General features: G+C 35.4%; 10 protein-coding genes, 2 long non-coding RNA genes, 1 other non-coding gene and 1 pseudogene across 13 annotated transcripts; 5 read left to right on the top strand and 9 right to left on the bottom strand.

Moving 5' to 3' along the window:
* Positions 1 to 8,731: 8,731 nt before the first annotated feature.
* Positions 8,732 to 9,985, bottom strand: LOC110867506 (galactomannan galactosyltransferase 1). Its single transcript, XM_022116487.2, has one exon. The coding sequence runs from the start codon at positions 9,983 to 9,985 to the stop codon at positions 8,732 to 8,734; it is 1,254 nt and encodes a 417-aa protein (XP_021972179.1).
* A 10,889-nt stretch (positions 9,986 to 20,874) lies between these two features.
* On the top strand, positions 20,875 to 24,401 carry LOC110869252 (alpha-L-fucosidase 1). The gene is made up of 3 exons (XM_022118543.2): positions 20,875 to 21,558; positions 21,833 to 22,072; positions 23,628 to 24,401. The coding sequence occupies exons 1-3, from the start codon at positions 21,017 to 21,019 to the stop codon at positions 24,316 to 24,318; spliced, it is 1,473 nt and encodes a 490-aa protein (XP_021974235.1). The 5' UTR covers positions 20,875 to 21,016; the 3' UTR covers positions 24,319 to 24,401.
* Positions 24,402 to 29,901: 5,500 nt separating this feature from the next.
* Positions 29,902 to 31,788, top strand: LOC110869251. Its single transcript, XM_022118542.2, has 3 exons — positions 29,902 to 30,157; positions 30,837 to 31,042; positions 31,426 to 31,788. The coding sequence occupies exons 1-3, from the start codon at positions 29,954 to 29,956 to the stop codon at positions 31,448 to 31,450; spliced, it is 435 nt and encodes a 144-aa protein (XP_021974234.1). The 5' UTR covers positions 29,902 to 29,953; the 3' UTR covers positions 31,451 to 31,788.
* A 3,909-nt stretch (positions 31,789 to 35,697) lies between these two features.
* LOC110869249 (alpha-L-fucosidase 1) lies at positions 35,698 to 50,295 on the top strand. Its single transcript, XM_022118540.2, has 3 exons — positions 35,698 to 36,263; positions 36,579 to 36,818; positions 49,608 to 50,295. The coding sequence occupies exons 1-3, from the start codon at positions 35,722 to 35,724 to the stop codon at positions 50,293 to 50,295; spliced, it is 1,470 nt and encodes a 489-aa protein (XP_021974232.1). The 5' UTR covers positions 35,698 to 35,721.
* On the bottom strand, positions 37,883 to 39,046 carry LOC110869250. Its single transcript, XR_002553006.2, has 3 exons — positions 38,918 to 39,046; positions 38,577 to 38,736; positions 37,883 to 38,493 (listed from the first exon to the last, which is right to left on the bottom strand). It is a non-coding gene; the product is annotated as an uncharacterized LOC110869250 (long non-coding RNA).
* A 120-nt stretch (positions 50,296 to 50,415) lies between the features above and the next one.
* On the bottom strand, positions 50,416 to 58,858 carry LOC110869248 (cytochrome P450 704C1). The gene is made up of 5 exons (XM_022118538.2): positions 58,477 to 58,858; positions 53,711 to 54,211; positions 52,472 to 52,807; positions 50,891 to 51,091; positions 50,416 to 50,768 (listed from the first exon to the last, which is right to left on the bottom strand). The coding sequence occupies exons 1-5, from the start codon at positions 58,822 to 58,824 to the stop codon at positions 50,577 to 50,579; spliced, it is 1,578 nt and encodes a 525-aa protein (XP_021974230.1). The 5' UTR covers positions 58,825 to 58,858; the 3' UTR covers positions 50,416 to 50,576.
* Positions 58,859 to 59,192: 334 nt separating this feature from the next.
* Positions 59,193 to 66,252, bottom strand: LOC110867505 (DEAD-box ATP-dependent RNA helicase 7). Its single transcript, XM_035975440.1, has 14 exons — positions 65,900 to 66,252; positions 64,331 to 64,702; positions 64,115 to 64,261; positions 63,907 to 64,018; positions 63,730 to 63,800; positions 62,848 to 63,002; positions 62,220 to 62,331; positions 62,036 to 62,137; positions 61,891 to 61,951; positions 61,350 to 61,518; positions 61,161 to 61,257; positions 60,595 to 60,689; positions 59,764 to 59,897; positions 59,193 to 59,673 (listed from the first exon to the last, which is right to left on the bottom strand). The coding sequence occupies exons 1-14, from the start codon at positions 66,155 to 66,157 to the stop codon at positions 59,447 to 59,449; spliced, it is 2,112 nt and encodes a 703-aa protein (XP_035831333.1). The 5' UTR covers positions 66,158 to 66,252; the 3' UTR covers positions 59,193 to 59,446.
* A 14,219-nt stretch (positions 66,253 to 80,471) lies between these two features.
* On the bottom strand, positions 80,472 to 82,212 carry LOC110869221 (annotated as a pseudogene).
* A 10,237-nt stretch (positions 82,213 to 92,449) lies between these two features.
* Positions 92,450 to 93,951, bottom strand: LOC110869220 (CDGSH iron-sulfur domain-containing protein NEET). Its single transcript, XM_022118507.2, has 2 exons — positions 93,669 to 93,951; positions 92,450 to 92,724 (listed from the first exon to the last, which is right to left on the bottom strand). The coding sequence occupies exons 1-2, from the start codon at positions 93,869 to 93,871 to the stop codon at positions 92,622 to 92,624; spliced, it is 306 nt and encodes a 101-aa protein (XP_021974199.1). The 5' UTR covers positions 93,872 to 93,951; the 3' UTR covers positions 92,450 to 92,621.
* A 1,085-nt stretch (positions 93,952 to 95,036) lies between these two features.
* Positions 95,037 to 96,500, bottom strand: LOC110869219 (protein PSK SIMULATOR 1). Its single transcript, XM_022118506.2, has one exon. The coding sequence runs from the start codon at positions 96,413 to 96,415 to the stop codon at positions 95,111 to 95,113; it is 1,305 nt and encodes a 434-aa protein (XP_021974198.1). The 5' UTR covers positions 96,416 to 96,500; the 3' UTR covers positions 95,037 to 95,110.
* A 3,262-nt stretch (positions 96,501 to 99,762) lies between these two features.
* Positions 99,763 to 100,268, top strand: LOC118480513. Its single transcript, XR_004863068.1, has 3 exons — positions 99,763 to 99,860; positions 99,933 to 100,045; positions 100,190 to 100,268. It is a non-coding gene; the product is annotated as an uncharacterized LOC118480513 (long non-coding RNA).
* Positions 100,269 to 113,494: 13,226 nt separating this feature from the next.
* Positions 113,495 to 118,189, bottom strand: LOC110869218 (ATP-dependent Clp protease ATP-binding subunit CLPT1, chloroplastic). The gene is made up of 6 exons (XM_022118505.2): positions 117,892 to 118,189; positions 116,408 to 116,443; positions 116,193 to 116,302; positions 115,343 to 115,522; positions 114,529 to 114,656; positions 113,495 to 113,749 (listed from the first exon to the last, which is right to left on the bottom strand). The coding sequence occupies exons 1-6, from the start codon at positions 118,098 to 118,100 to the stop codon at positions 113,708 to 113,710; spliced, it is 705 nt and encodes a 234-aa protein (XP_021974197.1). The 5' UTR covers positions 118,101 to 118,189; the 3' UTR covers positions 113,495 to 113,707.
* A 7,837-nt stretch (positions 118,190 to 126,026) lies between these two features.
* LOC118480724 lies at positions 126,027 to 126,133 on the bottom strand. Its single transcript, XR_004863702.1, has one exon. It is a non-coding gene; the product is annotated as a small nucleolar RNA R71 (small nucleolar RNA).
* An 11,305-nt stretch (positions 126,134 to 137,438) lies between these two features.
* Positions 137,439 to 139,674, top strand: LOC110869217. Its single transcript, XM_022118503.2, has one exon. The coding sequence runs from the start codon at positions 137,454 to 137,456 to the stop codon at positions 139,641 to 139,643; it is 2,190 nt and encodes a 729-aa protein (XP_021974195.1). The 5' UTR covers positions 137,439 to 137,453; the 3' UTR covers positions 139,644 to 139,674.
* The last annotated feature ends 4,505 nt before the right edge of the window (positions 139,675 to 144,179 follow it).

The following is a 144,179-nucleotide window of genomic DNA, read 5'->3' as shown; positions in this document are numbered from 1 at the left end:
TAGTTTGAAAAGATGACCGAATAGAGATCAGAATAACAAACTGTGGAGAACTTGTTTGTGTCTGGTTCTTCTGCTAGTTACTCGATCAACGGACTGATCGGTAACGTTACTCTACTTGTGCTCCGATTTAAGCGGCGTGTTCCGATCAACGTTGTTAAAGGTGATGAAGAGTTTAGAAACCCTAGAATTATGGTGTTTTTACGGGAAAAACGTGATACTTGAAAAATGTGACACCCCAGGAAAACCGGGAAAACCATGCAACTTAACTAGCTTCCTCAGTGAGTGCCATCAAATTTCGGGACGAAATTTCTTTCAACTTGGGGATGATGTGACAACTCGAAATCTAGAACCTTTCGTTGTGTCGTGATGTGACTTGCTTGTACGTTACGTGATTAGTTAACCAATTGAACTTAATGATATACGTGAACTTTTATGTGTTTTGTATGTGTGCATTGTATATATATTTATTTATTTATACGAGTTATATGCGAGCCGAGAACCCGACTCGAGACCATGAGGTCTCGAGTGTCTAGTAATCGGTTTTGGGCCTTGGGCCGAGAACCTTTGGCCGGTTGGGCCTTTGGGCCGTAAACCCACTCGAAACCCACTAAGGGTGCACACACTTGAACTAGCCTATATAAACCACCCTTAGTTATTTGTTACCACTTTGATGAACATCACAACACACACACTCTCCTACTTCTCTCTCACTTAAACTCTAGAACACAAACACTTCATCATTTTCGGACCTTTGAAGTTTGGATCGGCTCACACTCGAATCGGCTAGAAGCTTCACACACACCTCACCAAACCGGTTAGTATCCATGATGTTTTGACTCATATTTGTGGTGTTTGTGCTTGAATGGATGTATGCATGAGATGATGCTTAGTGTTAGGATTTACATGATGATTCTTGATATGTATGATGTTCTAATGTGTATAATGTTGATAATCGGCTAAAGGGTCTTGACTTCGGACATATATATAGCATGATGGATTTTGGTGTTTTGTGTTTGAATGAGGTTGAACTATTTATGTTGATGAACATGAAACCGAGTTACATATGTCATATATTCGGCCTAGTATAGAACCGAGCCTATAGTGTTATGTTAGATAAGTGAGATTGTTAACCATGATTATGCTTATGATTGATGCAAAATGTGTTAGAATAAGGTTGAATATGTGATGAATGTGTTTGAATATTTGAAGAACACTTTGAATGATAGTTAAGAATGTGAAAACCCTTGTGATTTTGATCCATCTTTGACTAGTAACCTGATTAGGAAAACTGTTAGTGGAATGCTATTGGTAGTTTCCGGATTTGGGCCTGATTATACTGTACCATTAATCTGACCATCTGCATCAACACGTGAACTTGAAAACGACTGCTACCGACTCGCAATCACGCAGTTGCGACTCGCAACCACAGCGTGATGACTCGAGACCACGCGGTTGCGACTCGCAACCATAGCAGGACAAGCCGAAACCACAGGTTACGAGTCCCGTTGCGACTCGAGACCTCAGCATGACAAGCCGAAACCACGGTTGCGACACCGGTTGCGACTCGCAACCACCTGAGATCAACACACAGCATGACTCGAGACCATGCTTGCGAGTCCGGTTGCGACTCGAGACCACACTTTGGGCCTAAGTTAGTGGGCCGAATTTATGGATTTCTGTGCTACTGTTGATGAGTTATTTGGGCCTGTTATCACGAGCCCAACTGTTTGGACTTTGAACATGTGATTAACTGTTACCTATGAACTGCTACTGATTAAACGTGTCTGCCATACGTGTTGAACATTTGTGCACTACTTGGTTCGAATCTGATTATACGTGATAACCGTGATAGGACGTTATTGACTACTTGCGACTTGATTGACTTTCTGTGATTAACTGCCGAGCAAACCGAGGTGAGTTCACACCCTTTACAAAGCATGGGATTCCCTGGGTTGGGAACGGGGTTAAGGAACGTGGTTCCTCGTCTACCTTGGGTAGGACGTCAGTGGTTCAGGAATGTGATTCCTCGTCCGGATGGACGGATAAACGTACTAGACTAAAACTCTATCACGAAGTCCCTCCTTTTTGTATCGACTAATCGCCGGGCCAATGGCGAGCGGGTCATTAGTTAGATAGCGCTATTTAGGTCTGACAAGCCTCACACCGTGCCGCAGAGGACGGGCGTGAACTAATGGATCTGGGGCACGTCAATGATGATAGACATTGATGTTTTCAGGGCACATAAACATGACTACAGTCAGCAATCGATACGGTAACGAGTCTAGTATACACATGGGGTAGCCCCCACGGCTGGAGAGCCAGATGATATACACATGGGGTAGCCCCCACGGCTGGAGAGCCAGATGATGTACATGGGGTAGCCCCCACGGCCGAAATGCCTGATAACTACATGGGGTAGCCCCCACGGCCGGAGTGCCGGAGTAACTGGGAACGAACTGGTCACGTTTTTAAAACTATGGGGTAACCCCCACGGCTGGATGCCAGATAAAGTAAACTGTTTTCGAAACAACTAAAACGAACGCCCACCCGTGAACTCACTCAACTAGTTGTTGACTCGTTACTACATGCTTTGCAGGACCATAGGTACTCAGTGGGAGCTTGCATGGAGGAGGATCGTTGTGGGACAGGGATTGCTACAAGACTATGTTAAACTTGAAACTTTTGGAACTTATGTTACAACTTTAAACTTATGCTTCCGCTTACAACTTAAACTTATTTGTTTTGGAACACCAATCGTAGTGGTTAAACTTTTATAATTACTTATATGCTTGTTCAGTATGATTGGTGGCTGGATCCTGGTCAGTCACGCCTCCAAGCGGTAGTACTCCGCAGGTGGGATTTTGGGGGTGTGACAAAAAACATCCATATATACGGCCCGTATACAGTTATACGGCCCGTATACATTTGGTAACATCAAAAACCTTCCAAAATAAATCCATTGAGCCGTATAGTTTTTACAAATCGTATACACATGTATACGGCTCGTATAACTATATACAGGTCGTATATAGTAAAATCAAAAAACATTCTCTGCGCATTTTCCTATTAAAAAACATTCTATACGGGCCGTATATTTTGTATACGACCCGTATACAATAGGGATGTGAAAATAAAATATAGGAGGTGTGGGAACAAGAGGGCCTTTTTTATAACATCTTATTAAATTTATACCATCTAGTAGAGTGGAAGAGTAGAGTTTATCTAACCCCTTTTAGTTTCCCTTATTTCACCCTATTCATACCCTGTCATGAGTGTGATGTTAGTAAGTACATTTTTTGAGTTTGGATATAAATCTTGTTCTAAAATAATTTGTTGTTGATATAACATCAAATTTTATTTTTAATCATTAATCACACACTCACTCCTTGGCCTACACAATACATCCGAATATCGAATATACTGTTATGACACCTAAACAAGCTACCAAACAAAAACATCGCAAATATACACCAACCACTCTCAGTCTCCACAAACTGCTAGTAAGGTATCATTCAAATAGTTATTTTTTGAATGGAAAATTTCTTTTATTCTATGACCTCTATGGGACTTGAACTCAAAATCTCTCTCTCCTAAATTGTTTAAAAGTTTTGTCTTTGTCAGTAGACCACCATCAATGGTGATTGAAATAGTTATACCATAAGCAACTATCACAGAATATCTAATAAGTTAAATAATATTAACACAAAATGTCTTGAGTTTAAATTATTTGTGAAACAATTAGTACAAGTTTTTATTTATTTACTTAAGGTGAGAATCAAATAGAAAGTTTGGTTGGACTAGAAAGTGTAGAAAACAATAATAGGAGGACATGTGGCAAATAACAAAAAATATAGAGAGGGGCATTTTAGTCCTAAATTAATCTCATTTAACCCTAGATCTAAAAAAACCCATTAGATCTTTATTGTTCATCCCACCACCGCTGCTCGACCACCCACCCCTCCGCCACCGGCAGCGGTGGTTTTGATGGGGTGCAGGGTGGGCGACGACACGAGGCCCAAACCCTCTGGGGCCCAAATCTTTTTAAATTTGTATAGATTTACGTTGTATAAGCTAGAATATATATATATATATATATATATATATATATATATATATATATATACACATACTGAATCAAAATATGACACAAACAAGCTCTTGTCGGGGTGGTTATTCCTTTGCTTAAATAACAAGGAGATGCGGGTTCTAATCCTGACGCTTCCAAATTCCTTGCTTTAGCTTCATTTTTTAGTTTTTTAGGTGCATATGACATTTAATGCCTAATTTTGTCAACTACATCTTTTCCTTTAATTAATAAATTACTAACTACACTTAGCTAAAAATAACTATTTAAATTACTTTCACATAAATTTTAGTGATTGAATAATTAATGAGTTTATAATACATGGAAATTTGCGAATAGGGCCCAAAATTTTTATCTCGCATAGGCCAATTTTTTTATTTTATTTTCGGAGACGGCCCTGGTACCTCCGTACCACCAGCAGCCTCCGTTCGCTTCGTACGCACCACCGTTGTAGACGCTGTTGTTTCAAGACGAAGTTTGGATGTTGTTCGTACACATATCGCTCCGTTCACACTCCTGTTGGACGCACCACCGTTATATCCGCTCGTTGTTTTGCTCATAAGTAGCCACCATGAAAAACGAAAAAAATGTTATGTACAGGTGCTTCGTCAATAAAATGCAATGCAACAGAAATGATTATTTCAATATATTCATTAAAGAATGGAATGATTGGAGTTGTTCAGCAATCATTGTTAGGTTCCATTTTGTCATACATGTTGTTGGTGCTTGACTATGTATGATTTTTTTTTGGATTAAAAAAAAAAATATTTGATGTTCTGCTTTATTGCGTTTTATAAACCCAATAATAAAATGCTGCATTTTTCATTTTTTGATTGAATTTTTAGATGCGTCTTATAACACAATGATACATACATTATATTTGTGTTTCGCTCTATTGCATTTTACAACAAACTGATAAAAAAAAATATTATTTTCTCTGTTTTAGTTCATTGCGTTTTTGAAAACCATATTTTTTGTTTTTTTTTTGTCCATTGCGTTTTAGAAAGACACACTTTTTTTGTGTTATTGGTCCATTGCGTTTTAAGGAAAAAAAAACTCATTTTTTTGTGTTTTTTGTCCATTTCATTTTAGAAAAGCACATTTTTGTGTTTTTTACCTATTGTGTTTTAGGATAAACACTTTCTTTTGTGTTTTTTACCCATTATGTTTTAGGGAAAAAAAGATATTTTTATGTGTTTTTTGGTCCATTGCGTTTTAGAAAAAACACATTTTTATGTGTTTTTAATCCATTGGGTTTTAGAAAAACACACTTTCTTTTGTGTTTTTTGTCCATTGCGTTTTAGAAAAAAACACTTTCTTTTGTGTTGTTCGTTCATTGTGTTTAAAAAAAAACACATTTTTGTGTTTTTGTCAATTGCGTTTTTCGCATCCGGGTTATCGATTTTTTTTCCCAAAAATATAGCAATAGTGTGCTCATTTTAAAAATTAAAAAACACTCGTTTTTATGGTGCAATTTTTATAAAAAAATAATGTCGTGTGAAAATGTTATTAATGTTTTAAAAACGGAAAGAAATTGGAGGAGAGAGAAAGTATTGACTTGGATTGACTATAATACCCTTAGAGTAACCCTTATCCATTCTCTTTGCTAAGACTCTCAAGATCATTATACTGATTCTCACGCCGGAGTCCAAACGCGGGAGGCCACTTTTCGCGTTAAGACTAACGGTGTTCTTTGGTTGCAGATTCCGATCAAGGAGCTATCTTTTGGAGTTGATCTTGGACCTTTCACCCTTTGTTGCTTTAAAACAAGGAAATAAAACTTTGTATAATTATTAATATTTTCAAGAGTTATTTTGCTATTCGTCTTAATCAATCAAAATCTAAAAAAATAATCCAAACTCATCTTCTTTGTGTTGATTACCTTTATCTCGTACTAGGTTATAACCCCGTATATTACACGGGTTGAATAAATGTAATTTCATATACTAAATTAAAAAACTTATTCTTTAAAAATCTCGTTTATTACCCGGGTTGAACAAATGTAATTTTATATATTAAAATTATATCTCTAAGAATCCCATGTATTGTACTGAATAAATGTAATTTTATATACCAAATAATAAAAACTCGTGATTTGTACGGGTTGAATAAATCTAATTATATATACTAAATAATAAAAAAAAATTATATATTTAAAAACACTGTGTATTACACAGGTTAAATAAATGTAATTTTATAACCTTGTATATTACTCGGGTTGGATAAATGTAATTTTATAAACTAAATAATAAAAAAGTTATATCCTTATAAACCTCGTGTATTATACGGGTTGAATAAATCTAATTATATGTACTAAATCATCATCATCATACTATTCAGTAAATCCCACCAATAGCAAAACTAAGGTAGGGTCTGAGGAGGGTAAGATGTAGAGGCTGCTTTCAGTGAGACCCTCGGCTCGATAGTAGTTTTGCATCAAGCCTTGGACATAAAGCACATAACACTCAACAATCGGGACAAAGACCGATTAGTGCATGTTCCCTTTTGTCTTTCTGTTATCAACGCCACCACATGATGATGATGCATTATTAACCGCCTGCCGCTTTTAACGTTATTTTCACGAACTTAGTAAAATAACGTTAAAATTAGTGCAATTTCACTTTTGCCCTCCGAACGTCCATACATATATATTATATGTGCATACCGCAAGTGGGGCGAATATATGATGTTCAATGTTTATAAAAAAATATATAATATGTGCAACATCTTAAATGTTTGTTGTTAGAATCAATTCAATATTATGAATAAATAAGAAAGATAAAATACCAAGGGAAAGAAAGCATTATTTAAAAAAATATCTTTAATTTATAACTTAAATTTGAAGATAATATATTATTAAAAAAATAGAATATTTATAGCTTAAATTTGAAGATAAAATATTATTAGAAAAAATAGAATGATTCTATCCGACATTCAAAGTAAGATAAGATTTAATATTAATTGATTATTTATTATTTAATTAATTGATATAAGATAAGTATGAAAAGGCAGAAAATTACAAATGTAGACGCCTTCAATGAATGACACGTGTCACTTATTAGTTTCTTTTATTATATAGTATAGATGTGTAAGACCACTAACGTGTATTAATGTTTTTTTTTTTTTTTTGACAGACAAAAAACCATATAATTAATATTTCACACCATAAGAAAAATGATGACAACTAACATCTAGTTAACTATCACAAGTACAACAGAAGCATAGCGTTACATATTAAACCAAGCTAAATAAAATGCTACCCAATTTTCCTAGCTGAGCGCCTTCGCCTTGGACCTGCTTCTCATTCACAAGAATCAGATTATCTTTATCTCCTCTATAAGATTAGGCACCGACACTCGTTTCCTGTTTACTACCACGATGTTCCTACACCTCCATAGGCACAATCAGGTAGATGAGAAAGTAACATGAGGTCTTTAAACTCATTCAATATCATGAGGTCAATGCATATAGCCAAATATAAGTATCGGACATAGTAAAAGATTAAAGAAGTAAAAAAAGGTTAGCTACAACCGTAATGTAACCATTAAATGTGGCAATGTCAAGCCGTTAATATAAATGGGTCAATGTGTATTCTATTTGTTCAATAACCGGTCAATCGAATGAAAAACCGTAGCAACGAACAAAAACGTTCAGACATGTTGAACAAGTTATAAGAATCAAAAGTTGTCGAAATCAATTTTATTGAAAAAAAAATACTACTTTAGTAACTTATTTCTTTTAACTGTATTTTACATGTTAACTATTTATAAAGTTTAAGAAATACACAATAAATAACATGTTTCAGTTGAGAATGGATATCCGATGTTTCAGTTGGGAGTCGCATACTCTTATAATGCAAGACCCTCGAATATTTTAATGCATTGATGATTCTCTGTAGATTAACAATTATTAAAAGAAGATTAGCGATTCATTAAAAGAAGATTAGCGATTCAACTGGATTGTACATGCTTCAAGTAGAGGAAGAAGAAAGCCCAGGGCCGTTCCAACCCTTTTGGAGGCTCAAGGCGAAATGAAATTTTGTGTCCCTTTTTTTCTTCTTTGATTATTATAAACAATACGTGTCTGGAACCAAGCAAAAATCTAACACAACTATAACACAAAGTGGTTTGATTGTATAAGGAATCAAACGACAATAAAACAATAAGTTTGCACTAATATTAATAGTTCGCATACTAATTTTCTTTTAAGTGGAGGCCCTAGGCCCAAGCCTAGGTTACTTGTACTATAGGTTTTTTTTTTCTTTTTTTTTTTTTACTATAGGTCCGACCCTGGATAAGCCCTATCAATTCTCCACAGTCCACGGTTACACATACCCTCCACAACCTTCCGTCGCCAAATTGATGATTTACCGTCGTCACCATCACCATCTAAGTTTTTCAAAGATGTAGAATCACACATTGTTATTAGTCGTTTGAAAGATGTAGAATCACAGCGCTGTTATATAGGTATGGGCTAAATTCAGCCATGTATACTCATATTTTCATTTATACTTAAAAATGTAGGAACATGCATTAAAAAAAATAAAGAAGAAAGAAAACACCCACAAAGATAACGAAGAAATGACTAAATAATATACTTTACAAGTTACGACGCTAGAAGAGTTGGAAAGTCTAATATATTATGTCACTAAAATGGCAATGACGAAACCAGTGATGAATCCGACAAATCGGGGTGTTTAAAACCGTAATTACGGAGCACTTGATTATCAGCGTAATTCAAAACTTTCTCCATGGCCTTCCAACAAGTTAGCATTGAGAAGGACGGGTTGTGATGGCCACTGCAGGGCTGACAACCTGCGAAATGCGTCACAAACGGCCGCCTCCAGCTTCCGGCGTCTTTCAAATACGGTTCCCAGAGCTCGGCATACCTCTCCGTCACTAACTCCGCATGCCGCCTTTTCAACATCTTGTTTTCCTTCTCTATCTTGTTATATCTGTTTGTGATGTTTTTCAAAGTATCCGCGATAACCGCCCAATATCCTTCCAGATAATACTCCATTTCGATATAAGTTTTGTTAGACTCATTTTCCTCCTTATCTTTTAGGAGCAGATACGCAAGTGCAGTTTGATCATCAGCTTCATGATTAAATGTTTCCGACAATAATTTACTCCATTTCTCTCGGTTTTTCGATTGGGGCCCCATGTCAGCCCATTTTTCCAAGAAATCTAATGACCATTGGCAGTTTCTGATTAAAAACGAGCCTGCATTTAAACCTAGCCAATTTTTCTCCTCGTATACCTCTCTTGGCCACCCATGCACAATAAAATTTCGATCTTTGTACCGCTCTAATGGGACCTTATAATCTATATCTGTAAACACTGCGTCTTCATCGATCCACCATATCCACTCAGCCTCCGGGTGCGCAACCATCGCGGCTCTAACAGCAGGTAACTTGGCCCAACAATGGCTCATTTTGGGCTCCAGTAACACATTGTTGTAGAAGATATCATACCCATGGATCCGACAGTAATCCACTTTGTTCTTGTAAAAGCGGAGTAAGTAGTGATCGCCTTTAGGGTTCTTGCAGGGTTTTGATTGTGATCCTGTCACCAGAAAAATCTGTTTGTTTGATCTGCAAAATGAAGGGTGAAGTTTTAGCCACCGCAGTCTTTTTTTATCCCAATTCTTGACGGGCTTATCAAAGGTGTATCCAAAACTGTGATCATCGTAGAATGTCGAAACGGATTCGAGGTCAAACCTTGGAGGGTTGTTGGCGTTACAGTTGTATTTGTCAATGGATTGTGATCGGGAAAGAGATATGATTGAGTCAGATGATTTGAAGGTGAAGATAACGGAAAGGAATAGAGTTGCAATCAGGATTCCAATGAAGAAAAGAAAGAGGATGGAAAGTTTCCGATTGGTAGATCCGGTCTGTGTCATTGTGACCATCAACACTCGTAACTGAAAATTTGTAAGGCCTAGATAGTCGTTTTAATTGTTTGGTCTAGCGCCTTATCCGTGTTCCATTCAAAACATAGGAAAATTTTACCTTAATATAGTAACTAAATTTAAATATTTTACTAAAGTCTTTTGAACTCTTTTTTCTTCTTCTAAAGTCATATTTTAGTTACTATTGTGAATTGTTTGAAGTGCTCTCTTAAAAAAAAATTCACTTTAATAATCCTAACTTTGACACGTTGGCTAACATTAGGCTAGAGGTGTGGGGGTCGGCTTGGGCTCGGCCTGCCCCGTCGCCGCCCCCAACACCATCCCCCCCCCCCCCTCGTCCTCTTCGTCTGCAGGTAGACATTTGAGCCGGGCCACAAAAAGACAAAAAATGGAACCGTTTTGGCTTCCGACCGTTGCAAAAAAAAAAAAAAAAAAAATTAAATGCCCACATTCAAAAGTAACGGCCATTTTTTTAAAAAAAAACCCAAAATCAATAAACTTTTATATAAATACCACCTTTTGCCCCATTTTTTCCCACATGAACCCCATCTCTCTCTCAACTTTTTTATAAAATCTTGTACTTTTTTATAAAACATTCTTATACTTTTTACAATGGATCCATATAACCCGAACAACCCAAATCTAAACCCGAACGTTTTTTCGGTACCCGGGTACTACCCTACAATGGAACCGAACGCTTTCTCACAAGTAATCGCCGTAGTGGGATGAGCGACGAGGATGTTTTCAAAGCGGCGATGGATAAATACCAATCGAACCATAACTCCGCTTTCACACACATTCGGGCTTGGGAAGTTTTACGAACGTCCAACAAGTGGGCGCCGGTTCCAAATGAGGTTGAGATGGTAAAACGACAAAAAACCTCGGAGACCGATAGTTTTAGTGTCGGCGGCTCGGACGCAAGAGGTCAAATTACTTTAAACGACGACGCTGAATTTGACGAAGAAGAATACGCCGTACGAGAGGAGGAACGTCCCCGGGCCGGGACAAATAAAAAAAAGGAGGCGGCTATAAAGAAAAAAAATGAAAAGGTGTGCGATTCGAAGATGGAGGCGTTTATGGCTCAATTCAAAGCGTATACGGAGGTCACGGCCCAAAAGGCAAAGGCGAAGGAACGCGTGGCGGAAGAATAGGTTCGGATGAACAATGAAAAAAATCAACTAAAAGAATGGGACATAATGATCGGATGTGTCGCGCTTCGGTCAAAGATAAATCTATAATACCCAAATTACCTCAAACAAATAGTTAGCGGTATTAAGGGGTCGAACTACGAATAGTTTATGGTTTGTATATGGATTCAATTGATTTTAAAAGAGTTGTCATAATTATAAAGCTTGCTATAAGGTTGTTGATTTGTTTCTTTGAAAAGGATATCGGAATAGACTGACAAGTTTGATTTTTAATTATTAACCGGCAAAACACAGATAAGACAAATATAAGTTTGAGCTTTAGACAACTAAATTTACCTTTTCATGATTTTAACAGGCTAGATGTGCTATCAAAATAGTCATTTCTTTAATTATCAATTTGAACGTGACACATATATAGTTCAATAATAAGAAGCTATCCGTTTGTCCCCTTCGCCTTTGACACCTTTGGCTCCCTAGCTCCAGAAGCTATCCGTTTGTTGACTAGGGTCTAAAAGGTTGTCCACAGCAGTTGCTCATCAACAGGGGGGCAGGGGTTTGTCTTTAATAGGCTAGGGTTTACTATTCAGAAGGGGGTAGCGGCGCAGCTTGTTGCTCGCTTACCTGCGTTATTGATGTAACTCGGCCAGTTCATATATATAATAGTTTGTGATTTTGTTAAAAAAATAATAATAATAATAATAATAATAATAATAAGAAAAACCAATCATAAATAACAAGATACATGACAATGACAACATTTGTGACAAGTGACACAAAGCTGGTAGTACTTTTGCACTAACTTCTAGTACGTATAATTGTGGTAGTATGGAAGTGGTTCACATGTTTAGTTTTAGTATATCGGTTTGCTTTTATTATCATGAGTTAATAGCCAAAATGGTCCCTGAGGTTTGCTTACTTTTGTCACTTTAGTCCAAAATTTAAATTTTTTAAATCTGGGTCCCTGAGGTTTGCATGTTGTTGCCAATTTAGTCCAAATTTCAAAAAAGCCTAATTTTGTCAAGATTTCTTACTGAATTTTGTCTTCTTCCTCATTTCTCATAAGGGCAAAATTATCAAAAAAGTCGACAAAATTCATATGAGAAATGAGGAAGAAGACAAAATTCAGTAAGAAATCCTGATAAAATTAGACTTTTTTGAAATTTGGACTAAAATGGCAACAAAATGCAAACCTCAGGGATCCAGATTTAAAAAATTTGGATTTTGGACTAAAGTGGCAAAAGTGAGCAAACCTCAGGGACCATTTTGGCTATTAACTCTATTATCATTTTAGTATATTGGTTTCCATTTATTATCATATTTGGTAATAGTTAGGAATACTCGTTATAAGTAACTCTTAGAATAATATGGTGAAAAGAAAATTAGGAAATCCATTATGATGGAAAACTTTAAGAGTTGATTTATACTTTTTAAAGGTGTAGATTGATTGGAAACCCATTACCGACTGCATTTCAATCTTTTTTATCAGAAGCATAGCCACTCGGGTTCGAATGAGGGGGAGTATGGTGCAGAGCCCTTCCTCGCACCTTGTGGAAACTTAATCCCGACTGCTAGATTTGAACCCGTAACCCCGGTCAGAAACCCCACTAGGATAGATAAACCTTACCACCTCACTTTCAGTGAAAGTTGATTTTCACTTATGAACTTGATTAATTTGAAAGATACTTTGAATGATTTACTTATTATGACGTCAGAACTTTACCGACATATAAGGTGGTTTTGCAAATTTTGTAATAGACTAATGTAAGAATATACAATGAGAGAGTAAATATGTTATTTTTAAATTCAGTGACCACTTTCATAAATTTTTGTTTGGTTATATAATATTTATTGTGAAGAAATTGTAAGTTGAAAACATTGCTTAAACAAGTTTAAGGTGAACTTATTTTTTAAACAAAAGCAGAAAGATTTAAAGTGGTTTGGGGTAGGTGTTAACTAAACCACCTTACATCCATGTCTTAGCATCCGCCAATAGTTTATTTCACATAAAGCTTATTGTCATTAAAGGTAGTAACCACAGTTACAATTTTCTCACTAATAAGACTGTGGGGTGTGGGACTTAGGTTGGGGGAAAACGCCCAAGCCACCACCTTTTGGGGCTTGAGTTGGGGCGTGGCCCTAGGGGTTTGGGTTTGAAGCCGGGCGTGGGGCGGGCTTGGGTTTGATGTGGCGGCCTCCTATTCGACTTGGGTTTTAAATTATATATATTTTAATAACCTGCCAACCCACGCGGTGCACCCACGTCCCGCCATACCCCACGGACATGTCACTAGGCGGTGGGGGGGGGGGGAGGGGGCTCCAATTCAACGTGTCAACTCATGCCCCCAACCCAAGCCCCACCATACCCCACGGTCTAAGATAGTGATCATCCTTTCATATCTCACTAATAAGATAGTGTAACACCTTGTAAAATCACGTCCAATGATGTATTGACACGTGTAATAAACCCTAATGAAGTCAAACAGTGAAATTTAGTGACTAATTTTTCAAAAAATCGAAAACTTTGATTTTGAAAGGACTGGAAGTGTTAGCATACCTAAAATAAGTTTCTAAATAACCTCTCACGATGATTATGTTCACAAATGTGCTACTTGATGATTAAGTGTAGCCGTTTGCGTAATTAATTGAAAGTTTGCGCGATGAAGGGTTAAAAGCGTCAACATGTTAATTCTTACCTCTGAGTGACCTTTTAACAAACCGGGAGCTTCATGATGTTTAATTATACTCTCGGGAATGCCAAGTAATGGCCATCTAAGGTTTTTATGCCTATAAGTAAAGTTACGCGCAACTTTGCAAGTTAAAGGGGCTAAAAGTGTCAATATGTTTAATTATACCTCTGAATGACCTTTTAGCGGACCCGAAGCATCGTGACGTTTAATAATACTTTCAAGAATGCCTAATATGGATTAGATGAGGCTTCAATGATATTAAATGATGAGATGCGCAAGTTTGCGCAATAGAGGGGCCTAAAGCGTCAACTTTTGAATCTACGCCTTTTGGTGACCATTTAAGGGAACGGGAGCGTAGTAGTATTTAAGTATATGCTTGGGAATGCCCATTATGGGCCATGGAAGGCTTAGATATCATTAAACGGCATTTCGCGCTACTTTGCGCAATTAAGGGACTAATTGCGTCAAACTGCAAAAGGAGGTCGAATCGTATGGTAACGGACCTTCTGGAATATGTCCATAAGTTAAATATACCCTATTTATCCTTTATATAGCTTAGATATAGGCTTAGAGGTGTTTGGTGCGCAAAAATAAACTTTTATGTCATGCAGGGACTAAAAGTGTCAAAAAGTGCACAAGTTTGCACTTTTGCGCATATCTCGCGTTCTGAATATCCCCGGACACCCAAAAATTTAAGTAAGCACTAAAATATTTTATTTTAGTGTGTGGCATGAAAAAATTCCACTCATCACGTAATTTGGACCGTTTTTAGCGTCCGTCCGTGTTTCGTCGTAATTCGACGCACAACGTGACCGTACGGCCAAACGAACCGACATTCGACATGTTTTTGAACATGTTTCATGTCCCCTATGTTTAAACATCATAGTGGAGCCTTGAAATAAGGTTAACGGGCCATAAACGTGCCTAAAAAGACCTTAAAAGCTCACAGGGACCATTTCTGTCATTATTACAAAGTTGTTACTGAGCTGAGAACCTCAGGCGGCCCGCGTAAGTTCCCTTTGAACCTTACGCGGCCCGCGAGAACCCACCAGAACTGCAAAAACCAGTTTTCAAAACAGCAGCTGGGTTTCCTTGTGTAGCAAACGGTTTTTAAGCAATCTCTGGGCTATTTGGAGGTGCCCATGGTATTCCAAAACCATGGGTGATACTTGTACAGTCCAGATTGAATCACGGTTTACGAGAAACGATCCTAACGGTTCTCAAAAACCTATAAATACCCCCTTGTTCTTGGCTCACTTCACACCTCATTCCATTTCCGATTACTCTCTGAATTTGTGGAGGATCTTGAGCCTTTTTGAGAACCTCCTTCAGTCCTTTGGACCCTTGTAAGTCCCCTTTCGTGCTTAGTTTAATTGTTTAGCGGTTATAGCCGAAAAGTCAAGCGTTTCGATAAATGCTTTGACTTTTAAACGGCTAAGCCATGGTTCGCAACGAACATGGCTACGTGACCGTAATTAGGTAGGTAATTAACCCTCAAAAGGGCGCCTCCTAATTACCATGTTTACTTAGTTTAATTGTCGGGTCAAATGAAAGTCAAACGGGTTAGTTTTAAATAAAATGCATAACTATTAAATTAAAAGTCATAAAATCAGTTTTGCCACATTAATAACTTGGTAAATATTTGTTGAACATGTCTAAGCATGTTCAACCCGACAATTCTAAGTATAGGCTCGGTTCGGAACCAAAAGTCGCAAAAGTTGACTTTTGCTTTGACTTTCAGTTCTGACCCAATTTGGCTTAATCTAGATATGCCTTAGGTTTTCATTAGGACTATATTATAGGTTAGTACAATCCCCCGAGGTTATACAACTTGGTTCCATAGAAATCTTGGTTCATGCATGTTTCCGTTAAATGCCTAAAATGTTGACCGTTATGCCCTTTTGACCTTAAAACGATATTTTTGAAAATGTGAAAGGATAGAAACCTTCACTACTGTATTATAAACTTGTCCCTAAAATTTGACATCAGTTTGAGGTCTAGATTAGGAGTTATGCTCAATAGCGTATTTAGAAAGCCTTTTATTAATAAAACAGCGTAATTGGCATATATCCTATCTAAACCCAATTTTTGATACCCAACTTTTTACCTACTAATATAAAATAATATTTTGAGATTTTTAAAGATTTTTATTTATTTTTAGGCTGAGCATAACATAGGGTTATAGGCTTGATTCGGTAATTGCCGGTTTTGCCCTTTTGGGCTATAAAATGAGTTTTACAAATCCTTTTGACCCCGAACCTTTTTCTACTGATATAATATGATAAATAAAATATTTTGAGCCTTCTGAAATATTAAAAATATCAGCTTTTTATACAAAACCCGGAAATGGCTCCAAATCGCCTTTTAAGCGTTTTTAACGCATAGAATGTATCAAAACTATTTTAGCACATAAGGGTTGATGCCTACTGATATATTTAGTAAATTTTTATATTCTAACAGTAAGGAAAAGTTTTAAACTCAGGTTTTCAGTTTTGACCTTTTAAGCCTATGTGAAATTACCAAAATGCCCCTGCGGTGCATAGTATGGTTATAATTAATAAATTTCACATATATATGATACCCTACTGTTATAACTTATTAAATTAGGTATATTTACTGATTAAGTCATACCAGTAACTCAAGATGATATTTAATCTCTTTTATACCCTCTAAAATGACCAAAATACCCCTAAGGGGCATAAATTGGTTTTAAATTCGTTTAGGGCATAATGGAAGGTATCCTACTGATATCACAACATATTTAAGGCATATTAACTTAGGAAACTTGTATATGACTCTTATGGTTACTCGTTACGCACTTTATGCGTTCTGATCGGCTTATGTAACTAGTTTACCCATTTTAGCCGTAACGGGTTAAACCATATCATTTTTGTCTCAAAATCCAGAATGTGATTAAGTTACCCATATTAAACAAGTATGCAAGCTTTTCGGGTCAAAATCACATTCTAAAACGGTGTTCGCCTTATCGTGCGTTTAAATCGTAATCTTCATTTAAAAACTAACCGGTCTAAGCATAGGCTTAATTAAAGACCCGTTAGGATTCTAATAGGTTATTAAAAACCTTCATTCCAGATTTAGGAGACCAGTAAAAGCTATTTATACTTGCTTGGTGGTATACGGCTGGGATAAATTGTATAAATTTGCTCAGGTAAATACGTTTAACTTATTTTCCCTTATACGGGCTTGGGGTACGGTATATAAAATACCGCTTGGTCGGGTAATTGACCTTAACCGGTCGGTGGTTAAGAGCAGTCAAATGACCCGTTTGAAAACGTTGTTTTGTTTGTTTAACGCCTTTGGGGGTTTAATGACCATGTCCCGGATATCCTTGGCATCATTCAAAGAATGGCCACGACCTTAGCATACGGGTGTAGGCGTACACCCGTAGTGCATTCAAATCAATAAAGTATAATCGTCAGTATGAGAGAAGTCTCGCGGCAGAATTATACTAAGTGGTGTGTCTATTAATCTTTAACCCGGCACGACCCGGACAACTGAACGCATAACAAACATTTAATTCTTTTACAAGATTATAAGCAAATAATTATCACAAGTTATAAAAAGTTTTGTGCCGCGGGCATTCAAATCAATTTTAAAACATTTTTCAAAATGAGTCAGTTAAATTGTATTTACCAGTGTAAACTGACGTACTTTCCCAAAAAGACTAAGTGCAGGTACTACGCGTAATAGGCTGGTCTCTCCTAGCATCAAATAGAAGTCTCGCAAGCTTAGATGCCTGAAGTCTGTTGAACAAAGTTTTATTTTCTTTGCGATCCGTCTGTGAATCTTTTACCTTCCGCTTGTAATACTTGGATATTACTTTATATCGGATTGTAATATATTTTATCTTTTGCTTCCTCTGTGCATTTAAATTGTGTTGTTTGACTATGATGATATCAATTACGTCACTATACCCCCACCGGGCCCACCGGTGACACGTGTAAATATCGGGGTGTGACAGATAGTGATCATCCTTTCATATCTCATCGATATGTAACTCAAATGTTATTTGAAAATGTTGCATGTTGTTTAGAAAGGCAAACCGTTAGAGTCGTTTCAGTTTATCATCGTCTTATTTTACGATACCAAATAAATACTTTATTTTTTAATATAATTTCGTTTTTAATAAAACTTATACTAATTGAGGGTAAAAATTAAGCACAACTATGTACTTAAATTTTTAGAAAAAAAATTAATGAACATAAGTAATTAAAGAAATATCAAATTAATTGATAAAGTAAAGATGATTTAAAAAAAGAAAAAAAAGAATTATTAAAAGCAAAATAAACGATAAAGGAAATATGGTTTTAAAGAAGGAAAAAAAGAAAATATGTTAAAATATAAAAATAAATAGAAAAAATTAAAACATGTTAAAAGTTAAAAGTAAATATTAAAAATAATATATTGATATAATAAAATATTAAAAAGCTATATATTGTTTTAAATTTGAAATTAATATTCATGGTCCTTCGAAAACTATATATGTAAAACTAAAACATGTTAAAAGTTAAAAGTAATCTTAAAAATAATATATTGATATAATAAAATATTAAAAAGTTATATATTATTTTAAATTTAAAATTACTATTCATTTTACTTTGAAAAGTATATATATAAAATAAAATATGTAATCACCGTGATAACTCTTCCCTGATCTTAATTGGTAAATATAATGCCATTACTCCATATACCATTCCTTGTTTAAATATAATGGTCAAGTGTTTAGTTATATCATAAAATCGTGTCACCTTTATCATACCTTTATTTGTTTACATTGTTTGTAATTTAAAAGGTTTTGGATTTCAGGCGTCCATTATTGTTTAGTTCAAGTGTATAAATATAGTTCTTAAAATGACACTAGATCAAACAAGTACAATTCTATACATTTGAAGGGATAACACCCGCTTTACCGAAATCTGACCCGATGGGAAATATGCCAATAGCCCCTACATCATACTATAGTTGTGCATTTCTTCCGGTCATCCTGATTTCGTTATTTGTGAGTGACCCTGCATAAAACGTTAGTACATTAACTCGACTCGTTCGGATCTGGATGTTTATCCACAACAACTTAGCGATACGGTACATGAACTGGTTATTAGTGATAAAGCCATAAGGCTTAGCGATACGGTACATGAACTAGTTATTAATGACAGAGCCATAAATGTTTATCGATACGGTACATGGACCTGTTATTAGTGGTAGAGCCTTAAAGGCTTAGCGATACGGTACATGGACCGGATATCAGTGATAGAGCCTTAAAGGCTTAGTGATATGGTACATGTATCGATTATTATTGATAGCGCCTTATAGTCTTAGCGATATGGTACATGCATCGGTTATTAGTAATAAGAGGCAAAGAGTTCTAAAGGTTTAGTTATATGATACAAGATCCATCATTATATGAAATAGCTTCGGACTAGCTAGTTAAGATGGATGCTGAATGGTTAGAGATCCATCGTTATCCAACCGACTATTGTAACAAACATTCATTTTTCCAAAAACAAAATAATATTGACCCACAACTAGTTAGCTAGAATTAAGTGCAAATAATGTTGCTAGAAATTAGAATATATATAGGCCACATTTATAACCCCCTTTGCTTTTGTAGATCTTTACTTTGGACATTTATATATATAAATGTACATATTAACAAGATTACGGATCTCTATTCTCTAGTCAATGTATATAGCATATAGTATTGTTTTGTTCTTTTATATAGTCAGAAAAAAGGTATCTTAGACTCTTAATTAGAGTGCACCTTATTTTGATATGGATTTCAAATATCGTATCAAATTACAACTAAAGTTAAATACATTAAGCGTGTGGTTATTTCATTATTTTAATCGTTAACCACTGATTTAAAAACTAATTAAAAATTTTAAATAATTTATATTATCGGTAAGTATAAAATTTAATAGTTTTGACCATAAAGAAAATCAAATAATGGCTGGATAAAAACAAAAGAAATTTGCATCTAATTATAAATCATGAATTAGTTTTCTCTCATCGTTAGTTACAATTCAGAAATTAAAACCTTATAAAGAAGCAACTTATATGTGCATATATATCTTGTAACTTTAGCTTTGGGAGGCTTTCAAAAAAAATGGAAATTTTCCTTTCTAACTCTAAACTTTTAATTTTTTGACAATTTAAGTTTAAAGTTTTAATTTTTGTTTCCTTTTAAACCCTAAGGTTTTAATCTTTCACAATTTACCCTAAAGTTTTAATATTTGGCAATTTAAGTTTAAAATTTTAATCTTTGTTTCCTTTTTAACCCTAAAGTTTTAATCTTTGACAATTTAAGTTTAAAGTTTTAATCTTTGGTAATTTACCCCCTTTGATTAATTTGATTTTTTCACTTCTAATTCAAAAGTTTCCATCTTTTGCGATTTAATCACTTTGATTTTTTTTTACTTGTGTGTTGTAATATTGGCTTTGGGGGTTTTTCAAAGAAAAAATGGTTATGCATATGGTTGTTGTAACCTTGGCTTTGGGGGTTTTTAAAAAAAAAATTGATTTTTTACTTTTCACCCAAAAGTATTTTATAAATTACTTTTAACCCAAAACTATTTGTTTTTTTTTTTTTTTACTTTTAACACAAAACTTTTAATCTGTTGCAATTTATCCTCACAATTTTTTTACTTTCAACTTTGGTGACTTAACACACCACAACGTGCGTCTTTGGTTTAACGTTTTTACGTTTCGTTCTAAATTTTGCGGGTGAACGTTTTTACATCGTCTATTTTTTCCTGATTGATAGGTTCAACATAACGTGCGCGCACTAAATCGACTAAGTTATCACTAAAGAATCCCCGCCGCATTGCGACGGGTCTTAATTCTAGTTAAAAAAAAAAAAAACTAATAAAAGTGTGTCTAAAAAATATTAATTAACATAAAAACAGCAAGATAATAAATGGAAACCCTTCAAGGCTTCAATATTTGGTATTAACAAGAAATATATGAATGATTTAAATATGATATCCCGTGAATGCATGCTTAACAAGGAACGTAAACGACAACAGTCATAACACTTTACAAAACAAATTTCCATTCACAAGTTTTCTCCCTTTCATCTCCCTTTCTTTTTAGCATCCTTGATTTGTCCCCCACAATTATTATTTATAGCCACCACCACCACCACACTACCACCACAACAACCACCAATGGCCACTCATTACCACCTTATAATCTCTACTCTCATTATACTATCCAATATCTTACCATCACACCAAGACCACTTTGCCACCACACCACCATTGCCAATCTTACCCCTCCCCTCATACTCCCAACTCAAATGGCAACAAAGAGAGATCATTTTCTTCCATCATTTTGGTGTCAACACATTTACGGATTCCGAATGGGGCACCGGAAAGGAAAGCCCAAAAATCTTTAACCCAAAAGGGCTTAACACGACCCAATGGGTCGATGTGGCGGTCCAAATGGGGGTCTCGCTCTCCATTTTGACCGCTAAACACCATGATGGGTTTTGCCTTTGGCCTTCCAAGTATACGGACCACTCGGTCATTGGAAGCCCGTTGCAAGACGGGCATGGCGATGTTGTGAAAGAGTTCGCGGATGCCGCAAGGGCCGGAGGAGTGGATATAGGACTCTACCTTTCTCCATGGGATCGCCATGATTATAGATATGGGAAAACTATAGCTTACAATGAATATTACATGGGACAACTACAAGAACTACTCAACAAGTAAGTCTTTAAAGTTTAAAGTTAGTCGCGAAACCAGACAGGGTCAAGAGGGTCCATTGACCCTGGTCCCAAAAATATCCCAAAAATTTGTTGGATTATCATATATAAACTCTAATATTTTTATTGAAAAGTATAATTTTGACCCTCTAATTATTACAGGTAAAAGAATAAAGCTTTATTCTATGCTTTTGTCACCATTTAAAGTAATTATTAGTTTATAACATGTAACATGCACTACATTATTAAATAAAATAATAATGTGTTTGGTATGTAGATATGGAAGTGTGAGTGAGATATGGTTTGATGGAGCAAAAGGTCCAAATGCACCAAATATGACATACTTTTTTAGTGATTGGTTTGCAATGGTGGGGGAGTTACAAAGCACCATCAACATATTTTCCGACGCCGGTCCCGGAGTCCGGTGGGTCGGAAATGAAAAGGGGTTTGCCGGAACTACATGTTGGTCCACTATCAATAAGACAGCTTTATCTATTGGCAATGAAAGCATCGTCGAGTAAGTTGTACTTTATATTCTACATTATATATATTTATTTATTTACTACATTTAAGTACATTATTAATATTTTGATTTACAAAAACGAGGCTATTTAATTAACGTTGTTAGTTACACTTTTGTAAATATTATTTAAAGAAATTTCATATTTTATAAACCATAAATGTAAGGAATACAATTTACAAAATATTACCTTTTTTAACAAGAAGCTATATATAAAATACAGAAAGCTGGAAATTCAAAACAAACAAAAACAATTACATGATTAAATATCCTGTTGCTTGAATATATTAATATTTAATGGGCATGAGTAATGAGTTAAATCATTTTGTGCACTCTCATCATTCATATATTAATTCTTTAGATCCCATATTCGCTTAGAATATGTTACATTATTTGAATAACATATCTTGGCATTTGCTTTTCCTCGTACTAAATAGTATTATTTACGATTGGGGCTCTGATGCAATGGTATGAAATAAATTATAAAAAATTGACAAACATACCGTATTCTTTAATTTGAGCAATTATTTTAACCGGCTGTAAAATATTGATAAAATAGGTTGATTTTAACGAAAGTTATTAAATTAATGTCTTAAAGATGAATGTTTAAAAATATTAACTTTGAAGATTTCGAAACAACTTTATGTGGATTACATGATTTATATAAGTTGATTACACCGTCTTATGCATGTAAGTTTTTGAAAATATAATTCAATACAAAAACACCACATATATATAACATAACGTCTATGTGTTAATATGTTTGGATTTTTTTTTTTTTTTTTTCGTTGGGGGGGGGGGGGGGGGGGGGGCTCAGGTCTACCTCACAAGTTGACTTTTGTATTTGTATAAATATTTTTAGAGGTGTTTTATTCAAAAGTCAAACTGGAGGATTTATGTTAATAATTTAGACGTAAAAGAGAAAGAAACATTTAAACGTATTTTTTTATATATATTTGTGTTAAACTTTTTTTTCTAAATTGCCATTTCAGATTAATAATAATATACAGAAAACTGAAGTTAAATAGGTTACATTTGTTGAGTCACGAATACACCAATCGTGTTCAAATATGTATGTGTAATATAGTTAATTTTTTGATTTGGGATGTCAAGTGAACATGGACCCATAGGGAAACATGAATATTCGGGACATATATTCGAGTATGAGACTGGATATGTTTTTAGGTTACAGTAGACCTAATTTTACGAAATATATATAATCGTTTACCCAAACTATACCCGTAAACATCTTGTGTTTAATTTTGTTTTCCTTTGTGAATGGGTAATAGAGTAACCTACTAATTCAATAACTTTTTTATTTTTTAAATTTAATAAATAATTAGGTAATAAAACTATATAAAATTCATAATGTTAGGAAATATATTTGAAATTTTAACTGTTAACTTTTAATAATGCTTACACTTTATGTGAATAAAGACACATGTAAGTGACATAGGTTAATAATGCTTACACTTTATATGAATAAAAGCAACTAGCTTTTCATTTTTTTCTAATGGAATCTGATCAATAAAGTATACTTGATGATGCACAGCTATCTTGCCACCGGCGATCCAAAAGGAACCGATTGGCTACCAGCCGAATGTGACGTCTCAATACGACCAGGATGGTTTTGGCACAAATCCGAATCACCTAAAAAACTCAGCGAACTCCTCCAAATCTACTACAACTCAGTAGGCCGAAACTGCGTATTATTACTCAACGTTCCACCAAACACCACGGGATTAATCTCCACGAACGACATTCAACGTTTAAAAGAATTTAAATCCGCACTCGAAACAATTTTTTCAAAAAATCTAGCCCAATCATGCAATGTGAAAGCAAGTAGTATAAGGGGAGGGAAAGACAGTGGATATGGGCCAGAATTGGTTTTAGACAATGATCATTTGTGGACCTATTGGGCCCCTAATGATAATGGTAAAAATGAGCATTGGATTGAAATCATGGCCACAAATAAATTATTGAAATTTAATGTTGTGAGGATCCAAGAGGCTATTGGGCTGGGCCAGAGGATTAGAAAGCATGAAGTGTATGTTGATGGAAACCGGGTTGCGAAAGGGACTACGGTCGGGTATAAGAAGCTTCATAGGCTTGAAAATGGAGTTGTGAGCGGGCATCGTGTGAGGATTCGGATTCTTGGTTCGTCAAGTGTTCCTTTGATATCTTCTGTTGGACTTCACTTTGATCCGTTTTGGCATCCAGTTGGAGATAAAAACAACTTGTGATTGCATGTTTTTGTTATTTAATTTGTCAATATATCAATCATATTTTGTCAATCTATAAAAAGGTTTTTTTTTTTAATCTTGAATTCTTTTGCTTTGTTTTAAGCTTATTATCAATCACTATCATATCTCAATGAATGCAACTAGTTTTATATCCCGCGCGCGTTGCGGCGCGCTAAACCGAATCGCTCTTACATGTACGTTTGTACTTCGATTACTTGTATATTACTACAAACAACATGATATTGGGAATACAACGTCTTAACGGTTATAACCTAAAACTGAAATGATAACCGTCAATTATTCATGTGAGAAACGAGGTAAAGCATACAAATGGAGCCCGTCGTCTATGTGAAGAGTAAACATGGTTCGATACGTGGCTTCTTTACTTTCATCCACTAGTTTGAACTTGAAGTGAACAAGAAATGCAGCTAATATCTTCATTTGTCTGTAAGCAAATTCCTTACCTAAGCATATCCTTGGACCACCCGAAACAAACAAACAAACAAACATTTTCTTAGTAGTCCCATTGGATTTTAAGAGTCCGGCCCCCACTGAGTTTTCGTTCAAGCTCCGTCACTGAGTTAGGTGGAGCTTAGAGATTGACATACCTGAAAAGCGGTGAACTTGAAAGGACTATCGGGTTGATAATACTTTTTTTGTTTTTAAGCATTAAGTGTATTTTGTTAATGTCATAGTAGAGATCTACAGTAAAATTAATGTCGGTTGAATGAACTATTGGTAAAGTGTAATTTCCAAAAATTTTGAAGAAAAGCTTAAATATGAAATTAGACAATCCATATAATTGATTTTATCATCAAAAGCAAAGCTGTTGTGGTGGTTAATCCCTTGTTTGCTAACAAAGAGGTCATGGGTTCAAGTCTAATACCAGCCGATTTTTTACCAATGGGGTAGTGGTCCATTGGCAAAAGCAAAGTCTTTAAAACACCTAGGTTGGAAAGGGGAAGGTCTTGGGTTCAAGTCCCACAGACGACAGAGATTAAAAGAAATTAGCCATTCAAAAAAAATATAATTGATTTTATCATATAATTAGTTAGATAACAATATACAAGAAAATCATAAAAAAAAAATTAACATTTGACCACGTCAAAATAATGGATACAATCGTGAGAACATAATTCAAATAGAAGGAAACACACAAGAAAAAAATAGCGATGAAGCGGTCATAAGATTTTATTAGAAGATTATCTCCAAACCATAAAAAAACACCCAACCCTAGAAGAACTCATATGATTACGTGTTCTTCAGTAAAATAGATAATCGAATTGTAGGATCAGTAGATTTGAAAAACACGGAATCTAGATAGACTAAAACAAACTTGACGAACAAGATGATACGAAACGAGAGAAAATCTGGAAGCCCTAAAACGATTGAGGAATGATTCTAAGAAGACGACAGCTCATTGCTTAATAGAGAGTAAATATGTTATTTGGAAATGAGTAAAATGCTGGTCTCTGTGTTTTGCGAAAATTACAGACTTGATCTCAATTGTTTACTAATTACAGAGTTAATCCTAATAGTTGTAATTTTTGCATTCGGGTGGTCCTTATCACTAACCTTTGTTAAATTTCTCAGTTAAGTTGATGTTAAATTACTAAATTGCCCTCGACTAAAAAAAGAATTAATATAAAAAATTCAGATGGGGTCCACATATTTTATTAAAAACTTAAAGGCCATCATCTCTTCTCCATAAACCTACATCCACCCCTCAACTACCGCCACACCTTCCACCGCCTCCACCCTCCACCACCTCCACAACTCAAACATTGCTACACCTTCCACAACCATGCACTCATCCTCCACCCTCAACCACCGCTACACCTTCCACCGCCTCAACCCTCCACCGTTCAACCACTGCTACACCTTCCACCACATGACAAAATTAAAAGAAACTTTTGGTCAACAATCAATCGATTTCGACATATACCTGCTAGAAAAAGATATACCTGCTAGAATCGCATCCGTTCTATAAACTCCAATAATATAACGCCAATTAAATCTATACGTATTAATTTGGATTTATAACAACCATCTTAACAAATTCTATCATCTACCAACAAGGTTATTTATTCGTTTGTTTTATTATTGAAAACGACAATACTTTTATAATTTATAAACATTCATTTATGCAACATTTTTACATCAACTTGCTGATTTGCCTATCATAAGGGTTACTTATGGAATCGGCTTTAGCTAATTCTGATTATTCAACTTTTACCTTTTTAAGAGTGAATTCATTCAAATCTAAAAAATTTAATTTGGGTTGATTCAAGTAAATTATATAAAAAATTAATTTATTAAAAATTATGGAAAAAATATGAAAAATAATCTAAAGCAAAGTGGTGATCAATGTTTATTCAATTCTGTTTATCTTTTCATGAATTGAATTATTTCAATGGAGTAAGTCGTGCAAAACATAGTGACACCCAATCACGAATGGACCATTCATAATCTATATCTATCTATACTATATAATAAAAGAAACTTGTTTTGTGACACTTGTCATTCTCTCATTTAATTGATTAAAATTATTAATAACACTAATAATAATAATATTTAATCTAAATTAATACAAATTTTTATTATTAATAATATTTAATCAAATCTAAAATCTAATCTAATACAAATTTTTATTATCAATAATAAAACTATAGAATCTGAAAGCAGTTTTTATTAGTTGTGACAACTTACTAAAATACCGAATTTTATCATAAAAATGAGGTGTTGAGGGTAAAGTGAGAAAATAACCAAATCTTATCTATACATGGTGCAAGTTAATATAATGATAGTTTTACCAGGATCTTCACTTATCTATCTATACTATATAATAAAAGAAACCTGTTTTGGGACACTTCTCGTTCTCTCATTTAATTGATTAAAATTATTAATAATACTAATAATAATAATATTTAATCTAAATTAATACAAATTTTTATTATTAATAATATTTAATCAAATCTAAAATCTAATCTAATACAAATTTTTATTATCAATAATATTTAATGAAATCTAATAAGAATTCATACGAATTCCAAAGTTGATATTAACTTTCAAATAATTAAAAAAAATCCACCTAACATCACAAATGTTTCTGTTAAATTCGATTAATTAAGTTGTTCAACAATCACTATTATCTTTATCATTCTATTCAGTACGGTCAACCGATTTATCATCATACAACCTCCCACATATTCAATCATATGATTTTTCAATCTTATATTAACTAAATAAATAAAGATTAATATTCAATCTTATCCTACTTTAAATATAAAAAAATCTGTTAGTTCAGATTAATATTCAATCTTATCCTACTTTAAATATAAAAAAATCCGTTAGTTTTTTTAAATATTTTTTTTTATTATTTGGTATATAAAATCATATTTATTCAACCCATGTAATACACGGGGTTTTTAAAAATATAAATTTTTTTATTATTTGGTAAACAATATTACATTTATTCAACCCGTGTAATACAATGGTTTTAAAAATATAATTTTTTTTTATTATTTGGTATATAATATTACATTTATTCAACCCGTACAATACATATGGTTCTTATAGATATAACTTGTTTTATTATTTAATATATAAAATTACATTTCTTCAACCCGTGCAATAAAGGAGGCTTGTCATTCTCTCATTTAATTGATTAAAATTATTAATAATACTAATAATAATAATAATATTTTATCTAAATTAATACAAATATTTATTATTAATAATATTTAATCAAATCTAAAATTTAATCTAATACAAATTTTTATTATCAATAATAAAATGTCAATTAAATCTATACGTATTAATTTGGATTTATAACAACCATCTTAACAAATTCTATCATCTACCAACAAGGTTATTTATTCGTTTGTTTTATTATTGAAAACGACAATACTTTTATAGTTTATAAACATTTATTTATGCAACATTTTTACATCAACTTGCTTATTTGCCCATCATAAGGGTTACTTATGGAATCGGCTTTAGCTAATTCTGAATATTCAACTTTTACCTTTTTAAGAGTGAATTCATTCAAATCTAAAAATTTTAATTTGGGTTGATTCAAGTAAATTATATAAAAAATTAATTTATTAAAAACTATGGAAAAATATGAAAAATAATCTAAAGCAAAGTGGTGATCAATGTTTATTTAATTCTGTCTATCTTTTCATGAATTGAATTATTTCAATGGAGTGAGTCGTGCAAAACATAGTGACACCCAATCACGAATGGACCATTCATAATCTATATCTATCTATACTATATTATAAAAGAAACTTGTTTTGGGACACTTGTCATTCTCTCATTTAATTGATTAAAATTATTAATAATACTAATAATAATAATATTTAATCTAAATTAATACAAATTTTTATTATTAATAATATTTAATCAAATCTAAAATCTAATCTAATACAAATTTTTATTATCAACAATAAAACTATAGAATCTGAAAGCAGTTTTTATTAGTTGTGACAACTTACTAAAATACCGAATTTTATCATAAAAATGAGGTGTTGAGGGTAAAGTGAGAAAATAACCAAATCTTATCTACACATGGTGCAAGTTAATATAATGATAGTTTTACCAGGATCTTCACTTATTTATCTATACTATATAATAAAAAAACCTGTTTTGGGACACTTCTCGTTCTCTCATTTAATTGATTAAAATTATTAAAATTATTAATAATACTACTAATAATAATAATAATATTTAATCTAAATTAATACAAAGTTTTATTATTAATAATATTTAATCAAATCTAAAATCTAATCTAATACAAATTTTTATTATCAATTATATTTAATCAAATCTAATAAGAATTTATACGAATTCCAAAGTTGATATTAACTTTCAAATAATTAATTAAAAATCCACCTAAGATCACAAATGTTTCTGTTAAATTCGATTAATTAATTTGTTTAACAATCACTATTATCTTTATCATTCAGTACGGTTAACCGATTTATCATCATACAACCTCCCACATATTCAATCATATGATTTTTCAATCTTATATTAACTAAATAAATAAAGATTAATATTCAATCTTATCCTACTTTAGATATAAAAAAAATCTGTTAGTTCAGATTAATATTCAATCTTATCCTACTTTAGATATAAAAAAAATCCGTTAGTTCAGATTAATATTCAATCTTATCCTACTTTAAATATAAAAAAATCCGTTAGTTTTTTTAAATATATCTTTTTTTATTATTTGGTATATAAAATCATATTTATTCAACCCATGTAATACACGGGGGTTTTTAAAAATATAACTTTTTTATCATTTGGTAAACAATATTACATTTATTCAACCCGTGTAATACAATGGTTTTAAAAATATAATTTTTTTATTATTTGGTATATAATATTACATTTATTCAACCCGTACAATACATATCTATTATATATAATAAACGAATAAAATTTGGGACACGTGTCGCAATATTAGGGCTTCTCAGCTTGGTTTAGGCGGGAAATAGATGGGTTTTAATGGATACCGCATGTTGATCCATACCCAGTTTTTTTTACCCGAGTATATAAATGCCGCTTCATTTAATCTTTTAGGTTTTACTCTAGAAAATATCACGCCGCCGGCCGTTCCACATATTGGATGATTTCGACCACCCCCATTGTTACGGTGGTGGTTTTCTTGATTCAAACAGAGGTTGGTTTTCTTGATTCCATAACCAGTGAAACCCTAAAGGATCCTTCCCGTTACTTGAATCATCTTCCAATTTCTGCGTCGTCTCCCAAATCCCGAATTGATCCTTCGTCGTCGCTGCTTGAATCATCTAGGATCCACGCCATACAAAATGTAGGTATTCAATGTTCTATTAGTATTTCTTAATCGGGATATGTTTTTTTGTCATAGTTGGTTTTTACCCAATATATTTTATTTTTCCACTCTCGGAACCTAAATCTCAATAGCAACAACTAACCAACAGGTATGTTTCTTCTCAACCTTTGTTGTTGTAAGCGGATAATTCTACATCATGATCATTGGGTATTTAAAATCAAGAGTTTAGCTTTTAGGGGATGGTAAGAATGAAAAACCCTAGATTTCCCATTGTTCATCATTCTCCTGCTTCAACCTCTTTAATCCATCAATCTCTACACAACCCAATTGATTCAACCATCAGGTACACAGTCAATATTGCTCATTTTCTCGATTTGAAACCCTATCATCGACGCAAACGCATTTTCCCAATTTGAAACCCTCTCGAAAACATTCCTCTGTTGGAATTTGACCACCATTCGTACTCCGGCCAAGTCTTGCCGGCATCAACCAGGGTAGGGTTTTACATGGGAATATGATATTGTAACCAAAGTTGATGTGGCTTTACCTTTACAGGTTGTGTAAATTTTGTTTTTATATAAATCATTGCCAAGATTCTACTTGATATGTATGTTTAGAATCAGTATATATACTTGATATAAAGTTTCAATCTTTTTAGTTAATATAATGTTTTGATTTCATACATTTTATTTTGTAGCTCAGTTTGGCTACCCTTGACTTGGGGTTGCATAGTAAGTATGTTCGTATTGCTTTAGAAGGGCAGCCTACTATTGTCGTTGATGATTTATTTGTTATGGATCACTTCATTCTAAACGCGCAGACACGAAGGCTTAGCCTTTTATGTGGTTTTTCAATGCCTCAGCCAAGGTGCGCCTCAAATCGCCTTTTAAACCATGAATGCAGGTACGTATATTCGCTGAGATTAAATACGCTGATATATTTTTGTTCTTAAGTGCACGTCATGACTATGAAATCATTATCATATACTTTGTCTATTATTATTTTAGGTTTGTTAAATTCAACCTTATTATTTTTGAATATTTAATTTGGCTTTGACAGGTTGATTAGATAAAATCTAATAACAACTTAGCCGAAAACAGGACGGGTCAAATGGGTTAAAATTAATCAAGTCTTTACAACCTTTTAAGTTGGTTTATTTAGAAGAAAAGTTATATTATAGTTTTAATAATAGTTTTGTATCTAATGCATATTATTATAAAAATGACACTTAAAAACAATGCTAGCTGACAACTAACATGGCTCAAGCTTTTTAATCAAATTGGCAGGTTCAACTGTCATTTGGCTGGATGATCATTTAAAAACAATGATCAGTTGGAAGCAGCAATCAAGCTTGACTCAATTATCACTGTAAGTATGTTGTTCCAAACTTCCAATGCAAGGTTCATAAGAAGAGAATTGGTATATGGTCTGTGGTCGAAAAAGAAGAAGGTGAATGGCTGATGCAGATGGCAGTGGTATGCCTGTAAAGTCAACTTCTGTTTTTGATGATGATAAGTTAGAGGTGAAACCAATGTAAAGTCAACTTCTGTTCTGATGATAATAAGTTAGAGGTGAAACCAATGGCTGTTTTAGTCCTTAAACATGTTTTTTTAAATATGGAATGTATAATCTTAGAATTAGCTTTTGAAGTGTTTGATTGTTTAAATTTTATTTTATTTTCTTTATATATCTTCATACAGCTAAACATATTTTGAAGTGTTTGGCTGTTTTAGTCCTTAAACTACATATTTGGGACACATGTCCCGTTTTACAAATTATAATTGTAATTTCATTTTTCACTATTATATGTAATAAACATTATCGTTATAACACTTATGATTTTAAGTTAATTTTTTAGCTCGTGAAGTTCACAAATTATGGTACGAAGCAATTTCAACCTGTTTTTCATAAGTGGTTTGACTTAACCGGCACAGTATCGCACAGGGGGTGCTCCCACAGTTATTCAATGTCGTGTAAAAATTTAATGAAATAATATGTTACATTTTAGTAAAAATACATGTTTATTAACTAATAAAATTAAACTACCCGGGAAGCAGTCCCGGTGATAACCTAGTAGTTCTTATAGATATAACTTATTTTATTATTGAATATATAAAATTACATTTCTTCAACCTGTGCAATAAAGGAGGCTTGTCATTCTCTCATTTAATTGATAAAAATTATTAATAATACTAATAATAATAATAATATTTAATCTAAATTAATACAAATTTTTATTATTAATAATATTTAATCAAAACTAAAATCTAATCTAATACAAATTTTTATTATCAATAATAAAACGTCAATTAAATCTATACGTGTTAATTTGGATTTATAACAACCATCTTAACAAATTCTATCATCTACCAACAAGGTTACTTATTCGTTTGTTTTATTATTGAAAACGACAATACTTTTATAGTTTATGAACATTTATTTATGCAACATTTTTACATCAACTTGCTAATTTGCCTATCATAAGGGTTACTTATGGAATCAGCTTTAGCTAATTCTGATTATTCAACTTTTACCTTTTTAAGAGTGAATTCATTCAAATCTAAAAATTTTAATTTGGGTTGATTCAAGTAAATTATATAAAAAATTAATTTATTAAAAATTATGGAAAAATATGAAAAATAATCTAAAGCAAAGTGGTGAGCAATATTTATTCAATTCTGTCTATCTTTTCATGAATTGAATTATTTCAATGGAATGAGTCGTGCAAAACATAGTGACACCCAATCACGAATGGACCATTCATAATCTATATCTATCTATATCTATACTATATAATAAAAGAAACTTGTTTTGGGACATTTGTCATTCTCTCATTTAATTGATTAAAATTATTAATAATACTAATAATAATAATATTTAATCTAAATTAATACAAATTTTTATTATTAATAATATTTAATCAAATCTAAAATCTAATCTAATACAAATTTTTATTATTAATAATAAAACTATAGAATCTGAAAGCAGTTTTTATTAGTTGTGACAACTTACTAAATACCGAATTTTATCATAAAAATGAGGTGTTGAGGGTAAAGTGAGAAAATAACCAAATCTTATCTACACATGGTGCAAGTTAATATAATGATAGTTTTACCAGGATCTCCACTTATCTATCTATACTATATAATAAAATAAACCTGTTTTTGAGACACTTTTCGTTCTCTCATTTAATTGATTAAAATTATTAATAATACTAATAATAATAATATTTAATCTAAATCAATACAAATTTTTATTATTAATAATATTTAATCAAATCTAAAATCTAATCTAATACAAATTTTTATTATCAATAATATTTAATCAAATCTAATAAGAATTCATACGAATTCCAAAGTTGATATTAACTTTCAAATAATTAAAAAAATCCACCTAACATCACAAATGTTTCTGTTAAATTCGATTAGTTAATTTGTTCAACAATCACTATTATCTTTATTATTCAGTACGGTTAACCGATTTATCATCATACAACCTCCCACATATTCAATCATATGATTTTTCAATCTTATATTAACTAAATAAATAAAGATTAATATTCAATCTTATCTTATTTTAAATATAAAAAAATCCGTTAGTTCAGATTAATATTCAATCTTATCCTACTTTAAATATAAAAAAATCCGTTAGTTTATTTAAATATATTTTTTTATTATTTGGTATATAAAATCATATTTATTCAACTCATGTAATACACGGGGGTTTTTAAAAAAAATAACTTTTTTATTATTTGGTAAACAATATTACATTTATTCAACCCGTGTAATACAATGGTTTTAAAAATATAATTTTTTTTATTATTTGGTATATAATATTACATTTATTCAACCCGTACAATACATATGGTTCTTATAGATATAACTTATTTTATTATTTAATATATAAAATTACATTTCTTCAACCCGTGCAATAAAGGAGGCTTTTAAAAAGATAATGTTTTATTATTTGGTATAAAAAATTTATTTATTCAACCCGTGTAATAAACGAGGTTATAACCTAGTAGCTGGATAAAACAAAAGAAATTTGCATCTAATTATAAATCATGAATTAGTTTTCTGTCATCGTTAGCTACAATTCACAACTTAAAAAAACAAACCTAATAAAAGTGTGTCTAAAAAATATTAATTAACATAAAAACAGCAAGATAATAAATGGAAACTCTTCAAGGCTTCAATATTTGGTAGTAACAAGAAATATATGACCCATGGCATTATAGCTTGTGGTATCTTAGTGGTGGGATAAGGTTTATAAGCATTTGGTCATGGGTTTGATTCCCATAAAGGGGGTTTTTTCCAGATTTATTTGAATTTGGTTTCTCCTGAATTGGTGGATAGCCATTATTGCCTAGTGGAGATGAATATGATCGGGTGATTCTACTGGTGGCACGATAATACTCCAGTGGTCCGTTAGTGATCTAAAAGTTGCCGTTCAAAAAAAAAAAAAAAACAAGAAATATATGAATGATTTAAATATAACAAGTTATAACCCTATATGCCTAAAAATATTACTTATTTAGAGTATTTAAATATCCCGTGAATAGGGCTGTTCACAAGCCGAGCCGAACCGAGCGGACCTTTGCTCGTGCTTGGCTCGTTTACAAACCGAACCGAGCGGAGCGGCTCATTTAGAACCGAGCCTCAAATCAAGCGAGCATTTTTCGAGCAGTAAAAATTTCGAGCGAGCGTCGAGCGAAGTTCGAGTGATTTGGACAACCGTGTCACCCAATTTAAATTTTCTGAGAGTGATAATGACAATGTTGGGAAGCAAGTTTTTATGTCTTTAAAAACATGCACATTTCATGGCATAATATTTTTCTTATGAATAACAGTGTTGTGGCCAACGAGTCGATGATTATATTGCACGAACAATTACGTTGAGAGCTGGAGACGATCGATTTAGGGTAACGACATGAAACATTCAGGCGATGAGCAGACTATCGTTTAACGGTTTATGGTTCAAGTTTTAGATTTGATATTAATTTTTTATCGGCGTGGTTGGGCTAGTACGTATAGATATAGTTGTAAATTTGTATACAGTGGACCAAAATCTAACATATAAAACTTTAAATTTAATTTATATTTTAGTATATATGTATGTGTAATGTGTGTATATATTTAGGTATGTGTATATATATATGTATAATTTATATTTGTGTGTATATATATGTGTGTATATACATGTTTATTATATGCGTAAGTGTATATGTATATATACTAACTAAAACTAATAATTCGAGCCGAACCGAGCCGAGCGAACCTTTGCTCATGCTTGGCTTGTTTACAAACCGAACCGAGCAGAGCGGCTCGTTTACAACCGAGCGTCAAATCGAACGAGCAATTTCCGAACGAGCGTCGAGCGAGCGACGAGCGGCGAGCAATTTGAACGACTCTACCCGTGAATGCATGCTTAACAAGCAACGTAAACGGCAACACTCATAACACTTTACAAAACAAATTTCCATTCACAAGTTTTCTCCCCTTCATCTCCCTTTCTTTTTAGCATCCTTGATTTGTCCCCCACAATTATTATTTATAGCCACCACCACCACCACACCACCACCAATGGCCACTCATTACCACCTTATAATCTCTACTCTCATTATACTATCCAATATCTTACCATCACACCAAAACCACTTTGCCACCACACCACCATTGCCAATCTTACCCCTCCCCTCATACTCTCAACTCAAATGGCAACAAAGAGAGATCATTTTCTTCCATCATTTTGGTGTCAACACATTTACGAATTCCGAATGGGGCACCGGAAAGGAAAGCCCAAAAATCTTTAACCCAAAAGGGCTTAACACGACCCAATGGGTCGATGTGGCGGTCCAAATGGGAGTCTCGCTCTCCATTTTGACCGCCAAACACCATGATGGGTTTTGCCTTTGGCCTTCCAAGTATACGGACCACTCAGTCATTGGAAGCCCGTTGCAAGATGGGCATGGTGATGTTGTGAAAGATTTCGCGGATGCCGCGAGGGCCGGAGGAGTGGATATAGGACTCTACCTTTCTCTATGGGATCGCCATGATTATAGATATGGGAAAACTATAGCTTACAATGAATATTACATGGGACAACTACAAGAGCTACTCAACAAGTAAGTCTTTAAAGTTAGTCACGGAACCAGACAGGGTCAAGAGGGTCCGTTGACCCTGGTCCCACAAATTTGTTGGATTATTATATATAAAAGTCTAATATTTTTATTGAAAAGTATAATTTTGACACTCTAATTATTGGAGGTAAAAGAATAAAGCTTTATTCATGATACAGAAGTTATGCTTTTGTTAGTTTATAACATGTAACATGCACTATCATTATTAAATAAAATAATAATAATAATAATAATAATAATAATAATAATAATAATAATAATAATAATAATAATAATAATAATAATGTGTTTGGTGTGTAGATATGGAAGTGTGAGTGAGATATGGTTTGATGGAGCAAAAGGTCCAAATGCACCAAATATGACATACTTTTATAGTGATTGGTTTTCAATGGTGGGGGAGTTACAAAGCACCATCAACATATTTTCCGACGCCGGTGCCGGAGTCCGGTGGGTCGGAAATGAAAAGGGGTTTGCCGGAACTACATGTTGGTCCACTATCAATAAGACAGCTTTATCTATTGGCAATGAAAGCATCATCGAGTAAGTTATTGTATATTATATATATAGGGGATCGTTCTAATGAAGACCCCCTTTTAACGCGAAAACTCGAAAATTAACTAAAAAAACCTAAAAAACACATCAATTTTTTTTGCAATTTTTTTATTAAAAATCGCTAGTTTTTGTATATAAAAAAAACTTTTTTTCAAAAAAAAAATTGTATACCTAAAATAGCGAAAATTGGTATGAAAAAAAAATTGGTATGTTTTTAGATTTTTTTGATTAGTTTTCGAGTTAACTAATGGTTTTCATTGGAACCTTCCCTGTATATATATTTACTACATTTAAGTACATTATTAATATTTTGATTTACAAAAACAAGGCTATTTAATTAACGTTACTAATTACACTTTTTGTGAGTGTATAATTATCAACTATTTCATAACCGGATATTTTTATGGGTCGGTTTATCTATTGGTAGCAATAAAATCATTTTTAAAAACCGGATGGTATTATGAAGAAATTTAAATATATATGAACTAGTTCAAAACAAATATTGAAACTACTTAATTTTTTGCATGAATTTACAAAAGTAATAAATAAATTAGTAGATCAAATTTTGGATTTTTTTTTAAATTAAAAATATGGTCCTACCGCATAGGTTGTGCAAGCGGTTTCCTATCAGGCCAGTCTAACATACCAATATAACATCCGCTGTTGATGTGTTGAAATCGTATCATTTGTATCTTAGTTGCTGTCCATTTTTAAAAATCTCGAATTTTTTCTCGAATAAAACTATTTTACACAATGTTTTAAAAACCGGTTTTTAAGTCATACCGAGCTGGACTCTAAAATGGTTCAACTGGTTGAACCGGGTTGTATCGGGCGGTTGAACCGGGTTAGTAGTTAACCTATAAATATCATAAAATACAAATTCATCTCAAAAAACATTCAAATCTCAACTTGGATTTATGTAACTTATCATAGTTTTATCTAAAAACAACTATTTTTATTGTAAACTATTAAGCATTTTAAGAATATTTTTATTAGTTATAAACAATATTGCATTGTACGAGGTGAGTAACAGTTTCAACAACGATGAGATATTGGAATAGAAGACACTAGATTAATTACCGGAAATATGGAAGAACAATATTACCTTAACATCGTATTTTATTAAAATTAAGAAATCAAATCTTAAGAAAATGCAAACCGGTTCAACGGTTTGAACGGTAGAACCGGATTTACCGCCGGTACATAAGACATACCGTATTCGGGTTTTACCGGCCTTATCGTACCGGACTCATGTCCAATATCCGGTTTAACTGGTATAACCGGCCGGTTCATACCGGTATTTAAAACATTGATTTTACATATTGCCGAAAACAAGAAGAAGCTGCATATAGTCGATTTCGGTATTCTTTACGGCTTTCAATGGCCATGCTTCATACAACGTCTCTCGAAACGGCCCGGTGGTCCACCGGAGCTTCGAATCACCGGCATTGACTTCCCGTGTCCCGGTTTCAAACCGTCCCAGCGGGTCGAGGAGACGGGCAGTTGGCTCGCGAATTACGCGGAAAGTGTTGAACCTTATTTGGAAAATGCAGCCCACTATCTTTATCCAGGGTGCTGTTAATGGCTCGTACAATGCACCTTCTTTTATCACGAGGTTTCGCGAAGCGTTGTTTTTCTTCTCGTCCATGTTCGATATGTTTAACTATAAATAAATAGTATGCCCCAAATCAAATCAAATGAATGACATATAATGATTTCATAAGGAATGCAATGCTAAAAGGTTACCAAGGATAAGGGGAAAGAAACACTTCTACTGAATCCAATTTAACGCATTTCAAGAGAACCCATACATGATTCTGACTAATCCAAGAATCACCGATCTTTAGCCGGCCTTTGTACCAACTTGTTATAATCTGAGCCATTTTTGCACTTTCATCAGCAGATCCTAAACAAAACAGAGTATTGTAACTTGTAAGTCTAGCTTTTCAATCATTTCCCCTAATTTTTCTAAATATATAAAACTAACAATTTGGTCAAAACAGGAAAACTAATCAGATCCTAAATATGTACGTACATGATTAGATATCTATAGACGATCTTTATAGTTATCTGTCAGAAGAGTGTACCTGATTTGGATCTGCGATTTGAAGCACCGATCTGAATAAAAGAAGTGGAGAGATATCGGCGCAGTGGAAGGATGTATGGGATTAATTTATTATATATACTGGATTTGGAGATTAGGTCGAGGACTCGAGGGTTCGGTGGCTTTTAACATAGTTAGTGTTTTTTTAAGTGGGAGTATTTTACAAACAAAAGTGAATAGTTCGGATTATTATTGGTGATTAAATGAGTTGGGATTATTATTGGCCAATAACAGTGAGTTGGGATTATTTAAATTCAATTATGTATAAAAAACACTAAAAGATAACCGTAAAGAAATCAATCAAAAAAGTTGTATGGTAACGATGTTGTTCGTATGAAACACGTGGTTAGAGATGAGCAAATTGTTCTGGGTACCGGTACCAAATTTGCCGAACCGAAAGATCTTAAGTACCAATTCGGTACCGCCTTTTGGCGTTCCTGGTACCGGTTCACAACCGTTTTTTGCCTTCATATATCGATACCGTACCCGGTGTTCTGTATCGGTTGGCACCGAGCTCATCCCTACCCCTGAAACTAAAAAAAGAAAAAAATTAAAAGTTGAAGAAAATCAACAAAAAAAGTTGTATGATACCTTTGTTCGTACGGTAACCGTGATCAGTGATGAGCAAATGGTACCGGGTAGCAGCACTGAATTTCCCGAACCAAAATATTTCCAGTATCAATTCGGCACCAACTTTTGGCGTTTTTTGTATTAGTGTCGGTTTTTACCTTCATGTATTGATACCGAACTGGAGTGTCTTGGTATTTTCGATACCAGTACTGGTTTGATACCGGTTGACGCCAAGCTTATTTCAACCCCTGATATTTAAAAATGAAAATATTAAAATCACTATTCATTTCAATTCGTTTATTAATGTATAGTAATGTATAGTAATAATATTAAAATAATAAAAGTATTAAAAAACTATATATTATTATAATATTAAAATTATATATAGTTTTTTTTTTTTTTTTTGTGCAGTGGGTATGGTTGTTGTTGCGGGATTTATTGAGTATGGTTGTTGTTGTTGTTATTATAATATTAAAACTACTATTTATTTCAATTCGTATAGTAAAGTAATGGGCATGAGTAATGAGTTAAATCATTTTGTGCACTCTCATCATTCATATATTTAATAATTCTATAGATCTCATATTCGCTTAGACCACCCGTAGTGGGGCGTGATTTTTAAAAAAAATTGCAAAATAACGCTCCAAAACGCCCGGAACCCATTACATGGGGCGTTTTAGAGCGTTTTTTTTGAAAAAAAATTTGATTAAGCGTTATGTTTAAAACGCCTTGCCCCAATCCTTTTCTCCAATCATCTTCCATCTCATTATATGTTATCCAATAAGAATTTTTTGAGGTTTTTTTTTTATTTAATTATTTTACATCTCATTTAACATAATACCCCACATCCCCACTACACCCATTTTGTAAAAACGCCCAATAATGTCCCTTGCTGACTGGGCTGCCACATGACGCAAAACGCCCCATGGTGGAGGCATTATATTGTTTAACCACTACACATGGTCTTAGAATATGATACATTATTTGAATAACATATCTTGGCACTTGCTTTTCCTCGTACTAAATAGTATTATTTTACGATTGGGGCTCTGATACAATGGTATGAAATAAATTATTCCATATATAACTTTACAACAATTTTATGCATCACCACTTGCACAATGTGCTTTGGGTGTATTTCAAAAAAAAAAATTTATTTTTTATTTTTAACCCTAAGGTTTTTACCTTTTACAATTTTAACGCTACATAATTTGTTTTTTTAACTTTAACTCAAAACTTTTCATTATTTGCAATTTAACTTCACAACGTTAATCACTTATACTTTTCATCTTTCGCAAATTTTCGTTTTACGTGTAGTTCTAAATTTTTCGAGTTACTACGACGCAACGTGCATGTGTGGTTCAACGTTTTTACCTTTATTTTTCCATGTTTGACAAGTTCGTCGCAACACGCATATCCTAGGTCGAGTCGGTATTGGTGGTCGATGACGGTTGTGTGACATTAGCACTATTTGACACCGTTTTATGCCCCGCCCCAACGCGGGTGTGCTTTGGGGGGTTTTCAAAGAAAAAATGGTTATGCATATGGTTGTCGTAACGTTGGCTTTGTGGGTTTTCCAAAAAAATATTTTTTTTACTTTTCAGCCAAAAGTATTTCATAAATTACTTTTATCTCAAAACTATTTGTTTTTTTTTTACTTTTGACCCAACTTTTTATCTTTTTGCAATCTATTCTCATAACTTTTTTTGCTTTCAACTTTTGTCCTTTATAGTTTTCATTTTTTGCAAATTTTTCGCTTTATGCTTTGTTCTAAATTTTGTGACTTAAGACATCGCAACGTGCGTCTTTAGTTTAACGTTTTTATGTTTCGTGCTTTGGGTGTCTTTCAAAAAAAATGTTTATTTTTTACTTTTAACCCTAAGGTTTTACCTTTTACAATTTTAACACTACATAATTTGTTTTTTTAACTTTAACTCAAAACTTTTCATTATTTTCAATTTAACTTCACAACTTTAATCACTTATACTTTTCATCTTTCACAAATTTTCGTTTTACGTATAGTTCCAAATTTTTCGAGTTAATACGACGCAACATGCATGTGTGGTTCAACGTTTTTACCTCTATTTTACCATGTTTGACAAGTTCGTCGCAACACGCATATCTTAGGTCGAGTCGGTATTGGTGGTCGATGACGGTTGTGTGACATTAGCACTATTTGACACCGTTTTACGCCCCGCCGCAACGCGGGTGTGCTTTTGGGGGTTTTCAAAGAAAAAATGGTTATGCATATGGTTGTCATAACGTTGGCTTTATGGGTTTTCCAAAAAAAAATTTTTTTTACTTTTCACCCAAAAGTATTTCATAAATTACTTTTATCTCAAAACTATTTTTTTTACCTTTCACCCAACTTTTTATCTTTTGCAATCAATTCTCATAACTTCTTTTACTTTCAACTTTGGTTCTTTACCGTTTTCATTTTTCGCAAATTTTTCGCTTTATGCTTTGTTCTAAATTTTGTGACTTAACACATCGCAACGTGCGTCTTTTGTTTAACGTTTTTATGTTTCGTTCTAAATTTTGCGAGTTAACACGACGCAACGTGCGTGTGTGGGTGAACGTTTTTACATCGTCTATTTTTCTCCGTTTGATAGGTTTAACATAACGTGCGGGTCATAGATTGACTTAGTTATAACTAAAGAATCCCCGCCGCATTGCGGCGGGTCGCAATCCTAGTTATAAAAAATTGACAAACATTTTTAAATACAAGAATTAATAGATCTTTTAACATACCGTATTCTTTAATTTGAGCAATTTTTTTTTTTTTTGAACTGCAACTATTTTATTCAAAATATAAAATAGAACACAGGAGCCAGCAGGACGTTGGAAATCCTAAGCAACAGAAAAACATTACATGATCATGTCTCGCACGTTAAAATCCCTTCACCTCTCCCAATCAAGATTTCCATACGGAGATCTATTTTTAATCCACTGAAAAGACTCCTCTTTAATTCTATCCACCATCATCTCGACCCAACATTTCTTCCCCTCAAAAATACATTCGTTTCTCTATTTCCATATAATACATAATGTGGCAAAGGAGATAACCATTATGACTTTTTTTCCATTTTGGTGACCCTTTTAAAATAAATATCCACTCCAGCAACTCCATAATTGAAGCAAAGTGACCATTTGTTGGTAATTTAAGCCACACCCATATGCTCCACCAAACTGCAGCTGATGTAACACAAGAGATTGTCAAATATTCCAGTGACTCATTTTGAAATCCACACAAAACACAATTGTTATCTTGCAAAAAAAATACCCCTTCGCTCCAGATTATTTTTAACCGCTATACCACCATTTAAAATTCTCCAAACAAAGAAACAAACTTTTTTCGGCGCCCAAGCCAGCCACTCGAATCGACCCACCACCACCTTCACTCCAATATTCTCTAAACGCAGCCACCGAAAATTGATTTTCGCTCCCCTGATCATCGTGAATACCCAACTCCTCAGTATTAGCGATATATATTGTATATCTTGTATGATTGTATTTGATTTAGGAGATATACTGTTTCCTTATTATTAGCTTGTACATCCCTATATAATGGGTCAATTGTATCATGAATGATATACAGACTTTTACCCTAATATCAAAAGCGTTTATGGTATCAGAGCCATAACGCCTTCTCTTCTTGCCGACCAACCGCCGTCGTCCCCTACTTCCTTCGTCGATCAGCCATGGTTGACGACAACACCACCAACGATGCCCCCAAACCTCCTCCGCCCGGTGATGCGGCTACGGCCAAAGCTCTTCACCCGGTCTATACGGTCACTAATATTCAACACAAAGTTCGTGTTCTTGATGGCATCAAAGTCACGTACACATCTTGGGTAAAGTTGTTCACGCTCCACACAAAAGGCTACGAGGTTTTGCACCACATAGACGGAACCGACCCCCCGGCAGACACGGATCCAGAGTATGCATCATGGGCCAAGATCGACTCCATCGTCTTGCAATGGATTTATGGAACGTTATCGGACGACCTTCTCGTCCGCGTGCTCGAGACTGAGACCACGGCTAGGGATACATGGGTTCGTTTACAAGGCGTGTTTCTAAACAACAAAGGTTCTCGGGCAGCCACTCTTGAACATGCCTTCACCAATCACAAACTATCAGCATGTTCGTCATTAGACGAATACTGCACCAAGCTTAAGGAAATTGGTGAGCAATTGAAAGATGTGGATCAGCCCGTACCCGAATCTCGGTTGGTACTCCAACTGGCTCGCGGCCTGCCTCCCGAGTACTCGGTAACCGCGACACTAATCCACCAACAGTCACCAACATGGGATATTGCTCGAGACATGATCGAACGCGAAGCACAACGACTGGCGGCTCTTGAAACTGCACAAGTGCACCTCACCTCCAACAAACCAACACCGCCAAACCCGTCCAACCCAGAACCGGCTCAGCAAACCCCTTCTCGCAACCCGGACTCCTGGAACTCGTCTCGTAACCCGGACTCGCAGAACCGCCGCGGACGTGGGCGCGGTCGCTGGAGAGGTAATCGGTCCAATAATGGCGGCAATGGGTATGGCAATGGTGGCAACGGCTACGGTCGTTCTCAGGGCTCTCAACAACAACAATTTTTCCCCCTTGGGCCATCCCTCCCTGCCCCTATCCAACACAGCCATTCGGCTGGCCCAACATGCCCAATGTTCCCAACCAATGGCCCAACCAAAGCCCGCAGTCCTCTGGCCCAAACTCGCAACAAGCCCAGTCCGCTAACATGCTGTATAATCAGCCTAATGGGCCATCGTACAATGCATTAAACCCAACCGATCTCGGTGCCGCATTTCAGAATATGCAACTTAACCATTCAGGCCAACCATGGAACTTCGATACAGGTGCGTCTGATCACATTACTAATGAACGTTATAAAATTCAACACATGTTACCGTTTAATTCTTTAAACACTATTTTTGTTGGCAATGGTCAAGGGCTTTCAATAAAAGGATCCGGTCATAGCTTACATGCGTTACCCAACAAAACCTACACCCTAAATAACATCAATATTCACCTCAAATTGTTAAAAACCTTTTATCCGTTCAAAAATTCACTCGTGACAATCATGTTTCTATTGAGTTTGACCCATTTGGTTTTACTTTGAAGGATCTCAAGACTGGCACGGCTCTTTCCCGCCACAATAGCACGGGGGACCTCTATCTGTTCACTCCACCAGCTCAAGTTTTTCTCACCACCTCCGCTACATCTCAATGGCATAATCGCCTCGGCCACCCCGGAGCGCCAGTTTTAGATTTTTTATCTAGTAATTCAACTATTTCATGTAATAAAAGTCAAACTTTGTCACTTTGTCACTCGTGTCAACTTGCAAACAGTAAAAGACTTCCGTTTTTTGATTCAAAAACCATTACCTTTGCACCTTTTGATATTATACATTGCGACTTATGGACCTCCCCGATCACTAGTAATTCGGGCTATAAATACTATATGGTGTTACTCGACAATTTCACCCACTTTGTTTGGACCTACCCACTAAAATTTAAATCTGACGCGTTTCCAACATTCGTCAAATTTTATAAGCTAATCAACACCCAGTTTCACCGAAAAATAAAATCCTTCCAATGTGATCTCGGGGGCGAATTTGATAATCACAACTTCAAGACCTTTGCTCAAGACAACGGTCTTGTCTTTCGTTTTTCGTGTCCTCATACGTCCTCACAAAACGGAAAATCCGAGCGGATGATACGTCGTCTAAATGACATTATTCGTTCTCTTTTGTTTCACGCTCATATTCCACCAACCTTTTGGGTCGAGGCTCTCCACACCAGTACTTACCTTCATAATATTTTACCCACTAAAAAGCTTAACTTCTATACCCCTACCTTCGCTTTATACTACCGTCACCCCACGTATGACCACCTACGGGTTTTCGGGTGTGCGTGCTATCCGAACCAATCGGCCACGCAACCACATAAGTTACACCCTCGATCCATGCGGTGCATCTTTCTTGGATATCCTAGTGAATATCGTGGTTATCGGTGTCTTGACCCAATTACCGGTAAAGTTCATCTATCTCGCCACGTTCAGTTTGATGAGCTTACTTTCCCGTTTAATCATCCGATCTCGTCCTCCGCATACTCCTTCCTGGATGACGATCCAAGCCCATCCATTTTTTTCCCAGCCCACATCCCCTCCGCTCCACCGGCCCAAAACCCAAACCTGGCCCAAAACCCAAACCTGGCCCAACCTCACTCGCACACACCACCAGCCCAACCTCACTCGCAAACACCACCAGCCCAACCTCACTCGCAAACACCACCAGCCCAACCTCACTTCCAGCCTACCCCTACTTCAATACCACACCCGGTATCACCAGCCCAATCGGCCCAACACCATCCCACCTCTACCACCCCACTGCCAATCCATTCTTCCACAAACCCGCCACCTTCACCTGTGGCACCTATACCTCCTACCACCAATCAACACTCCATGACTACTCGTGCCAAAGCGGGTATTTCTAAACCTCAAAACCGTCTTAATCTCCTCACCACCGCCTCCTCTACTATCTCTCCTATACCTTCCTCCTACGCTAAAGCTTTATCGGATCCTAATTGGCTCGAGGCTATGAAAACAGAATATAGTGCTTTAGAGAATAATGGTACATGGGAACTTGTGCCGCGTCCCACGGATAGCCCGGTTATACGTTGTATGTGGCTATTTCGTCACAAGTTTAAGTCCGATGGTTCTTTGGAGCGGTATAAAGCTCGGTTAGTAGTAAATGGGAAGTCTCAAACAGTTGGTATTGATTGTGAAGACACGTTTAGTCCGGTTGTTAAACCAACCACTATCCGTACAGTATTATCTCTTGCGGTTTCACGTTCTTGGCCCATTCACGGCTACAAGAACGCTTTCTTGCATGGTGATCTCAAAGAAACGGTATATATGCATCAGCCTCCATGTTTTGTCAACAAGGCTTGTCCAGATTATGTGTGTCGACTCAAAAAGTCCTTATATGGACTGAAACAGGCACCGCGGGCTTGGTACCACAAATTTGCCTCATTTATTATATCACAGGGATTTCGAAGTAGCACATGTGATACGTCACTTTTCATTTATAAACAAGGGAACCATATGGCATATCTCTTATTATATGTGGATGACATTATCTTGACTGCGTCTGAACCAGGTTTATTAGCTCGCATTATTGGTTCCTTGTCTTCCGTCTTTGCCATGACGGACCTTCGTCAGTTGCATCATTTTTTGGGCATCACGGCTACACGTGACGATCACGGTCTCTTTCTGTCTCAAGCTCAATACACTCGGGAAATTTTACAACGAGCCTCTATGGCAAACTGCAAGCCGTGTACTACACCGGTGGACACGTCCACTAAACTTAGCGGCACTACAGGTACATTGTTACCAGATGGAACGTTATATCGTCAACTCGCAGGGGCCCTTCAATATCTTACGTTCACCAGACCAGATATTACGTATGCCGTTCAACAAGTTTGTCTATTTATGCACGCACCTCGTGAGCCCCATTTCGCTTTCATGAAGCGCATTTTACGCTATCTTCAGGGCACTCTCGACTATGGTCTACGGATCACGGCTTCAAAGTCCTTAGCATTGACTGCCTACTCTGACGCTGATTGGGGCGGATGCCCCGACACTCGACGGTCCACATCTGGATATTGTGTTTTTTTGGGAGACAATCTCGTCTCTTGGTCGTCCAAGCGTCAACACACTATCTCCCGATCCAGTGCTGAAGCTGAATATCGCGGCGTTGCTAACGCAGTTGCTGAAGCAAGTTGGTTACGTAATCTGCTTCTCGAATTATATGTTCCTGTGCGTACTGCTACTATAGTCTACTGTGACAATGTTTCGGCCGTCTACTTGTCTGAGAACCCAGTGCAACATCAACGCACAAAACATGTTGAGATGGATATTCACTTCGTGCGTGAAAAGGTTCAAATTGGTCATGTTCGAGTTCTTCATGTTCCGGCCTCCAGTCAATATGCCGATATTTTTACCAAAGGACTTCCTCGTCAACTTTTTCAAAGCTTCAGATCCAGTTTGAGCGTTCTTTCTAATACCGCTCGAACTGCGGGGGACTATTAGCGATATATATTGTATATCTTGTATGATTGTATTTGATTTAGGAGATATACTGTTTCCTTATTATTAGCTTGTACATCCCTATATAATGGGTCAATTGTATCATGAATGATATACAGACTTTTACCCTAATATCAAAAGCGTTTACTCAGGATTATTTACTCCAGCCTTAACAATATCATTTCTTACCATCACTATATCCTTCCAAATGCCCGTGATACCCTTTTTTAAGGGAACCCCACCATCAACTGAATCGCCCCCATGAATGGCCTTGATCACCTCAACCAAAAGGTGTGAATTTTGGTGTCTTACCCTCCAACGCCATTTCATAAGTAATGCCCAATTAAGACTTCGAATCTCACCCAAACCAAGCCCACCCAAACGTTTAGGCGCCACAACTTTTTCCCGAGTGACCCATCGAATCTTATTCCTCGACCCCGTTTTCCCCCAAACAAAATCCCTTCGGATTCCTTCTAACGTTTTGATAATCTTCTTCGGGGCTTTAAATAAAGACAAATAGTAGGATGGCATACTACCAAGAACCGACTTCGCAAGGGTTAATAGGTTGATATTGATAAAATAGGTTGATTTTAGCGGAAGTTATTAAATTAATGTCTTAAAGATGAATGTTTAAAAATATTAACTTTGAAGATTTCGAAACAACTTTATGTGGATTACATGATTTTTATAAGTCGATTACACCGTATTATGCATGTAAGGCTGTGAAAATATAATTCAACACAAAAACACCACATATATATACAACATAACGTCTATGTGTTAATATGTTTGGGGTTTTTTTTTTTTTTTTCTTTTTTTTTTTTTTTTTTTGCTCAGGTCAACCTCACAAGTTCATAAGTTGACTTTTGTATTTATATAAATATTTTTAGAGGTGTTTTATTCAAAAGTCAAACTGGAGGATTTATGTTAATAATTTAAACGTAAAAGAACCCATGGCATTATAGCCTAGTGGTATCTTGGGGGTGGAATAAGACTTATGACCATTTGGTCATGGGTTTGATTCCCACAAAGGGGGTTTTCCCAGATTAATTGGGTTTCCTCCTGAATTGGTGTATAAGCATTATTGCCTAGTGGAGATGGATATGATCGGGTGGTTCTGCTGGTGGCACGATGATACTCCAGTGGTCCGTCAGTGATCCAAATTTGCCGTTAAAAAAGAAATTAAACGTAAAAGAGAAAGAAACATTTAAACGTATTTTTTATAAATATTTGTGTTAATTTTTATTTTTTTCTAAATTTCCATTTCAGATTAATAATAATATATAGAAAATTGAAGTTAAATAGGTTACATTTGTTGAGTCACGAATACACCAATCGTGTTCAAATATGTATGTGTAATATAGTTAATTTTTTGATTTGGGATGTCAAGTGAACATTAAACCATGGATAACCCAAATATTCGGGACGGATATTCGAGTATGAGACTGGATATGCTTTTAGGTTACACTAGACCTAATTTTACGAAATATATATAATCGTTTACCCAAACTATACCCGTAAACATCTTATGTTAAATTTTGTTTTCCTTTGTGAATGGGTAATAGAGTAACCTACTAATTCAATAACTTTTTTATTTTTAATTTTATAAATAATCAGGTAATAAAACTATAGCTAACAAGTATATCTGATAGGCAGATACCGACAGACATACCTGATACGTGACATGTATGCGATTGTTATGAGATGATTTTACAATTAGATATGAGAATTAAATTACAAATACCCGTAGTATTGTGAGGTTCATATCATACCTAAATTCGTCTAATTTTTTTTTCTGAGTTGATACAAATCCAAAATATTTTTTTTTTAATTGTTAAAACCTATTTCTAAATCTACAACAATTTCCACATTATACCTTTTGGTCCCTACATGCAAGTGATCATAGATTAATAATGCTTACACTTTATATGAATAAAAGCAACTAGCTTATCATTTTTTTTCTAATGGAATCTGATCAATAAAGTATACTTGATGATGCACAGCTATCTCGCCACCGGCGATCCAAAAGGAACCGATTGGATGCCAGCCGAATGCGACGTCTCAATACGACCCGGATGGTTTTGGCACAAATCCGAATCACCTAAAAAACTCAGCGAACTCCTCCAAATCTACTACAACTCAGTAGGCCGAAACTGCGTCTTATTACTCAACGTTCCACCAAACACCACGGGATTAATCTCCACGAACGACATTCAACGTTTAAAAGAATTTAAATCCGCGCTCGAAACAATTTTTTCAACAAATCTAGCCCAATCATGCAATGTGAAAGCAAGTAGTATAAGGGGAGGGAAAGACACTGGATATGGGCCAGAATTGGTTTTAGACAAAGACCATTTGTGGACCTATTGGGCCCCTAATGATAATGGTAAAAATGAGCATTGGATTGAAATCATGGCCACAAATAAATTGTTGAAATTTAATGTTGTGAGGATCCAAGAGGCTATTGGGCTGGGCCAGAGGATTAGAAAGCATGAAGTGTATGTTGATGGGAACCGCGTTGCGAAAGGTACTACGGTCGGGTATAAGAAGCTTCATAGGCTTGAAAATGGAGTTGTGAGCGGGCATCGTGTGAGGATTCGGATTATTGGGTCGTTGGGTGTTCCTTTAATATCTTCTGTTGGACTTCACTTTGATCCGTTTTGGCATCCGGTTGGAGATAAAAACTTGTGAATGCATGTTTTGCTTATTTAATTTGTCAATACATATTTGCTCAATCTATAAAAAATGTTTTTTTTAATCTTGAATTCTTTTGCTTTGTTTAAAGCTTAATATCAATCACTATCATATCTAAATGAATGCAACTAGTTTTATATCCCACGCGCGTTGCGGCACGCTAAACTGAATCGCTCTTACATGTACGTTTGTACTTCGATTACTTGTATATTACTACAAACAACATGATATTGGGAATACAAACGGTTATAAGCTAAAACTGAAATGATAACCGTCAATTATTCATGTGAGAAACGAGGTAAAGCATACAAATGGAGCCCGTCGTCTATGTGAAGAGTAAACATGGTTCGATACGTGGCTTCTTTACTTTCATCCACTAGTTTGAACTTGAAGAAGTGAACAAGAAATGCAGCTAATATCTTCATTTGTCTGTAAGCAAATTCCTTACCTAAGCATATCCTTGGACCACCCTAAACAAACAAACAAACGAACATTTTCTTAGTAGTCCCATTAGATTTTAAGAGTCCGGCCCCCACTGAGTTTTCGTTCAAGCTCCGTCACTGAGTCAGGTGGAGCTTAGAGATTGACATACCTGAAAAGCGGTGAACTTGAAAGGACTTTCGGGTTGAAAAACGCCATTATTGAGCCATCTTTCTGGTCTGAAATCTTCTGCATCTTCTCCCCAAATGTATGTCATCCGTCCCATTGGATACGCCATATAACCTACACCATCCCCTTTCTTGATCTTGTATCCATCCGGAAGAACATCATCTTTTTCTGCACTCTTACCATCCTGATATATAATAATATATAAAGTAAATTACAAAAATCGTCCTTTATGTATGTCACTTATTGCAAATTGTGTCCTTTATCTTCAATAATTACAGAAAATGCACTCGATGTTTGCAAACCCTTGCAACTTATGCCCAGAGCCGTTCCAATGTTTTTGGAGACCCTAAGCAAAACACAAAGTGGGGCCCTTTAAATTTGTATAATTTTTTTTTCTTTCAAAAAAGGTATGCAAACAACAAAAAATATAAACTTAGACCCGAAAAATTATAAACTAAGAAGCTTCAAATGAAAATCAAAATTAGTAGATGTTGCAAAATAATAGTTTTAATTTTAATAGCTAATCCAAATATATATACACAACACAAAATAATAGTTTCAATAGCAAATCAAAATAAAGAAGTTTCGATAGCAAATCAAAATCACAAACATCAAAGATTAAAATCGCAAAACTGAATTATCTTTTAGGGATGAGCAATCATCAATATATATACATAACACAAGATTAGTAGATGTTACAAAATAATAGCCGTTACTGTTTTGAGACTTGCGAATCTACAATTGAGATAGATAGTTGAGACATCGAAGCAATGATTAGTTTTTTTTTAACAACAAAAGACTTTTTATTCATTTCTAACAACCATCTATACGCATCGCTGTCTCTAGTGAGGCACTAGAACAACCAAATTCACCCAACAAAAAATAGAAACAAGCCATACAAACACACCCTACATTTGCAAACATTAAATACGTGTTGAGAGCAATCATATTTCACATCGATAACTCAACAAACGCCGCAATATATATCAGGGTAATCATCTGATCCCCATTTTGGGATACACGTGCGCGCGTTGAGGGTTGGAGGCCGCAAGAAAGGTTTCCATTTTTTTACAAATAGAGCTGTTAATATTTGGGCCTTACCTATTGTGTATGTAGGACAAAACTAATATAGTATATGAAACAAAATATAAATTCTGAGGCCCTTGATTTTGGAGGCCCATGATTTTGGAGACCCTAGGCCTTTGCCTAGAGTCATAAGCCTTTGGGGCCGGCTCTGCTTATGCCTTTAGCACTAACTCAGATAATTTTTTGTGGTTAAATCTGACCATGTGGACCCCACATGAGGGTATTTTGGTCATTTTACTCTCATGTGGAGTTCATTTGGTCAGATTTAACCACAAAAATTAACTGAGTTAGGGCTAAAGGACATAACTTGCAAGGGTTTGCAAACAGCGAGTACGTTTTTTGTAATCTGTAATTATTGAAGACAAATGACACAGTTTATTATAAGTGACATACATAAAGAACGATTTTTGTAATTTACTCTAATATATATTAACTAAAAGACTATGTTATATAGCATATTAGCGGTATAGCAAATTACCAAAGGAACTGCAGGGTAGAGCCTGAGAGTCTCGGTCAACGACGCATGAAGATAATGCATTTTCTCAAGCGCGACTTCAGTCAACTTGAGCGCAAAATCATCGATAGACGTATGATCATTGGCTTCAGTGGCGGATACAACCTCTTTTGCAATCTTTTCTTGAATAAATGGATGCTTGGAAAGCATGTAAAAGAACCATGTGAGGGTGTTTGCAGATGTATCCTTTCCAGCAATCACAAAACTTAGTGATATATCTCTTAGATACTCATCGGTCATATTTTCTGGATCATTTTCACTTTCCATTAAAAATCTTGACAAAATATCTTCTTTATCCCTCTGTTAGGACCAGCAAAAAAGAGTCAAAAACCATTAAAACCATAATTTTATAAAAGGGTCCTTGAGTTAAACATAATAGCCTTGATTTTCAAAATTTTCTAATAAACGAGTGTTTGACAAGTGTCCATTGGTGCAACAGATTTCCATCTGGCGAAGTAGATCCATTCTCCTAAGCTAGATAGAAATCTACTGCGCCAGATGGAAATCTTCTGCGTCATGTAAACGAGCCAGGCTGAGGTCGGGCTCGGGCTTGTCATGTTTTTATGATTAAACGAGCCAAAGCTTGGCTCACCAATGTTATTAGTTTAAATCATATGGGCCTAAGTTGAAACCAACTTGGGCTTTTTTAGGATTCGGTTAAAATCATCATTATCATTATAACATATATAAAAGAGTAAAGTACACGGATGGTCCTTGTGGTTTACCAAAATTTTGGAATTGGTCCCTAGCTTATCAAAAGTACACGGATGGTCCCTATGGTTTGCACTTTGTAACGTATCCAGTCCCCAACCAACAAATCTAAAGGTTTTAGCATGTCCAAGTTAGGGACTAAATGCGTTACGAAGTGCAAACCACATGGACCATCCATGTACTTATGGAAAAATCTAGGGACTAAATGTGTTACAAAGTGTAAACCACAAGGACCATCTGTGTACTTTTGAAAAATTAGGAACCAAATCCAAAATTTTGGTAAACCACAGGAACCATCTGTGTACTTTACTCTATATAAAAAAAACTAAAATTTTGTTTGGGTTCGTTTAAGCTCGGAGGCCCAAACAAAATGGTCAAAATAATATTTTTGTAAAAGAACAAAGACTATTTTGTCAAACTTATCGGTCAAAATGGTCATTTTGACGGTTTTTTAAAAGAAAATCGCCGGTTTGGATGGAAAAGGATACCCACATAAAGATTTCCATTTTTCATCTGCTCCCTCTTATTGTTTATCAAATCATACACAAAATTATCAATGATTCTTATGTTGTCTTTAAGAGCAGCTTCAGAACCAATATTAAGAAACCTCTTCACCCTCCACGAAAGATCAACAAATCGCCAATAGACTAAACCGTTTGAATCATCAAAGGCTTTCATAAACCGGTTACTAGCTTCATCTAACCCTGACAAAGTATCGAGATCAAACCCGAATCCCACCTTAAATATCGAATCTAGAGTCGATTTCATTAACAAATCCTGCATATTCATGGTTTCCTCAGCAGCCGCTAGTAACGAAATCTTTTTCACTAGTTTAACTGTGTTTGACTTGAAGGTAACAGTACTGAAATCGCGTAAAACTTTGGTTGAGAACTCGAAGCTTGCAAGCTTCCGTTGATGGCGCCATTTAGCTCCGTCCACTGCGAAAATACCGTTTCCGAAAAGATCTTTCATTGTACCGATATTGTACTCGCCCTGTATTAGAGAGAATATATTAGTGTTTATTGTTATATGATTACCACAGTTACTACATATTATTTGGTTATGCATATAAACGAATATGATGAAGTTTGTTTTCTTTGTCTTATATTTGATAAGTTCTTTTAAGTTTGAAAACATTGTTAACGTTTAATTAATACACCATATTCATCACGCATTATTCATATTTTATAATATATATAAAGCTTTTTGTCTTTAATAAAATTTAAAATATCTGAACCCGTAGGTACCACGGGTGAAAATGGAGAAGTGTCGTGTGAATGTTAACGGTGAAGCTGAGATCCAGATGATTTGAGGTAAGGTTTGAAAGGTAAAAGGAAAGTCAATGATGAAGAAGACCAATAATGGAGTGGTGTGTTTATTTTATAGGAAGATATCCATCAGTGAAAGTTGGATGATCCGAACAAAAAAAAAACCGATCCACATTCACTCGGATCCCAACAGTGAAATGCAATCTATGGTACAATTTTTTTTGTTGGTAATGTTTGCCAAACATGAATGGTTATCCACTGAAGGGGTATGGTCCCAGATCTCGCGTCAGCATGGACCGCGAGTGACCATTACCCTTATCAAAACCCCCACTAACTAACAACCTACTTGTGCCCATGCGGGAACGCGTCGACACAAGGGTTGATCCAATCTATCTAGTAACAAAGAAGGACTTACATGGAACATGAGAACGGTAGAGTGATGCGACATAGCATCACATCTGGTGTATGAAAACGGAAGTATTCACAGCGATGCGGCATCGCACCGCATCCAGTGAACACTTCTACCAATACAGGAAAGCCTTACCTTAGGCATAGAAGAAGATGAACGTAGCGGTACGGTTGACACCGCACCATACGGGCATTTTCGTCACGACAAGGGATGCAGGCAAGACGACGATGCGGCTGACACCGCATCTCGCGTATTCCTTGATCACAAGTAGGAGACGCGGTAACTTCAGATGTTACCGCACGTAGCGATGCGGCTTGCACCGCATCCTATGTACTCAAGCAAGTGGTACTGACACCACAGTGCAAGTGGCACCAATGGCAGTTACCTGTCAGAGCTACGTAAGCAATGGACTGACGTGGCATAACCTCCATAACCGACGAGCCTGACACACCTGAAAAGGGGCAGCACGTCGTCAGTCCATCCATCATCATCCTCCTTCACTCCTCGGCTATAAATACCAACCCCAAACCAGGTTTGAGGTATCTTCTCACAACTCTCTCACTACTACTACTATCTTACTTTGCTTCCCAAGCAAACTACTGATTCTCACGCCGGAGAGTGGTAACAAGGAGCACCCCCCACCCCATCCTCCTTGTTACGAGTCACGGCTTGTTTCCTTGTGCAGGAGATCAACCACCGGTGATCCAGCCAGCGATCCTCGAGAGGAAGGGATTAACCCTTCTTGACGAGACCAGTGTGTTAACCCTGCCCGGTCAACAAGGGTCCAAGCGTAACAATAAACGCAACCGGGACGTCGGAAATCGCGATATTTCCAAGCCATACTTCCCGCAAACCAACACGTTCGACCCAAAGAACTACAACCCCGCCCGAGTGTCCAAGAAAGAATCTCGGGACCGCAACTGGACCGAGATCACCATGTCGCCAAGTGAGGTCCTCCTTGCGGACCCACAGTTCTTGCGACCGGCCCAACCAATGAAGTCCAAGAAAAATCAGGACCTCACACTCTACTGTGAGTACCACAAGGACTCGGGCCACACCACCAACAGCTGCATCAGTCTCCGACTGGAGATTGAGCGCGCCTTAAAGGAGGGGAAACTGCAACATCTTTTGCCAGGTGGGCAAAAACCCACCAAGCGCATTACCCCTCATGGCGAAGTAGATCCATTCTCCTAAGCTAGATAGAAATCTACTGCGCCAGATGGAAATCTTCTGCGTCATGTAAACGAGCCAGGCTGAGGTCGGGCTCGGGCTTGTCATGTTTTTATGATTAAACGAGCCAAAGCTTGGCTCACCAATGTTATTAGTTTAAATCATATGGGCCTAAGTTGAAACCAACTTGGGCTTTTTTAGGATTCGGTTAAAATCATCATTATCATTATAACATATATAAAAGAGTAAAGTACACGGATGGTCCCTGTGGTTTACCAAAATTTTGGAATTGGTCCCTAGCTTATCAAAAGTACACGGATGGTCCCTATGGTTTGCACTTTGTAACGTATCCAGTCCCCAACCAACAAATCTAAAGGTTTTAGCATGTCCAAGTTAGGGACTAAATGCGTTACGAAGTGCAAACCACATGGACCATCCATGTACTTATGGAAAAATCTAGGGACTAAATGTGTTACAAAGTGTAAACCACAAGGACCATCTGTGTACTTTTGAAAAATTAGGAACCAAATCCAAAATTTTGGTAAACCACAGGAACCATCTGTGTACTTTACTCTATATAAAAAAAACTAAAATTTTGTTTGGGTTCGTTTAAGCTCGGAGGCCCAAACAAAATGGACAAAATAATATTTTTGTAAAAGAAAAAAGTCAAAGACTATTTTGTCAAACTTATCGGTCAAAATGGTCATTTTGATGGTTTTTCAAAAAAAAAAAAAACCCGGTTTGGATGGAAAAGGATACCCACATAAAGATTTCCATTTTTCATCTGCTCCCTCTTATTGTTTATCAAATCATACACAAAATTATCAATGATTCTTATGTTGTCCTTAAGAGCAGCTTCAGAACCAATATTAAGAAACCTCTTCACCCTCCACGAAAGATCAACAAATCGCCAATAGACTAAACCGTTTGAATCATCAAAGGCTTTCATAAACCGGTTACTAGCTTCATCTAACCCCGACAAAGTATCGAGATCAAACCCGAATCCCACCTTAAATATCGAATCTAGAGTCGATTTCATTAACAAATCCTGCATATTCATGGTTTCCTCAGCAGCCGCTAGTAACGAAATCTTTTTCACTAGTTTAACTGTGTTTGACTTGAAGGTAACGGTACTGAAATCGCGTAAAACTTTGGTTGAGAACTCGAAACTTGCAAGCTTCCGTTGATGGCGCCATTTAGCTCCGTCCACTGTGAAAATCCCGTTTCCGAAAAGATCTTTCATTGTACCAATATTGTACTCGCCCTGTTGTATTAGAGAGAATACATTAGTTAGTGTTTATTGTTATATGATTACCACAGTTACTACATATTATTTGGTTATGCATATAAACGAATATGATGAAGTTTGTTTTCTTTGTCTTATATTTGATAAGTACTTTTAAGTTTGAAAACATTGTTAACGTTTAATTAACACACCATATTCATCACGCATTATTCATATTTTATAATATATATAAAGCTTTTTGTCTTTAATAAAATTTAAAATATCTGAACCCGTAGGTACCACGGGTGAAAATGGAGAAGTGTCGTGTGAATGTTAACGGTGAAGCTGAGATCCAGATGATTTGAGGTAAGGTTTGAAAGGTAAAAGGAAAGTGACCAATAATGGAGTTGGTGTGTTTATTTTATAGGAAGATATCCATCAGTGAAAGTTGGATGATCCGAACAAAAAAAACCGATCCACATTCACTCGGATCCCAACAGTGAAATGCATTCAATCTATGGTACAATTTTTTTTGTTGGTAATGTTTGCCAAACATGAATGGTTATCCACTTATAAGAAATCATATAAAAAAAATTCTTTTGAAAATATAAATTTTTTTAACACAACCCATAACCCGTGAAACTCACGGGTATATAACCTAGTAACACTATATAACACAATATAAACATCGTATAACAATATGTAACACCATATAACACCATATAACATTATGTAACACTATATAACACCATATAAACACCGTATAACATTATGTAACACCATATAATATCATATAACACTATGTAACACTATATAACATTATATAACAAATATAACACTATATTTTGTCTGATAACATGTCTATGATAGATGTATAGTGTTATATATTTTATATAGTGTTATATAGTGTTATATGGTGTTATATAGTGTCATACAGTGTTTATATGATGTTATATATAGTGTTATAATACAGTTCTCACACTTCTGGATTAATGTACGCTATCTCTAGCATAATTATAAATGAAACATAATCAAATTATATCTTCTAATGGGATGATAATATTAATAATAACGATAAATCCTAACTAATATATTCTCTTTAATACTGTAAACAGAAAGTGTCAAACAAATGAAACAACATATATATTAGAGGTTAATTTGCTATGTTATGTTATGTTATGAATACCTTGGTGTAATTTGCGAAATTGGTTTTGAGTATGTACTCAACATTCACAGGATCAACAGTATAGACTTCACTGTGTGAAGGTGTGATGAAACGAAAAGTGGGATACTTTCTAGCGTGCGATGTCATGTAATCGTAAAGCGTTCGGAAATGTATGAGTTGATTGGATATTGGTCCGATGACTGGTGGGCGATGATCGGTAGATAACAATTCTGTGAAGTAAGGTAGAAGCACGAAAGCCAGGAGTACAAGCACAAGTGAAGTAAGAAGCCCGATCAGTGCGAGCATTAAAGATGGCGAAACGTAAAATCCAGTAAGAAAGAAGAGGATAAGAAAGAACGAAACCTTCATGGTGGAGACTCAAGACTCTATTTGAGAATCAGCAGCTTTTGTTCTTATAAACAGTGGATGTTGATAAGAGTCGAGTATGGGGTCAGTTACCTTTTATTTGTTGTCTGGTTTAGCGTATAAGAACAAAATATCATAGATATTTTATAGACTTAGCACTTCATGACATGACTCAGTAAAATGACTCAACATAAAGTTAAACGGGTCGACACGCTAATGACGTGTTCATATCTGAGTAAATGACCCGTTTTGAAAGCGACCGAGAGACGTTTTGGTTGAATAATCGCACCTCTTAATTTGTCTAGCCACCGAGATATTAAAACCATAATGTCTAGCCAGCCGAGATTAATAAGAGCCCGTATAAGTATCTGTTAAAGAAAACGTCAAACCAACTTGATCAAGCGACTTACACAAACAATCTCCTAGGTCAACTCGATAACAAATAACAGAAACGTCAACTATCCAATTGTTAACATCTCCATTAGATTTATAACTATAAAGTGAGATAAATAAAAACGAATAACAAATACAAGAAAACTATATGACTAAGAGGCTAACAGCCACAATGGCATTATATTCTTCATTATACCAAAACTGCTCACAGGATCAATTAGCATGAAACTCTTTACCATTTTCTATATCCACCACGACCGCCGCCTCCACCTCTAGAAAATCTATCGTTCCGCCGATCACCACCACGTCCTCCACGTGAGAACCCACCACCGCCACCACGACCCCGTGAGAATCCACCACCACCGCCACCTCCAAATCTTCCCCTTGACTGCTCTTTCTCTTGCAACTGTGGTAGTTCTTTTACCACCTCTAAACTTACACCCGCCGCATTCTCCTGGCCTACACACCGTTCACAAGTTAATAAAAAATAATAGTGTACACATAAGTTCATAAAAAAAACTTATTTTGTGAATGATTGTTGACTTGTACCAGTAAGGAAAGTGTTCAAGTCTTCCTCGGCAACATCAAAGACAGCACCTCTTTGGTCAGCCGTAAGTGCAAGACCTTGTATCGACTCAACTTTCTCTTCAGGCAGAAACCTCCTCAGAACACCATATGCAAATCTGAAAATGAATTAATAATCAATTTATAGTGAGCCATAAAAAACTAGCAAACTATCTCTTATGGTTTAGCCATGTAAACGAACCTAACGTTCATGAACTGTTCGTGAACTTGTTCGGCGGGAAGTTTGTTTTTTTAATAAACAAACGAACATGAACAAATTTTTTTGTTCATTTAATTAAACGAACAAACATGTACGCACCTTTTGTTCGTTCATTTATGTTCGTGAACGTTCGTTTATGTTTGATCAAATTTTAATTAATAAATACATAAGTAGTTATATTTATATAAATATAAACATAAAACGGGCTTCCTAACTTCTTATACAAATATAACTAATTAGTAATTGAGCTTTCTAGTAATAAAATTGGGCTTTCCAACGAAATTTATCGTATTTAGTCACTAATTTATATTCGTTTATTTATGTTCAAGTATGTTTATTTGTGTTGTTCGTTTATGTTCGTTAACTGTTCATTAATTGTTCGTTTAGGTTTGAACGAACGAACATAAACGAACACGAACATGCCCATCTTCTTAATGAACAAACATAAACAAAAAAATATGTACGATTATATGTTCGTGTGCGAGTTCATGTTCGGTTAAAGTTAAAAGAACGAAGACGTTCGTGTTCGTTCGGTTCGTTTACAGGCCTACTTATGGTAGTATAAAAAGCAGGCATTAAAAATGTGAAAAGCTTACGAAGGTGTGTAAACGGGTCGTCCAGCCTCAAGTAGTAGTGTCACATAGTTCTCCATAGAAGTTAGAAGTGACCTCTTTTTAATTTCAGTATATCCCTGCAGAAAAATAAAAGAAAAAAAAACATGCAAATTCAACAGCGAGAATAAAATACTATGCCAAATTAAAAAAGAGTTAAATGCCATTTTAGTCCCTGTGGTTTGGGCCATTTTGCCAGTTTAGTCCAAAGGTTTCATTTTTAACCTGTGGGTCCAAAAAGGTTTCACAGTTGCCATTTTAGTCCACTAGGTTAACTTCATCCATTTTTTCTGTTAACGAAAAGGCCAATTCGGTCATTTTATATGGTGAATTGCCCTTTTAGTTAACAGAATTACATACAAAATGACCGAATTGGCCTTCTCGTTAACAGAAAAAATGGATGAAGTTAACCCAGTGGACTAAAATGGCATATGTGAAACCTTTTTGGACCCACAGGTTAAAAATGAAACCTTTGGACTAAACTGGCAAAATGGCCCAAACCACAGGGACTAAAATGGCATTTAACTCAAAAAATTGTTTTTGAAGCTTACGATACTCTTGGCAAGCGCCTTAGCAAGCAGTTCTACTGGTGTTAATCCAGAAGAATTTAACAACTCCTCCGCAGCTGACTTGAAGACAGGGATCACGCTGCACGGTTGAGAAAACATATCACATACGATGATCTTTTATCGTTTAACCGTCTTAAGAACTAAAGATGACATGAGAAACTATATTAATACCTATCAGCAACTTGAATTATAGCTTCTGCAGCATCACCACCAGCAGCTTTAGCAATATCAGCTGGTTGAGGAGCCGATATGTGTTCAAATTTCACACCGGCTTCTCTCTCTAATTTTGAAATATTCGCCTTTCTTGGCTCATAAAGTGTAATAGCAACACCAGATTTTCCTATAATATCCAGCTAACAAATTAAAACCACCGACAGTTGGATTTTATCGTAAACAAATAGTAAGAGTTAAATGCCATTTTAGTCCCTGTGGTTTGGGCCATTTTGCCAGTTTAGTCCAAAGGTTTCATTTTTAACCTGTGGGTCCAAAAAGGTTTTACAGTTGCCATTTTAGTCAGCCATATAAAATGACCGAATTGACCTTCTCGTTAACAGAAAAAATGGATGAAGTTAACCAAGTGGACTAAAATGGCAACTGTGAAACCTTTTTGGACCCACAGGTTAAAAATGAAACCTTTGGACTAAACTGGCAAAATGACCCAAACCACAGGGACTAAAATGGCATTTAACTCCAAATAGTAATATGGAATTACCTGCTCTTCCTGTTCTCCCAGATCGATGAATATAGTCTTCAACGTCACGTGGTGGTTCACACTACAGGATTGAAAAGCAACTTCAATTAAAAAAGAAAAAAGTGTTTTACAACACTAGATATTAATTATTTAATTTATAAAATACCTGGATGATCAACTGAACATCATTAATGTCCAGTCCTCGTGCAGCCACGTTTGTGGCGACTAGTGTCATGAACTTGCCTGTTCGGAATCCCGCTAGCGTTGCCTATTAAAATTAAAAAGATCATTAATAATTAAAAGATATTACCTAAAGTTTAATTTTTGATATATCATAGTAATATGTATACCTCACGCACAGACTGCTGAATGTCCCCATGCAGAGGACGGGCTCCGGGCAGCAGTCCAGAAAGTTCGGAACAATAATCCTTTGTCTCGGTGAAAACAATCGTGCGACCTCCACTGAAATAAGATCCAATGAGAAATAAAAAAAGAAAGAGTAAAATGCCATTTTTGGTCCCTAAGGTTTGGCCACTTTTGCAATTTTCGTCCAAAGGTTTGTTTTTTTCATCTGGATCCAAAAGGTTTGAAATCTTGCCATTTTCATCCGGCTCGTTAACTCCATCCATTTTTTCTGTTAAGTCATGGGTATTTCCATCTTTTTTGTTAACTAAAAGACAATTTGTTTTTTTTTTTTCACTTTATGTAAAAAGACCGAATACCCTTGAAAAAGACTAAATTGCCTTTAAGTTAACAAAAAAGACGGAAATACCCCTGAGTTAACGGAGATAAATGAATGGAGTTAACAAGCCGGATGAAAGTAGCAAGATTTCAAACCTTTTGGATCCAGATGCGGAAAAACAAACCTTTGAATGAAAGTCGCAAAACTGGCCAAATCTCAGAGACGAAAAATGGCATTTTACTTTAAGAATGTACGATTTGTCGGTAAAATTATTGGACTGCTAGGACCTGACTTACCTACTATGATGGCGGATAATATCGGGAATGACCTGGGACCTGGCGGACCAAGAGCAAGGCATGATGATGTGCCTCACACTTTCACTAGCCTTCATTACCTGAACGCCTACAAGATCCACAATCTTCTTGTTTGGTTTCAAAAACTTTGATGCAATCTGAAGAAACAATAAAAATGTTAGCCATGTTTATATGCTAAAATTGCTTCATTGCATAAATGAATCATACGAGGCAAATGGTGAAGAACACTCGGCAGGCCTGTAAATGAACCGAACGAACACGAACAGAGGCATGTTCGTGTTTGTTCATTTAACTTTAACCGAACACGAACATATAATTGAACACATTTTTTTGTTCATGTTCGTTTATTAAGAAAATGGGCATGTTCGTTCATGAACGTAAACGAACATAAAATAACAAACAACACAAATGAACATAATTGACTAAACATAAACAAACATAAAGTAATTTTTTATATAAATTAATGATTCGTTACGATAAATTCCATGGGAAACCCCAATTGTATTACTAGAAAGCCCAATTCCCAATTAGTTATATTTATACAAGTACTCAAGTAGTTAGAAAGTTCCTTTTATGTTTAATATGTATATAAATATAAATACTTATGTATTTAAATTGAAACGAACATAAACGAAAAAAAAAACATAAATGAACGAACAAAACATGTGTTCATATTCGTTCGTTTAACTAAATGAACAAAAGATTGTGTTCATGTTCGTTCGTTTGTTTATTAAATAAACGAACTTCCCGCCAAACAAGTTCATGAACGTTCGGTTTGTTTACAGGCCTAACACTCGGTATACTCAACAAATTTGTAATCATATATTATAGCTAAACCATTTGAGAATCCGTCAAGAGACATACATGATTCACCCAAGCTGGTAACGTTGCGCTAAATAGAACTGTCTGAACTTTGGTAGCATCATTCACCTTGCCTTCATAGCAAGCAAAAAGAAAAGAAAGGAGTCAAGCTAGATGCAATAACAACAGAAAATACAGACGACAAAGAAATCCACTGAAATCAAGTTAAAAAATATTCACCTAAAATATATTCAACATCTTCAACAAAACCTTGCCTCAACATTTCATCAGCTTCGTCAAGGATACGGAATTTCAATGAGCATAAGTCAAGATTCCCTCTCTCAATGTGATCCTACACATCATTATCAAATAATTCAATGAATCACTTACAGAAATACACGTCGCACTGTTATACTAAGAAGATGCAACCAGCTAACCATTGGGTTACCTTAACACGACCGACTGCTCCGACAACAATATCCACCCCTCTTTTCAACTGTACGGTTTGAGGAGAAATGGATGCTCCACCTCCACCATACAAACAACATGAAGTCAGACCCACAGCCTCACCATAGTATTTAAAATCGGTATATACCTACAGCAAAACCATGTAAACTACATGAATAACCTTGCAAAGAAACCACGTATCGACTTAGGTAAGTACCTGTTTTGCTAATTCTCTGGTCGGCAAAAGCACGAGAATCGTAGGCGCCCTGCCATATCCGGTCCGTCTTGTTGCTTTCTCAGGCCCATTTATTAGTGACTCTAATATAGGTAAAATAAAAGCCAGTGTTTTACCCTGACCGGTTTTAGCTTTCCCAATCAAATCCAGACCATCAAAGATCGAATCAAAAGTCCGAGCTTGAATAGGAAACAAAGCCTCAATTCCCTTAGCCTTCAAGGCATTCTTCAAAGGTTCAGAAATCCTAAAATTCGAAACCGAATTAGGATCCTCTTCCTTACTTCCAGCCTCCTTCACATCTACCTCAACCGTCTTCATTTTTTTCTTCTTACTTTTCTTCACAGCCTCCTCAATCTTCATTAATTCCATAAATACTTTTAAAACCATATTCAATCAAGTAATTTGATAAATTCAATACATATACCGTACACAAATGTGAATTCATTAAGATTCAAACTATAGAAACATCAAATTAGAAACCTAATCAATCAAGTTATTCAACAAATTCAGTACATACAGCACACACAAACGTATATGAATTAACCTTGAAACTATAGAAACATCATCATCATCATACTCAGTAAATCCCACCAATAGCAAAGCTAAGGTAGGGTCTGAGGAGGGTAAGATGTAGACAGCCTTACCTCTACCCCGTAGGAATAGAGAGCCTGCTTCCAGTGAGACCCCCGGCTCGATTGTAGTTTTGAAGCCTTAGACATAAGGCACATAACACTCAGCAATCGAGACAAATGCCGATTAGTGCATGTACCCCCTTGTCTTTCGGCTATCAACGTCACTGCATGATGCATGATTAACCATCCGCCTCTTTTAACGTTATTTTCACGAAATTAGTAAAATAACGTTAGAATTAGTGCACTTTCACTTTTGCCTCCCCGAGCGCCCACACATATATACATTATATGCGCAGACCGCAGGCGGGGCGAGTAAACTAATCAGTCAAGTTATTCAACAAAATGAATACATACGGCAAACACAAATGTATATGAATTAAGCTTGAACCTACCGAACATCAAATTAGTTTAAATAACGTAATCAATCAAGTTATGCGAAAAATCCAATACATTCGACACACACAAATGTATATGAATTAAGCTTCAAACTACTGAATTGTCAAATTAGTTAAAATGCGTAATAAATCAAGTTCTACAATAGATTCAATGCATACGGCATACACAAATGTAAATAAATTTTACTCAAAACTATTAATCAATCAAGTTATTCAATAAACTGAATAAATACGGCACACACAAATGCATATGAATTAAGCTTTAAACTATGGATACATCAAACTGGTTCATATATTGAATACATACATACACAAATGTAAATGAATTAAGCTTCAAAATATAACTACAGAAAAATCAAATTAGGTCATATAACAAATGTAAATGAATTAAGCTTCAAACTATAGAAGCATCAAATTAGTTTTTAAAAAAAACGCAATTAATCAAGTTATTCAAATGTGTACAGTACAAATTAACCTCCAAACTATAGATACATGAAATTAGGTTACGTAAAACATATACATACCTCGAGATTAACAGGCTCAACGATTTCAGAACCTTCGTCATTGTCCGTATCCGAAGAAGCCTTACGTTTCCTCTTGATTTTCTTGTCAGATTTTTCAGAATCGGATGAATTTTCCGTAGATTTATTTTTCTTCACTTTTTTCTCCTTCTTTTTATTTGAAGATTCGAGTCCGGCGGTTTCGGAGGTGATGATGCTCTTCGTCTTCTTCACCTTCGTTTCGGACGACGGAGTTAGGGTTTCAGGTTTCACGGATGGCATGACTGGTTATGGTGGCGTTGTGGTGGTATTCTTCTTACTTGCTGGTGAAAACGGTTGCGTTGCAGAAGCAAGTAGGAAGGAGAATGAATAGTTGTGGTTTAGGGTTTGTGGTGATTATAACGGTTTTGGGGGTTGGTTTTTGAGCCGTTGGATTTTGGGGATTGTTACGTTAGGGCATTGTGAGACGTTGGATTTTAAAGTTTGCCTGAAAAAATAAACATGACAGTTGATGACACTATCAAAACAAAAAATATAAAAAATATAAAAAATTCGTACGGCAAAGCACGAAACACATCAATACAAACTGTGTTAAACTAGTTGGTGCCCCGCCCGCATTGCGGGGGATGACCGAATGATAAACGAGTGTTAGTCAGCTCATTGACACGAAAAACAATTAAATCGAGTCAACCAATTAAAATAAAACACTTTTATAGTTTTGATAAAAAAAACTAAAACAATGGCAGTATTGTAATTTTTAACTGAGGGAAAGTTATATTTTTTGACTGGGGTAAAATCGTAATTTGACAAAAGCTAAAGTAATGGCAGTACTGTAAATTTGAACCTTGGGGCAAAATTGTAAATTTTCATAGGGGAAATTCGTTTATTTTTAACTTGGGGTAACAACGTAATATAAATTTGAACTAATGGCACAATCATAATTTTAAGCTTGAGGCAAATGCATAATTTTATTTTGAATCGAGGGAAAAACCGTAATTTTGAGCTGGAGGCAAAAACATAATTTTATTTTGAACTGGGGAGAAACGTAATTTTGAATTGAGGGCGAAATCACAATTTTTAAACGAGCATCTATAATAAATAAAGGACTAATTTTGACAAACCTTGAAAGTATATAAATTCGAGGGTTATAAATGTCAACAAGGGTAAATATACTGTATAGTATCCCTGAATAATGCTTAAACCTTCAAACGAATAAATTATAGATCGTACAAAACTAAAACGCGGAAGAAGGTGAGAGATTACAAACTACAGGGGTTAACTGTGTCAACATGTTTAATAATACCTCTGAGTGACCCTTTAACGTTCCAAAGACTTTGTAACGGTATTATACCCTCACTAAAATAATATATATGAATTTCGCGAAGTTTCGATATGAAACGAGAAAGTTACGATCGAATTCGTAGAAGAAGGGTTAAGAGCGTCAACAGTGAAAGTTAAGGCTTTCCAATATAAATAATAAATAAACCGGGGACTTAATAATGCGGGTAATTAACACGAGGCCCCTATCAGTAAATAACCGAGGGCCAAACCGCAAAGTTACCCCTTCAAAACCGAAAGGTCAGGTGAATCATTACGAAAGATTTCGTTATTAATGGCCAGATTCAGTAATCATTACAAAAAGATTTAAAAATCCTGAAATCTTAACCTTAGGCGACCCGCGTGAAGTTTAAGCATTAGTTGAGGCGGGCCGCGAGCCTCTTAAATAACGCGTCTGTTATATGAACTTTAGGCGACCCGCGTAAAAGAAGCATGGAATGTCCATGCGGGCCGCGTAAAGTGCCCAGATGCAGAATTGTAGTAACTACTTGGCTTTTGGACCATTTGAACGATCAAACCTTAATCAAAGAGGCATGGGCACCCTACAATTGACCCATATCACTCAGGGGACATCTACCCATCATCATGATCAGTAGTAGCATGTTGTGTAATGATTTTAGGCCTTGTTCTTGGCTATAAATAGCACCATTGTGCTCATAACATTCACAACATCAAAACTCACTTCTCTGATCATTCTAAGTGCTCCCAAGCATTCTCTTCTGCTCTATAATCAAGAACACACTTCTGTAAGTCGTTCACAATCAATTTGGTCTTGCATTTCCATAGTTATAGCTCATAAACGCAACCGTCGTAACTAACGGTTGTCATTGCAATATCTTGCAAATGGTTCAGTCTTATGACGAATCAAAAATGGTTATGAGTTGGTATTTATGTGGGTATTAAACCTCTAAAATGGTTCCCCCTGATCACCACTCTAACTATGTCAATTATCGAGTCAAACGTGCGGTTAAAAAGTCAACAGAAAGCTATTTTAGCGATTTAAGCATAATCTGTGATATATATGTTATGGAACCTGTTTTGACAATCATAAAACATGATAATAAGTGTATAACATGTTTGCGCTCGTTTGAATCGATCATTTACCATATAGAACCGGTTCGGAGCCGAATGTCGCAAAAGTTTGACTTTTGCTTGACTTCAGTTCTGACCCGTTTTAGTGAGGTATAAATATACCTTAAGACTCTCTTAGGACCAGGTCACATGTTGGTATAAGCTTCTGTGGTCGGTTCATGAGTTATCCGAGTCTTTTACGTATTTCCGTCATTCGCCTAAAAGTTGACCGTAACGGCCTTTTAAAAATTAAAACGAGTATTTCGGACACGTGAACGGACCAAAACCTTGCTTATTAAATTATAAGCATGTCCTTAAAGTTTCACGTCAATCCGAGGTCTAGAATGAGAGTTATGCTAAAAGGCGCACTTTTAAGAAAAGTTTTGTAATTAACGGCGCAATTAGCATAACGCCCATCTAACCCAAGTTTTCGTCACCAAAACTTTTACCCACTGTGGTAAAATAATATTTTGGGAATTTTAAAGATTTTTAATAATTTTTACCTTGCTCATAACCTGCGGTTATGGCTACGGTTCGGTAAATACCGAATATGCCCTTTTTGGCCAAAACGGGAGTTCTACAAGGTCTTTTGACCCGATTCCAGTTGCTACTGGTTCTAAATAATAAATAAAGTATTTTAAGCTTTATAAGCTGTTCGGGAAACTCAGATTTCCTGTAGAACTCGAAAATCCCTTTTAAAGTCTTTAAAATGACCGAAAAACCCCTACGGGGCATAATATTAACTTAAACTCATTACGGGCATTACGGAAGGTATCCTACTGATACCAAAATACTTTTAAGGCATATTGACTTAGGAAATAAGCGTACGACTCTTATGGTTAACCGTCTCGCCTATTTGCGCACACGGTACGGCTCATGAAACTAGTTTCCGTGCAATAGCCGATATGGGTCAAATTATATCATTTGAACCCCAAAATCCAGAGTGTGAACTATAAACCCATATAAAACAAGTCACTGAACTTGTTGGGTCCAAATCATACTCCATTCTCGGTCTTCGCCTTTTCGTGCGAATTAACCAAATCTATATATCGGAATCAACCGGTTTAAGCCACGGCTAATACAAGGACCGTTAGGATTCTAAGAGGTTAATTAAAACCTTCGTTCCAGATTAGGAGCCCCAGTAAAAGCTATCGGTGACTTGATCTAAATTAAGGATAAATACTTGCAAAGGTAAATACTTTAACTTATTTCCCCTATATGGGCTTGGGTTACGGTATATTAATACCGCTTGATTGAGCATTATATAATTCCATCGCTTAGGTGGTTAATTGATTAAATATGATTGGCTCATTTAAACAGTTTTGTTGCTTATAAGCCTTTGGGGGGTTTAATGACCGTTGTCCCGGATATCCTCGGCATCATTTTACGAAATGGCCACGACCATCGACATCCCGGTGTAGGCGTACACCCGGTATAAAGTGTCGACATTAAAACTAAAAGACGTAGCCGTTGGTTTCTGTACTACGGTTTTACGCAAACGTGGTGTGTCTATAAATCTTTAACCCGGCACGACCCGGGCTACTGAACGCATAAAAGAACATGTAAAACGTTCACAAGATCATTATGAATTTTCCCAAGTTATAAAAGAGTTTGTGCCTTGTGCATTCAAATAAATTTTAATAAACATTTTCAAATGTGTCAGTTGAATGTATTTACCAGTGTAAACTGACGTATTTTCCCCAAAAAGATTAAGTGCAGGTACCTAAACGTAATTGGCTGGTATTAGCTCCCTAGCGTCGGGATAAGCCTCGCAAGCTTGATTGCAGTATCTAATGGAACAATACCTTACTTTTATTTTCGATCCACTGTGGATATTCAACTCTGTAATACATTGATATTATGATCAGAGGTTGAAATTTATATATTTATCTTATGCTTCCGCTGTGCATTATATAATTGTGTGGTTTGACTATATTGTTGCCAACATCGTCACGGTAATCCCCCACCGGGCCCATCGGTGAGACACGTGGAAATCGGGGTGTGACACTTAACTTCCCTAACCAAGATGAAAGAAAAGTTCATTTGGGGCCCGAAGCAGCAAGAGTCCTTCGAAATTCTGAAGCAAAGGCTTAGCAACGCTCCTGTGTTGACATTACCTGAAGGTACAGAAGAATTCGTAGTTTACTGCGATGCATCACACACAGGCATGGGGTGTGTGCTTATGCAAAAGGGTAAGGTTATTGCCTATGCTTCGAGACAATTAAAGGTGCACGAAAAGAATTACACCACCCATGACTTGGAGTTGGGTGCCGTTGTGTTTGCACTGAAATTATGGAGGCATTACCTATATGGTATCAAGTTCGTGATCTACTCTGATCACAAAAGCCTTCAACATCTGTTTAATCAGAAGGAGTTGAACATGAGGCAACGCCGTTGGATGGAAACCTTGAATGATTATGATTGTGAAATCAGGTACCATCCCGGCAAAGCGAATGTGGTCGCTGATGCCTTAAGCCGGAAAGAAAGGATGAAACCCATCCGAATCAATGCTAAGAGCATTGAAGTCAGAAATAATTTGATTGAAAGGATATTAGCTGCACAACGGGAGGCTGTGTTAGAAGCTAATTATCCTAAGGAGAAGCTAGGAGTAATTGAAGAACAGTTGACTCTTGGCAAGGATGGAATTCTTAGATTGAATGGACGGATATGGGTTCCGATTTATGGGGGACTACGAGATGTTATCCTCCAGGAAGCCCATTTCTGTCCATCCTGGAGCTGATAAAATGTATCAGGACTTAAAGGCAAATTATTGGTGGATAGGCTAGAAAAAGTCTGTAGCCACCCATGTAGCAAAGTGCTTGACTTGTGCTCAAGTCAAAGCCGAGCATCAAAAGCCGTCTGGCTTGCTACAACAGCCTGAACTCCCCGACTGGAAGTGGGAGTGCGTAACTATGGATTTCATTACCAAGTTACCCAAAACAAGGAAAGGAAACGACACAATATGGGTTATCGTTGATAGGCTGACTAAATCAGCGCATTTCTTACCCATCAAGGAGACGTATAGCTCCGATATGTTAGCCCAGTTGTATGTTGATAAGGTTGTAGCTTTACATGGCATACCTGTGTCTATTATCTCCGACAGAGATACTAGATACACGTCACATTTCTGGAAAAGCTTCCAGCAATCTTTGGGTACGCGTTTGAACTTCAGTACGGCTTACCATCCACAGACGGACGGTCAGAGTGAGCGTACTATCCAGACATTGGAAGACATGCTTCGTGCATGTGCGATCGATTTAGGTGGTAACTTGGATAAGAACCTACCCCTTATCGAATTCTCCTACAATAATAGCTACCATACCAGCATAAAGGCTGCGCCTTTCGAGGCATTATACGGTAGGAAGTGTAGATCGCCTGTTTGTTGGGCGGAAGTGGGAGAGGTCCAATTATCGGGTCCGGAGATAGTTTTCGAGACAACGGACAAGATTGTCCAGATTCGAGAACGTCTCAAGGCTGCCCGTGATAGGCAGAAAAGCTACGCTGATCCGAAGCGTAAGGATTTTCACTTCGAAGTAGGTGAAAAGGTGTTGCTTAAAGTATCACCCTGGAAGGGGGTGATGCGTTTCAGCAAGAAAGGCAAACTGAGTCCGAGATACATAGGACCTTTTGAGGTCATTGAACGTGTTGGGACAGTTGCCTATAAGTTGAACTTGCCAGAAGAGCTCAATGGAATTCACAATGTGTTCCACATCTGCAATCTAAAGAAGTGCTTCGCCGATGAATCATTGGTGATCCCACACACAGATGTGCATATAAATGAGAGCTTGAAGTTTGTAGAGAAGCCTTTGTCGATTGAAAACCGACAGGTGAAAAAGCTTCGAAGAAAGCACGTACCGATTGTAAAGGTCAAGTGGGATGCCCATAGAGGTCCCGAATACACGTGGGAAGTTGAAGCCACGATGAAAGAAGAGTACCCTTATTTATTTGAGTAAATCTCGGGTCGAGATTTATTTTAAGGGGGTGAGGATGTAACACCTCGAAATTTTGTGTCCAATAATGTGTTAACACGTGTCATTTGTTTACACGTGGCATTTGATATTAAATAAAGGACTAAAGTTGACAAACCTTGAAAGTATGTAAATTCGAGGGTTATAAATGTCAAACAAGGGTAAGTGTACTGCACAGTAACCCTAAACGATGTTCGTACCTTCAAACGAATAAATCATGGATCGTACGGAAATGAAACGCGGAAGAAAGTGAGAGATTACAAGCTGCAGGGGTTAACTATGTCAACATGTTTAATTATACCTCTGAGTGACCCTTTGACGAACCCAAGGCTTTGTAGCAGTAAAATACGCTCACTAGAATGCACTATATAAATTTCGCAAAGTTCCGTTTTAAAACGAGAAAGTTATGATCAAATTCGTATGAGAAGGGTTAAAAGCGTCAACAATATAAATTAAGGCTTTTCGGATAATAAGTAAACTATCCGGGGGCTTAACAATGCGGGTAAATAACGCGAGGCCCTTAATTGTAATTAACCGAGGGCCAAATCGCAAAGTTACCCCTTCAAACCCGAAAGGTCAGGTTATTAATTACCAAGATTTTGGTAATCATTGTAAAAAGATTTAAAAAGATATTTTTCTTAACCCTTACGGACCGTAAGGGAGCGCATGATTAATTCTGATCCGCCACAGGCTTACGGACCGCAAGGCCTAAGCCATACGGTCCGTAAGCGATGCCCAGCGACAGAAAGTTGGCTGCTGGCTGTTTAAAGCGGTAAAACAATTAAAGATGGGTTTTCCAGAGGCATGGGCGCCCCCTAATCGACCCATAGCACCTTAGGACACCTGCCCATCATCCACAATCACTTGTAGGCTAATGTGTGATGATCTAAGAACATTTCATGCACTATAAATAAGCCCATTGTGTGCATATGTTCACCACACCTCAAACACACTTCTCTGATCATTTCTGAAGCTCCCAAGTGTTCTTCTCTGGTTCTAAATCTTACATCAAGTCTCTGTAAGTATGCCAAACTTTTTATGGCTTTGTTTTTGCTTAGTTGAGCCTAAAAGTCAATCCGTCGTAACTAACGATTGACTTTGCGATAAATCACAAATGGTCCAGTGAATTGTCGGATCAAAAGTAGTTATGTGTTGGTATTTATGTGGGTAATAAACCCCTAAAAGGGTTTCCCCTGATCACCACTCTAACTAGTTCAAATGTCGAGTCAAACATACGCTTAAAAAGTCAACAGAAAGACATTTTGCGATTTCTTACATAATCTGTAATGTAGATGATATGAAACCTGTTTGAACACTTATAAAACATGATATTAAGTATATATACTTGTCTAAACTTGTTTGATTCGACCATTTGCTATATTGACCCGGTTCGGAGCCGAATGTCGCAAAAGTTTGACTTTTGCTTTGACTTCAGTTCTGACCCGTTTTAGTGAGGTGTAGATATGCCTTAGGACTCTCTTAGGACCAGGTTACATGATGGTATAACCCTCTGTGACCGGTTCGTTGTTTGTCCGAGTCTTTTACGCATTTCCGTAAATCGCTTAAAAGTTGACCGTAACGCCCATTTTAAAATAAAACGAGTAATTCGGACACGTGAACAGACCATAACCTTGCTTACTAAATTCTAAGCATGTCCTTAAAGTTTCACGCCAATCCGAGGTCTAGAAAAGGAGTTATGCTAAAAAGCGCAATTTAAGTAAACTTTTTTATTAAACGGCGCAATTAGCATAACGCCTATCTAAACCAAGATTTCGTCACCAAAACTTTTACCCACTATTGTAAATTAATATTTTGAGAATTTTAAAGATTTTTAATTATTTTTAGCCTGCTCATAACCTGCGGTTATGGCTACGGTTCGGTAAATACCGAATATGCCCTTTTCGGCCAAAACTTGAGTTCTATAAAGTCTTTTGACCCGATTCCAGTTGCTACTGGTTTTAAATAATAAATAAAATATTTTAGACTTTATAAACGGTTCGGGAAACTCAGATTTCCTGTAGAACTCAAAAAGCTCATTAAAAATCTTTAAAATGACCGAAAAACCCCTACGGGGCGTATAATAAACTTAAACTCGTCACGGGCATCATGGAAGGTATCCTACTAATACCACAACCTCTTTAAGGCATATTGACTTAGGAAACAAGCGTAGGACTCTCACGGTTACCCGTTGCGCCTAATGCGCGCACGGATCGGCTTATGTAACTAGTGAACATAAATTAGCCGATACGGGTCAAACCATATTATTTTGACCCCAAAACCCAGAGTGTGAACCTTAAACCCATATAAAACACGTCTCTGAACTTGTTGGGTCAGAATCACACTCCATTCTCGGTTTTTTCCTTTTCGCGCGATTAAACCGTATCTATCTTTTGAAACCAACCGGTCTAGGCTACGGCTAATGTAAAGACCTGTTAGGATTCTAATAGGTTATTTAAAATCTTCGTTCCAGAATAGGAGCCCCAGTAAAAGATATCTGTGATTTAATCAAATAAGGACAATACTTGCAAAGGTAAATACTTTTAACTTATTTTCCGTTATACGGGCTTGGGATACGGTATATTAATACCGCTTGATTGAGCATCAAATCTTCCATCGCTTAGGTGGTTAATTGAATAATTTGATCGGCTCATTTAAACAGTCTTGTTACTTAAAAGCCTTTGGGGGGTTAATGACCATGTCCCGGATATCCTTGGCATCATTCGAAGAAATGGCCACGACCTCGACATCCCGGTGTAGGCGTACACCCGGCATTATGTCTATATTATTAAAAGACGTAGCCGTTGGTTTACCCGCCACGGTTTTACGCAATGTGGTGTGTCTATTGATCTTTAACCCGGACAGGATCCGGGCTACCGAACGCAAAGAAGGAACATGTAATTCGTTCACAAGATTATAAATTTTAAATAATTTTCCCAAGTTATAAAAGAGTTTGTGCCTTGTGCATTCAAATCAATTTTAATAAACATTTTTCAAAATGTGTCGGTTGAATGTATTTACCAGTGTAAACTGACGTATTTTCCCAAAAAGATTAAGTGCAGGTACTATACGAAATACGCTGGTAATAGCTCCCTAGCATCATAAGAAGTCTCGCAAGCTTGATGCTGTATCTGTTGAACAATACTTTATTATTATCTTGATCCCCTGTGGATACATTCGACTTTTGTAATACACTCGATATTACAATCAAAGGTTGAATTATATTTATCTTTAAGCTTCCGCTGTGCATTCATATAATTGTGTGGTTTGACTATATTGTTGCCAACTACGTCACGGTAATCCCCCACCGGGCCCACCGGTGAGACACGTGGAAATCGGGGTGTGACAGTCTAGACGCGAAATATACAGTAAACTATTCTTAAGCCCTCTACGTTAATTGCAGAGATATAAAACCATGGTACTATCGCTGAGGAAAGGATCGTAAAAGCATACTAAGTAGCAATTTAACAAAGTCAAAATTTGGAAAAAGTGTAAAATAAATACATATATTTTTAACACTAAGTCGAGGGGGTAAAAAAACCTAAAGAACCAAATGTGAGTATGTGACTACTAAATATCGTGCTAAGTAGCAACCGGATGACAAAAAAAAAACCCTAAGGGACCAAATTTGACCATTAAACACTGCACAAAGCAGCAATAAAATAACGACCAAATCCGAAGAAAAGTATAAAACAAAAACTAATAAAACTAAACTTATTAATCTTTTGTGACAAAATTATAAAAAAAAGGTACAAAAAGGGAAAATCTTAAAAATTGCCATGCAAAATAAACCCCATAAAAGACAAAAAAAAAAAAAAAAAAAAAGGTTTCACCATTCCTCCATAAATAGCTTCACGATTCGATTCTTACAAGTGGGTTTTTCCAGTATATTGGGTTTCCTTCAAATTGGTGTATATGCATTATTGCCTAGTGGAGATGAATATGATCAAATGGATTATTGCCTAGTGTAAATGGATATGATTGGATGGTTCCGCTCGTGGTACAATGATGCTCTAGTAGTCCGTTAATGATCCAAATTTGTCGTTCAAAAAAAATATATTATTATGACCATTGTGTCTTGTGAAGTGATCAATGTTGTAATTTAACCGGATGAACACGAACAAGGAAATGTTCGTGTTCGTTCGTTAAGGAAATTAATATGTTTGCGAATTGTTCACGAACGCATACAATTTGTTCGTGTTTGCTCGTTAAAAAAATTCAGTTGTTCACGAACAGTTTGTGAACATTTGTCTCGAACACAAACGAATAAAAACGAACGAAAACAAACATTTAACTTGAAAATAAAAAATAAAAACAATTTTAACCTTAAACATTCGAGAAAAATAGTTAAATACAACCATGATAAATCAAGACATAAGGAGTCTACTAAAATCACCAAATGTTTAATTAAGTTTAACTAACTTACACATAATTATCTCAAAACTGACTTGAATGTCCAAATATTAGTTAACTTAGAAAAAAGATAGAGTTTCAAATTTTCAATATGTTTAGATAAAAATTTTATTATTATTTTTTCATATAATTAAACGATCAAGAAAGTAACCGAACATTCACGAACAAAACCGAATGAAGAGACCTTTGTTCGTGTTTATTCGCTAAGCTAACCTGACGAAATTTGTTGTTCATGTTTGTTCGTTAAGTTAATCGAACGAACATAAACGAATTTCTCACCGAACAGTTTACGAATCGTTCGCTAAACATTCGGTTCGGGTCGTTTACAACCTAGAAATGATAATTTCAAAATTTTAATACGGTGCTATGGGCCCAACAGTATGAGCAACTTGTACTCTTGTAGTTTGTACTTGGGCCTTGGGAGAAAAACTGATGGCCCAATCCGATATGATGAAATATGCTGTCCAACATGTATCATGACTCATGAGTTTTATAGTTTGGTAATTGGCGGTATTCCAATCAAATTGTTAGTAGCGGTTATTTATGTTGTAAACTTTTTCGAGATTTATATAAAAAAAAAATCTACATAAAAATGGAACGCCTAATAAATGTTGAGTGATTAGTGACTTTTGAGGAAACAAAGACTTAAAAACTTTAGTAACTTTAGTGAAACACTTGTGAGGCAAATTGGATTTAAATAATTCCAACTCACTGTTATTGGCCAATAATAATCCTAACTCATTTAATCACCAATAATAATCCGAACTATTCACTTTTGTTTGTAAAATACTCCCAGTTAAAAAAACACTAACTAGGTTAAAAAATTGCTGATGTGGCAGGTGACGTGGCATGCCACATCAGCAAATTTGCTGACGTGGCAGTTGATGTGGCATTTTTGCTGATGTGGTTGTCTACGTGGCATTTTTGATGACGTGGCAACTGATGTGGCAGGTGACGTGGCATGCCACATCAGCAATTTTTTAACCTAGTTAGTGTTTTTTTTAACTGGGAGTATTTTACAAACAAAAGTGAATAGTTCGGATTATTATTGGTGATTAAATGAGTTGGGATTATTATTGGCCAATAACAGTGAGTTGGGATTATTTAAATCCAATTTGCCCACTTGTGAAACTTAATTAATATCGTGTAAAGTTACCACATATTTTATAAATGCTTTAGAGTGAAATAAAAATACCCCATACTTTTAGAGAAATCAAGACGCTTGGATTCTTATGTGTCAAGAATCGCTCTAAGATCGTGGATTTCGTTCGAAACCGTAAATTGTAATCTAGTTTTCCTGTAATCTCTGTTTTGTATATAGCCTTTGGCTTGTTGGTGTAAATTGTAATCTAGTTTTCCTGTAATCTCTGTTTTGTGGCTTGTTTTTTTAATAAAGTCAGCTCCTAAAAAAAGTAATCATCATTATTAATTACAGATTTACAGCTAATATTGCACAATTAGTTATTTGGTATATATATTCTTATCAATGGGAAAAGAAGAAAAAAAGACGAGAGGGGACAAAATCAGTGCAAAACATTCAATCAAATTTTGTGACAAACAAAGTTTTTTTTTTTTTTTTTTTTTTTTTTTTTTTTTTTTTTTTTTTTTTTTTTTGAAAGTAAGCTTCTCTCTATTTTTATTTAAACCACTAGCTAGTTCTCTTTTTCCATTATAATGCCAAAATAACAAAGTATTTATATAAAGTTTTACCTTTCAAAACCCAAATATACTATATTTTCATTTAAAAGTGATTCATTTGTTCAAATACATACAAGTCTCATAAAAAACAAAATACAGAAAAAAAGTTAAAAAAAATATATCATATTACATTACAATTACATTACAAATAAATTAAAAACACACATAGACATCATTACTATTTTCTCATATTCTTTTAATCGATTTGGCCATAGAAATAAGAGCATGCGGCCATCACGTGTCACATAGTCCGAGATTAGCGCAGTGTAGTCAAAACAAAACATGGGTTTTACTTGGTAACCACTAACCTTTTCAATATATTTACGGTCAGGGCCTCGCCCTTCTATCGGGACAAATAACCAATAACACAACAACAACAACAACCAAAACAAAAAACAAACACAAAAAGTAATCTTAAATAAAATATGTTTTAATAAAAGATTTGCTTTGATATCATTTAAAATATGTTTTTCTATTTCTTTTTTATTTTTAGTTGAAGTTACTCTCTAGATACATAACATTTCCACTAATATTTGTTTTTAACTGGTTAAAAAAATAGTGTAGTGGATGATTTTAAATACTTTATAATATCCTAAGCAAACTCACATTGTCCGTTAGCAAAGAAAAGATTATGAGTTTATAAAGGAATGAACTCAAAAATCACAAAAATCCGTTAGATAAAAAAAGATTATGATTGGCCATTAAAACCACAAACATGTTTTTAATACATTTACTATAGGTGTGAGGAAAACTATATAGTTATGCGAGCTTGGTTGGAAGCAATCCTAGGATGGCTAACATATTAGGAAATCTTCACTCAGACAAACAAAATACATATATTATATATATGAGCTTCTCACTGATAAGACAGACAATATTGGTTTGTATAAGAGGGACATATGATACCAAAGCCATTCATGTGGCGTTGGGATGACGGGCCAAACCTCATGGTAGTCGATGAGGTCCCGCAGTGTTTTGGACACCTAAGATGAATTTTGCGTCTCTAATTGATATGGCGATACAATATTTTCGATGACAATGCACCCTTAAGCGGGTGATTATAATGCATTAGATAAAAACACACATCATGTGTTAATCAAACTTCCCGGCCGCAAATAGTATCAATGCGTTTTATGCGCGTTGGTTGTGGACAAGAAGATAGCTCCAAAGTTAAACGTGCATAGATGAAAAAAATCTTATGGTTGGTGTGCTTCTCGAATGTCTCAACGTGGGCACCCATAACCAAATCTTTGAGCTATCTATGTGCAAAGTGAACAATACTGGGTGGTATGATGGATCGAAAATTGAAATGGGCTTGTAGCCTAGCACTATCAAGGTGTTACATAATGATGTTTCTTCCAATGTGATTAAGACCATGGTCAAATGTGATTAAGAGGATCTTGCATTCTTGCTCATGTATTGCATAATTTCTTTTTAATTTCATATGATTTTCGCAAGCATATAAGTCAGAAATAAACTCAACATACAATACAGCTATAGTCTATATATCACATAAAACTTTGAAAATATTGGAAAGTTGAAATGATAATATGGATGGGACCCAGTTATAATTTAAATTATTTAATGCTTCTTTGTATTACCAACAGTAGCCCACTTACACACTTCATCATTAAAGATTCACTTTACAGAAAAAAAAAATAGATGAACATTAAGACGATATTATAGCCATGGACCCCCATTTGATTCAAGGTTGTAGTCTTCATATCGATTAATATACTATATTAAGTACAGAAATGTATTGGTATTGCTTATTGTTCTTGGTATTCTGAGTTTCATATATAATAATTAAACTCGTTCACATATTTATCGTATGAACGTCACTCATTTATAATCAGGTATACCTATAAACGTACGAATATACACATTCTGGTTTATGTGCTTGACGCAATTAATAAAAGTGACATATATTCGGTCTCATATAACTTACGGCTCATTCGTTACTCATTTATTTTCTATAAATCCACGAGCATCATGTATACACGTTTATAGTTTGCACGCTTAGAAGCTACTTTGTGTTGCAATTTGCAAACACGAATAAGGTCCACAAAAATTTAAAAAAATAAGTATATATAATATATGAATGCAAAGAATGTAACAAGGTAAATCATAAATAAATTGTACACATTTTACATTTCTAGCACCACCACCACCACTCAAATTTTGTGTACCTATATAAACTAATATCTACTATCCCCATAACAAATGTTTCACAAAAACAAATAAAAAATTGGATGTTTATATAAACTTTTTGCCAAAAATAATTACCATTTGAACCCTTCTTGTTCTTGATCCTTGATTCTATTCAAAACTCCCTCAATAGCCACATCAAATGCATCTTTCATACCTTCAATTCCTTCATGTGGTTTTGCATACACAATTCTTGGAATATATTCTATCACTTTTTCTCTCATTTTCCTCACTTCATCTTTCCCAAATTTCTCAAGAACTCCTTTTATTGATATCCCATTTAAAACCTCTTTTTTGTCTATAAAAACCGAGTAACTTTCGGGTTGACCCGGCAAGAACCACTCGTACTGCGAGTAAGCGGTTCGGTTCCAGAAGAAAACCGGAATCGAACCCGCAATCATGCAATCAAAAATTGATCGCCGGGTGAAGCTATCGCCTCTAGGTTGAAGACAAAAGTCCGACCCGAGAAAAGATTCAAGTATCACTGACGTCCCGTTGGAGCATTTTGACCCGCCACAGTCCACGACCCGACAAGAACCCGACGCGTTGTAACATTGATTCAACAACAACCCACGAAAATCATTCTTGATGAGACCACGTGTCGCACCGGCAAAACAAAAGAGGGTGTCGCGTGTACGTGTACGAACAAACTCCTGCCACGTGGCAACATCTGATGGAGAACTGGGGTGGAATCCTGTGGGGTAGGGAACACCGACGTCAAAATAGTCCCACGAGTTGCGTTCGATTAGAAGGCGCGTGATGTTTCTCATCCCGGGTAAATAGATGCATCCGGAGCCCCAATCTTCCTTCTTTGACCGGCGAAAATCCCATGTGATGCGGCCCATCGTAAGAAAATGATCCCACCCGTCGGATTTATTCCAATACGGTTGATCATAAACCCACTTTAACATCATCTCACAGTGCCGATCACGGTCCTCCGCCGTGTAATTATCCGTCCATAGATATTTTCCGACAGCAAGACCGGCGTACAAAGGAATGTAATACGCGGTTGCCGCTTCTCCGTCCATTGTTCTACACCGGTAGTTCAACATCCGATTATGATATATAATCTCAGACGCGAACTGATCCGTCCAAAACCACGCTCCGGTGAGACTCTCCGGTACCACTCCGGCGAGCTGTTTTGCCGGCCTTCCAAGCCCGTCATTCGAATACGTGTCACAACGAGAACCCCAAGGGTTTAATTCGTGACAATTTTCCAACAACTCAGTGTTAAAATATGCTGGCAATTCATATACATATACCATACGGACATTCGCTATCGCCGGCGTGAACGGTGGCGTTCACGGCGGAGATAGCGGGTGGTTCCGGGTGGTGGGAAACGACGGAAGACGTGTGAAGATTGCGAGCGAGTAAAAGAAGAAAGATCTGGAGAAAGAAGACACAGATAATAATCCATGTACGAGGAAGATAGTGTTTGAGTGAGTTTTTGCGATCTAATGAGTCTGGTTTTGGGGGTTTATGTGGTGTGTCGGAAAGAGAAATCATGAGGTTGATGAATTTAGATGGTTTCATGTGGAATATACAGTGGGGTTGGTTAGAACGGTGGTTAGTGGTGGTGGTGCTGATGGTATTGGTGGTGGCAGCTTTGAGGGAGAATGGGAAAGTTTAGTAATAATTTGTTGAGAAGATATAGGGTACAGTTTTGTTTTTTCAAAGTGACACGTATGCCACTTATACTATTGTATAATTACATGGTTAACCTTCATCTTTTTTTCTAGAGTTAACTGCCATTTTCGTCCCTGTGGTTTGGTCACTTTGGCCATTTCAGTCCGTTTTTTAAAAATGCGCCATTTTCGTCCCCCATGTTCTGGAAAGGTGCCATTTCAGTCCAAAAATCATAACCCAGTTAAGTCAGTTAGTAAATAAGGACTGATTGTGAAAATTTGTAACATAAAGGACTGATTGTGAAAATTTGTAACATAAAGGACTGATTGTGTAAATTTGTAACACCACCACCACTAGCCCTGCCACCACCACCACTCCGCTGCCACCACCGCCACCACCGCCACCACAGCCACTGCCACCACCACCACCACCGCCACCACAGCCACTGCCACCACCACCACCACCATCATCACCGTTTCTAAAATACCCTACACCGTGAGATCCCGATGATATAGACTCGATGATGAACGGAAGTGGTGGTGAAGGTGATCGGAGGTGAGGAGGTTGCGGTGCTAACGGTTGGTAGTAGAAATTTGAACGGAGGTTGAAGGTGAACAGAGATCGGAATGTGTCGGAGAATAGAGATGATCGGCAACGGTGACGATGAATGAATGGTGGTGACCGGAGTTCGACGATGATGCTCGACGGAGATGAATAACAGGAACTGAGATGAATACGGTGACGGTGCTAATGAACGTGATGTCGGAGGAGGTTGCGGAGAAGATGACCGATACTACGGATGATGATTCTGGTTGAACGACGGTGTAGTGATGCGGTGTCGTAGTTGTGACGGGTGGAACACCGGAGACGAAGAAGATGATGAAGTGTGCGGTTGTGTGCGAAATCGGAATCGGTGTCGATGTGGGTTGATGAAGTTGTAGGTAGGATGGTGAGATTCGAAGCACAAAGGAAAGTGATGTTGCAGGTTCTAATGGAGATGATATGGTGACTAGAAGATGTGGAGGAACGGTGACTGATGATGATACGTTGATGAAGAACACAAATGATATGTTATTGAATGATGATGATGAACTTCTGATCGCACAAGCCAGATGATATGTTATTGAATGATGATGATGATACGTTGGCAGTGGCTGTGGTTCGAAGAACTGTTGATGATGATCAACGTGATGATTGACGGTGGTGGCAGTGGCTGTGGTGGCGGTGTGGCTGTGGTTGCGGTGGTGGCGGTGGTGGCAGTGGTGGCTGTGGTGGCGGTGGCTGTGGTGGCGGTGGTGGCTGTGGTGGCGGTGGTGGCGGCGGTGGTGGTGGTGGCAGTGGTTGTGGTGGCGGTGGTGGCTGTGGTGGCGGTGGTGGCGGTGGTGGCAGCGGAGTGGTGGTGGTGGCAGGGCTAGTGGTGGTGGTGTTACAAATTTACACAATCAGTCCTTTTATGTTACAAATTTACACAATCAGTCCTTATTTACTAACTGACTTAACTGGGTTATGATTTTTGGACTGAAATGGCACCTTTCCGGAACATGGGAGACGAAAATGGCGCATTTTTTAAAAATGGACTGAAATGGCCAAAGTGACCAAACCACAGGGACGAAAATGGCGCTTAACTCTTTTTTCTAAATATGACAAAATCACTTTATGTTGCATGGTTAATTTTAGCATCCTATTCTTTCAAGTGTTAGACCATGTGTAGTGGTAGTGGGTTATAATGCCCCCACCATGGGGCATTATCCGACACGTGGCGTCCTAGTCAGCGATGAGGCATTATAGCAAAAGTGGTGTAGTGGGTATAATGCCCCATAATGCCCCTACGAATCATTAAACAAAAAAAAAAAAAAAAAGAAAAGAAAAGAGTTGATGCTGATTGGCTAGTCAAAAAGCCAACAGTACCATTGACCACAAGTCCAAATCTCATTGGCCACCACCTTCTCTCTTCAGCGTTTTAATTTAAACGCCCACATGCAAATTTTCAAAAAATAACGCCCTATAACGCCTAGTATAATGGGGTGGGGGCGTTATGGGGCGTTTTTTTTCAATTTTTTTTAAAAATCACGCCCCACTACGTATGGTCTTATTGTTATTGTTATTGTTACTTTAATAATAAAGCATGTAAATAGTAATATTCCATATGATAGGTGTATGGTAAGTTGGTAAATGGTAACTATGTTTGTTCTAACAAATTAGGTGTAATTCATACAGAGTAGTGGGCTTTATTAAATGTATGAGGGTGTCTTTTCTTTTTAAGTCATTTTTTATCTTTTGCAATAAGGGCCATGTTATTTAGAAATACTAATTCTATCTTTGTTACGTGCATATTAAGTATAATCTAAATTTTATTTGATAATAATATATAAGATATAATGTTTTATATAAATTTAAATATCTGTTATTCTGATATAACTTTTATTAAAACGGAGTCGTATTTAAATTAACATAATAAGTTTTATATCAAAGTTAAGATAAATACAAACATTTTACAACAATTTATATAAAACAATATATTGTAAATATATTTTCCCTTCTAACAACAATGGGAGGAATTCTTCTCCTTTGTTTAAAAAAAGGGTTATTCACTGAAGATTTGTTAAAGAGATGTAATCAATCACTTTTAACAAATGGTATCAAAGCATTGATTAAGCTTGGGATTAAGAATAAAGTGTAATTACGAATAGGATATGGCATCTACAAAGTTTCGAACAAGATTTTTTTTTGCAAATCAGCAGTTTAAATACATATTATACATGATATTATTTTCCAATAATAATAGGGCCTTATTAAGTCATTAGTATGAACAGTATTGGTATTATAGAAGGGCCAATATGTAACCCAAAAAAAAAATAAAATAAAAATAATAATAATAATAATAATAATAATAATAATAATAATAATAATAATAATAATAATAATAATAATAATAATAATAATAATAGGGTGTAACTATCTACACACCATTTTGCCTATTTACACACCAAAAAAGGTGTTTTTTGTCCTTATATGCACACTCTGCAATGTCGAACTGTGGCCAAAACGTGGCGTTTTGGTCCGGTTAAGCAGACAAAGACTGACGGGTCTGTTGACCGGACCAAAACGCTGAGCTTTGGCCGCGTTTTGGTCCTATCAACCAGACAAAAAGCTGACACCCGGTCTGGTTGACAGGACCAAAACGCGGCCAAAGCTCGGCGTTTTGGTCCGGTCAACAGACCCGTCAGTCTTTGTCTGGTTAACCGGACCAAAACGCCGCATTTTGACCACAGTTCGATACTACAAGGTATGCATATAAGGACAAAAAACAGCTTTTAAGTACACAATTGATGTGTAGATAGTTTGGCCCTAATAATAAGGGTGAAGGGGGTGCTCACCTAATAGGTGAGTCCCCTCTCTTACGCCAAACCAATCCCCGTGTGCCACGTCAACTCCCCTCTTAAACTCCCCTAACACCCCCATTTGATGGCGCCACTCCCCTCTTAGGTGAATTGGTTTTTAAGAAAAAAAAAAAAAAAAAAAAAAGAAAGAAAATCATTGATTGGACCAAGTCTCCCTCTCTCCTCTCTCTCTCCTCCCTCTCTCCTCCCCCCTCTTCGGCACCTCATCACCGTTTTCCACCCTCTCTCTCTTCACCGCTTTTGTTGGCGGCACAATACCGATCAGGATTTGGACTCACCGAAGGGGTTGCCCGAAGGCACCCCGTATGCCCTAATATGTAACAAAAAAATATGTAACATATAGCATCTGAGCCGCTGAGATCTATGGAATGCCGTATACAGTGGGGTTACCGGTTTAAAGAGCAACCGACAGAATTAGAATCTTCATTCTCACCGACAGACGCCGGTTTTTGAAGGTTTTTAACCGGCCATGTCATTATGGTACTGGCTCCGGTTCTATGCGACGTAGAGGAAGCAGGACAACGGTGGGGACAAGGATATTAATGACATGACACGTTAACGTTGTTATTTACGAGAGCATAACTACTGATCACGTGATGCTCACGTGGCTTATAGCAGATTCAGCTTTGGTGGAGAGATGTGTGGCAAACTTCACGGAAAAATGGTTTACATTGAGTTTATAAAATACATGAAACATATAGATATGACACAATACACTTATGTTTAAGATGCTGAAAAACTGATATAACTTTTATTTGTGTATAAAAAGTGAACTGTGATGAAAGATGATGAAAAAAAAAAAAAAACTAAACTAGTTGAAAAATTGATGGTTTGGTTTTTGGTTGTGTTTTATAACGTAGGTTTTATGTAACGCTTATTTGTTCATAATAAGTTAACCGTGACAAAAGATAATGAAAACCAAATTGAATTAACGTAACGAGTCGAGAAAACAAGGGTTTGGTTTTGGCTGTCTTTTATACCGTAGCTTTTATTTCACGTTTATTATTTATAAAATGTGAACCATGACTAAATATAATGAGAACCAAACTGATTAACAAAACTACTAGATAAATCAATGTTTGGTTTTGGTTGTATTTTATAAAGTAGATTTTATATAATGTCTATTTTTTTAATAATAAGTGAACTGTGATAAAAGATGATGAAACCAAAACCAAATTAACTAAATCAACTAAGAAATCGATGGTTTGGCTTTGGTTGTCTTTTTATAACGTTGCTTTTATATAACCTTTATATTTCTTCATAAAAAGTGAACCGTAATAAAAGATATTTAGCTTTGGCTGTCTTTTATAACGTAGCTTTTATTTAAAGTTTATTTGTTCATATAAAGCTTGTGACAAAAGTTAATGAAAACAAAATTGAATTAACTAAACCAACGGAGAAATCGATGGTTTGGCTTTGGTTGTCTTTTTATAACGTTGCTTTTATATAACGTTTATTTCTTCATAAAAATTGGACTGTAACAAAAGATATTTGGCTTTGGCTGTTTTTTTATAACGTAGCTTTCATTTAACGTTTATTTGTTCATATAAAGCTTGTGACATAAGTTAATGAAAACCAAACTGATTAAACTAAACTAGTCGAGAATTGATCGATAGTTTGGTTTTGTTTATTTTTTAAAACGTAACTCTTATATAACGTTTATTTGTTCATATAAAGTGAACCGTGACAAAAGATAATGAAACAAAACCTAAAATAACTAAATCAGTTTTTAAAAATCGATTGTTTAGTTTTGGTTGTGTTTTATAACGTAGCTTTTATATAACGTTTACTCGTTCATAAAAAGGTTAACCGTAACAAAAGATGAGAAAACCAAACTCATTCGAGAGTTTGGTTTTGGTTGGCGTGATCATACAAAACCGAATTAATTGAACCGAGTAGTCGAATACGATGTAACAGGTGTAGTGAAGCTGCACAGATGGAATAGAGGAACCCTGGTGGGCCCAAATCGGCCCATCACTTTCACACCAATAACCAAAGATGGCCACCGGCCCACCGCTGACTATATTAACTTTTTAGACGAATTATACATCTGCGTTTTCCAGTGCTACAACTGTCATTTATTTTTCTCACTCGTTCGAACCTTCCAATATTTTGAATATGTCAAAACAAGCTGAATATATATTCAACTTAATTACAAACGATTTTACACTACCCATATATACACAAATATAAGTATAGAACTCAGAAACCGCATGATACATTGATATATTTTACGGGATATTGCTAGCAGTGGCGGAGCTTGAACGAAAACTCGGTGGGAACCGGACTCTCAAAATCCAATTCGGTGGGGGCTTGACTCTTATAGATTCAATATTTTATGCTACAAAAAAATCATAAATCTTCGGTAAAACTAAACAGTACAAGCGAAAAATGGGCACCCCGGGCCTCCATTAACCTCCAGTCCTCCACTAGTGATTGCTTGATAGATTTTAGAATTAACCACGAATAATGAAGACGTAAAACTAAGCTGCAGTTGGGTTATAGTGTTCAGTTTTTGCAACATAATAATACCATGGATGAATTTTCTAATAAATTCACAAAATAGTAGGTCACAATTCCAAATCTATCATAATTGTGAAAATTCCTGAAAATCAATAACAACCTTTTATTCTTTATAGCAAAATAGTATGTCAATTTTGTCGTTTTCTATATATTTATCACTAGGTTAGAGCCCCGTGTATTACACGGGCTGAACAAATTTAATTTTATATAAAATAATATATTTTTAAAAAACCTTATTTAACACGGATTGAATAAATGTAATCTTATATATTAAATAACAAATAAACTTATATATTTAAGAACCTTGTGTATTGTATGTGTTGAATAAATGCAATATATTATATAATAAAAAAGTTATATCTTCAAAAACCTTGTGTATTACACAGATTGAATAAATCTAATTTTATATACCAAATTGTAAAAAAAAAGTCTTGGTGTCATCCTACTTCCCAAACGACTTACATAAAGCATTCATGAAATTAATGCATTGTTCCACATAACTTCCTAAGCCTAAAGTACTATATTGCTTATATACACTCTCTTACCCAGTCTAATTACTTATATCATTTTAGGGATAGTTTGGTTGCTAACTAATATATATTTTTTTGAACGGCGCTAACTAATATATTGATAGATAACTTTACTTGTGAATAATGTGTTGATAATAATATTAATTAATATAATAAACATGGTACTATACAAAAAATGCGATGATATATATCTTATGTGTAATTAACTCTAATTTAATAAAAAATACATATTTTTCTCTAAATTAACTTTACTTTTCAAAACCCCCCACATTCAACTCTCTATATATTTATCTATCATACTCACAATCACTTATTTTATTATTTTTTCTCTTTCCTGCACACTAACAATAAAAATATAGAGCCTAAAATATAAAACTACAAACCCTTCTCTATTATAAAGATTCTAATGTAATAGTGTTTTTGTTGTTTTCTCCAGTTCTTTCTCTATATTATATAGAATGCATAAATATAGAGGCTACAATGTGAATGCTCTTATATATATATATATATATATATATATATATATATATATATATATATATAGGGGAATGCTAAAATGAGAACCACCTCGAGTTGTAAGAACCGCGAGAACTACACCGTAGGGGGCGCGGTGGACCAAATTTTTTTTTTCATGGACGTAGATGCATGTATATAAACACCATTTGTAAAAAAAAATTCAAAAAAAAAATGTTGTGTGTGTAGTTTTAAGCGCCACAAGTTTGTGTTTACGGGACCCGTAAATCTGGTCGGAAAATTTACGGGTCCTGTAAAGACAAACTTGTGTTGCTCAAAACTACACCCACGACATTTTTTTTTTGAATTTTTTTTACAAATGTTGTTTTTATACATGCATCTACGTTTCTGAAAAAAAAATTGGTCCACCAAGGCCCGAATCAAAAAGTTATCGCGGTGCTTACAACTCGAGGTGGTTCTTATTTTAGCGCAATTCTATATATATATATATATTGATGAGAAAGTATAATGTACTTTAAGGCTTAACCTACATTAACATACATGACAAAAAATATAACATGCGTTATTATCATAGGACGTGCGTGATTATAGTCCCATGCGTGATTATGTGGTCCCATGCGTGATTATGTGGTCCCATGCGTGATTATACCCCTGATCCAACGGTTACCATTGTCTTCTACGTGATGTATGATAAGGCTTTTTGTATGTTAACCTTACTCTATATTGATAATATTTTTAGTATCCGAATATATGTGTTCAAGAGATTTATATATATTAATATTAATACTAAGTGATAATGCTGTTTTTTTGAAAACATTTATGATATTTTGAATACTATATATTCAATTTATAATGTTTAGTATCCGAATATATATGTTCAAGAGTTTTTATTATATTTTTGAAAATATTTATTATAATTGGATTTAAGATAATGATTAGCATTATTCATATATTAAATTAAAAAGATTTAAGATAAATATTAGCGATATTTATATATTAAATTAAAAAGATATATTAATTAAAAAAATTATAAATAAAATTATAGAATTGAAGGAGAGAATGACATGTGTTGTTTCATTGGTTTCTTTTATTATATAGTATAGATTTTCAAATTTAATTTGTGTATGCTTATTTAAACGTCTTATATATTTTATTATTAACAAGTAATAATAAAATAAAGTATTGAAAATTAAGGAAAGCGCACAGAAAAGAATATAAATTGACCGCTAAATTGATTATCGAATTAAAAATCAATCATGTTCATTGGATCGTGTCTCATTAAAAATATATATATTTATGGATCGGTACATGAGTACATTGGCGGATCCAACCCTGTTTTGTTGGTTTACATAAACCCATGAAACCATTCAGTATGGAAAAAATAGAAAAAATTAGTGAGAATCTTGTATGATATGAAAAAATTAAGTGAGAGTCTACCAAAACAAACCCATTAGAAAATTTTTTTGGATCCGCCACTGTTAATGAGAACTTGCCGGGAAGTCTTGAACAGATATAAACCCATATATAGGGGTATAATCCAATTTATGACATGCTCGAAGCCAACATAACAAAAAAATATAAACTAATTAAGTAAGTAGAATTAAAATTTGAAAAAAAAAACTCTACTCGTAGATCTAACTAGTAGTATACCCTGTTATTTTGTAGGCAGCTGTGTTTCGCCTACTTGTTGTGACTTTTTACAAGATAATATTTGTGTGCCTACATTGAATTAACAAAACATAATATTAATGTTCTTATTCTAAGTTAACAAAACATTATCATTGTTGGTCTGTAAACCTTTTTCGACGGAACCCGAAACCCTAAAATGCCCCTTCAACTCTTTTTAAACGCATCTCATCAATTTCTTAAAAACAATAACTTCTTAGGGTATAGGGAGTGGTTAAACACTTGGAATAGGTAAACTCCCAAATTACACAATCAAATAGCGTCATGTCAATTGTTTACCTAATGCTAAAAAACGTTGGCAATGGTTCACTTGGGGTTTAGGTAAACTATTTTAAAAAAAGAAAAAAATATTTGATTGGTTGAGAATAAATGGACCCCACCACACACCCTCTCTATTCCCCTTTCCCTCCTTTCACCGAGTCGGTGAACCCTCACCGAAAATGTGCACATTTCAGTAAACAATGGATTGGCAAAAGTGATGGCGGTGGATGGAGTTCGGTGCTGAGTGGGTTTACCGCCCTCACTCCGGACACCCTTATGCATTCTTACTTGTTTTTAAACATTAATTTCTAACACATTCAACCTAACTTTCACTATATGTGGTAACCTTGTGTCAGGGCCGACCCTAAGAATTCAGGCGCATTATCTGAGCTCGAAAAATATGCCCCTCAGACCTTAACAAAAGATATTGTTTTATTATTATTTTTTAAACCAAATGGGTATTGGGCTAACTAAAACTAATGGGTTAACTTCTAAATTTTAAGAATTGTTTTATAAATTGACCTATCAATAAGTTGGTGTTGTATGTGTATTAGGGTATACTATTTAAAAAAAATATTATAACACACACACACACACATATATATATATATATATATATATATATATATATATATATATATATATATATATATAGGGGAAGGATGTATAGAAAACCCACTTTAATTTAGGAAACCCGGGAAACTCAAAGCTCCCGATGTTTTTTTTTCTTGAAAAATTTTACACATTTTATATACATGTTTTTAAGGGTTTTGGGCAAAAAAAATCAAAAAAGCGCCGAGTAGATATTTTTTAAAAAAATAAACAAGTTTTGGTGTAACACATGTTACATTCATCTGACATATTTGTAACATGTGTTACACCAAAACTTGTTTATTTTTTTTAAAAATATCTACTCGGTGCTTTTTGGATTTTTTTTTGCCCAAAACCCTTAAAAACATGTATATAACATGTGTAAATTTTTTCAAGAAAAAAAAAACATCGGGAGCTTTGAGTTTCCCGGGTTTTCTAAATTAAAGTGGGTTTTCTATAGATACTTACATTATATATATATATATATATACATATCAATTTTTTCTTAAAAAAGATGTGGAATTACTGGTCTTTGGTCCTCTCCGCCCACCCGAGGGCCACCCCTGCCTTGTGTTTTTGAATCATAAAGACTTACCAAGCTTGTCAATAATGAATAAACACAAATGTTGATGAGTTGTGACTCCTTATTTTAATGGTTTCCGCTTTCAACATACATTCTTAAACTAACTTGATTGAATTTGTAAGTGGTTTAAAATAAGCGGGCCATGAAACATGATGTTTTGATACGGTCAGTAAAATGATGTTACATCAAGCAAGTAAACTATCATGTTCTCGAAATTAAGCGGCGGATCGAATTAAATATGAAATATATTGTTAAACAGGCTCTATATGAAAAGATTAAGATACAAGGATACATCTCAACCCTTAAAACATTCAAAGGCAATCAATCAAGCACATGATAACAAGTTTATAACCAAATATTGAATAATATCATAAGCTTTTATTGCTTTTTCAATAACAAGGGCCCGACATTATCTCCAGTAGCTTTGTTGTGCTTTGCATGTGCACCATCACAAAGTGGGAAAGTCCCAGACCTCCAACACCTACATACATAATCACACTTCAAAATCAAATAGTTCACCTTCTGTAATTCTAGGGCCCATTTTCTTAGGGCCCATTTCCTTAGGCCCAACTTTTTTATATAAAAAAAAAAACATATGTGGAGATGGAAAAATGGGTCTGGTTTTCCAAACCGGTTTGTAACCCGACCCGATTTTGACTGCTAAACCGGTTTCAACCCGTCCCAAACTGCTAGTTTTTATACCGGTTCCACCTTTGATCACCCAAACCGGTTTCATCTGACCCGGTTTTTTAAATACAATTTTGGGTATCGGTTTATGACCCAAACCAGCTTGAATAGGTTAGGTTATATTCCAACTAAAAACAGTTTATAACCTGAACCGGTTTCTATACAGTATACACAAACCAATTTTGACCAACCTGGTTCGGTTTATAACCCGAACAAGTCTGGAAAAAAACCGTTTTGTCCACCAAGTAATTTGGGCTTTAAGATTGTTATCGTTGGAGTTAGTCTTCTATAATTACGCGTAAATACAAATTATATTGAAAATTTGGAATCTCTTAATAGAAGGAAAATAAATATTTAGGTAAATTACTTTTTGGGCTTTAACTAGTTGAGTTCAAAAGCAAAAAGTTTAACGACCTGAGTCCCGATAAGCATTTTCATTAACCATTTGAGTCCTTTTGGGTCGAAATTTTAACTTGTTGAGTCCAAATTTTTGGACTCAAATCGTTATAAAATGAACAAAATTGGACTCAAAACGTTATAAAATAAATGGCTAGGGACTCAGGGCGTTAAACTTTTTGATTTTGGACTCAAGTGGTTAAAACCACTAAAACACAGGGACTCAAAAAGTAATATACTCTAAATATTTTTATTTTTATAAAAAGGCCCCCAATTTTATAAACCGTTTTGGACTAACAAAAAGTTTGAGCCGGCCCGATGCGAAAGAAACAGGAACCAAACCTGCAATAAGCAGTGAGCGGTTTGGCGAGCTCGGTAACAACGACTGCATCGACGACTTTTTCTTCGGCTTTCCTGATTTCGGGGTTGATAGTACCTCCTTCGGCTCTGACCACCACCATCCGCCGTGTGGGGTGGTTTGTTTTAAGTGGCTTCGGTGGTGATATTAAGCCGAAAGAAAGACCAACTCCGACCATGCTCGCCATTGTGTTTGCAAGTAGTTGGTAGTAGGGTTGTTGAAGTAGATAGTGAACGTGTGGAGGGCACACTCTATGTATGCAAGTTTTACATGCGGATGTTCTTAGCACCACACGATTTCATATGGGCCTTAATGATATGGGCCTTAATGATATGGGCCTTAATGATATGGGCCTTTGTTTTAAAAATTGGAAGTGATGTTATTGGGCTTGGTTTTAGTTTATAGTGTGTTTATGGGTTTACATGCTCCAAAGTTGGAACTTACAAGAACGGCCCAAATAAAAGTAGCAATCAACGTGAGTGAGTAGAGATGTACAAAATAAATAAATAAATAAAAACGGCCCAAATCGCCAGTTTGTATATCGTTTCCAACTAGGGCTGTAAACGAACCAAACGAACACGGACAAGACCTTGTTCGTGTTCGTTTGTTAAAGATATATGTGTTTGCGAAACGTTTACAAACACTCATCGAACGAGATTTTATGTTTGTGTTCGTTTGTTAAGGAAATGAACTTGTTCGTGTTCGTGTTCGTTTCTGTTTGTTTGTTAATTTTAGGCAACGAACAAAAACAAACGTTGACGAACACAAATGAGCACAAACTAATCGTACATGAACAGAATATATAATACGCGGACACTTATTAGATATTTACTTTGTCGGAATTTTGAAGTATTTAAATAAATATAAAAACTAAAAACACTAATGAACTATCGAACACAAACGAACATGTTACCGAACGTTCACGAACGAACATGACCCTTGTTCATGTTTGTTTGTTTGTTTGTTTAATAAACAAACGGACACAAACGAACTTCCCACCAAACGGTTCACGAACTGTTCGCCGAACGTTTGGTTTGTTTGCAGCCCTAGTTCCAACCCTCATTACTAAAACCGGTTTGGACCCTAACTGATTTGAAAACTTTAGTTTTGTTAATATGAATCATATTATATTTAGTTTTGTTAATTTGAAAACCGGTTTGTAAAATCGGTTTCAACCTGACCCAAACCGATTTATATCGGGTTCGATTATTTTTCACCATTACCGGTTAAAGACCAGAACAGGTTTCGACTCAAACCAGTTTTGACCAAAGTTGATCAAACCGATTCGGTTTACAACCCGAACCGGTTTTGCCAAAAGCAAAATGTACACCTCTAAACTTGACAACTTCAAACACTAAAACCAAATTACACTATATCTTAAGATTCATTATATTACATATCACAAAAATCATCTCCAAAACACATTTCAAGACCTGAATTTAGTACAATTTAACAAGGCTTTAGCATTATCAAATCTCCAAATATAATTCAAACCAACTAAAAGCTCGGTAATCGCCGCCTCGGTTTTCTCTTGATCCGCAAAGAAGAGCGTTTGCAAACGAAGAACACCCGTTTTCGGCATCAAATTCTGATGCTCAAAGCTCCTTTCATTCTGCCATTTCAACATATTATGCGCCAACGGCGATAACCACCCCAATATCTTCCCCAACGCCTCTCTCCACTCTCCCGCAAGCACCGGATCACTCGCGGTAAACCCAACCCCTTTCAACCGACGCCGTAACGAAGACCGTATGCTCTTCGGTAACATAAAGTAAAGATCATCCCGAGCGTCAACACCCACCAGTTGCGGCGATCTTATCATCTTCTCGGTTACAACGATCAAGTTAGCGTAGTGTAAAGCGAGCGCAGCCGCTCCTAAAGTGGTGGACGACGGTTTTAGAATCGTGGAATTCTTCTCGAAAAACCCGTGTGAAAGATCGTTCGTTTCTTCGTGTTTTGACCCTTTGATCAACGGACCGGATACGAAGGTGAACGTGTTCGACGGTTGATCGGTCGGGTAGACCATCGCCGAAGCCGAAAGGCTTCTAGGCAAAGAAGGTGGATAACTATATTTTATATTGAAAACAAGTTTGATTCTTGAAAGAATTGTGAAGATTAATCTTGCAAGTAATAAAGTTATTGGATCAAAAGTTTTATTCCATAAAGATTTCCCTTTTAGATACTGAATCTTTTGTTTCTGCCAATGAATCTTTTGTTCCAAATCAAGAATCTTCTGTTGCTTCATAACAGTCAGTTCATCGATCTCTCGATGAAGCGTAGCAGTGGCTGCGACATACCGCTCCATCTTCTTGATCCGGGCCTCCATTTCTTTCCACCCGAAAGCCCAACAATACGGGTCACGGCCCGTATTAGCAAAACCTTCAAACAGCGTCTCAAAGCACCGAATCTTCGAGTCTTCGCACCGTTTGCTCAGTCTCGACACTGTTTTCGACACCATTTTGAGGTTTTCGACCATCTCCGCACACGCTAAGCTGAGAAGAAACGCGTCGTTGGTTGACACAATTCGTCGAACACCTTCTAGGCGTATCGATTCGTGAAGACGGGTTATGTTTTTGTCTGAAAGATTTAACCACATGTGATTGAGCTTTGGCATGATTGATGAAATCTCAAAGGCTAAAACTCCAACCTTTGATTTCTTGATCATTGGTTTAATCCCCTTGGGGTGTAATATGGATTTTTTGACCTTTATTAACCATGTTTCTATACCCATATTAGTGTTAGAAATTTGGGATAATAGAATAATTTGGATCAAAGATTTGAGATGTATATAGGGTGGGTTGAGGAAATGAATACAGTGGTAAGTTGAGTGAATTTAAGTGGATAGAGAAAGGTGTTGAAATTTAGAGAATGAAGATGAATATGATAGAGATGCATGATGTTATTATTATATATAAATATTGGGTAGTTTTAGACTAGTGTGTGTTTGTGTGTGTAATAGAGTGATGAAAGGCACATGCAATATACAATGAGAGACTTAAGTCAAAAGAATCATCTTTGTTTTTTTTTTTTACTTATTTTTTTTTTTCTATTCTATCAAAGTTCCTGTCTCTTGGTTGTCATTAATTTCACTTCAACTTAAAAATTAGAGTTAACTTTCGTTTTGCTGCTCCATTTAGTTTGGTCAGTTTAACGGTTTTTCTCTAATAATTTAAAAATAGTCATTTTTCTTCCTGATGTTTTGAGTTTGTCGCCAGTTTGCTCTCTGCCTCTAACTCAGTTAAAACGTTCACTAAAAGTAGGGGTATTTCGGTAGTTTACTCCCTGGCTCTAACTCAATCTAAATATTTAGTTAAAAAGTCGCGGTAGTCGTGGTCGGCAGGTGGTAGTTGCAGGTGGTGGTAGATGGTGGTGGCCGGTAGAAAGAGTGGTTGGAAAGATGGAGATAAGAAAAGAATTACTTATATACTTGTAAATAAACAAGCTATAGGCTTATTTAGGTGAAAATATTTACATACCCTTGCTTTTATCTATAAAATTACCAAAATACTCTTCTAGTTAATGGATTTTTTGGATGGAGTTAAAGGCAGGGAGCAAAATGATGATAATAGAAAACAGGAAGAAATATGGCTATTTTTAAACTATTTGGGCAAAACCTTTAAAATGAACAAATCACAGGGAGCAAAATGGAAGTTAACTCTAAAAATTAACTCTCGTTAAATAAAGTAAGAGAAGATTAACAGGGACTTTTCGTCTTTTTGATCTATTTTGTCATTTAGTGTAAACTTTTATTTGCAACCCATATAATTTAATTATTGTATTTTTTTTTTCTTTTAGTTTTAACCATTTTAGACATATTTTTAACTTTTCTTTTCTTTGCTATAACGAGTGTGACGAAGGTTTTTTTAGTTTTTTTAACAAACACGCCGATACTCTTTTGAACATTATATTTTAACTTTTCTTTCCTATAATAAGTGCACCGAAACCAACCGAGTTTCTGTCGTTTTCTTTTTCGTTTACTTTTTTTTTACCTTTGTTATTTGCTATATTGTTTAACATTTTCTTATTATTTTGATGTTGAAAGCCGAGTTACGACGCAAATAGCATAACACACTTAGATATTATTTATTCAATCTTATAAATTTATTTATCGGTTGTCATAGTATGCTATACATTCTGAATTCCAACCACGTCCATGCGCAACGAGCTGGTAACTACGACCCTATTAAACTAAATAGAAATTTAATTAATACTTTTTTCATGGCTGATGAGACTCTTTTCATTAATAATCTTAAATTATTCTTCTTGTCTCATTTTTTTAATATGAAACCTTCCCTTTAAAAGACACATGTCTAAAGTTATTCGGTATGGTGATGATCCATCTTTGGAGGATGATCCGCCATATAAGCGCCACGTAGATCAGGTGTGAGAATGAGGCAAAAAGGGTGGAGCTAAGGAAATGAGGGGATGAGCCTAATATATATATGTATATATTGTATATATAGGTGTGTGAGAGAGGGGGAGGCCCGTCTCCAACGTCCGCAGGCCGACGTTCAGGAGGCCACGGGGGGGGGGGGGGGATGTGGGGGGCGGTGGCGACGAAGCATGACGGGGCTGGGACGAAGCCCATACCGTCCAGCCTAATAATGCTTCTATCAAATGAGCTACCCAAAATTAATGAATACTCAATTAATAATTGGCGGTGATTTAACTGTATTAATGGGGCATTTTGTATTTAAGTGTGAACTAGTTTTTTTTTTAAGTCGCGCGTTGCGGCGAAACTGAGCAAATGATAATGTAAAACAAACGTGATTTGAAAATAAAGCATGTTGTTTAGAAAGTCAAACCATTAGAACGGTTTAGCTTATCATTGTAGCGTTTTATAATATCAAATAAATACTTTATTTTGAGTACAACTTCGTTTTTAACAAAAATTACAGCGGATGTCAAGAGAAAAATCAAACACAACTACGTACTTAAGTTTTTAGAAAAAAGTTATAAACGTAAATTATTAAAGATGTATCAAATTATTTGATAAATTAATATATGTTCTAAAAAATAAAAAAAAGAATTATTAAAAATGGTAAAGGAAATATATGGTTTTAAAAAATAAAAGATACAAAAATATATTATTAAAAGGAAATAAAACAATAAACTATTATAATATATTAAATAAAAATAATAAAAAACTATATATTATTTAAAAAATAAAATTACTATTCATCATCCTTTGTTAAAAATATGTATATAATTGTGAATTTTGGTTTTTTTTTTTACTAAGCTTATTGTAATTCACGGTATTATGGTGGTTAAGGTGCTTGTTTTACAATCAAAAGGTTAAGAGGTTTAAATTACGTATAATGGTCATTATGGTGTATTTATTCTAAAAAATATGGGATTTGCTTTAAAAGAATATTGTATTTTCTTACAATAAAATATTAACTTGAAAGTCCGTTTTCTTCTGAAGTCTATAAGGGCATCCACAATAAGATATTTTTTCTACTTTTTATCCTTTAAAAACGTTATTGGGTTCTACTACTGTAGAACTTGTTTTTGGTACTTGTTAGTGGCGAAGAACAAGAAAGAATGGATTGAAGTGGGGCCGTTATACTTTTTAATTATGTACTTTGTATAGAGAAAGAGAAATGAGTGGTTAAAAATAAAAAAAAAGTGTAAAGACGTGTCAATGTTTTGAGTGTTTTTAGGTTTTTTTTTAATGGTAAATTTGTATCACGCACTATTGGAGTATCATTGTGTCACCAACGGAACCACCCGATCATATCCATCTCCACTAGACAATAATGGATGTTTTTCCTACCATAACAACTTATTAGACATGTCTTGAGTGTATTTAATTTTTCTTATATATAACAATTGATTAGACATTTCTTGAGAGATGCTCTAAGATTTGAATCATGTCAAATGTATCTATCTATTATACTAAATGAATTCTCTTAAGCCACAAGATTTAATCTTAGCCAATCATTTTGATGATGTGGACACCCTATTAAGCTAGAGAATTCCTCTTGGGCGCCAAACTCTTTCTCTTATTTTCCTTGATTCACGTGGCTTCTCAAACACACTGTCATAATACGTCCTCTCTCTTCAATCATTCCTTAAACCCTAATTTCAATTTCATACATCTCTGCCCGTTCCATCGTTGTATCCCTCTTTGTTCCATTACAACCTAGATGTCAGTCTAAAGCAACCAGCAAAAGGTATGTTTTCTTCTAATCTTTAAGCTTTAATGTAAAATTGAACAACAAATCGTTATCAGGATCTGCCTTCAGGTTCAATTGCAGAACTTCAATTAAAAGGTTGATTGAAGACGGGTATGTTCGTGTTCAACTGCAGAACTTCAATTCAAAAACCCTAATCATCGCTCACCTGGTTGATTCTGAAGGTTAGTAGTTTCTATCTTAAGATGTATTTTTTTAATTATATTTCTGTTATGATTCGTGTTGTCGGTTTTCTGTTATGATTCGAAAACCCTTTCTTTGAGGTCGAATTTGATGCGGCTGTACTCATGGTATAAGATGAATCACAGGGCTAATATCATGGTATAATCCCTGGTGAAGCAGAAGACATCAGCCAGCCCTTTGATTTGTTCTTTATTTCTCCAAAGGTACACTAAAGTTTTAATCTTTAAACTTGGTTTGATTTACTCTTTACGCTTTCGTTGTGTCATTTATACAAGGGTTACTTTGATGGATCATAGGCCATATGTTTTAGAAAGAGCATCAATTGTAAATATGAACAGGTATGGTTTTCTATCGTTTTCCTTTTTTCTGGGCCGCTAACTCTAATATCTAAGAGGGAGCGATTTGGATTTGATCTTTAAAATGAGTTCTCTGTTGATTTCGAGGCATAAGCATTCTTGGATAACATTGACATATTGATCGACATTTAGGTTTATATTTATGTTGGGAGATGTAGGAATTATGTCACTTGATATCGTGATCTTGATTGTTTACAGTCTTCTACTCACATAATTTGCAATCTCGGTAAGTTTATGTTTCTTATTTTTTCCTATTTGTAATCTGTAACTCCAAATCATTCATCTCTTTAACGATTGGTTTTGAGTGTTTTGAATGACTAAGATCGTGAATTAGGGCTGAATTTGTGTTTTTAGTGGCTTTTTTGCCATTAGGTTTGGGAATTTGTTATTTTGGAAACCCTAATTTACTAACAGTTGAAATCAATCAACCAAATCGCTATATCTTCATGTTCAGTTGCTCAAAATTTGCTCTTAAGCTCATCTTATGGAGAAATTAAACCTAACATCCACTACTTTCTCTGTTAATTTCAGTTGTGAGTATAGTATTCACAATTTTGTGTTGTGTAATGATAAGTTTCCATTGTTTTAGATAATAGGTATCCAGTGACTGTAAACCTTTGAATAATTAGAATTTTATTTAGGGGTTTAATCACATGTAAATCTTTCAACAGTTAGAATTTCAAACACTAATCATTTGATAATTTCATAAAGCTTATTTCATTTTAGATAAAAGTGCATTTCTATGATGAAAGAAACATTGTATGCTACCTTATATTAAACATTTGTTTTTTATTCGATGTGTATACTTTTCATGATTTTGGAAGTTCTTTTTGATACTTTCGGGCTTCGTCAAGAACGAATAATTTGTCCTTCATATGTGGATTTTAGTTTTTTGCTTAAAATGCTGTCTTTTTTAATATGATTTTCACTCTTATCTTCATATGAGTACTATACGTTTTTTACAGGACTGCTTGAACTGATACATCATGAAAAAAACTATGCCATGGAATGATGATGATTCGTCGTCTAATGAGTCTTCAAGTTCTGATTCAGATGCATCTGATAATGGTCAAATTCCAAAAAGGAGCAAAATGGTTTCTGGAGGTATATTTGGCACAAAACTTTTACTATTACGAGCTTTTGACAGTTGCAGCTTATGTTTTTCTTTCACCAAAAAATAAGCTTTCATGAAAAAAAAACTTTGTTTACATGATAAAGATTATGTTTTTCTTTCATCAACATTTCATGAAAAAAACTATGCCATGGAATGATAATGATTCGTCGTCTAATGAGTCTTCAAGTTCTGATTCAGATGCATCTGATAATGGTCAAATTCCAAAAAGGAGCAAAATGGTTTCTGGAGGTATATTTGGCACAAAACTTTTACTGTTACGAGCTTTTGATAGTTGCAGCTTATGTTTTTCTTTCACCAAAAAATAAGCTTTCATGAAAAAAAAAAACTTTGTTTACATGATAAAGATTATGTTTCTCATTCATCAAAAAGTAAGCTTTCATGAAAAAAAACACCTCTATTTTGACTCTTTTGACTTTACACATGTATGCACTATGCAGTCAAGCTCACAAACCGCATGAGTAAAGGCATTGACTTTGACGCATTAAGTCAACACGGGTACAAAGGCAGGTTATCGGTTTTAAAAGTCCCAGCACCAAAAGAAGATGATAAGAACCGTGATTGGTCACTTAATATCGTGATCTTGATTGTTTACAATCTTCTACTCACATAATTTGCAATCTCGGTAAGTTTATGTTTCTTAGTTTTTCCCTATTTTTAATTTGTAACTCCAAATCATTCATCTCTTTAACGATTGGTTTTGAGTGTTTTGAATGACTAAGATCGTGAATTAGGGCTGAATTTGTGTTTTTAGTGGCTTTCTTGCCATTAATTATAAAAAAGTTACACTTGGGACAACAATTTTCCATTAATTTACTACACAAAATAATTTGTTGTCTCATATTCCGTATCATTTAATCTTCCGGTTCAAACTATTGTGTTTTTACTATTGTGCTTTTTAGCATTTGCAAGCATATGCACACTTTTATGTTTTTACTATAGTATGAGTTTCTTAAGAAGTTATATATAGTTTTTGTTAAATTTGATTTGTGGTTGTATATAGGCATGGGGGACTTGAAAGTTGTTGAAGAATTTTCCGAAGCACAAGTTGTTGCATGACGACTCTTCAAAGTGTGAAACTTTGGGCATTCCCAAGTTTGAAACATGTCAGCTTATATGGTCGTTTGAAACATGTTTTCATTAGGATAATGCTGGTTATGTGAAACTTTGGGAGATCACAAGAGGTACTATTGTGATTGAGAACTATGAACAGGTTGCTTCTTTATCTTAAAAACTAATAAATTATTTTAGAACTACTAATAGACAGTTTGAAGCTTGGAGTAAAAGACACTTTGATTTTTTCCTTTGCAAAACCAAAGCCATTCGTAGGCTTCTGGCCAAGTATCAGGTAACCGTCAACCGATTTCATTTTGTGTGGTACGTTACCAACTTGATAGATAGTCTTTGGAATTTAAACTTTCTGTAGTACAACTTGAGCTTTGAGTGTATTCACAGTCATTATCGTGGTACTGAGTTTGCCTAAGGACACCAACAAATTTTGTCTATATGGGTTGGGTTTGGTTTGGCATGGTTTGCTTTTGTTTGGTTATGGGGTAGTTTTTGGTTTCACATTTGTGCTTGAAAAAATGTTTCGGCCTTAAAAATTGTTCCAAAATAATGAATTTGATCGTAAATCTTCTTTTTTGTTAAACATCTATTAATGATTGTGGACATGAAACTTTTCATACATGATATTTAACAAACTTAGGTTTTATAGTTACGCTTCGTTTGGAGTGTTCAGGTGGGTGTGGTTTGGATTCAAGCGAGTCTGATGTCTGCGTTTATATCCCTTAAGATTTGAATACAATTGAGTAGTACAACATTTGTCATTTTCCTTGAAGTAATACGGTAGTTATTCACCGGTTTTGGAGGATAATCTAGGTAAATTGTCATTGGTGAAAGATTGGAAAATATTAGATGAAAGCTGACCACAAAGTTAGACAAGATTAGTTGGTGAAATGATAATGATTGATAAAAATTGATAAGTAACCACAAACTAAAGAAGTTTAGCTGACCACAAAGTTAGACAAGATTATATGGGAGTTTTCTTATTAAGTCCCTCTTTATATATTAATGCTTCTTTATAACTACACTCATTTGTATATAGGCGGTGACTCTTATCTAAGCTAAGTTGACAGAAGAGAAACATTTTGCCATTCAGCAATATAAAAAGCGTCATCAATAACTGGTAAATATTGCTTAACTAATTGGTTATTGGAGTTTTGTTTGATTAGAACTAACTTTTGTTCATGTTTCTTGCAGGGTTATAGTTTGTGTCAAGATCTCCTTTTATTATAACCAAGAGGCTCACTAAGAAGAGGTTTCCAAGGTATCATCATTAAGTATTAACCAAAATCCTCCTTGCAAATATGTTTTATTGTTTGGAACTCATCTGACTGAATAACCAACATATTTTAATGAAATTAATATTGTTGCAGCTGTTTCAAAATAACCAGCATGTTTGTTTTTTGTTTGATAACAAAATCATCTAATTACTTTGGGTTTCGCTTTCAGGATATATATCTGGTTAATTGCATTTCCGATAGTTGAACGCAATCATCACCGATACACGAACACACTACACACTGTAAGTTTATAGTTGTTTTTTTTTTTTTTTTTTTGCATAAATTGAGATGAATTGAAATCAATGGTATTGAGATACATTTAATATGCCACATTTCATATTTTTTCAGCGTTTTTATGTTCGAAGCTAAGCCAACTTAACAAGGGTGAAAACACGAGATGAGGTCAAACTACTAATACTTGACAACAACAAACCTACAGATAAAACAACTAATGTGATTTATAAAGAGATTTTCAACGAATTGTGATCGTTGCATATTCATGTATTTCAATTTGTCGTTGTAATCTAATATATTCGTTTGTGTTTTAACGTGTATAAAAGTATAATATTTAATATCAGTGGTATTAATGAAGAAATTTCTTTTACTAACCCGTGTAACACACGGGATCTTAAGCTAGTTAAACATATTAATTAGAAGATCTACAATAACAATACAATATAAATATGCCACTCTTATTCCCAACATCAACGCTTCAACATGCCTTTTTCCCTTTCTCCTTCTCAAATGTCAACCAAATGCACCCAAAATGTTATACAAGAACTATTGAAATTTTAAAAGTACGTAAAATAAGTTCATCGAACCTCAAAATTTAGATCTCCCTCGAAATGTGGGAGGGGCTTGCAAGTTGACCAACCAATTGCCAACGAAGTTTGACTTTTGACCAATCATCTTCCAAAAGTGGTATCGTGATTCATCATCATCCATGATCGATGCCATAGAGCAATGAAATAAAATAGATCTTTTCAATTAGCATGTCCAAAATTCGAAATTCGTTTAAATTCGATTCGATTATCAAGAATTCGTTTCGATTATAAGAATTTGAATTCGAATTCGATTCAATTCGAGTCAAGTAAATCGAATACGAATTTATAATTTCAAATTCGATTCGATTCGAAATTCGAATAAAAATTATACATTTTTATTTATTATTTTAATATAAAATAAATATATAACTTTTATTAAGCTATACTATAAATTCTTTTCTAAATTTTTCCCAAGTATTAAAATTACCATTACCAAACCCATTATATGACCCATAAGTAAAACCTAATTAACAAATCTATCAATAGATTTATAAACATAAAAATATTAACTTATAATGTGGAGTGATTATTCCCGGCTTCTTGTTTTGAATTTTAGACTTGTGGTACTTTATTTGAAACTTTTTAATGTGATATCGTGTTTTATGGCTGCTTTAAAATTTATGTTTCATTTTTATAGTTTTTTACATGTTTTAATGAATCTGAATTAAATCGAATTTATTCGAATTCGAAATTTTAATCGAATACGAATCGAATACGAATTGGGTTTCTTATTCGAATATGAATTCGATTCGAATTCGATAGGTTTTAATCGAATTCGAATCGAATACGAATTCAAGGAAAAATAAAAATTATTCGAACAATTCGATTCGAATAATTCGAAAATTCGATATTCGATTCGATGAACACCCCTATGTATTAACTTAGAAAAATTAAGTTTTGAGTCATAACTCATTAAGTATTATTATTTGTATCCAATTAATTGTTAGAAATATATACCTAGATTTAATGTTGAAGCTCCAAATGTAACTTGTTGGGCAATTGCTCCTTAAGAAGGATTAGGGATGAGAATAGTCCATTTCATACCTAATTATAAAATTATGTTTACTATCTGATCCAATGTCCTAAAATACTCTTTAGTCGTTACCCATCGGGTTTACGGGTATCTTCATAAAATAATCTTATATTTTTAAAGTCTACTTAGAGGATTCCTATTACCCAAAACTTGATTTCTAACCTCGATGATTGACTTTGAGTATTAGATACTTAATAATTACACTTTAACAATTCTATATCCTTACTATTTTATTTTTAAGTTTCTTACGACTTCAACATACTATTTATTATATTTAAGATTATATAATAATATTACGGTGCATGTTGATTTGGGGCGGGGGTTATATCTACTTGATACCCCCTTCCAAAACCGTGAAACATTTTTATAACGAATCACATGCCGCATATCCATTCTAATTCCAAATACAAGTATAAAAACAAATTATATACTTTTTAATACCCAAGTATAAAAACAAGAACCCTTCGCTTGTGGCCTACTGGTAGGAGGCTTGGGTTTTTTAATGGAGACTCAAGTTCAATTCTCATTTGTGTCATCTTGGGGTGGATATTGACAATGCAGGATTTAGACTAGACTTTGTGTGAGATTGTCAGTTCGATTTCCGAGCCCAACCGGGTTTGCGTCCCACCGTATGTTACGCCAGAGAGTTCTGTTCTTGTTGTGGCACAACGACTGTCAAGTGGCAGCTGGCGGTATGGTTTCCCGGGAGAACGCCCAAAAAAGCCAAACTTTGAAGCCAGCGCGGGCCCATTTAAGACAACATAGTTAGTGGGGCAATACGAGGCTCTCTGATTTGGAGAGTGTGGTAATCTTATACATGAAGTTCACCGTTAAAAAAAGTCATAAAAGTAGAAGTGGTAAAGTGTAACTTTTGATCTTGCCGTGGGGATCATCCTTAATCAAAGGGATTTAAAAAGATGGGGGTACTTCCCGTACGTAGACAAAACAATTAAAGGCCGGTTTGTTATTAGATAAAAGTGGAGGGGTTGTTAAGTTCTTATAATACAAACTTAAATCCATACATTAATCTTTTACCACTTGCCAAAATTGCCACCACCCCCCCCCCCCCCTCCCCAATTCCATAGGCAACATGTTGGTAAATGGTAAATGAAAGAATCTTGGCATTTCATTGTGTATCATGATATTAAAATATGGATCTTAACATGACGAGTGTGTACAAAAGTTATTGTTGACTTCCATATACATGTTATGAAACATAATTTGGTTTTGAATATATTAGTTATTTTGAACCAATATCAAAAGCACAATAACAATAATTTTATAAAATTCATGAAACATCCATTGATAGAAACTAACTTCATGTTATGGTGAAAAAATATATATGTATGCATGGGTAAGGATAGTGTAAAAAGGGCGTAAAGTGTGAGAAGTGTAAGAAGTCTTTTAAATCATTAGATCTTTGATCTAATGGTTGAGATTAATAGGGATCAAATTGTAAGTTGTGTTTTACTTATTTGGACTGATCTGAAAATTCTAGGGGTAATAGTGTCTTTTTATATGTTTCAAATAAGGTAAGCTCTCCTAAATTCCACCGATCCATTTTAAACTAACACTAAAAATCCGGACATTCTAAAAATCCGGAAAACATGTAACTGCTACAAAAAATATAAAACACTACATAACAATATATAACATTATATAACACCATATAACGCTATGTAACACTATATAACACTCCATCCATCATAGACCTGCTACTAAAAAAATATAACACTATAACACTATATATCCATTATAGACCTGCTACCAGAAAATATAACACTATACATCATCATAGACTGCTACCAGAAAATATAACACTATAACACTATATAAAACCTTCATTCTGCATCCATCCTTATATAACACTCTATAAAACCTTCATTCTGCGAACTTCAGAAAGTTATAATTGATGAACGATAAAAAAAACAAATTCTTAAATTAATTCGTATTCCTGAAATAAAGGGTGGCGGTTATGAAATGTTATCAATTAATTGAATCAATGAGAAAATTACTTATTTACCATTTTGAATTAATTTAGATTGAGGACACATGTCATCTCCATAATATTTCTCACACTTCTCACATTAATGTACAGGATCTTGTAAATCCTATAATCAAACCCGGTAACGTAGACCATTAATACCCAAATTTGAAACTAGAATGTAAGAATGTATTTGGAAGTTTCACATTAATAAACTTTTTATAAATTGATTTAAAACAATATATTTAGTAATAAATTAGTGGTTTTATCCATGAAAGCTAGTTTTTGGAAATGTGTCGATAAGTTGTTGGAGGAGGTGAAAGGAGGCAATAGGCGATGGGATTTTGTAAGATCTCAAATTGAGTCAATCCACAAAGAGGAGTTTCAAGAACTCTTGGAGAAACAAATTTGTCTCCTTTTCTTGATTTCACAGCTACAAATCCATTAAAAAAACAATTCTTATAAAAAGATTGTTAGCTTTTTCTAAAACTAATGCTCTTATCAAGAAAAAAATAGTGTTTTGAGGATAAAATGTTAGTTTTTATTTAAGGATTAATTTCATAATACCTTTACAAACTTAAAAGTTTTCATTATACCCTAATTTTTGTTTTTGTTTAAATTTTGACTGAAATCAAACAACTAAATCGTCACTTGTCGTCTTTTCTTTTGTTCTTTGGATGGCGTAAATGATAAGCTAGCTTTGAATCAGATAATTAAGGGATAATTAAGCCAGGTTATGCTTGAATTACATACCGCATTACATAATTGGATTTTAGATTTTGATCGACATCAAGGATATTGCATTTTTTATGAATTAGGTAATCGATGGGAATGTGTGAATTTTTTAGTGACTTAGAAAAATAAGGGTATGATGGTCATTTATTATATCATTTTCAATGAGTTTTATATATTTGATATTTTAACCATTATAGATGACGCTTTTAGTTTTGCACAAGTGTATAAGGTATTTTTATGGTTTGTAAGGGAATATATAAAAGCTATTGTAAGTAGTTCTAAAATAATTAAAACTTTTAATAAATGAAAAACATATTTTCCACTCTAAAAGTAATTATATTTATTATTTAGGTTTCAACACACCAAGATTTCTTTTAGGTTCAAAATTTGTATGGAAATATACTTTGGTACATAATCAAACAAAATGTTTAAAACTTTAACTTCATATAATATAAAATTTAACCTTTATAAATTTGTCATATGGTTCAAAAGTATTTGTCATAATTATCAAAATCACGATGAGAAACGACACAATTGTGGTCTATTTAGAGCAATTAAGCCCACCTATGAACATGATGGATGCACTCAAATGATATCCAATTACGTGTCTTAATAAATGCCTATATTTACTTATGATACTGGAATTATGGCATCATCCATTACCGTAGTGTCATCATCGTAAAAGATACATGCATCATTTTCTAGATTATTCTTTGATATAATTAGTCAAACACTTATTTTATGAGCCTTATGATTATTAAGTTGAAAGATGTTTAAATTAGGTATGTATCATGATTGTCTGATATATGAGATCATAGGAGAGATCCGGGTTCAACATGGCCGCCCTAAGGGCCTGATATTTTAGTGGGCTTATTATTTTTTAAAAAACTTCTATATTTAAATATAAAAATAAATAAATTAATAGGGTATCCTCATACAAACACCAACATAGGTCCACTTACAAAACTATTTTTATGGTTTAGATTAGTTATTAGTCCATTGGCATTAGGTTTAGACCTTTAGTAAGCCCAATATCCAATTTCGTTAAGGCCTAAGAGCACGTTTTTTCAAACTCGAACATGGTACATGAATTCTCAGGGCCGGGCCCTGTGGTTCAAACATGTTAACCTTAGTTGAAGGTCGTGAACAAACTATGGGTGGTAATTTTTGACACGACTAGATGCATGACACAAACATGTTTAATAGACGGGTTACGTTCGAGTGACATGCTTAGTTAAATGGGCCGTGTTTAGACTATTTAACTAAGTCAGTGGATTTGGATTTGTATGTTACTACTTACTACTATGTTTAACACATTTAATTTAATAATAATAATAGTTTAACGGCTAGGGTTCTAAAGTGAACACTGAGTGAACAAATCCTGGCCATTGATTTACATCAATCAAATCGCAAAATACGCTTGTGTATTTTCATCATCAAATCTTGATCATTGATTTACACTTGTGTATTGATAATCAAGGGCTAGGATTAGTTCACTAGTGTTCACAATCAAGGGCTAGGATTAGTTCACTAGTGTTCACAATAAAGGGGGTTGTTCACAAATGAACCTAACCCATAGATCAACATGTTATTGACTAATTTAGCCCATTTTTACAACTCGACTAACAAACATGTTTACAACTTGACCAATACTTGTTAACCAGTCAACCTGTTTGGCACGATTTAATAAACAGGTTAAATGAGTCGTGTTTAAGGTAACACAACTTTAAATGTGTACAGATTAAAGTTGATGTTCTTGAGAAAAATAGAAATACATGGCATGTTCAGGTTCAACACGTCAACCTGTTAACCGACACAAATAACGCCATTAAATGATCTTTCTATACATTTACAAACAAAATATTTAAAAGTTGTATAAGGTGATGTGATAACAATTGTTCATCTTCACCATGACTTTTACATTAACTTTATATAAGGAAAAAAAGAAGGAAAGGATAAATATGCCTTGAAATTTTGGTGGGGCAATTGATTAGAAGGATGAGATGTCAAAATGTGGTTAGCATTGGTTTGGTCCCATGCTTTTAGGTAAACTAAGGTGTCAAAGATACTAAATACGTGAGGTTTCTTTCATACCAATAGATTTAGCCCCCACACATACAATTTTGGTATATGAATTATTCAGTATTGTGGAGTAGATATAACTATCAATGAAATATAAAGATGAAACAGTAAAAGAGTTAGTATCAACAATCATTTATATTATCTAAAATCTTGTTCGAAGCCTTTTGTTTAGGGAAATTTACCAAAATAAACATAGTTCACCAATTTGTTACCAAAATAAACAAACGTTGGCTAAGCCGACAGATTGGTGGGCTAAGCCGACAAATTTATGGGCAAAAACACTTGCCTAGCCCACAAATTTGTCGGCTTAGCGGCGTTTGTCAATTTTGATAATTCTGTTTGGTCGAATGCTTATATGGGAAATTTTCGTTTTTGTTTATAACGATCGAAGCGCAAATTTCTTGGTTGGGTGGACCACTGGACCCAACGATGTGTGTTCGTATGATGGAGATTTTTCTTCGGTTTTTGGGTTCAAACTATCTTGAAGCTAAAGTCAAATACATATAACTTAAAGATAAAATTAAAGAAAGAATATGTGGTCTTTTAGCATTTTTCTTAATTTAGACCTTAATGTTGTAAAGGTATTTATTTATTAGCTTTCTAATTTTGTACTTTGTAATGCATGGTGGTTTGATATTGGATATGTTTTATTAAAGTTTTGATAAAGAAATCTTTACTATCATACAATCGACCAAAGTTACATAAATATTGTAGTAACATATAACTTAATAATAGGACATATGCTTAAACTATTGAGTTGCACATGTTTCAACATAAAGTGACAAAGTTGCAAGCTTAAACAATTGCCATATTGCAATATCACATATAAAATGAAAGTTGTTTAAACATTTTTCATACATGTTTCAACATAAAGTGATAAAGTTCCATACTCAAAACAATTGTCTTGCAATATTATATAAATGACATAAAGTGACAAAATGTCCTTCAATTGTGTCCTAACATCCACTTGGCACATGCAAGTTTGTAACCATGTGCTAAGGTGTTAGAAAGTTTCCCCTTTAACCATGTCATATTCCAACTTAGCTTGATCACCCCTTCTTTTTTTCACCTTCCTTTTGGGTTATTATGCAAATGTGGTGTGAGGATCTTAGGACACTAAGACCCAAGTCACATACATATGACATACATGGATCAAAATTGAACAAGTACATGTGTTCTCACATCTCAAGCCGATAACAAGGACAAGGACGGACCTAAGTTTCTAGTGAGCATGCATATTGTCCATTAGATGACATGTTCAAATTTGTAGCCACATTGTTACAAGGCACATGTGTTAGCTCCCATCTCCTTCGAGTATATAATCATTTACCAACACATCAAGCACACACTTTCATTGACTAATCCTTTCATTAAATACTAAATATTCCCTAATAAAGTATGAAGTTTTGATTATGAGCTTATCTCAAATATCAATAAGTAAACCATTTCGGACCTCACACACATTATTCAATAATACACTTGAATATTGTCTTCTATACATACTCAAGACCGAAGGAGAAGACGATGACAAAGGGAAAGAACAAACTGTTGCCATATATCAATTCTGGATCAAATGCATCATGCTTCCTCCTATTTGACACACCATGATTTCATTGTTTTCACCGGTGGAGATGATTATAGAGTTTTCTTTAGTAGAATGAAAAAGATGATGGCATCAATGCAACTAACATATATGAATAATCAGTGAACCCTGTGTTCGTTAAGTAAGCACTGTGAAAAAAATAAACGACCACATACATGATGTATATAAAACAATTTCGAACGTGTACATGATGTTTTCCTAATGCCACAAGTATATTGTTCCCTTGACCTGAAACAACCCAAGGTGGGTACACTGGCCTAGTGCATATGGCACTTGGTGAATTTAAATTGACCACCACTTAGCCAATGAAACAGACTCAAAAGTGGTTCAACAGTTCTAAAATAAAGAGGAATGTGACTCATTCACATCCAGTTCTAGAACCCACTCCCATAAACATCACTTATCTGAATCATACACATTGCATCACAAGGCACTCTAAAGATGAATGTCAACCATGAACAAAACCTACCATGATTGCGTACCTAAAAACAATGGTGGTCCAGACCGATTGACCCAAGATCTCCAGCAAATGCTTTTGTTTGACCATCAAATTTGATATGAGCTTGTTACAAACTTCAATAAGAGGCCCACGGGCTCGGTTAGGTTTCTAGGGTTACTCGTAATCCCTATACATTGTAACCTACTCATTCAATAATAATCATTCAGTCTTTCATAATCTTTACATGGTATCAGAGCCAGTCTAGCTCTATACCTTTTCCGCCGCGCCACACACAAATATACAAACCCTAGCCGTCACCACTTGAGAAAAACCCTAGACAAGGTGGCGTGCCGCCACTGCCGCCCTGTCCGGTCTTCGTTCGTAATCCGTTTCCATTTTTTTTCAGTTTTGTGTTCAAATAAAGCTTCGTCTTCGGTTCTAGATTCACCGGTCTTCTTACGGTCTCTTACCAACGGTCTCTTACCACACAGATGACGCTACGGCTCATCCTGTTGATTTCGCATTTCCGTCAAGCCGCCCCTTGCCGCCGTGCCGCCGCCGCTCATTAGACTACAGTCTTCGCCGCGCCGCCTGCAGGATTACGATCCGCCGCCGCGCCGCTACCAGCCGCCGCTGCACTGCCGTATTGGTTGTCATTTATTGGATTAAGAGATCATTCAAAACCGTGTATCAAAGATTATGGATTGAAGATTGCAAGATTATGGAATTTTGACCGAAATCGAAGACAGGTTTTTAGGGTTTATTATTGTTTTTTGTTTTCAGTCTAAGCTTCTAGTTCTATCCGCTACGACTGCGGGGGAGTATTAGACTATGGGCCCACGGGCTCGGTTAGGTTTCTAGGGTTACTCGTAATCCCTATATATTGTAACCTACTCATTCAATAATAATCATTCAGTCTTTCATAATCTTACATAAGAAAATAATAAATAGGAAAGTTTTATTCCAATTTCCAACTAATAAAATGGTCATCCTTTTGAATTTTCTTTATAGCTTTTACAAATTTCACTTCGCTTCATGTTGTGTTGTAAACGAATCGTTCTAAACAACTAACAAACAGAGGGATGAAGCGGAAAACCTGTATACGGTTCTTTAAACTCCCTTCTTGTAGCTCAAAATAATTTCTTTGTCCATCTGAATATATAACGAGATAATAAATAAGTGTAACAACAACGAATTTGTGCAGCTAGATAAACTTTTTTTCCTGAGGTGGCAATTTAACCTATTTATAATTTATAAATGAATAGGCAAGTCCGGATTAACTTTTATTTCTAATGGGCTAATCAAGTAAAAGAAAAGGGTCAACTGGTACGAGGTGTTTTTATAATGCATAAATTTTAAATTAGTTTATTGAAGATATATAATTATTATGTAAATATTGCAATTCTTGTAATCACATTTAGCATGCTAATTATTTGCTAAAAAGAGTTAAATGCCATTTTAGTCCCTGTGGTTTGGGCCATTTTGTCAGTTTAGTCGAAAGGTTTTATTTTTCGTCTATGGGTCCAAAAAGGTTTCACTGTTGCCATTTTAGTCCACGGGGTTAACTTCATCCATTAATTCTGTTAACGAGAAAGGCAATTCAGTCATTTTATATGGCCGAATTGCCCTTGTAGTTCACAGAATTACATATAAAATGACTGAATTGCCCTTCTCGTGAACAGAAAAAATGGATGAAGTTAACCCAGTGGACTAAAATGGCAACGATGAAACCTTTTTCGACCCACAGGCGAAAAATAAAACCTTTGGACTAAACTGGCAGAATGGCCCAGACCACAGGGACAAAAATGGCATTTAACTCTACTAAAAAATATATAAAACTTTGCATTCCACGCCAACCCCACCGAACAAAAAATTACCCCATTTTGCCACCTATTCATTATAGAAGTAACAACAACCGTCTTTAAACTTACGGTTTTAGCAAGCTCTTTAGCTTTATCATCATCGAAACCAAGTTTAGCCATTATTTTATAACCAGCTGATTCCTTCTGTGCCCATATTCCCAGAAGCAAATGCGATGTCGTCACTTCTCCTGTTTCACCTATGAACAATACAAACGGGAAATCACACTTACTATTAGGAAGATGGGAAAAGTATTTCTTACACGCGAGTCAAAAGTATATGCAAGAATATTATTCAATGTTGCAGAAATCGGCCTAGGCGGCAGATTAATCGGCGCCTAGGCGCTAGTCGGTGGGTTACTGCCTAAATTTAAGCTAGTCGGTCAAAAAAATCGGTTGTGGTCAAAATCGGTAAAAATGGTTCAAAATTGGTAAAAATCGGACTAATCGGGCTCATGTTTTTTGACCCAAAAAACCCAATTTTTGAAACCTGGCCCATGGTTTAAAGCCCAAATTTTAGTTATAAACCTATTTTAACATTTAAGTTTAGGTATTTTAACCTTTAACCCCCTCTATCTTTCACTAGTTTACATATGGTTCCTAAACTTTTAAATTTATTAATAAAAAGTATAAAGTTATCTCCTAAACTTGTAAATTTATTAATAAAAAGTATAAAGTTATCTCCTAAACTTGTAAATTTATTAATAAAAAGTATAAAGTTATCTATATATATATAAAAATTTGTAAAATTATACTTAAAAAGTCCAATCCGATTAATCCCTATTAATCCCGATTAATCCCTAGGCGGTACCTCACCGCCCGACTAGCGCCTAGCGCCTTCTACAACATTGATATTATTGCTCCAGTACAAGATCTGAGAGCGTACCTGACTTTAGTTTCTCATTGATTGCCCAATCAATGGCCTTCTGAGCCGCTTTGGTCAATGGAGGATGTTCAGGGCTGAAAATATACATGTCTGATTTTCCGAGTAAATTTACAGTTTCATCTCTTACTTTGAAAAGCGTTACACCACTTTCTCTTAATAATTTTGCAGCCAAACTGGTTCCTACAAATGGAGTAAAAAGCAGCAGATGGTTAAAGTTACACTTATTGTGTGGTTTCATGATGATAGAATACTGGCTGTATGCATAACATCTTCAACGTTTTAAAGGGTCATTATATGTCTGTCGGCCAAAACTAGGGGTGCAAACGAGCTGAGCGGCTCGCGAGCTGCTCGAGATCAGTTAGAGAAAAAGCTCGAAATGAGCTGAGCCAAGCTTGAGCCTAAAATAAAACTCGTTTATTTATCGAGCCCAAGCTCAAGCCTGACATGTGAAACTCGCCAGGCTCATCGAGCCTTATCGAGCTTTAGTATAATATTAGTTTTTGTTAATATTTATTAACATTTACCCATTATATAAAGTTGTCTAGTAAACAAGCCGAGCCAAGCTTATTTAAACTTGTTTACAAGCCAATCCCGAACCTAAAAACAAGCTTGTTTAGTAAACAAGCCTGAGGCCGAGCTTCACTTATTGAGCTTGCGAGCCTAAACGAGTCTATTATTTTTATTTAATATATTAATTAATAGATAATAAACGAGCCAAGCCCGAGCTCGAGCTTGAGCTCTAATAAGTTGAATTTGATTACATATTTACATGTATAATAACACAAAAGCATTCATAGCAAATTGCCATGTGTGTAACAAGGATAACAGATAAGGATATTAGCTTACTGACCCTCAACCAATATGCCCAACAACAAGGACTCCGTCCCGGTGTTATTATACTTCAACTTCCTAGCTTCCAATTCACCCATCGCAAACGACTTTATAAATCTAAACGACCATCTTCACTCACTCCCACAATGAACAACAATTTTGTCAGGCAAAAGAAAACAATGATGGCATAAGTACTAAAAGCATAACAACAAAAAAATTCACTAATAAACTTACTTGGCTGATTTCTCAGGAGCTGCTTTCTCTGGTGTCCTGAAAAATCCCAATCAAATTGCAAAATTAACAATGTTAATTTATACTTCACTAGTTTGGAAGGTATGAGCTGCACTTTGAGTTTTAGGGTCAACCTTGTCACATTTCAATTTGAAATTTTATAAGGAAAAATTACAAGTTTTGTCCTTTATCTTTATACCACTTTTAAGGCGGTGTCCTTTTTAACGAATGTTGACAGGCGGTGTCCTTTACTAGGTATTTTGTTGCAACTTTAGTCCTTTACACCCAACCCAGTTAAAAAACTCAGTTAATTGTTGACAGGCGGTGTCCTTTACTAGGTATTTTGTTGCAAGTTTAGTCCTTTACCTAGGTATTTTGTTGCAAGTTTAGTCCTTTACACCCAACAATTAACAGGGTTTTTTAACCGGGTTGGGTGTAAAGGACTAAACTTGCAACAAAATACCTAGTAAAGGACACCGCCTGTCAACATTCGTTAAAAAGGACACCGCCTGAAAAGTGGTATAAAGATAAAGGACAAAACTTGTAATTTTTCCATTTTATAATCCTTTTGTTGAATATATATAACAACAGCATCCCTATATAGGGCCGTAAAAGTACCGAACCGAATGGAGCCTTGTTCACGTTGGTTCGTTTAGCATTAAACTAGTTCACGAACACACATCGAACGAAAATTCTTGTTCGTGTTTGTTAATTAAGGAATTGAACTTATTCACGAACAGAAAAGAACATATACCATTTAAAAAAACAACATTCTTAATCCAAAACATTAGACGTAATCCCCTTGTTAAGCAATTGATATAATAATCATAAACAATTTTTTTCCAAATCAATGGCACAAGTTAGACATAAAACGCATAAACATAATTTTACTCCAAAATATTTGTTCAAAGCTATTCAGTTAATGCGGTAAAATATCGGATATCGGTCAAGGACCGATATTTGAAATATAGGTTATCTCGGTGAGATATCGGTAATTTTAATATAATGCACAATTTATATATATAGCAATTTAACACCAATAATTCAGTGATATATCGGTTATATTGGTCAAATATCGGTGATATATCGGTCATATCGGTCAATATCGCCGATAATATCGGTACCGATATTTTGACCGATATTTGACGACGATATTTTACTAAGGGACCGATATAACCGATATATCACCGATATATTACCCAACGTTTCAAGACCGCAATTGAACATTTCATGTTCGTTCATTTATTAAACCAACAAACATAACCGAACGGTTCGCGCTAAACGTTCTGGTTCGTCTACAGCTCTATCCTATATATACGAATACGAACTCCTCATATAAGTTTTTAAGTAGCAGTAAATATCCGTTTGACTTCAAAAAGTCAAACACTATTACACCAACACTAAATTCAAATATTCAATTGAAATGTTCAAATCCACATAGAACACAATCAGTAAACAAGAAAATTAATAATGATAATAAGACTTACGGAGCTGCAGGAGTGGAAGAAACGGTTGCAACGATGGAGGAATAACGGCCAGAAGTTTTACTCCGGTAACTCAAAGGCTGAATTGAGAACTGAAGTCCGATTGAAGACCTAACCGTAGGCGTGAAGAGCGGAGAATTGTGTGAATTCCGGTAACCGGAAGATGAAGATGAAGGTGAGATGTGAAGTAGTGAAAGAGATTGTGTAGCCATGGAAGATCGAACAAAACCCTAGGGGATTCTGGTGTTTAATCTTCTTCTGTGAAAGAGAAGACAATGTGACTGGATTTTTTTTTTTGTTGTTTTGAGAGAAAATACAGATTGTTATTGCGTGAGATTCTAGAAAACCGTTATTGGGCCACATACTGGATTTTGTTTTGTTGTCTTAACCGGGCGGGCTTCAGACTGGATTTTGCTTTGTTGTGTTAACCGGGTGGGCTTCAGATTTTGATTTGAGTGTTTGTTGGAAACGAACGGGTCAAGAAACCGGGTCAGCAGCAAAAGCTCAAACCGGGTAGGCTTCAGATTTTCATCCCCAAATTTTCTGTTTGATTACTTCTTGCTGAAAATTAGTGTACTCTAGTGTTCCCCCGGAAAACTATACCGTCGATTGTTACTTGACAGTCGCTGTGCCACCACAAGAGTAGAATTCTCTGGCGTAACACACGGTGGGATGAAAACCCGGATGGGCTCAAGATAGAGCCTAACACCTCTGCAAGGAGACTAAGATCTATCTATCATTGCTTAATCCACCAAAATGACACAAGTAGTGATTAAACTCGGGTCTCCATTAAAAAACTCAAACCTCTTTACTACTAGACCACAAATGATGAACGTGGTCAACAAGTTTAATTTTCTAAATTTGTCAACCTTCTACTCGTTTCCTTTAAAGCCCACCTTACACATCGTAGCCCAATAAATTTAGCTCACATCACCTTCTTGATTCTTTAATCTTTATTCTTGATAAATTCAGCCAATGGCCCTTCAAAAGTCCATGTGATATTTTTTTTTGAACGTCCAACATAAGAATCGCCGGGTACTCCGTACGCGGCACCCATTGGTTGAAAGGTAGCCCGCGGCAGCCCAATCTGCACGCACAGAGCCCCTAGCCCACCATGCCACCAGTTCCGGGGAAAACCCGACCCTGCACCCGCCCAAGGGCACGACAATGCGCCGGTAAAGCCGGTAAAGTCCATGTGATATTAATTTAGGCCCTCTCAGTTTTGCAATTCGCAATTCTCATAACACATTCCAATCCATCCATCGTTTAATATATTTCATGTTACATGTGTGTAGTACCTTGCTACAGTAAATAAAATTTTTCTTTCGGCAATTCAAAAAAAAAATATATTTCATGTTACCGCATGTATTTCTTTTGACTTACATGATCTTGACTAATTTTAACTTGATAATAATTAATAGTTCTTTTCATCTCGTGATCATTTTAATTTAATCATATTTAACTCCTTTAATTCATGACCCTAAAAATATAAAACCGATTATAATAGTGCATTTTGTACTAACCTATCACATTTATAATCTATTTAACATAAAACAAGAAGTACCTAAAATGCAATGATCACATGGTAGTAACCATAAGTTATTTTCATCGCACACGTGGAGCATAAGATAGAATAGTGAGGCCAATGTGTCTTTTCTCTAAACTAGGTGTGAATCCCATGATAGTGTCGTAAGGCTGGAGCGAAGAGGGGATGAGCTCTGAATACGATAATAGTTCATGTGGCAGAGTCCGAGACACGGTCTCAAGGTCTTTCACGCCAAAAGGCATCTTTAGGCTTTAGTCTTTTTTGGTAACTAACATTTGGTATGAAAATTGAAAGTTATGACCCAGAAATTATGAATACATCACTACAGGAAAGTCTCCAAAAATAAATGTAACGAAGACAGAAATATAACACATTTTTTATGTTTCTTGTTTTTTTTGTAACATGAAACTTACATAATAACGTAGCATGGTTGTGAATCGTCAACATATTCTTTATCTTGGAATTCTCGTCGTAACATTTTACTCTAAAATTTTTACACCCTACTTTGTTCCGACTCGATTGATCCTTGGCAACATTCTTTTTTTTTTTTTTTTACAACTAGACTCGATTCTTTCATTTTCTCAAATCATCCCTCAACAATTTGTCACCGATGAAGCTAGGTTGAAGACCAAGGGCTACATTGATGACGATGAGCAGATGTGAAGTCATCATCAATAATGATTTGATTAGTTGAGTCATACAGAGAAAAAAGAAAGAAAACTTCAAAATTAACATTAAGGTGAAGTTCACCATTCAAAGGAATGAATTATTAAACCCACCCTTTCTTTCTATTAGTTTTTTTGGGAGTTTTTTTATTGTATTTTAGAGATAAATCTCGAGCTCACAGGATGTGGTTCGTGAATAGTCTTACACGATACACACTTAAATGTTGACAAACATGTCAAAACACACATCCAATTCCAAACGCCACAACCATTTATAATTGATTTTTCTTTTGTATATTTTTTATAAATCTTTGTTTCAACCTTGAAGCCTTTAAGACAAAAGATGCGGAAAATTATATTCCTTATCTTGTCTAATATACATATAAAGTAGCATATTTCTTTGCAACCCAGAAAAATTACAACAATTACATATGTCTAGTAACATTAAAAATTTCGTAAAACAATAACAATAAAATAATAATAACAAAATTTTGTAAACACTTTGTTTTAAACATGGTCCTGTATGTAGTTGTACATGCATATTATTCCTTGTTTGGTGGTGATTGATGCCATCAAAGGCACCAAAAAACATGAATTTAGAAATGTTCTGTTTGGGCTTGGATATCAGGCTCCATTATCCAATCACAATACTGGCTCACTAGTACACATAGTACTTTGTTCTCCCACCAACTGCTTATCCTAGAGGTGACCATTAAAAAGATATGAAATACATTATTATTCTATTAATATAAACTAGTAGTAACACCCTTGTGCAAACATTGTTTTTAGAAAACTATGCATACCACATTTTATTAAATGACGAATATTTATATATTTTTAAGTTCAATTAAAAATGGATTACAAAAGGAAACGGCATGCCAAACCAAAATGAGATGGTACCAAAACTTATTATCTATTATAGACAATAGACAACTATAAACATAGATCATCAGTTAATATATCACTTACATAAGTCTATTTCCGTTGTCCTATCCAAAAAAAGGATTAGTCACCCATTGACAATGTAACATGTTTATAGACATAACTACATACAAAACATGTTTAAAAAGCTAAATTACTACCACCGAGGAACCAAATATACAACCACAAAAAACTATCTCATCAACATTGTTTAAAACCTCCAACCAAAGCAACATTCATGAAGAGGGCTTTCTCTTTTTCACAGTATGCACAACTTTTGTCATCTTCAGCAACTTAGTAGAGTTGTGAAACTCAAACGAAAGTTCAACACCAAAACAATATTGCAGTTATTTAGTATATTAGTTATTTACAAATTCTAAAGACATGCAACATAAAGGGTTAATGCTCAAACTAGACCTCATCGCCTTAAGCTTTATAGTTCTAATTTCTAAATTAATTATACGGATAGTTAATGTGGTACGATAAATAATTAAACCAAATTTGTAATTAGTGAAACTTTGAAAAAAAAAAAAACATAATATGATATATGGACCATCTCTAATTAATAATTATGTAACTCGATTAAGTTTTGACTTGTTTCGTAACATCACAATCACTTTATTCTATATCTTGGGATTGGGCTCGGGAAGCTCGAAGAAATAAAAGTTGCAAAATCAAAGACAGAGTTTGGTGGAGTGATCACCCCATCGAGTGGTCTTGGGATTGGGCTTGGAATCCTCGTTCGCCCGAAGAGATGGAGGAATGGGAGAATCTTTTCAACATTCTTGGCTCATCACGTGGCAATGGTAAAGAAGATTCTTGGAAGTGGTTGGGAGATAAATCGGATTCCTTCTCGGTGGCTTCCATTAGGGGTCGGATGTATGAAGATTTGGAGGTTGTTAACAACTACGTGATGAAATGGTCTAAATGGTTCTAAGTAAATGTAGCATTTTCATGTGGAGATCGGAAATGAATAAATTACCTACTTTGGATGCTCTAAGAAGAAGAAACATCCAGATTGATCGAGCACATGTTCTCTTTGCGAGACGGCTAACGAAACAGTGGAGCACTTACTTATGATGTGAGGTGGCTAATGCCGTTTGGTCTTTCGTGGCAAGTTGGTGCAAGGTGCCGCCTATTTTCGGATTTTCAGTTCGCTACAATATGGAGTTTCATACTCGGGTTAATCTATGCCCCTCTAAGAAGTATGTGCTTCAAGGAATCATCATTGTGGCGAGTTAGAGCATTTGGAAGGCTAGGAACGAAAGGATATTTCGGCAAAAAGAGGTTAAAATTGAAGAAATCATTGTAAATATTAGATCTTTCAGTTTTTTATGGTTCAAGAATGGTCTAAGTGTAAGTCTCGATATCTTGGACCGAGTGGTGTTCGTTTAGTCTGATGTAGTTTGGGGTTGTTGTTTTAGTCGCTTGGCCTTTGGCCGGTGCGGTTGTGTTGTTTGGTTATGAAATTTACTGTTAAAAAAAAAAAACTTATTCTATATCTTTCCTCCACTTTCTCATGGCCCATAAACTAACAAATATATGATAATATACGAGGTGATGGGCTCCGGTATTGAGTCACCATACGGCTGGGTTCTTACACGTTACATATTTACATAACTTATCCAATCTCGAGAAAATACTAAAGAATTGGCTTAACGAATGAAAGATTATTAATTCAGAAGATCGTGGTTATAACATTATTGTGTTTAATAAAAACAAAGCTAGTGGTGGTTGATAAATTGTACATTTTCGTCGACATCTAATATTAAAAGATGTGATCCTATAACATTTGTTTTATTGTATTTGATAGGGTTAGTTATCATATTATTCCATATATAACTTTGCAACTTTTTTGTGCATAACAACTTGTAAATTGTGCTTTATGAGTTTTTTTTTAAAAAAAAGTTGAATTTTTTACTTTTAACCAAAAGGTTTTTACCTTTTTAATTTTAACCCTACATAATTTGTTTTTTAACTTTAACCCAAAACTTTTAATTATTTGCAATTTAACTTCGCGACTTTTGTCACTTATACTTTTCATCTTTCGCAAATTTTCGTTTTACGTATAGTTCTAAAATTTTCGAGTTAATATGACGCAACGTGCATGTGTGGTTCAATGTTTTTACCTTTGTTTTTTCATGTTGACAAGTTCGTCGCAACACGCATATCCTAGGTCGAGTCAGTGTTGGTCGTCGATGACGGTTGTGTGACATTAGTACTATTTGACACACCGTTTTACGCCCCGCCGCAATGCGCGATGTGCTTTGGGGGGTTTTCAAAGAAAAAATGGTTATACATATGGTTGTCGTAACGTTGACTTTGGGGGTTTTCCAAAAAAATTGTTTTTTTTTTACTTTTCACCCAAAAGTATTTCATAAATTACTTTTAACCTAAAACTATTTGTTTTTTTTTACTTTTGATGTGTGTAAAATGCAACATATAAAACACATCAATCAAGGCATAAAACTAACCCTTTTTAAGTACTAATGTTGGAAAAAGAGTGTTTTTGTCTTCCTTTTGTATTTTCAGGATGAAATGAGCTCAAAATCACAAAAGAAGCAAAAAGACCACTAATTCTACCATAAATACAAGAAAAGGAACAAAAGTGGACTGCCCGGATCCTCAACGGCACCTCCCAAGACAAAGAGAAGGAAACAGAATCTGAACACGCCCCGTGTCCAGCGAACACGGGGGCGTGCCCAGGAAGCAGCAGAAAAGACAAACCAGTAGAAGCTTCCATTGCTCACCACGGGGCCGTGTCCAGTGAGCACGGGGGCGTGGTGAAAGTACAGCAGGCGCATTAATTGTAATTCGCAATTACAATTAATGAAGAGAGAGAGTGTCAGACGGGCACGGGGCCGTGTCCAGCGGACACGGGGCCGTGTCCAGCCTTCTGTTCAGCCTATAAATAGAGGAGCTTGGTTTCATTCTCTCTCATCCCTTGGCACACCACCTCTCTCACACTTCATCCACCACCCACCACCACCATAACACCATCATCCACCACCATCATCCATTGTCCATCGTAGAGTGTGTGAGTCGTCTCGGGATCCAAGATTGATCGTAAGAGTTCTTGACAATCAAGGCCATGTTTGCCTAAGTCTCTTATATCACTTGGTGAAGACATGTGTTTAGTATAATACTTTTTATTTTTAATCTTTTGCACTTTTTATTTGGTTTTGTATTAATGACTTTAATAACTAGTTACTTATGTTGAAGGTGATCTTTCCTTATCGTTTGTCCGTGGTGTCTTGGCATTATTTTACTGTCTATATAAAATAAAAGATTTTCACCATTCATATCTCCACGGTCTATATGGAGGTATGTTGGCTACCTGGTCGGGGGTTAAGGGAACGGTTTGGTAAGGGTCTTGCCCTTGTTCAGCGTTTAGAGGTCCTGCTTGGGACCTGGGTCAAATTTAGTAGGATCTCCTTCAATGCCCATAGGTATTGGATGGCGGGGATCCAAACTCTTTGACCCCCTCATAAGTTAACTACTATTAATACTATAACCCGGCTATTTAGGACTGTATCCCTGCTGACTCAGACTACTTAGCCGAGGGTAACGTCACCGCCAAAAGCGGGGCCTACCACAATTTGCATTAATAACTTAATTCATTATCCTTCAATAATCCGACCCTTTAGGATTGTATCCTTGCTGACTCAAACTACTGGGTTAAGGGTAACGTCGCCTTCAAAAGAGGGGCCTACTACAATAACTAAGATAATCTCTTAAACAAGTGCAAAAGTGCGAAAATAATCAAAGGTTATACTAATACACGTGTCGGATCCAAGTGATTCATCTTGTCTATCTGTTTTTATTTTATTTTATTTTTCAGCATTTAGTTAGTTTTTATTTTTCTTAGTTTAAATCATTTTTCTAACTTTTTGATTTGGTTAGACGTTGAGGATAAACCGGTATTAAAAGCTCTTGTGTCCTTAGACGACCTCGGTATCTTACCAACACTATACTACGTCCACGATGGGTGCACTTGCCCATATGTGTGTTTAGTGTTAGTGAATATCGTGTTTTATAAATTTAAAACTTGGCTAAAAGTGTAAAAAGGGCTTAAATACTCATCTAAATTATATACACACTAGCACGCATCAAGTTTTTGGCGCCGTTGCCGGGGACACAAGGATTTTAAGAAAGTTAGGAATTAACGGCCTAATCATCTTTTTATTTTTCTTTAATTTTTAGGATTTTTTTTTTAGGTTTTTCAGCTTCTGCAGAGCTCAGCACGGGGCCGTGCCTGGTCGGACACGGGCCGTGCTCAGCAACGTTACTGGCAGTTTTTGTTTTTCAAGTTACAGAAGACTGACCACGGGGCCGTGTCGGTGCAACTCGGGGCCGTGTCCAACTTCCAGTAACTGGGATCTGAAAAACAATCACTGTAACTCCGACCACGGGGCCGTGTTCGCTCAACACGGGGCCGTGGTGAACCTTCTGACCGACATTCTTTTCTGTTTTTATTGCAGGACTTGGAACCCGACGCCAACCTCGCGTAGTGTATGAGCTCCAGTTCCAATAAAGACATAAAGGAACCATTAGAAGAACCCGAACGCTTTCTCAGAAAAAGGTTGAAAGCCAAAAACCAAGAGAAGGTTTCGGGTGATCCAACCCCAATGGCGGACCAACGTACCCTCATGGATTATTTACGGCCCACCGTAGGTAATCTAGGCGCCGCTATCAATGCCCCGAATGTCGAAGCCAATAACTTCGAACTTCGACCGCACTTGATACAAATGCTCCAAAACTCCGCAACCTTTCACGGGCTTGCGGACGAGGATCCCCATCTACATATAACTAATTTCTTAGAAATATGTGATACCTTTCGGATCAATGGGGCATCAAACGACGCAATCCGCCTCCGTATGTTTCCATTCTCACTCAAAGACCGAGCGAAAGCTTGGCTCAACACCCTCCCAGTTGGATCGTTAAACACCTGGGATGAACTAGCCCAAAAATTTCTATATAAGTATTTCCCTCCTTCTAAAACTGCTAAATTAATGACTGAAATTAATACATACTCACAAGAGGACGGGGAATCCTTATATGAAACTTGGGAAAGGTTCAAGGAGCTATTACGCAAGTGTCCCCATCACGGCCTCGCAATATGGCAACAAGTATCCACTTTCTACAATGGATTGTTGCCACATACTAGGCAGACACTTGATTCTAGCTCCGGGGGACTTTTAGGTAATCGACGCCCACAAGAATTATATAATCAGATTGAGGAAATCGCTCAAACCAATTTTCAGTGGCACACTCCTCGGGGAAATAAGTCTATCGCCCCGGGCGCCTATAAGGTCGACGAAAGCACCTCTTTACAAGCCCAAATCGAGGCCCTTTCTTCAAAAATAAAAAAAAATTAGAAATGACAAAAACAGTCTCGGTTATGGCTTGTGAAGGGTGTGGTGGGTCACATGAAAATTGGAGTTGCATGAAAGAAACGGACGATCAACAAGAAATGGTAAACTACATTGATAATAGACCTAGGCCGTCGGGTCCTCCAACGGGAACCTACAACCAAGGGTGGCGAAACCACCCAAACCTTGGTTGGAGGGAAACCGGCAATAGTAGTAACCAACAAACCCAACGAACAAACTTTCAGCAATCAAGAAATGAGTCACAAAATTTCACTCAACAACAAGGTGGACGAGAAAGGCTCGAAGATACTATATCTCGCCTCGTCTCTGACACTGATAAGAAAAACTCGGAAAGATTTCTACAATTAGAATCTAATTTTAGGAATCAACAAGCTAGCATTCAAAACATAGAAAAACAAATAAATCAACTAGCTCAAAATTTTTCCGAGAGACCGCAAGGCGCATTACCTAGCAATACCGAAACAAACCCAAAGGCGCAAGTTCACCTCATCACTCTACGAAACCGCACCGTAGGGCCTGCAGAAGTACCTCCAGCGACGGAAGAAACAACGCCAGCACATCCGCAGGAAAAGAACTCTCCCCCATCACCAGAGCCTACCAAGGCTCCTCGAGTTCCGTACCCCGGTAGGTTAATTCGTCAAAAGACCAACGAGCAATTCGCGAAATTCGAAAGTTTGCTAAAACAATTGCATGTCAATATTCCTTTTATCGAAGTCCTAACCCAAATGCCCAAATACTCTAAATTTATGAGGGACTTCCTTACACATAAAAAGAAAATTGAAAATTTGCAATTAGTTAATTTAGGCGAAGAATGCTCTGCCCTCGTACTCAATAAACTACCCCAAAAGAAGATCGATCCAGGAAGTTTCACGATTCCATGCTCAATAGGGGAATCACCCGTTCGCAATGCCTTGGCCGACTTAGGGGCTAGCATTAACCTCATGCCCTCTTCGATGTTCAAAAGGCTTGGCTTGGGAACCACGAGCCCTACAAAAATAAGCATACAACTCGCGGATCGATCAGTCAAGTTCCCGCAAGGTGTCATCGAGAATGTCTTGGTAAGGGTAAGCAGATTCGTTTATCCTGTTGACTTTGTCATACTCGACATGGAGGAAGACACCGAGGTCCCCCTTATTCTGGGGAGGCCCTTCCTTGCCACCGCACAAGCGGTGGTAGATATGAATGACGGGACGCTAACTTTGAGATATGGGGACGACGAGGTGAAGTTCGGAGTTGGGAAGAGAATAGAGGACGACGACCCGGTCAACTACATGAAGGTTATTGATTCAAGCTTGGATGCCGCTCTCCGACGGTGTAACTTGGGAGGCAAGGCACTCCAATCAGAAAACATGTGACCGGGAATCGGGTCTAGCCAAGGACCCTTATAAACGTGGCGCACCACGGAGGCATTCCGCGGATCTATCCTTAGTTTAGTTTAATCTTTTAGTTTTTGCAGAATAAAACGCACTCATGGTGGTAATGGATGAAAAAGGGAACGAGAAAAATGGAACCATGCACGAAGAACAGAACAAACCGACAAAAATCTCCATAACAGAAGGCTCAACACGGGCCGTGCCCAACCAACACGGCCCCGTGCTGAGTCCCCTGCAGAAAATCACCCAGTTCAGGTAACTGGACACGGGCCGTGTTCAGCGGACACGCCCCCGTGTCCAGGCTTCTGTTTCAATTCTTTAATTTTTGTTACTGGCACTTGACCACGGGGCCGTGCCCGGTCAACACGGGGCCGTGTCCAGAGTGCCAGTAACACAAATCTTTGTTTCTAAACACACTTTTACACATTCTAATCAACCAAAAACTTTATTTTTGGCACATTGAGGACAATGTGTAATTTAAGTGTGGGGGGATGCTAAAACCTTGAAATTTTGCAAAATCCTAAACACAAGCCTTACACAAAACTCTATTGGAACCGCTAAACACCCCAAATTTTTTCAAAAACTTTTTCATTACTTGTCTTAGTTTAAGTTGGGAATAACAAGTTCTAAAAAGGTTATATTTTTACAAATTTACAACCGATAGCGTCGTGATAAAAAAACCAACATAAGAAAATTATGAAACGGTATAACAAGTCTAGTTAAAAATTCGATTATATATGCTTGGTCACATTAAAAACCCATTCCCACAAAAGTGAGTTTTGAGCCTTTATTGAGCATAAAAATACACATATTTAGATTAAATGCTCATTTTTCGTTTCTTGTGTGAATAGCCGCTCGGTCTTTACAGATCTAGAACTTGCCACGACAATACATTCCCGGTCCTTACCAACTTAAACCCAAGTAAGTAAATGATGGAGGCATTAGGACTAACTATTTTTCTTTCAAAACCATTATTTTTCATTTTTTTTTACCTACCCAAAATCCCCCTAGAAAACCCCTTTGAGCCTAAACCTTTCATTTCATTACCCCCAAAACATTTTTTTTTACCCACCAAAAACCCTTTTTCATTTTTTTCACCTTTATTTTAGTAACAAGTTCGGTTTTTCATAAACATACCCTTTCATGTGACGAAAATATATATATATATATATATATATATATATATATATATATATATATGATGAAGTCAAAAAAACAAACAAAAGCTACAAAAAGCTTGTTTGAGAAATACTTCAAGGAAATAATAAGTCACTAAAAACAAGGTATTTTACGAAAACCGACACTTGTTACGATTTTCGCCCTTTTTTACTAACCACTAACCAACCACCCACCTTTAAACCCAAGCCTTCACCCCAAAAGTCCTCTTGATATTTACAAAGGCAAAAAGTTAAAAAGGAGGAGGATTGATTGCTTGGAAAGCCTATGGAAGACGTAAGTTCCGTGCCGCTCTCGAGTGATTCACTTAAATATACACCTTCGGCCGAGTGTTGAGTGATCTCCCGTGAGGTATGTGAACTTGTATATAAATGGAATTTTAATAAGGTATGTTATGCCCAAATAAGTAGTTTATCTTATGAAAAGTTCAAAATAAATCATAACGAATAGGATTGTAAATAAATAAAAATAAAACCTATAAAAACCTTGGATTCCCGACACTCTAGGACAAGCTAAAAAAACTTCTCTTCTACCTATTCCAATTGGGAGTGTAAGCCACATTTAAAGAGTTTTGCTTGAGGACAAGCAAAAGTTCAAGTGTGGGGATATTTGATGTGTGTAAAATGCAACATATAAAACACATCAATCAAGGCATAAAACTAACCCTTTTTAAGTACTAATGTTGGAAAAAGAGTGTTTTTGTCTTCCTTTTGTATTTTCAGGATGAAATGAGCTCAAAATCACAAAAGAAGCAAAAAGACCACTAATTCTACCATAAATACAAGAAAAGGAACAAAAGTGGACTGCCCGGATCCTCAACGGCACCTCCCAAGACAAAGAGAAGGAAACAGAATCTGAACACGCCCCGTGTCCAGCGAACACGGGGGCGTGCCCAGGAAGCAGCAGAAAAGACAAACCAGTAGAAGCTTCCATTGCTCACCACGGGGCCGTGTCCAGTGAGCACGGGGGCGTGGTGAAAGTACAGCAGGCGCATTAATTGTAATTCGCAATTACAATTAATGAAGAGAGAGAGTGTCAGACGGGCACGGGGCCGTGTCCAGCGGACACGGGGCCGTGTCCAGCCTTCTGTTCAGCCTATAAATAGAGGAGCTTGATTTCATTCTCTCTCATCCCTTGGCACACCACCTCTCTCACACTTCATCCACCACCCACCACCACCATAACACCATCATCCACCACCATCATCCATTGTCCATCGTAGAGTGTGTGAGTCGTCTCGGGATCCAAGATTGATCGTAAGAGTTCTTGACAATCAAGGCCATGTTTGCCTAAGTCTCTTACATCACTTGGTGAAGACGAGTGTTTAGTATAATACTTTTTATTTTTAATCTTTTGCACTTTTTATTTGGTTTTGTATTAATGACTTTAATAACTAGTTACTTATGTTGAAGGTGATCTTTCCTTATCGTTTGTCCGTGGTGTCTTGGCATTATTTTACTGTCTATATAAAATAAAAGATTTTCACCATTCATATCTCCACGGTCTATATGGAGGTATGTTGGCTACCTGGTCGGGGGTTAAGGGAACGGTTTGGTAAGGGTCTTGCCCTTGTTCAGCGTTTAGAGGTCCTGCTTGGGACCTGGGTCAAATTTAGTAGGATCTCCTTCAATGCCCATAGGTATTGGATGGCGGGGATCCAAACTCTTTGACCCCCTCATAAGTTAACTACTATTAATACTATAACCCGGCTATTTAGGACTGTATCCCTGCTGACTCAGACTACTTAGCCGAGGGTAACGTCACCGCCAAAAGCGGGGCCTACCACAATTTGCATTAATAACTTAATTCATTATCTTTCAATAATCCGACCCTTTAGGATTGTATCCTTGCTGACTCAAACTACTGGGTTGAGGGTAACGTCGCCTTCAAAAGAGGGGCCTAGTACAATAACTAAGATAATCTCTTAAACAAGTGCAAAAGTGCGAAAATAATCAAAGGTTATACTAATACACGTGTCGGATCCAAGTGATTCATCTTGTCTATCTGTTTTTATTTTATTTTATTTTTCAGCATTTAGTTAGTTTTTATTTTTCTTAGTTTAAATCATTTTTCTAACTTTTTGATTTGGTTAGACGTTGAGGATAAACCGGTATTAAAAGCTCTTGTGTCCTTGGACGACCTCGGTATCTTACCAACACTATACTACGTCCACGATGGGTGCACTTGCCCATATGTGTGTTTAGTGTTAGTGAATATCGTGTTTTATAAATTTAAAACTTGGCTAAAAGTGTAAAAAGGGCTTAAATACTCATCTAAATTATATACACACTAGCACGCATCAACTTTCAACCCAAAACTTTTTATCTTTTGTAATCTATTCTCATAACTTTTTGTACTTTGAACTTTGATCCTTTATAGTTTTCATTTTTCGCAAATTTTTCGCTTTATGTTTGGTTCTAAATTTTGTGACTTAACACATCGCAACGTGCGTCTTTGGTTTAACGTTTTTATGTTTCGTTCTAAATTTTGCGAGTTAACACGATGCAACGTGCGTATGTGGCTGAACATTTTTACATCGTCTGTCTTTTCCCCGTTTGACAGGTTTAACATAACGTGCGGGTCCTAGATTGACTTAGTTATAACTAAAGAATCCCCGCCGCATTGCGGCGGGTCGCAATCCTAGTTATATATTATAAATTAGTAACTTCTTGTTGCATTGTGTGTAGTACCCCATGCTTAGGGAGTGTTTCAAATAAATTTTTGATTTTTCACTTTTAATCCAAATATTTTCATATTTTGTATTTTAACCTTGTAATTTTTTCACTTTTAACCCAAAGTTTTCCATCTTTTTAATTTAATACAACACTTTATTATTTACAACTTTGATCTCCTATACTTTTTATCTTTAGCAAATTTTTCGTTTTACTTTTCATTCAAAATTTTGCGAGTTAAAATGTCGTAGCGTGCATGTGAGGTTCAATGTTTTTTCTCTATTTTTTCATATTTGACAGACTCGTCGCAACGTGTCCATTTTTTCCCTTTTGACAAGTTCGCCGCAACAGGCGGGTCCTAGATCGACTAAGTTATTATTTTCTACGTTTTACGTTTCTGGTTAATTTTTTCGAATTAACACACTGTAACGGGTGTGCGTGGTTCAACGATTTTAAGTCTGCTTTTCGTTCAGAGTCGATGTTGAGAGTCGATGTCGTTGTGGCATTGGTGCTACTTGGCACGGTTTTATGAACATTTTTAACCTATTAAATTTTTTACTAATATTTTGTTTCGGTTTACCCCTATACTTCCTTTACTTAATAACTATTTTTTACGTGCATATGGAATGTACGGGTAGGTATAAATATGATTTGTTCTACATTTCGACGTAATTTTTTTTATAGACGAGTTAGGTCAAATATAATACGTTTTAGTTTAAAGACACCATTTTTACGTGCATATTTTTATTTATGTTTCGTTATAAATTCAAGTTGTTCTACGTTTCGACGTAAACTCTTTTTGGGAAATGATTCTGGTCAAATATAATATATTTTCGTGTTTATTTTATGTATGTTTCGTAAAGTTTGTTTCGAACCGAGTGGAGTCAAATTATGGTTTCTTTTTCTCCTCTGTTTTCGAAAGCTCTATTTAATTCCTTTCGATTACATGTGCAAGTTTTCCTTCATACCCGTTACGTTTTCTACGTATGAGTTGGGTCACATATAATATGTTATGATTGTTCGATATGAATTTGATTTACTTTACGTTTGATCCAATCACAATACTTATACAGGTTACATTGAGTTCAACTGGATACGTCGAATGTGTGTTTTCATATGGTTAATGCATCATATAACGTTTGGACTAATCCATTCAATATTTACAATGTACTCGCGTCGCAACGCAGACAGGTCTTAATCCTAGTTATAATAAATACAATACAATTTAAATAAGAAAAAAACTATTGTATCCTCTACTTACCCAAAGCCAAAGTTGGTTATTGATAAAACATAAATGGGTCACACCTATTGAAAACCATTTCACCAAATTTCAAAAGTATGCTAAACCCATCACTATCGATTAGTTTTTATTTATTTTAATTTTCCACCAAAGGAGGCTTTTATTGGTATGTACCTAATACCATCGATTCCTATCATTATATGTACATATTTATTTTAAAAACACGTTAAAATATTATATTACTAAAAGGACGGTATTGTGTATTTGGCACATGTTTCTCACTTCATATATGTTCATCTAGATGCCAATCATACCCCATATACAATGTATTTAGATACATCATTACACAAGTTTATTGAACATATGAAATTATGAATACATATGATAATATTATGTTTTAGTCTAACGATTTTTAGATTCCTTTAATAGTTTTATACTTATTTTGGACGCAGTTCCATTAAACGGCTCTAAAAATATACATTTTTGGAGGGGTGTGTGTTTTTAAATCAATTTTAGCCGAGTTTTGTTGAAATTGCCCCAAAAGAGTGTTTTGCGAACATCTTATATGATTTGAAGATGTTTAATTTGTGCGTAAATCACCTTTCATTTACAAACAAAAATTTTTCTAAGTTTTTTTAAAATAAATATACTGGTTGAAATTGTAATGTCGCTAGTCATCACCGAACAAGTCATGAAAATGAAAGGAAAAAAAATTACCTTATGCCTATTACTTTGCTTATTTGAAACGTTAGTAGGTGCTATACTATTATGGACTTATTGTTAGAATCTAAACCTTTTTGTATAATTTAAATTACTTTTCTACTACTTTTATGATTTCATACACAGTTGATTATGTGCAAAAAAGTTTTTTTTTTTTTTTAAATATTCTCCAACTAAAAACACTTTAAATGAGGGTTGCTTAAGTTTCACATATAACCCTTATAAAAATCTCTTCAAAGAACAAAATATCTGCTTTATAATACTTTTCCAGACAAAGCTGAGAATTCTAAACTCCTATTTTTCAAAAATGAAAATCATACTAGTATGTTTTTAGCATAGTGGAATATTATAATTAAGATCTAGCAAGATGGCAGAACAAAGCTTACAACTATCAAATAAAACGACTTTTACGGATATTTGAAATGTACAAAATCAAAATGACACCAAGATTTTCACTCTAGAATGTTACATTTGTCTCTCGCTCTTAACCCAAAGGTAAGAGTTTGCGTTGACCTCTTTCACCGAATAGAAACTTTTCTTGGGCAGCTTACTCCATTCGTTGGCCCGTGCCCATACTTCCTTTGCAAACTAGCAGAGTAGCAGCCGCAGGCAGTGAGCAAGTGGTACGCAGTTTCTTGTTCCACATTGCAGTTTACACATGTTAACAAGTTATGGTTCACCTCACGCTTGTGGAAGCCATCTTTGTCGGGTTTATGTCCATAGCCACTATCCATGCAAAAAAAGTTAAATTATTGGTACCCAATTTAACTAGTATGATCATATTATGGAGTAAAATTATTATAAAGTGTGAAACTTGTCCCATATCTGTTGTATGGGCAATCAATATAACTAGTGTTAAACATTTACCTACATATACAAATAAGAGTTGCGGCAATAGTTCTGCCAACTCATTTGTGGAAAAGGGCGGCAGTCTTTATTTATTTTATTTTATTTATTTATTTATTTTTGCTATTTTAAGCTTAGTATAATTTCTATCCTTAGTTTAAAATTACGGTCTTGCACTCAGTTCAAAATAAAATTATGTTTTTCCCCCTAGCTCAAAATTACGATTTATCCTCGGTTCAAAAATATGATTTTGCCCCTTTTCAAAAATTACGATGTCGCCTTGTGTTCAAAATTACGATTTTTCCCTCAGTTCAAAATAAAAATATGCTTTTGCCCTTAGCCAAAAATTACGATTTTGCTCTTAGTTCAAAACTATGATATTGCCCAACCTCAAAATATAATTATGGTTTTCCCACCCAGCTTAAAATTACGAATTTGCCCTCAGTTTAAAATTATGAGTTTGCCCTTGTCTTGCCCTCAGTTCAAAATAAAATTATGTTTTCCCCCTAGCTCAAAATTACTATTTTTCCTCGGTTCAAAAATATGATTTTGCCCCTTTTCAAAAATTACGATGTCTCCTTGCATTCAAAATTACGATTTTGCCCTCAGTTCAAAATAAAAATATGCTTTTGCCCTTAGCTAAAAATTACGGTTTTGCTCTTAATTCAAAACTATGATATTGCCCAACCTCAAAATATAATAAAGGTTTTCCCACCCAGCTTAAAATTACGAATTTGCCCTCAGTTTAAAATTATGAGTTTGCTCTGTTCTTGCCCTCAGTTCAAAATAAAATTATGTTTTCCCCCCTAGCTCAAAATTACGATTCATCCTCGGTTCAAAAATATGATTTGCCCCTTTTAAAAAATTACGATGTCGCCTTGCGTTCAAAATTACGATTTTGCCCTCAGTTCAAAATAAAAATATGCTTTTGCCCTTAGCCAAAAATTACGATTTCGCTTATAGTTCAAAACTATGATATTGCCCAACCTCAAAATATAATTATGGTTTTGCCACCCAGCTTAAAATTACGAATTTGCCCTCAGTTTAAAATTATGAGTTTGCCCTCATTTAAAAAATTACGATTTTGCTCCAGTTAAAAGTTGTAGTCTTACCATCGTTTTAGTTTTTGTTCTCTAGCTCAAAATTACGATTTTGCTCTGAGTTCAAAAAATATGATTTTGCCCCTTTTCAAAAATTATGAGTTCATCCTGAGTAGTTAAAAATTACGATTTTGTCCGTAGTTAAAAAAACGATTTTGCCCGTAGTTAAAAACTATGATTTTGCCCCAATTCAAAACAAAATTTTGTTTTTGCCTCCAGCTTAAAATTATGAATTTGCCCTTAGTTTAAAATTATGAGTTTGCCCTCATTTAAAAAATTACGATTTTGTCCCAGTTAAAATTTGTAATCTTGCCATCGGTTTTTTTGTTTCAAAAATATAGTAATTTTTATTATATTTGGTTTACTCAATTTAACTTTTGTGTCAAGCAGGTGTCTAACACTCACTTATTGTTTCTGACAAATGACTATTTTGCCCCAGCTCAAAATTACTGGCTTGCGATCGTTTTAGTATTTTTTAGTAAAACTATGGTAATGTTTTGGTTTAATTAGTTGACTCGATGTATTTTTTGTTGAGATCGTGTTATAAGTAGTATGTACAAGTAAGTAAACTATATGCGTACATATTATGAAACTAAGAAATATTCGGGTCCAAGTAGTTTAAAAACAAAAAGAAAAATAATAAATAGGTATACATACGTCATCTGACACGTTGAATCACCAATGTAGACCATACTATACAGATTATCACTTCTAGGCAAAAGATCAAATACAAATAATCTTAACATACTAAACATACAAATTGAAGGAAAACCCAAAAAGACAAGGTGGCATTTTTGTAATTACCACCAACTATCAAAGTTACAACAAAAAATACCTAAAAAACACAAATTTTTTTTTAACATTTTTTATTAAAAAAATCGCTACATTTCGTTAGCAAAAAAAAAACAAAAAAAAATATATTTTTTTTTTGCTGCTACTAAAAGTAGCGATTTTTTAATAAAAAATGTTAAAAAATAAAATAAAATAATTTGTGTGTTTTTTTTATTTTTTTAGATTTTTTTAGGTTTTTTGGGGGTTTAGTTTTTAGCATTTTAGCTTGGGTGGGGGGGGGGGGTTAGGTTTTTTTTAGGTTTTTGGGGGTGGGGTGGGGGGGTTAGGTTTTTTTAGGTTTTTGGGGGTGGGGGGGGGTGTTTAGGTTTTTTTTAGGTTTTTGGGGGGTGTGGGGGGGGGGGTAGGTTTTTTTAAGTTTTTGGGGGGTGGGGGGGTAGGTTTTTTTTAGGTTTTTGGGGGGTGGGGGTGGGGGGTTTAGGTTTTTTTTGGGGGTGGGGGGAGTGGTTAGGTTTTTTTAGGTATATTTGTAGAGTAACTTTGATAGTTATTGATAATTACAAAAATGCCACCTTGTCTTTTTGAGTTTTCCTTCAATTTGTATGTTTAGTATGTTAAGATTATTTGTACAAGAACTTTACCTATCACTTCTATTGTATGGCTAATTTATCCTTTGACCCCACTACTTCAAAACCTCGGACCCCACTCCTCAAAAGATAACCTTAAAGTTCATTGGTTGTGTTGGATTCCATCTCACGCGCTTCACCGGCACGTGACTAAGCAACTACCACTTCTGTTACATATACCTGCCATATAGTATCTATTTTATACAGTAACTTATTTTCATCAAACAGCTGCTATACATTTTCTCATTTTTTTTTTCAGCTAAGCATTTCATCAAACAGTTGGTCTACATTCTCATTTTTCAGCTAAGCATTTCATCAAACAGTTGGTGTACATACGCTCAAAACTTTCCTTGTTTTTCTCCATGAAAATGGACCTCATAACACCTGAATTAAACATCCTACAACTACTAGTATAGTAGTATGTATCAAGTTAAAACTTTGAGGGTTTAGAATAAGTTAAAAAAAGTTTTTTTTTAATTTTTTTTATTTGTGGTCCTAATGGCTGAATCTAAAGAGGCCCAGAATGACAACCAGATGATAGTGGTTACCACAGAAGACATGGCTGCAAGGGCAGTAAACAAGCGATACGAAGGGCTAACAACGGTTCGAGCAAAGGCGGTTAAAGGGAAAGGAGCATGGTACTGGGCACATCTCGAGCCCATCCTCATTCGAAACCCCGAAACCAACAACCCGAAAGCGGTTAAACTCAAATGCAATCTTTGTGAAGCTATGTTCTCAGCTTCAAACCCATCAAGAACCGCTTCCGAACATCTCAAAAGAAGAACCTGCCCCAAACTCAACTCAGTTTTACCACCATTATCTTCCCCTTCCCCTTCATCTCAAACTAACCGTAAGCGGTTCGCTTCTATCGGCAGTTCAAACCCGGGTTCAAATAACTGTCATCTGTTGTTATCTGGTGGAAAAGAGGATTTGGGCCCATTAGCAATGCTAGAAGACAGTGTTAAAAAACTCAAAACTTCAAAACCTTTACCACATAGTCCTCAACTAACCCGAGCCCAAATCGATTCAGCGCTTAACTTATTAACCGATTGGTTCTATGAGTCTTACGGGTCAGTCTCATTTCCAAGTTTGGATCACACCAAGTTCAAATCCTTCATGACTCAACTCGGCCTGCCCGAACTTTCCCGACAAGAGCTTATATCTTCACGCCTCGATTCAAAATACCAAGAAGCAAAACTCGAATCCGAAGTTAACATTCGGGACGCAGAGTTTTATCAGCTCGTATCCAACGGCTGGAAACGCAAGAGTTTCGAGCATGGAGAAGAGAGTCCCGCCCCCGGACCTTTCGGTTTGGTTAAGTTTATGGTTAATCTTCCTAACGGAACTACATTGTTTCAAAAGGCGTGTTTTCCTGGCGGTGGTTTAACGTCGGTTCCTGCTGCTTACGCGGAAGAAATCATGTGGGAAACCGTCACGAATACATGTAATGCAGCTCAAAAATGTGTCGGTATAGTGTCGGATAAGTATAAAACAAAGGCGTTGCGAAATTTGGAAACTCGAAACCATTGGATGGTTAATTTATCTTGTCAGCTTCAAGGAATTGGTAGTTTAATCAAGGATTTTCGCAAAGATCTTCCGCTTTTCGCGACAGTTATCGATAATTGCTTAAAGATTAGTAGTTTGTTTAACAATAATTCTCAAGCTAGGAGTATTTTAAACAAGTTTCGGTCACAAGAACCCGAATTCTCCGTTTCTTTCGGAGTTTATTGCGAAAATTTACAAAACTTTTCGTCTATCGCTACACTGTTGGACAGTGTTTTAACGAGTGCTCGGGTTTTACATTTAGTTGTAACCGAAGATTCGTATAAACTTGTGGTTATGGAAGATTCTAGAGGCTCCGAAGTTGCGGATTTGGTTCAAAATATGCGGTTTTGGAATGACGTTGAAGCGATTAACGCGTTAATCAAAGTGATTAGAGGCATGTTCGACGAAATTGAGGCCGAAAGACCGTTAGTCGGTCAATGTCTTCCGCTTTGGGAAGATCTGAGAGCCAAATTAAACGAATGGTGCGTAAAATTCAGCATTCATAACGGGGCGGTTGAGAAAATCGTCGAGAGGCGTTTTAAGAAAAACTATCACCCTGCGTGGTCTACCGCGTTTGTACTTGATCCGGTTTATTTAACGAGGGATGCGAGCGGGAAATATCTCCCGCCGTTTAAATGTTTAACGTGTGAGCAAGAGAAAGATGTGGATAATTTGATTACGCGGTTAGTTTCACGCGAAGAAGCTCACGTTGCGTTAACGGAGCTTATGAAATGGAGGTCCGAGGGACTTGACCCTTTATACGCGCAGGCGGTTCAAGTCAAACAACGTGACCCTTTTACCGGAAAGATGAAAATAGCGAACCCTCAGAGTAGTCGAATCATTTGGGAGACCGTGTTGAAAGAGTTCACCGTGCTTGGTAAGATTGCGGTGAGGCTTTTGTTTCTTCATGCGACGTCTTGTGGGTTCAAGTGTAGTTCGTCTTTCATGAGATGGGTGTGGGGTCAAGAAAAGGTTCAGTCAAGGGTTCATCTTGAAAGGGTTCAAAAAATGATATTCGTTGCAGCTCACTCGAAGCTTAAGAAACAAGAATATGGTAACGATGAGGAGAAAGAGGTAGCGTTATTTGCTAGCGATGATGATGACATGGTAAACGAAGCGTTTGTGGATGAACACTTATTGTAACGTTATTTTCGCTTTTTTTAACTTCATCAATATTTACAGTTAGTAGCATTAAATATTTAAATGTATTCTTTTGTTACCCTTTTATAACTATACTAGGTTAGTTCCCCGTGTGTTACACGGGTTGAACAATCTAAACTATATAATAAATATTTTTTGTAAATGCAAATCAAAGATGGAGACGTTTATATACCAAATTGATATAAATGAGTTAATATATTTGAGTGTGTTCCCTTTTCGTAAAACGAAATTTAAAATTAATGGTTAGATAATTTAATAAAGAGTAAATTGTCATTTTAGTCCCTGAGTTTTTGTTTAAATTGCCATTTTAGTCCAAATAGTTTTTTTCTCCTCTGTGTCCCTGACTTTTCCTTTTACTTGCCATTTTGATCACATTGTCTAACTTAATCTAAAAACCAGGTTATAATTAGGGGTATTTTTGGCATTAAATTATTATGAGGTTTATAAATTATGTTGTAAACTACCCCTGGTTATCACCACACAATAGTTATGCCAAAAGTATCCCTGGTTATAACCAGATTTTTAGACTGAGTTAGTCAATGTGATCAAAATGCCAAGAAAATGGAAAAGTCAGGGATCCAGAGAAGAAAAAAAACTATTTGGACTAAAATGACAATTTGGACCAAACCTCAGGGACTAAAATGACAATTTACTCTTTATTAAAAAAATATGTTTCGTTAACAAAAAATTATGAATTTTTTTCTAGATATTAAATTAAAATTAAACTAAATAATAATTATCTATTAAACTAAATAATATTTAATATGAATGTTATCTATAATTAACTAAAAGAGATTAATTAAACTAAATAATAATTATCCATAAGATATGGCCTAATATGATGACAAGTGTCCCAAAATTGGTTTCTTTTATTATATAGTATAGATATTGAATCAAGGTTTAGATCTTTCTAAGGTTACAACTAATAGAACTTGTTTTTTACTGTTGCGCTCGTAATTTCTTTGTTGGGTCGGTTGGGTTGTGTAACAGGTCAAAATGGGTTCAGGTCAGACTGGGCTTGGGTCAAGATGGGTTATGAACAAAATAAGTTTTGGTCAAAACGGGCCTTGTTAAAAATTTATCAATTTGGTTCAGGTCAAAACGAGTTCGGTTGCAATTAGTAGTTTTATAAAAAAAATATGTATCAAAATGGGTTCACCCGCTATAGTTATTTTATACCAGGGCATACATCTATAGAGGATTTTCAGTTTCCTCAAAAGATCTTTAGTTTCCTACTTCTTGAATCAAATTCTTATATCTAAAAGTCTAAAACATAGTATATTGGTATTAATGCATAGATATATTTTTTTATAGAGTTATCTACCATTTTCGTCCCTGTGATTTGGTGGAAAATGTCACTTCAATCCAAAAAACAAATTTGCGCCAGTTCCGTCCTCAACATTTTTGAAACGTGTTACTTCAGTCCAAAAAGATAACGCGCTGTTAAAAACGTTGACGACGGAACTAGCGCAAGGCATTATCTTTTTTGACTAAAGTGACACGTTTCAAAAATGTTGAGGACGGAACTGGCGCAAATTTTTTTTTTTTTGACTGAAGTGACATTTTCCACCAAACCACAGGGACGAAAATGACAGTTAACTGTTTTTATATGATGTTTATTGTTTCTGTTATTTTCATTACAAACTTTACTAACATCTCCATGTGTTCAAATAAATAAACCATGCTTTTTCACCTATAACATCAGTAACTTTCTTGTGACAGTTTATCATTCCATATTCAAGCATACCAAATCCTATTATATGCAAATTCGACTTCTAATTTTACCTATCGTAGCGTTTAACGTCAAATCTGATACATGAGCTTGCTTGAGAAAGAAGTTGCTAAGGTACAAGAATTGACCATATGGCCTTAAATATTATGTTTTTTTTTTTTTTCATAAAATTGTTATTCAAATCTGATGCGGGCCCAAGTGTGGAGGAGCAAGCCATCTTGTATTTGGAGGCCCAAGATCGTGTAACAAAAGGGGCTTCATTAAAATGGCTCTAACTTGGGCTATGGGGGTCCGTTTTGGGCATGCGACCAGGCGAAACGAACGTGAGAACGAGCTTCATCTTGCTGCAAACTGCAAACGCCTACGGTGGTTTGGGTCATCGTCCGGGCCAAAAAAACGTTTATTTCTATTAGTTATTTACGTTTTTATGTTTTTGAAGTATTTTGGGCATTTTGTTTTTGGGCTTGTGTTTGGCCCATTGTATTTTTGAGGCCCATTTCGAATTTCTGTCCCTATTTATGTGTTTCTCTAGTAATTTGAACAATCAGACTTGAATTTTGAGATAGCACATATTTCACTTCAAATTCCGTGCCCTTTGGGTTGAATTTTGGGGTTAGGAAAGAACTACACAGGTATTCGCAGAATCAACATGTTTGATCTTCATTTTCGTAACACACGCTACATCAAAATCACATTGATCCAACCTCTTGATAGACTCAAGCCACCAATAAAATCTTTATAAAGCTGAATTCGAGACGTTAGCGGCCCTACGGGTGAAATGCAACGTCTAATCCCCATCAAATCTTCACTTTTTTCAACTTTCAACACTTCATTATAAACTAACATTCTTTAATATCAATGGGTTCATTCTTATTTTCAACAACCTCTATTCTTTCGTTCTCGCATGGGGTCCTCGTGTGTGATTTTTGTCGCCTCTAATGGCGAAAGATCATAAATGTTCGCCTAATCATCGCGTTTATCTTATCATGATTGCTTTAAAAGACTTTCTTGAGGAAGCCTGAAGCAAGGGGGGCAGTTGGTATTAAGAAAAAAAATGTCTGGCACATTCCATCAGAAAGGAACAAGGTACCAAAACTTGAACCTTTTGGCTGTAGATTTTGCTGAAGCAACAACTCATTTTTCACTTTGTGGGACATGTCTTGATGTTTTTATGTGAAGCCCAGAAAACTAAATGCTAAAAGGTGAAGAAGATAAAGAGAAAAAGCCTTGTTTTATTAACAAGAAAATTTAACCTGGTTAGAGCCAAAGGATGTAACATGCAAGATTTTAAAACGTTAAGTACAAAACTCGTCAATTTTAGTGCCAAAGGACAGAGCCTGAAATTGGGTATTAAGATAAAGGACAAAACTTGTAATTTACTCTTATTTCTAGTAGCGGACTCATACTTGGATTGCTTGCATGGGTAAGAGTGATACGTAGCTGATCCAAGAGCTAGAAGAGAGGTTGAGAGAGAGAAGAGAGAGAGGCAGAGGGGTGTTAGAGAGAGAGAAAGAGAGTGCAGAGGGGTGTTAGAGACAGAGGCAGATTTTTGGGTTTAATTGTTTTTAATCAATATTACTCTATAATAAAGCCAAAATGACTAAAATACCCCTAAGCATAAAGACAAAATAGCATGTTCTTTTTTGAAAATCTGATCTGATTTTGTTTTTTGACCAAAATGGCAACAAAATGCAAACCTCAGGGACCTAAATTTAAAAAATTTGGATTTTGGACTAAAGTGGCAAAAGTGAGCAAACCTCAGGGACCATTTTGGCTATTAACTCTAATATCATTATCTCTTAACATAATTCAGGGACAACTTCATAAACTAGCAATGTGATGTACTAAAAGTTCATTTATAATTCATTATTTTCCTCCATTGTAATAATTTGATTAGCTTTTACCCTTAGTATGGACATTGGTGGTCCTTATAAGTTGTACATGGGAGGGGATGGGATGTATAATAATGCGCATAGGACGGACATTTGCCCATATTCATGCATTTATTGTATATTTTACGGAAATTTCACTAGACTATGCATATATATACTTTGTGACATATGTAAATCCGACTTAGGAATGGAGTCGGCGATCATAAAGGTACATTCTCTTACGACCAGTGTAGAGTCGTACGCCCAAAACAAGAATTTTATACAAAAACATTTATTGAGTAAAGAGATGAGAAAAGGTATGAATGATACAATCACATGAAATGCTTGAGTAAAGGGGTGACCCTTTTGCATTGAAGGAGTAAAATCTTGTCTCAATTATTTCAAAATATATACCTTTTTTAACTCAAGAAAGCATGGCTTAATTAGGTGAAACATCATTTTTACTCATTTCCAATAACATGGACCTTCTCTAGGGATAATAGCTTCTTTATACAACTTGAATGTCATATTTATGAGATGTTACTTGGAGGTGCATATTATAAGAAACTTATTAATGTGCATAATAGTATTACACAATATCATATATGAGAACTATTAATATATAGTTAAAAGTTAAATAAATCACCTTTTTATCTTCAAACTAGATTTTAGTTAAATGGATGACGAATATCTAAGATAATTATTGATTTACTAGATTCGAAGTGGGAACCAATCACGAACATGACTCGATAACTGTTATTAGACTCTTCTCCTTGTTTGGGCGTGATTTGGCAATATGGTAATCACCATCACGCAAGTGATGGCGAAAATGGCTCAACCTCCGCTAGGGATGGAAAAAACCCTAACTTGATTGACAAACAAACTCTATACGACTTGGATAAGTAATGGAATGGG

The sequence above is a fragment of the Helianthus annuus genome, chromosome 7 (assembly GCF_002127325.2).
Source record: "Helianthus annuus cultivar XRQ/B chromosome 7, HanXRQr2.0-SUNRISE, whole genome shotgun sequence".
NCBI classification, from domain to species: domain Eukaryota; kingdom Viridiplantae; phylum Streptophyta; class Magnoliopsida; order Asterales; family Asteraceae; genus Helianthus; species Helianthus annuus.
The sequence above is the reverse complement of the archived record's forward strand: the minus strand, read 5'-3'. Positions and strand labels throughout refer to the sequence as shown.

What these genes read in the sequence shown, in the direction of transcription:
- LOC110867506 (XM_022116487.2), bottom strand. Translation starts at nt 9,985, where the DNA reads ATGACACAGACCGGATCTACCAATCGGAAACTTTCCATCCTCTTTCTT.
- LOC110869252 (XM_022118543.2), top strand. Translation starts at nt 21,017, where the DNA reads ATGGCCACTCATTACCACCTTATAATCTCTACTCTCATTATACTATCC. An exon ending in CTACAAGAACTACTCAACAA is followed by an intron (nt 21,559 to 21,832) that starts GTAAGTCTTTAA and finishes TTTGGTATGTAG; the next exon opens with ATATGGAAGTGTGAGTGAGA. An exon ending in GGCAATGAAAGCATCGTCGA is followed by an intron (nt 22,073 to 23,627) that starts GTAAGTTGTACT and finishes GATGATGCACAG; the next exon opens with CTATCTTGCCACCGGCGATC.
- LOC110869251 (XM_022118542.2), top strand. Translation starts at nt 29,954, where the DNA reads ATGATTTCGACCACCCCCATTGTTACGGTGGTGGTTTTCTTGATTCAA. An exon ending in GGATCCACGCCATACAAAAT is followed by an intron (nt 30,158 to 30,836) that starts GTAGGTATTCAA and finishes TTTATTTTGTAG; the next exon opens with CTCAGTTTGGCTACCCTTGA. An exon ending in CTTTTAAACCATGAATGCAG is followed by an intron (nt 31,043 to 31,425) that starts GTACGTATATTC and finishes TCAAATTGGCAG; the next exon opens with GTTCAACTGTCATTTGGCTG.
- LOC110869249 (XM_022118540.2), top strand. Translation starts at nt 35,722, where the DNA reads ATGGCCACTCATTACCACCTTATAATCTCTACTCTCATTATACTATCC. An exon ending in CTACAAGAGCTACTCAACAA is followed by an intron (nt 36,264 to 36,578) that starts GTAAGTCTTTAA and finishes TTTGGTGTGTAG; the next exon opens with ATATGGAAGTGTGAGTGAGA. An exon ending in GGCAATGAAAGCATCATCGA is followed by an intron (nt 36,819 to 49,607) that starts GTAAGTTATTGT and finishes GATGATGCACAG; the next exon opens with CTATCTCGCCACCGGCGATC.
- LOC110869248 (XM_022118538.2), bottom strand. Translation starts at nt 58,824, where the DNA reads ATGAAGGTTTCGTTCTTTCTTATCCTCTTCTTTCTTACTGGATTTTAC. An exon ending in ATTTCGCAAATTACACCAAG is followed by an intron (nt 54,212 to 58,476) that starts GTATTCATAACA and finishes TCTCTAATACAG; the next exon opens with GGCGAGTACAATATCGGTAC. An exon ending in TCAAGTTCACCGCTTTTCAG is followed by an intron (nt 50,769 to 50,890) that starts GTATGTCAATCT and finishes TTGTTTGTTTAG; the next exon opens with GGTGGTCCAAGGATATGCTT.
- LOC110867505 (XM_035975440.1), bottom strand. Translation starts at nt 66,157, where the DNA reads ATGCCATCCGTGAAACCTGAAACCCTAACTCCGTCGTCCGAAACGAAG. An exon ending in GAGCAGTCGGTCGTGTTAAG is followed by an intron (nt 64,019 to 64,114) that starts GTAACCCAATGG and finishes AATGATGTGTAG; the next exon opens with GATCACATTGAGAGAGGGAA. An exon ending in ATAATTCAAGTTGCTGATAG is followed by an intron (nt 61,258 to 61,349) that starts GTATTAATATAG and finishes TCAACCGTGCAG; the next exon opens with CGTGATCCCTGTCTTCAAGT.
- LOC110869220 (XM_022118507.2), bottom strand. Translation starts at nt 93,871, where the DNA reads ATGGCGAGCATGGTCGGAGTTGGTCTTTCTTTCGGCTTAATATCACCA. An exon ending in CCGCTCACTGCTTATTGCAG is followed by an intron (nt 92,725 to 93,668) that starts GTTTGGTTCCTG and finishes TTATGTATGTAG; the next exon opens with GTGTTGGAGGTCTGGGACTT.
- LOC110869219 (XM_022118506.2), bottom strand. Translation starts at nt 96,415, where the DNA reads ATGGGTATAGAAACATGGTTAATAAAGGTCAAAAAATCCATATTACAC.
- LOC110869218 (XM_022118505.2), bottom strand. Translation starts at nt 118,100, where the DNA reads ATGGCTACACAATCTCTTTCACTACTTCACATCTCACCTTCATCTTCA. An exon ending in GCTCCTGAGAAATCAGCCAA is followed by an intron (nt 116,303 to 116,407) that starts GTAAGTTTATTA and finishes GAGTGAGTGAAG; the next exon opens with ATGGTCGTTTAGATTTATAA. An exon ending in CAATGAGAAACTAAAGTCAG is followed by an intron (nt 114,657 to 115,342) that starts GTACGCTCTCAG and finishes TATTGTTCATAG; the next exon opens with GTGAAACAGGAGAAGTGACG.
- LOC110869217 (XM_022118503.2), top strand. Translation starts at nt 137,454, where the DNA reads ATGGCTGAATCTAAAGAGGCCCAGAATGACAACCAGATGATAGTGGTT.